Source organism: Triticum aestivum, chromosome 5B (assembly GCF_018294505.1).
Source record: "Triticum aestivum cultivar Chinese Spring chromosome 5B, IWGSC CS RefSeq v2.1, whole genome shotgun sequence".
Classification (NCBI taxonomy): Eukaryota; Viridiplantae; Streptophyta; class Magnoliopsida; order Poales; family Poaceae; genus Triticum; species Triticum aestivum.
The window spans coordinates 646256383-646400561 of record NC_057807.1 but is presented as its reverse complement, the minus strand read 5'-3'; the positions used below and the strand labels follow the sequence as shown (position 1 = coordinate 646400561).

The 144179-nt window shown below is 49.8% G+C and overlaps 1 protein-coding gene across 1 annotated transcript; it reads left to right on the top strand.

Moving 5' to 3' along the window:
- Window positions 1–111544: 111544 nt before the first annotated feature.
- Window positions 111545–113864, top strand: LOC123115168 (zinc finger protein 503). Its single transcript, XM_044536407.1, has 8 exons — window positions 111545–111833; window positions 111964–112074; window positions 112236–112313; window positions 112434–112613; window positions 112859–112957; window positions 113059–113145; window positions 113330–113422; window positions 113503–113864. The coding sequence occupies exons 1-8, from the start codon at window positions 111680–111682 to the stop codon at window positions 113862–113864; spliced, it is 1164 nt and encodes a 387-aa protein (XP_044392342.1). The 5' UTR covers window positions 111545–111679.
- Window positions 113865–144179: the final 30315 nt, after the last annotated feature.

The window sequence follows — 144179 nt, the reverse complement described above, 5'->3', positions numbered from 1 at the left end:
CTCTATGGCGCTTCCCTAGCTCGCAATCAACCCGGCGAGGTTTTCTTCCCCGTCTCCGGCAACTCCTGCCACCGACACTGCCCCAGCCACTCCAGCACCACCAGGGCCTCCCCCTCTCCACTCTCTCCACCAGAAGCCTTCTCTTCCTCCCGTGAACCTTTTCCCTGCTCGATTTTGATCGGGAACCACCGCAGCCCCAAAAACACTTTGCCCCCGAGGCCTCCTCCGCCGCAAAGCTCGCCGCCGGCAGCTCACTCTGTCCCTACCGACCCAACGACCACCGGGAGGACCGCCCCGATCTTGCCGATCCATCCCAACCCTCTGGAGCCCACGGGGAACCGCCGTTCGCCAGCATTGATCGCCGTTGCCGCGCCACCGTTTGGACAGAGGAAGAGGAGGGAGAGCTGGACTGGTCAAACGTGACCAGTGCGCCCCTTGGACCCACTGTCAGTGACCCCGCCCCAGTCCACGTGGGTTAAGTGGAGGCGCGTTTCCAAAATACACCTTCGACGTGTACGTATTTATTCGAAGCGTTTTTCTTTTTTGTTTTATTTTAAATAGCAGATTTTGACCAAACTTTGACCGGCTATATCTTATTAATTACAACTCCAAATAAATTAATTCTTTTTCCTACCTCTCTCAAATATTGTCTTGTTTATTTTAAGATTTATTTGAATATTTTCAAAACAACTTTTTGTGCTGTTTTTATTTTATGTGTTAATTCATTTATATTTTCAAAAATAGGATTTTGAAGAGAGGAGAAAGATTTCAAGATATTTTGGAATGCACCCTACTTTCCCATGACCTGAAGGCAAACATTCTGAACCCTGGCGTAATTTTTGTGTGTGTTGTTTGACTCGGTGACAACACCACGCCGACACGAGCATACGTCATTTTATGTGAGGATGTGATCCTACTCATGAGTGCATGTAATGATTTTTCATGCTAATGGAGTTGATCGAAATCACCGACATATGCCCTTCATCCATACCGGAAGGGAAGCCGGGAAGACCTCTGTCTTGGGTAGACACGATCTTGTTACTAGTCCCCTGTCGATACGGTCGTGTCCGGTATTGCATGAGGGGGTATGTCGCATGGTGTTTCTATCTGTTGGTTGAAGTATATAATGTTATACTAATCATGCAGAAATATTTGAACCTCTTGAGTCGACCATAGATCGAGTCTTGTACCGGTAACCCTCATACTTGTTTCGTGCTGCCACTTGTCCCTGCTGTAGGTAGGGTATGGTTCAGTAAGTTGTCAACCTCTTTCCTAGCACACACCGTACAGAGAGGCCATGGTGGAAGATACTGGAGGCATCCGGTAGACATGCCACCTGGTCCGGGAGCATGGGTGTTTCGGTTGTAGCCGAAGGGGGGTAGCTCACCAGTTTGCGCGCGGTATAAATTTTGTGATCCCATGTTACGTCGAGCTTGTAGCCTCCCCACTTAGAGTTTTGCTTGACAGGTGTCGTGGGTGATTCCAGACACCTATGAGTTAAGCTGGTGTGTGCAAGTTAGGTGTGTTTCCAACTAAAAGGCCGTGGACGGAATTAGTCTTGATGGACTAAAGGAATCCGTTACTCATGGGTAAAGAGTACACCCTCTACAGAGATTAAACCTATTCGAATAGCCGTGTCCATGGTTAAGGATTACAGTCTGGGATGGGTCAAGTGTCGGTCTTAGTGTCGGTCTTCGGAGGTGAAACTGTTAAACCAGAACTGGAATCACGACTTGTGACTTGTAATAATTATGATTATTATTTTGTTGTGGACTAACCCGTGATATTATTGGTATTATCAAATATCCCTGGGATGGTTCTACCTCCGGGATATTTACTATGTGGCATTTCTTTTAAAGCCCTTTATGCGGTGTCGCTAAGACGCCCGACTGTGGCATTTCTTTTCAAGTCCATTATGCGGGGTCGCTAAGACGCCCGATTGTGGGATTTCTTTTAAAGCCCTTTATGCGGTGTCGCTAAGACGCCCGACTGTGGCATTTCTTTTCAAGCCCATTATGCGGTGTCGCTAAGACGCCCGATTGTGGCATTTCTTTTAAAGCCCTTTATGCGGTGTCGCTAAGACGCCCGACTGTGGCATTTCTTTTCAAGCCCATTATGCGGTGTCGCTAAGACGCCCGACTGTGGCTTTTCTTTTCAAGCCCTTTATGCGGTGTCGCTAAGACGCCCGACTATGGCATTTCTTTTAAAGCCCTTTATGCAGTGTCGCTAAGACGCCCGACTGTGGCTTTTCTTTTCAAGCCCTTTATGCGGTGTCGCTAAGACGCCCGACTATGGCATTTCTTTTAAAGCCCTTTATGCGGTGTCGCTAAGACGCCCGACTGTGGCATTTCTTTTCAAGCCCATTATGCGGTGTCGCTAAGACGCCCGACTATGGCATTTCTTTTCAAGCCCATTATGCGGTGTCGCTAAGACGTCCGACTGTGGCATTTCTTTTCAAGCCCTTTATGCGGTGTCGCTAAGACACCCGACTGCGGCATGCTTGTTATTTATTTCATAATTTTAATTCTACTATGTTGTTGCACATTCATAAATAGCATGCTCACATGCATCAGAGTTTTATTACCTTTTGTGACTAACGTCATGAGCATAAAATATTTTCAGCACATCATTGTTATATTATACCCGTGTTCTTAATGTTTGCGAGTACATTCAAAGTACTCACTGGCTTGTCCCTGGCTATTGTCATGGCCAGATTTTTCTTGCGCGGAGAAGAGCGACCGTGCCGACAGTCCTGGAACCTAAGCAACGGTGATAGCAGCCTCGCGAAGATAGGAGTTAACCTGGTCAGCTGTTCCTGTGGGAAATGGAGTTCCATAGACACTGATGATCAACAAACTGCTTCTGCCATCAACCATTAGAAACCATTTGTTATACTCACGGGCCAGAATGGCCTTGTACTACATATTTGTACCTTTGGGAATTTCTGTATCAAGTTGGTGCCTCATCAGCTAACAGTAATCCTTGGGCTGGTGAGCACAAGGGCCATTTTTCTGGAAATTAATACCCGGAAAATCGGTCACCACAGGCGTTCGTCCTGCATACCCCCCGGTCACGATACTTCTTTGCAATAATTTCTTTGTGCAGTGCCACGAAAGGATCTACCTCGTCTAGGTGTTGTAGCACTACCAAGTTTGCTCTGTCAAAGTCGCTGCGTTGATCTGAGTATGCCATGTGCAGTTCCCTGTGACCGTTGCAGTGACCATCTCCTTTGAGCCTCCCATCGTGCTTGTTAACGGGCAAACCAATACTAACATCGGGCGGCTCGTCTGCGCCATATAGAAAATTCCCACAGAAAGAGATGCACTCTTTTGTCAAATAGCCCTGGACGATGCTTCCATCCGGACTGGACATGTTACGAACGAATCCTTTGATGATCCCATTCATCCTCTCAAACGGCATCATGTTGTGCAGGAATGACGGCCCCAGGTCTATTATGTCATCCACAATATGGACACACAGATGCACCATAACGTCAAAGAACGCGAGCGGGAAGTACATCTCAAGCTCATTTAGTATCACAACAATCTCTTCCTGTAGCCTTCGGAGCTGCTTCACACTGATCGACTTTCGAGAGATGACGTCGAAAAAGTTGCAGAGACCAATAAGCGTGCCACGGACGTGCTTGTCCATTATCCCTCTAAGGGCAACAGGTAGTATATGCGTCATCATCACATGACAGTCATGAGACTTCATCCCGCTAAACCTTTTCTTGTGCGTGTCTAGATATCTGCTTATCTTGCCACAGTAACCAGAACTAACTTTGACTCCGGTAAGGCACTTAAAGAAGGCATTGATCTCAGCCTGACTTAAGGTGAAGCAAGAAGGGGGGCAATAATCCTCTTACTTTCTTTTCTTGCCCTTCTTCTCCCATGCCTATGTCTCCGTCTCTGTCTCGTCTGACATTTTACGGGGCGGCATGTGCAGATCTTCCCTGATTTTCAAATCTTGCAAGTCTTTTCTTGCCTTCGGCCCATCCTTGGTCTTATCCGGCATGTTCATCAGTGTTGCGAGCAAGCTCTCAAGGACATTCTTACAGATATGCATTTGATCAAGGCAATGAGGTGTATCGAGTTTGTGCCAGTACTCCAAGTCCCAGAACACAAACCTCGTCTTCCATACCTTCAGCAGCGGGTCCGGCACCTTTCTCATCGTCTTTCCCGGCGCGGGGCACTCCTTCCAGTTTTTCAACAGCTCATCGATTTCCGCACCGCTCCGCTTATGTGGAGGTCCTCGATGCTCAGCGTGACCATTGAATAGATCTCCACGGTTTCTCCACGGGTCGTCCTGTTCAAGCCATCTTCGATGCCCCATGTACACGATTTTCCCAGACCCGTCATCTTTCCTTGACGTTAGCTGCTGAGACGTCGTATCATCCATGCACCGCGTGCATCCGCAATATCCATGGCACACCTGGCCTGCCACATATCCGTAACCGAGATAGTCCTGCACTGTCGTGATCAGCGCAGCTCTCATCTTGAAATACTCGCCTTTGCTGGCGTCCCATGTCTTGGCCGGTGTTTTCCATAACGTGTCTAACTCCTCTTGAAGTAGCCCCATATACAAATTAATATTATTTCCTGGTTGTTTCGGCCCTTGAATAAGCATGCTCATGTGAATGTACTTCGATTTCATGCACAACTAGGGGGAGGTTGTACATCCATACAAACACGGGCCATGTGTTATGGTTGGTGTTCTGGTTGCCAAACGGATTCATGCCATCGGTACACGCGCCGAGCACGATGTTCCTTGCATCACATTCAAAATACCGATAGAAGCTGTTCAACGCTCTCCACTGGCTTCCATCCTTCACGTGTCTCAGCATCGGATCATCTCCATCGTCGGGCTTCTTCCTCTCCACGTGCCAGCGCATTAGCTTTGCTTCCTTGGGATCTACAAAATACCTCTGGAGACGGGGAGTGATCGGTAAGTACCATACAACTTTCTAGGGACATTTCTTCCCGGCCTTCTTGTATCGAGAAGCATTGCACACCGGACAGCTTGTTTTTTCCGCATGCTCCTTCCGATAAATTATGCAATCATTTATGCATGAATGGTATCTAACGTGTGGCAGATCAAGAGGGCACACGATCTTCTTGGCCTCATCAACACTAGTAGGACATAGATTACCCGCGAGAAGAACATCCTTTAGGTACTTGAGATGCTCATCGAGGCTACTGTCGGTCCATTTGTTTTTAGCCTTCGTCTTCAGGAGTTGGAGCGTGAAACTCAAGCGGGTCACCTCAGGATTGCAACCATCATACAATGGAGTGTTCAAGTCTACCACCAGGTTCTCCAGCTTAGCCTCCTCTCTAGAAGCAGCTCTCTTAGTACTCGTCTCCTTGCGAAGCAATGCTTGAACATGAGGGTCCCACACGATTGAACTTAGTATCGACAAACTCTGCTGCATGGAGTCCATGTCATTCTCTCTGCCGCCATGTCCGGCCCCTTCTCCGCCGCCATGTCCGGCCTCTTCCCCGCCGCCATTATCGATCATCTCTTCGTCTTGCCCCGTGTCATCATTGCCTGCCCCATCGGCATCCTCAACATCGTCATCCTCATCTTCAGTTATCCACTGAGTATAGCCATCCATGAAACCAGTCATGAGCAGGTGCACTTCGACACGACCATCCTCCTAGGGGTCGAGCCAAACTATTCCTTTGCATTTTCGACACGGACATAAAACCTCCGTCCGGTTATTTTCTTTCATGTCCTGCACCGCCGACCACAACCACCTGTCCACCATCGTTCCACTGACCATCGTAACTCTGCACGGTAATAATAAACAAATTGATTATAAAAATGCGTGCATGCATCAAAGTCATACAAAAATTCGGCATGACCTTCCATAAAAATAGGACATATATGGATCTAGAGTTTGCCCGGAATTCGCCGAAACGGAAATAAATCGACATTTCGGCAAAACATAGGCAACTCAAAAGCTCAATTTGGCGTCAACTCATGCCACACACACAATTTCCACAAACATATCACACACACATAAACATATTTCCATTTTGCAAAAGTATGAAATTTTCATCACCTCTATCTCGAGATCGAGCACACGGTGATGAGACGATGATGTAGGGAGATCAAAAGTGCCCAAAGCTCTTCTTGACAAACATAGATCTAGTTAGGAGGCAAATAGGTCACTTAACTAAATGCTACATCTTCCTAGCTACCTAATTTGGGAGGAGACAACTTCAACTAGTGGAGGGGGAAGGAAAAAGAGAAAGGAGATGCATTAATGGAGATGGTGTAGTTAGGTAGGAGTAATGAAGAGAGAGAAAGGTAGGTAGAAGAGGGAGAGTAATGGGGGAGAAGCGTTGAGGAAGAAGAAGAGTGAGAGTGGGAGGATGTGGGAGGTAGGGGAAAGGGAAGAGAGGAGGGGGAGGGGAGGGGACGGGTGGGGAAAAGGTGCTGGGTTGGTGCAGATTAGCAGTAGCGCTGGAAGTAAAACGCGCTGCTGATAAGAAAGTAGCAGCAGCGCGCTTTCGGCAGAAGCGCTACTGCTAAACGGGACAAAAAGTGTGTCCAATTTGAAAATTAGCAGCAGCGAGCTCAGGGAAATTTTCTACTGTCCTACAAACCTGTGCACTTGCAGGCCCAACAACATTTATAAGGAGAAGGTTGTGTAGTAGACATCAGTCGCGAATGTGTACATACATACTGGTGGATGTAGAGGCGCGCATGTGTCGTAGTAAAGGTGCGCATGTGTCGTAGTAGAGGCGCGCATGTAGCATGTACACGTACATACAATGGCCAGGGTGCAAGAAAGAAAATACGGCCACGTACGTACATACGGGAGGGGTCTCGAACGCCTTCTCGCGCATACATACGGTCACGGCTCATGTACATGGTTGGGTCGGAACGGACAAACAGCGTCGTCGTCGTGTTCATGGGGAGCCAACCGGCTGGGTCGGAACGGAATGCGTCGTCGTGTTCATCGGGAGGGCTTGGACGGAATAGGCGATGGAAACGAGGCCTGGCGTACCGCAGAATGGAGGAAACGGCCTTGTGTTTGACCAACCATGTTCGAAACAGGATCATGTTCATCGGGAGGGGTCTGGCGTACCACAAAATGGAGGAAACAGACCTCCTACGGTCGAAACATGGGTCTTGTTGATCGGGAGGGGTGTGGCGTACCGCAAAATGGACGAAACGGACTTGTGTTGGAGCGCTACAGTCGAAACGGGGGTCTTGTTCATTTGGAGGGGTGTGGCATACCGCAAAACGGGACTCCACGGGATACTGTTCATCTCCACCATCGACCTCCTCCAGCCTCCACGGCCTACTGTTCATCCACCGCCGACCTCCTCCAGCAGCCTCCACCTGCGACTGTTCATCCACGGGCTCCTGTTCATCCAGCCTCCACCGCGCGCTACTCCACCGGCTACTGTTCAACCACCCCTCTCCATGGGCTCCTGTTCAACCACCCCTCCACGGGCTACTGTTCATCCACCCCTCCACCATCTACTGTTCATCCAGCCCTCCACGGGGTCGTCTTGTTCATCCAGCCCTCCACGGGGTCCTGTTCATCCACTCCCACCGCTCACTGTTCATCCACCCCCCCGGCAACACTCACTGTTCATCCAGAGAGGCAACATCGATCGGCTTCAGTTAGCAGCACTAGCGAAGGAATCGCTCGATCGGGTTTAGTTAACAGCCATCGATCGATCGCTCGGATTCCGTAACGCGTAGCCTACAGTGCAATCGCTCGGGTTCAGTTAGAGCCCAACGCCTCGCTCGGGTTCAGTTAGAGTCAACGCCTCGCACACACGCGTGTACGTGTACAAGAGAAACGCGCATCGCTTGGCCCCCGACCACCCACTATAACTGGGAACTCCCCGAAATTTTCCTCGCCCTCGCTTCTACCATGGTTTTTTCCGTCATGCATGGACGGCCCAAAGAATGTCATGCGGCTGCGTCTCCGGCCCGCCCAGGACGAAAAGCCCATTTTTTGTCATGATTTTTTGTCATAGAAGTAGGATCCCACCACATCTATGATGATACCGGGTTTTGTCACAATTATCGTCATAGAACTGTCATATGTATGACAGAAAAAAAATCATTCGACCCAAAATGTCACAGATGTGTCTTTTTTTGTAGTGTATGCTCACCTTATCCGTCCCCTGCCCAGTCGTCTGTTTCCTCATCTCTCCTCACTCGCACTCTCCCGTTCTCTCCTCTCTCCTCTCCGCCGCCGCCGTCGCCCGCCGCCGTCGCCCGCCGCCGTCGCCCGCTGCCTCCGATGCTCCAGCTCCTCCTCCACCGAGGTAGCTCCTCCCGCCTCCTCCCTCCTCCAGCCACCCCTCCTCCTCCCTCCTCCCTCCTTTGTCCTCCCTCCCCCATCGGCCGCCTCTCCTCCCTCCTCCTCCCTCCTCCCTCGTCTAGTCACCCCTTGTCGGTGTCAAAACCGACGGATCTCTGGTAGGGGCCCCTGAGCTATGGATCTTGGATCGGTGGGGAACAAGGGATGCGGGACATGATATTTACCCAGTTCGGGCCCGCTCTAAGAGGTAATACCCTACATCTTGCTTGATTATATTGCTTGTGTATATGGGGATTACAGAGTTGATCTACCACAAGATCAGATGAACTAAACTCTAAACTAGTAGGATGGTGATAGTTCTCTACCCTCTACGGACTAAATCCCCTTGTTTATATAGACACCAGGGGTATTAGGCTCACACGTAGTCGGTTACAACGAGGGAAGATGCATGCCGAATCTTCTATATTGACTTGGAGTACACACCAAGGCACAAAAGGGTCTCCTGCCCTGACACAATGCCGCTCTATAGTCCGTCCCACCAGCAGCCATAGTGCGGCCCAACTGTTCGGTCCATGAGAGATAGGCCAGCATCCCGAGGACCCCCTAGTCCAGGACTCCCTCAGTAGACCCCGAACTAGCCTTTAACGTCGGCTTCTCGTAACTCTCACATATGGAATCTTCGGCTTGTAGGCGAGTTCCTCCTGTGTATCTGAAATAATCTTTTCCAGCCGAACCTTTAGAGGGTATTCGTCCCACATGAACAGTCACGCCATATCCGGAATCCGATCTATCAATTTTACTTAACCTTGAGGGCCAACCTCTCAAATATACGTTGTACCTTAAACTGACAACTTTCGGCGAAGGGTCGCGGCCGTTCATAAACATGAGCACTCGATGCACGGCTTGAGGCATCCCCTCCAATGGCACGTCCCATCGAGGTGGAGATCGTGTCCCGCTTTTTAAGGTATTTGATCAATGATACCCAATATGCCACCCACGCATAACATCACGAGTATATTGGGAAGTAGCAAAGCCGACGACGCGTTTAAAGGACTCTTGGAATCACGATTGCTTATTAAAAGAGACCAGTCGCAGTCGTACCCTCATGCCTTCTTCTTCCTTTCGCCACAGCCTTCCACAAAGCACAAGTGTCCCAACTCAACTTCCCTCAAAAGATCACCCTTCCCCGTGCTCGGCCATGGCCGGATCCGGAGCGAAGGGTAAGTGGGAGGCCTCGAGCGTCCCCAACAATGACATTGAGGACCTAAAGCGAGCGGGCTACCTCTCCCCCAACATTTCTCATCGAGCCCCTGAGGAGGGCCAGGTCATGCCGACGCCCCGCGCTGATGAGCGGGTGGTGTTCATTCCCCACTTTATCTGGGGACTGGGCTTCCCACTCCACCTGTTTGTTCGAGGGTTGATGTTCTATTATGGGCTCGACTTCCACAACCTGGCTCCAAATTCCTTCCTCCACATCTTGGACTTCATCACCATCTGTGAGGCTTTCCCTCGGGTCCAACCGAACTTCAGCCTATGGCCGAAGTTCTTCAACGTCAAACCGAAGATCGTCGACGGCCAGCATGCGGATTGCGGGGCACCATGGTGAGCAGGCTCATCCGAGTCGAATGGCTGGAGGGCATGTTCATAGACACAGTCAAGGTCTGGCAGAAAGAATGGTCCTACATCACAAAGCCTCACGATGAGGCCTGGGCAGCCGCTCCAGAATTCAGATCCGGATCCCCTGCGAGGTTAACCTCGTGGACTAAGAAAGGCCTCGACTGGGGGTCTACCACCAAGGTGGAGGTGCTGCAAAAACGTGTCTCCAATATGATAAAGGCGACGGCCACGCTGACAATCGTGGTCTAGATCATGCTCCACCGCCGTCTCCTGCATTGCCAAATTCAGGCCGCCCCAATGTGGTCCTGGAAGCCTGAAGACCCTTGCACCGTGCAGGGCTTCTATGGTACCACCCACGAGAAGCTATGGAAGGTGTTGTTCAAGACGCAGAAGACATGGCCGGCCGAGGAGGAAGACATCGGCCTCGACGCCAAGAATCCCCCTAAAGAGGTAATGTAGCATTATTCACTTTATGTTCAGATATTTGCCTTCCTACTATGGTCATCCACTCTTTCTTCTCGTTTCCACAAGGCTGGCTTAAGAGGGCCGTGCAGATGAACAGTCCGACCCCTCTACCCGAACACCCTAGGTCGGCTCAGCTAGAGGAGATGCTGACCGTGACGCCTTACAAGGCGTCATAGAAAAAGGAGAAGAATAAGAAGCCCATGAGGGAGGCCAGCGAGGGCCTCCGCTCGCGAGTCCCCCCAGACACCAAGTCCGGGGACACCCACGCCCCCTCTGCACATGAGGGGGAGCAGGAAGAAGAAGAGGTGGAGGAGAGTGACTCCTCCCACACGAGGAAGAGAGCGGCGTCGACCGAAGCCGAAGAAGAGCACCCTTCCCCGGCTCCGAACAAGAGTAGCAGGAGAAAATTGGTCCTGCACGATGATAGTTCGGACTCTGATAAGGAGTCCGAAGCCTCCGAGAAGGTCCTGTAGAGGGTTCCCAGGGTCAAGCCCCACGTAGAAAGGTGAGAATCTGAATACTGTCCGGGTGCCGGTTTTACTAGCCCGTTACTAAACGAGTAAAAGTACGAACGCTCTTGTGTTGCATCCCACTGTGCGACCTCCCCACTGACCAGATCTCGAAGCCCAGGGGGTAGGGCTGGAAAAAAAGCTCGAAGCTCGCAAGCTAAACAAGTAGCTCGTGACTCGGCTCGAATCGACTCGAACTCGAAGAATAACAAGTCGAGACGAGCTTTAGTTTAAGATCGTTTATAGACCAAGTTAAACAAGCCAATCTCACGAGTACTCGTGTAACTCATTAGGCTCGATACAATAGATCAGCCACTCCCAATACAAAGAAATATCAGCCACTAAACAGCCTACTTCTGAGGCGCACAACCCAAGGCCGAGCAGTTGAAGGACTAGCCTCCTAGGAGACTCACACGTTACAACAAAATTACAATTGTATAGTGATATATAAGTTTAATATATACATAATCATTTTTATCATATTTGAGGGCTTATGTTCATATCTTAAATGAGCCTAACTAGCTAAACGATCCAGCTCGCGAGTTATATGAGTCGAGCCAATCTTGGGTTTGAGCTCGTTATAGTAACGAGTCGAGTCGAGCTAGCTCGTTAACGAAACAAGCTCTAGCGAGTCGAGCCGAGCTGGCTCGACTCGGCTCGAATTCCAGCCCTAGCAGGGGGCGAGGAAATAAATTATTACTAGTGGTAATACTAGGTGATTTAAACCCTAGAACAGAACCCGCACTTCTGTCGTTGGTCATATCAGTAGTACTTTGGTGCAATTTTAGATATTCCATCCTGACTACTTTGTCGAAACTCAACATCTACCTCAAGCTTGGAAGCTATAGAAATAAATGAAGGATTATTGAACAAAGAGAAAGGCATGTGGGTTTTACAATGATCTTTTTGTACCTCAAGGTTCTGGACCTCCTTGAATTTTTGTGCTTTCTCCATGATAGATCTCTTGTCACTAGCTATCTTTGTGCTCATCCTAGCTGCCTGCACTAGGCCCCACTTGGTAGGTTTGTCTCCATTGTCCTTGGAAAGCACAATGAAATCACCCTCATATTGATCATTGTTTGAATTAATCTCATTAGTTTATCCACAAACAAGCTCCTCCTGTTCCTTTTGTAGATCATCTAATTCCTCATCAGAAGCCAGTCCATCCTCAGAAACTCCATCTCCCTTAGGAAATTGAAACCTGCTGAGTCCCCTTGTCGAGAGTTCAATAGGAGCTCGTGGTGGGGAACTTTGCATGGAAAACAAATGATTTTCTACGCACACGCAAGATCTATCCATGGAGATACATAGCTACGAGAGGGGAAGAGCATCTATGTACCCTTGTAGATTGCTAAATGGAAACGTTTATCACGCGGTTGACATAGTCGTACTCTCGCGATCCGATCACAATCCAACCGATCTAGTGCTAAACGGACGACACCTCTGAGTTTGGCACATGTGCGGCTCGATGACATCTCCTCCTTCTTGATCCAGCAAGCAGGAGAGGATAAGTAGATAGGATCACAACCAACACGACAGCGTGGTGGTGATGGTGGTGGTGGAGCACCGACAGCGCTTCGCTAAGCATCACCGGGACGAGGCGGTGGAACTACGGAGTAACGGGAGATAGAGGGGCGCAAAGGGCTTGGTGTATCCTCTTGGGGTACCCCCACCTATCTATATATAGCTGGAGGGACGTGGGAAACAACCCCTCCAAGCCTTAGGCCGCAACTAAGGGGGAGAGGACTTGGACTCCAAGTCCAATCCTATTCCTACTAGGACTCCTTCCTTTTTTACCCTCCCTAGCCACAAGGGCTTTTGAGGACTTGGTGCGCCTAGCCCAATAAGGCCAGAGCGCCTCCCCACAACCCATTCCCTTAGGTTGTGGTGAACCCACTTGTGGACTTCCGGACCGCTCCAGAATCCTCCAGAACCTTCTGGAAGCTTCCCGGTACAATACTGATGAAACTACACCTTTTTCTGGAACCCAAAATATGACTTGCCATATATAAATCTTTACCTGTCGACCATTACGAGACTCCTCATGACGTACAAGATCTCATCCGGGACTCCTAACAACATTTGGTTACCACTTATCAAATATCACAATACTACCCTAGCGTCAACGAACGTTAAGCGTGCGACCCTACGGGTTCGGGAAATATGTAGCTAGTCATGATCGAGACACCTCTCCAGTCAATAACCAATAGCGGGACCTGGATGCCCATATTGATTCCTACATATTCCATGAAGATATTTTATCGTTTGAACCTTTATGACAATGTACGTAATTCGCTTTGTCTGTCGGTATGTTACTTGCCCGAAATTCGATAGTCGGTATCTCTATACCTAGTTCAATCTTGTTACCGGCAAGTCTCTTTACTTGTTCTATAATACATCATCTTCCAACTAACTCCTTAGTCAGTTTGCTTGGAAGATTTTTGTGATGTGTATTACCGAGAGGGCCTAGAGATACCTCTCCGATACACGGAGTAACAAATCCAATCTTGATTAACACCAACTCAACAGACACCTTCAGAGATACCTGTAGAGCATCTTTATGATCACCCAGTTATGTTGTGACATTTGATAGCACACAAGATATTCCTCTGGTATCCGGGAGTTGCATGATCTCATGGTCGAAGGAACATGTATTTGACATTAAAAAGCAGTGGCAATAAACTGAACGATCATATGCTATGCTAACGGTTGGGTCTTGTCCATATGCCCAAGTGATTGGTTTCTAGGGTTCGTGGACCCAGAGCCAGTAACTGAACCACTTTCAAATCCAGTTCTAGACCCCCTGTGTGATCCCGTTATCAAATGACAACTCATGTCTATGGTTAGGAAACCTTAACCATCTCTGATCAACGAGCTAGCCTAGTAGATGCTCACTAGGGATATGGTATTTGTTTATGTATCCACACATGTATTTAAGTTTCCGGTCAATACAATTCTAGCATGAATAATAAACCTTTATCATAATTAAGGAAATACAATAATAACCATTTTATTATTGCCTCTAGGGCATATTTCCATCAGCTCCAGGGTTTTAATCCTAGATATGTGTTGAGACTCAGGCAACTATGATTTCAACATTGAAGTGGGAATTGCTTCTCGAGATGGTTGTGCCCAAGTGATTGGTTTCTAGGGTTCATGGACCCAGAGCCAGTAACTGAACCACTTTCAAATCCAGTTCTAGACCCCCTGTGTAATCCAACATCATCACTAGGGATATTGCCTCTCGGTTCAACGTCATATATATGTTCCTATCTAGGTTCAAATAAAAGACATCTTTTCATATGTACATATATTATATATATATGTTGCTATATGTTTGATACCGGCTGTGATCTTTGCTGACATTTGCTCTCGTTATTACTAAACTTCACAAATTTGTCAACCGAAACTTCACCAGCGTCAAGCCGCTGCCACACGACAAAGCCACTGCAGTCAACATAGACAATGTGTTTTACAGATTTGGCATGTCAAATTCATGCTTGTAATTCAAGAATATTTATGTGTTCTAAAATAATGTGTTGCAATTTGGATTCATGTAAAATTTGATAGACAACACTATTTATATAATTCATTATTTTCATATTAATATACTTGTAGGACTTGTTTCCTTGTCGAGTGCTCTCACATTAGTGAACCGTAGTATATACTTCATACTTGCTGTGGATGTCATTCAGTGTGCAGTCTGATTCATTAATCTTTGGCTCTTTCCTGGCGCTTTAGTTTTGCTTAAAGTGTTTGACTTTCAGTTTAATCAAATGAGTACTCAGAGTTTAGTTGCTACTGTTCCGGTTTAAGCATGCATACGAGTGATGATCAAAGTAATATGCTATGGCCATTATATATAACAGATTCAGTGCTGCATATGCTTGTCGTTGGTAAGTGATTCAGCGTGGAGAATAATTAAGGCTGGTTTAATTTCAGTGCTGCATATATATAACAGATGCCTCGTATGTTTGACTGGTTTAATTTCAGTTAAACCGAATGAGCACTCAAATTTTGTTCAAACTATGCATTAGTACACTAATTTTCTGAACTTTCCTGTCTCTCATGTCTCAACACACCTTCTGTGAAGAAATCGACATCTTCTCTGAAGAATTTGACATTCTACCAGAAAGACGGACGGCTCCGATGTGCTCCACTTGTGAAGGATCAACGCTACTCCAAGACCATGGGCTCCTCTGTTCAGTGTCCGACAACGGCTACAGTTGACTGAAGTTTTTTTTTGAAAACACAGTTAACTGAAGTTTGACTTATATAAGTTTCAGCTAACATTTTTTTGTCCGAGGGACTGTTAAATCTGTTTCGCTGCGTGTAATTTCAGTTCCTTCTGTAAATAGCTTCCGTGATTCGTTGATCGGGTTATCATCTTCGTCTCCAAGATTATTATTATCTATAGCTAGTGCTAGAACTAGAACTACACAACTTGGTCGATCAGATTGATCCCCATGAACTACACTACTTGTTTCCTTCTATGTCCTTCAGTGATTCAGTCTTTTGTCGTCGGGAAATATGATTTGGCCAAACCAAATGAACATTATTTTGTTGTTTCCTGATGCTCAAATTTTTAGTTTCAGTTGTCAGGAGACTAGTTCTCTGAACTACCTGTGTCTCTGAACATACCTCAAGAAATTGACACCTTCTGTTCCTCGATCCAAATGGCTATTGATGATATGGGCTGCTGGTTGGGCTATCCGAATTGCATTAGAGGCCCGTTTCTGAGGCTCTTCCTTCCTTCGGTGTCGTTCCCTCCAAAACCAACCGACGACCAACCACTTCTTGAAATCGATCGTCTGCAGCGGGCGCTCTGCCGTCGTCGTCTATATAGCTACCCTCCCTCGCCTCACCTCGCCTGCCTTCCTCCTCTCCCATCCTTTCTCATACGTACGCGCCTGACATCCCTATCCTATCACCAAACCATCTTCCGCACCCGCGCCCTCTCCTGTGTAACCGAATAAGTGAAAGAAAAATAGCCCACAGTTAAACATTGATATGTTAAGGGTCTGAGGAGAATTCCGGTGTGAGAGTGAATAACCCATCATTTGCTTAATTTGCTTAGGGCATTTTCAATGCAGAGGTGCTTGTTTGGGCACCATTAAAATGATTAATTAAGCAGCATCGGTGGAAGAGTATGCCTTTCTAAACGAGGAGCGCTAGGTTGAGTGCTTAGCTGATTTTTTTAGAGTAGATCTAGCGCCCGACTCCCGTCAAAAAAGATGCATGCGAAAAGAGGATGTAGCGCCCGACATCAGGAGAGGCATTGATGCCAAAGGAATTCCTGGGATTGACCAGGAATGGAGTGAAGCGGCTGGGAAAGAGACCCTGGCGTCTGGGCTAAGCGCCCGCGTTGTGGATGCCATTAGGCACAACCAATCCTTTGACTAGTACATACTACAGAGTAGTTTTTCCGAATTGAGAAAAATGGGGCCCCAATCTTGTGGGGGCCGTGTGTGCACATGACGCACATGTGCAGGATACGGACATGGAGGGTAGGGTCTGCATAAGAAGGTGGATGGGGAGGTGATGGAGGAGGCGGCGGTGATGGCCGAGCTCTTGACGACGGAAGACAATGACATTGTGTCGGAGTAAATGACCACGGGTAGCCTAACCGGTTCCCTTTGGCCCTTAGAAAAAACAACAGGCTGACCGAGCCTTGAAGCACCCAAGACACGGGGCCGCCTTCCTCAGGCCGGCTGTCTCAGGGGCTGGCTACCGGAGGGCGGCCCGGCCCTGAATTCTCTTGCAAGAAGCCACGATAGGACCAACTCCAAGAAACCGGCCACGGAAAGACCGACTCCAAGAGGCTGGCCTAAGAAGGCCGACTCCAAGAGGCCGGCCCCTGGCAGGCGGCCAGGGGCCGTGCCCTAAAAGTCTGCACCCCCATAACGATGATGGGACGGGGCGTGGCAACAGTGGACCCTGCCACCCCTGAATCTAGGAGCACGCATGGCTACAGTACGCCGTACGGGACAAGCATCACCCGTCCGGCGAGGCACTGTTGCCATGTTGATCATGACGACCACCACGACGGGCCGCCAGTACGGCCCACAGGCGGCGGGCCCTTCGGTCAGAGAGACGCCCGAAGGCGGCCTGGCCTCCTCCAGCCGGCCTGAACCATGGCCAGCTTCCCTCGGACGGCTTGCTCCACACCTCGGGGCGCGCGCACCATTAAGGACACAAGACGAGGTAAGGCTACAGTGAGAGCCTGCAAGGCGGCGACACTGTAGCCATGCTTACCTCGACAAAGCCCTCATCATCAGAGGCGAGGCAACAGTAACCAGCTCCCAACAAGACCCCCAAGCGGTGGGGCCGGCCTGTCGACCAATGAGCAGGCAGCCGGCGGGAACCACCAGTCGGCGGGCCCCAGCAGCCGGCGGAGAAGCCGGCGGCCATAGACACTGACGGCTAGGGCCCATGCCCAGCCGGATTACCATTGTACCCCCGGGGGGTAGGTCTATATAAACCCCCGGGACACCCATGCAAAGGGTTGATCTCATATAGTTTTAGACACCGCTATAGGGAGAGGAGAGAGCTAGCCTTGCCCTTCTTCCTCCTTCCACCGAACAGCTCAAGGAGCCTCTTGTAGCTTCTTGTTGATCTAGTGATCATGTGGAGACCCCGCACAGCAGGAGTAGGGGTATTATCTCCACGTAGAGCCCCCAACCTGGGTAAGATCCACCGGCGTGCATGTCTTCGCCTTATCCCATTTCCAGGCACCGGCGATGTCTAACTGGCTCCCACAATGATAAGCCATCCGTTGGCATATGTCGCACCTACCACCCGACATTTGGCACCCACCATGGGGCCAGGTGCACCGTCATCCGGAGACCTGCTCTGGACAGGAACCCTTTTCATCCCCAGCGAGCAAAGCCAGCCCAGCACGCCCGATGGCACTTGCCCCGACACGCTGCAAAGCATCGACGACGCCTGCGCAGCGAGCTGCCTCGCCGATCTTCTTGGCGAGGCTCGCATCTCCGACGAGCCCGCATCCGACGCGGGCACAGGCTGCCCCGAGAGCCGCCTCGTCAGCCTCCATGACCAACTCCACATCTCCAGCGAGCCTACTGCGGACTTGGAGTCGATCGGCTCCACCGACCCGATGCTTGTCGACTCCGACACGGCGTCGCTCGATGCCTTCCCCACCAACGTGATCATCTTCGACGAGCCCCTTCCTCGAGGCGACAATGGCGGCAGCACCGTCACTGAGGTGCTAGTCATCAGCCACGACGTCACCTCCGATGAAAATGCCCGCGATGCCCTGCAGGCAACGCTGCACGATCTGTCTGCCCCCATCCCGCCGGACGCTGATGCCGAGACGCTGGAGGCACGCCACCTTGCTCTCCTTGCGGAGGGCCAGAGGATAGCCTCCATGAGACGCCTCACTGAAGCCCACCAGCGCAAAGTCGACCGCGCCGCCTTCGGCAGGCCGCCTCCTGAAGGGCCAAGCCGAGTCGGCGTCGTCAAGAAACGCGGCGCGGCCATCGCCAGCATGCTGGGAGCGGACCGCCCAGTCTACGCCACGCCCCTCGAGAATCTACGCGCCGCCCAGTCGATCGTAGACGAGCTAAATGCACTGGGGGCCGACGAGCTCCCCTACATGACCAGACGCATCTAGCAGCTAATCGACGCGGCCGCAGAGCGACACGAAGCCGATGTCCGTGCTGGAAGCCCCCCTCGCCGAGAGCACGGCGCGACGTCGCGTACGCCGACTACGGGCGGCCGTGCAAGACCAGAGAAGGAGCTGGCTGCTAGCCGCAGCCAGACTCAAATCACCATCGAGTGCGACGCACAAGGCCGCCCTCGAGGTGTGGAACGACGAGGCGACCCGCCTCCTCCACCTCGCGGGGAAAGATATCCCACCCCGCCGCCTGTCGCGCATCCGACTCTCAGCGGCCGACTTGGTCGCCGCGAAGGAGTCGGCGAGAATGATGCCCGCCACCGGATCGACCGCCTTGCGCGATCCCTGGCCCTGGAAGAAAAAGATGATGTCGGCCCGCCTTGTTTCAGCCCCCGCATCCGCGACGAGCCCTTCCCCAAAGGGTTCTCGCTCCCGAGAGACACGCCCAAGTACAACGGCTCCGTGAAGTCGGAAGATTGGTTGATCGACTACTCCACCGCAGTCCGCATAGCAAATGGCAACAGGCGCATTGCCGTGAAATATGTCCCCTGATGCTCCAAGGCACGACACGCACCTGGCTTAGTAGCCTCAAGCCTTACAGCATGAACAGCTGGCTGGACTTCACAGAAGCCTTCATACGCAACTTCACCAGCACCTACAAACGAGCTCCCAAGCCGCGACAACTCTCCTTGTGCGTACAAGGGCCCAATGAATCAACACGCGACTACCTCATGCATTGGGCCGAGCTCCGCAACTCTTGCGAAGGTGTGCACGAGGTTCAAGCCATAGAGTACTTCACCGCCGGGTGTAGAGAGGGCACCCTCCTCAAGCACCGACTCCTCTGCGACGAGCCGACTACCCTCGACGAGCTGCTGGTCATAGCAGACAAGTACGCCACGGCCGACTCCTCAACAAAGACTGAACTCCGAGTAGACGCTTCTGGAAAAGTGCTGGCGCCGGCTCCCAAGACGCCTGCTGGAGAATCAAGCCGACGCCCGTATCAAAGCAACCACAAGCACAAGGCCCCTATGCCGTCTTCCACAAGCCGGCAGGTGGCCACAGTCGAAGACGAACAACCTGAAGGACGGCCGGCACCCAAGAAGCAGAGGGGTGGCAGGCCGGCTTGCCAGCCGGCTTTCTCCTACGAGCAAACCCTCGATGCCCCCTCCAAGTTCCATAGCGGCGCGAAGCCGTCCAACCACACAACTCGGAAGTGCCATTGGCTCACACGAATATCCAAGGGCGAGGGGCTGTTGCCGCCTCCTCCTGCGGGCCAGCCGCCTCCTGCCCCACAACAGCCGGCCGCTCGGCCTGCAGTCGGAGCTATCCAAGACGAGTTCCCTGATGAACATGCCGCCTACGTCGTCTTTACAAGCCAGACGAAAGACCGGCGCAGCCGACGCCGACAACAGCAAGAAGTCAATGCGGTCGCCTCCAACAACCCCGAGTTTATGCACTAGTCGGAGAAGCCCATGCATTGGTTTTGGACGCCACCCTCGCGACAGAAAGGCGAGCTGCCCATTTCTCCTGCGTGCTGATAGATGGTGGGAGCAGCATCAACATACCGTACCGAGATACCATGGAGAAGCTCAACATCAAGCCGAAGCAGCTCATGCCAAGCCGGACTGTGTTCCATGGCATTGTACCCGGCCTATCCTGCTCACCAATCGGCAAGATCAAGATGGATGTCCTCTTTGGGGGAAAGGATCATTTCCGCTGAGAAGCAATATGGTTTGAGGTAGTGGATCTGGAGAGCCCGTACCACACATTGCTGGGCCGACCTGCTTTGGCCAAGTTTATGGTTGTGCCCCACTATGCCTACCTCAAGATGAAGATGCCGAGTTCCAAGGGCATCATCACCATAGCCGGAGACTACAAGAAGTCTTCTGAGTGTGCAGCAGCTAGTAGCCGGCTGGCCGAGTCCCTTGTGATTGCTGAAGAGAGGAAGATGCTGAATCGAGTCGTGGCCATGGAATGTGATGCTCGAGGTTCTTTCCAGCTGGCCAAAGAGACAAAGAAGATACCCCTGGACCCGGAGCACCCGGAGAGGTATGCTGTTGTAGGCTCCGGCCTCGACAGCAAATAGGAAGGCGAGCTCGTCGATTTCCTCCATGAGAATCAGGACATCTTCGCATGGTCTCCAAAAGACATGCCGGGTGTCCCGACGGATTTCGCCAAGCAGAAGCTACACGTCCGATCTGACGCCAAACCGGCCAGGCAGCCCTTGCGCCGCCTGTCGGAAGAGAAGAGAAGAGTAGTGGGAGAAGAAAGAGCCCAGCTTCTGGCAGCCGACTTCATTATGTAGGTGTTCCTTCGAGAATGGCTTGCCAACCCGGTCCTGGTGTTGAAGAAGAACAAGCAGTGGCGCATGTGCATTGTATACACCAGCCTCAACAAAGCCTGCCCTAAAGATCCTTTTGCTCCGCCAAGGATTGATCAAGTGATAGACTCCACAGCCGAATGCGAGCTGTTGAGTTTTTTGGATGCTTACTCAGGCTACCACCACATAAAGTTGGACCCAGCTGACCGCCTAAAGACCGCCTTCATAACCCCATTCGGAGCTGTCTGTTACCTGACTATGACATTCGGCTTCAGGAATGCCGGTGCCACTTTTCAGCGTTGCATGCAGAAATGCCTCCTCAAGCAACTCGGCAGAAATGCCCACATCTATGTAGACGACGTGGTGGTGAAGACGGAGAAACGTGGCACCCTGCAGGAAGACCTCAAGGAGACCTTTGAGAATTTGCGCCGGTTTCAGGTCAAGCTCAACCCGGAGAAATGCGTGTTCGGGGTACCAGCCGGCCAGCTTCTAGGCTTCCTGGTCTCCGAACGCGGCATCGAATGCAACCCAGTGAAGATCAAGGCCATAGAGAGAATGAAGATTCCCACCAAGCTGCGAGACGTCCAAAATTTCACCGGATGCCTGGCATCTCTGAATCGCTTCATCAGCTGGCTCAGAGAGAATGCCCTCCCCCTCTACCGACTCATGAAGAAGTCCACTCACTTCAAGTGGAATGACCAGGCGGTCCAAGCTTTCCACGAGGTAAAGAAGATGTTGTCCACGCCGCCTGTCTTGGTGGCACCGACTGAGAAAGAGCCCATGTTCCTCTACATTGCCGCCACTAGCTAGGTGGTCAGCACAGTTATCGTGGTCCAGCGTCCAGAAGAAGGCCGAGCTCAGCTAGTCCAGAGGCCGGTGTATTATTTGAGCGAAGTGCTGTCCAACTTAAAGCAGAACTACCCGCATTATCAAAAGATGTGCTATGGTGTGTACTTCGCCTCCAAGAAACTCAAGCCCTACTTTCAAGAGCATCCCATCACGCTCGTGTGCACTGCCCTGCTCGCCGAGATCATAGGAAGCCGGGATGCATCCGGCTGAGTGGCGAAATGGGCCATTGCACTGGCTCCTTACACAATCTACTACCAGCCCCGCACCGCCATCAAGTCCCAAGCATTGGCCGACTTCCTCGTCGACTGGGCCGAGACCCAGTAACTGGCACCGGCCCCCGACTCCACTCATTAGCGGATGCACTTTGACGGATCCAAGATGCGCACCGGCTTGGGAGCCGGCATCGTCCTCACCTCTCCCAAAGGCGACAAACTCAGATACACATTGCAAATTCATTTTTCCGCCTCCAACAATGTGGCCGAGTACGAAGCACTCATACACGGGCTCCGGCTAGCCAAGGAACTCGGCATCCGCCGGATCCTGTGCTATGGCGACTCAGACTTGGTGGTCCAGCAATCATCCGGCGACTGGGACACCAAGGAGACAAACATGGCAAGCTACCGCTTCCTTGTTCAGCAAATCAGCGGATATTTTGAAGGGTGCGAGTTCCTCCACGTGCCACGGGCCAACAACGAGCGAGAAGATGCCCTGGCACGAATAGGCTCCACCCGGCAAGCTATACCACCGGCGTCGCCCTCCAACGCCTCCTCAAGCCGTCTGTCAAGCCATCTCTGGAATCTAGTTCCATCTTCGTGCCGCCTGACCCCGACGAAGTCGGATCCGACATCTAGAACCAAGAAGGCGGCTCGGGGACTTCGATAGCCGGCTCGTAGACTGCCATAGTCGAACCCGGCCCGGGGACTACTGCAGCCGGCCCGGGGAGTGCACCAACACAGCAGGCGGAGGCCGACTCCAATTCTTCAGAACCCAGCCCGCCCACCCTGGTTGCAGTAGCCGTTTTAGCGATAGAAGAAGTCACAGCTCCATCATGGGCCCAGCCCATCCTCCACTTCCTGATAAATGGAGAGCTGTCGACTGACGAGATCTCAGCAAGACAAGTCCAACACCGAGCCGGAGCATACACAATAATGAACTGAGAGCTTGTTAGGCGCAGTGTTACTGGAGTCTTCCAGCGCTGCGTCGAGCCAGAGAAAGGCGCAGCAATCCTAGAAGACATCCACCAAGGCGAATGTGGCCATGATGTTTACTACACAACCTTCTTCTTGTAGACGTTGTTGGGCCTGCAAGTGCACATGTTTGTAGGACAGTAGCAAATTTCCCTCAAGTGGATGACCTAAGGTTTATCAATCCGTAGGAGGCGTAGGATGAAGATGGTCTCTCTCAAACAACCCTGCAACCAAATAACAAAGAGTCTCTTGTGTCCCCAACACACCCAATACAATGGTAAATTGTATAGGTGCACTAGTTCGGCGAAGAGATGAAGATACAAGTGCAAAATAGATGGTAGATAAAGGTTTTTGTAATCTGAAATTATAAAAAGAGCAAGGTAACGAGCAATAAAAGTGAGCATAAATGGTATTGCAATGGTAGGAAATAAGGCCTAGGGTTCATACTTTCACTAGTGTAAGTTCTCTCAACAATAATAACATAGATAGATCATATAACAAGCCCTCAACATGCAACAAAGAGTCACTCCAAAGCCACTAATAGCAGAGAACAAACGTAGAGATTATGGTAGGGTACGAAACCACCTCAAAGTTATCCTTTTTATTCTATCTATTCAAGAGTTCGTAGTAAAATAACATAAAGCTATTCTTTCCGCTCAATCCATCATAGAGTTCATACTAGAATAACACCTTAAGACACAAATCAACCAAAACCCTAATGTCACCTAGATACTCCATTGTCACCTCAAGTATCCGTGGGCATGATTATACGATATGCATCACACAATCTTAGATTCATCTATTCAACCAACACAAAGTACTTCAAAGAGTGCCCCAAAGCTACTACCGGAGAGTCAAGAACGTGTGCCAACCCCTATGCATAGGTTCATGGGCGGAACCCGCAAGTTGGTCACCAAAACATACATAAAGAGGCACATGATATCCCATTGTCACCACAGATAAGCACGGCAAGACATACATCAAGTGTTCTCATAAAAGACTCAATCCGATAAGATAACTTCAAAGGAGAAACTCAATTCATCACAAGAGAGTAGAGGGGGAGAAACATCATAAGATCCAACTACAATAGCAAAGCTCGGGATACATCAAGATCGTGCCATAGAGGGAACACGAGAGAGAACACGAGAGAGAGATCAAACACATAGCTACTGGTACATACCCTCATCCCCGAGGGTGAACTACTCCCTCCTCGTCATGGATAGCGCCGGGATGATGAAGATGGCCTCCGGTGATGGGATCCCCTCCGGCAGGTTACCGGAACAGGGTCCCGATTGGTTTTTCGTGGCTACAGAAGCTTACGGCGGCGGAACTCCCGATCTAGGTTCTGTTCTGGAAGTTTTAGGGTACATAGGTATATATGGGTGCAGGGGGTACGTCGGAGGAGCTACAGGGGCCCCACAAGGCAGGGGGGCACGCCCAGGGGGGCGCCCCTTACACTTGTGAGCACCTCTCGTATCTCCTGACATGCACTCCAAGTCCTTCGGGTGGCTTTCCTTCTAAAAATAACTTCTCCAGTTGATTTCGTTCCGTTTTGACTCCGTCTGATATGCCTTTTCCTCAAAACACTGAAATAGGCATAAAACAGCAAATCTGGGCTGGGCCTCCGGTTAATAGGTTAGTCCCAAAAATAATATAAAAGTGGAAAATAAAGCCCATAATCATTCAAAACACATAGTAATATAGCATGAATGCTTCATAAATTATAGATACGTTGGAGACGTATCAGGCCACCATGCCGCCTCAAGGGCACTCGTCGCCAAAGTTTCCGCCATGGATTCTTTTGGCCGACTGCTTTGGAGGACGCCAAGGAGTTAGTCAAACACTGCAAATTGTGCCAAATCTTCGGCTCCAAGCAACACTTGCCGGCTTCTGCACTCAAGACCATTCCCCTCACCTGGCCCTTTGCCGTCTGGGGACTGGACATGGTCGGCCCTTTCAAGACGGCGCGCGGCGGCATGACACATCTGCTTGTCGCCGTGGACAAATTTACCAAGTGGATTGAAGCAAAGCCGATCAAGAAACTAAATGGGCCGACTACCATGACATTCATTGCAGATATTACAACCCGGTATGGAGTACCACACAGCATCATCACCGATAATGGCACGAATTTTGCCAATGGAGCACTGGCACGTTCCTGCATGACACAGGGCATCCGACTGGACTTAGCGTCCATTTGCCCACCCGCAGTCAAATGGCCAAGTCGAGCGAGCAAACGGCCTCATCCTCCCCGGCATCAAGCCCCGACTGGTCGTGCCGCTGGAGCGTTCGGCCGGCTATTGGCTCGACGAGCTGCCGGCCGTCCTCTGGAGTCTGCGCACTACCCCAAACAAGCCAACCGGCTTCACCCCCTTCTTCCTTGTATATGGTGCTGAGGCTATCATCCCAACTAACATCAAGTTCGACTCACCTCGGGTCACCATGTACATGGAGGCGGAGGCCAAAGAAGCACGAGAAGACGACGTCGACTTGCTGGAAGAAAGCCGGCTGTTAGCCCTCAGCCGGTCCGCCATCTGCCAGCAGGGTCTACGTTGTTACCACAGTCGGAAGGTCAAGTCAAGATCTTTCCAAGAGGTCGATCTTGTGCTCCGACTGATCCAGTGAACAACCGGCTAGCACAAGCTCTCGGCCCCTTGGGAAGGCCCCTTCGTCATCAGCCGGGCTCTAGGCAACGACTCCTACTACCTGATCGATGCGTAGAAGCCGAAGGCACGCAAGAGAGACGATTCCGGCAAGGAGTCGAAGCGACCATGGAACGCCAATCTTCTTCGAAGATTTTACAGTTAAAATGCAGTATGTACCACGCTACCTTTTGTATTAAGTATGAGACAACGGGCTCCCCGAGGAGTTCTCGGGGACTACCCTCTTTTATTTATGAATGTCGGGTATCACACCCATGGTTATGCCACTACATTCTTTTTTTATCTAGCACCGGGTTCGACTAGTCGGCCCGAGGACTTGCCACCTTGAGTTATGTCCAAGTTCTACCTGCAGTCAGACAAGTAATGTGCCGGCACCCAAGCCCTCTCTTGTGGAAGTCGCAGCTCGAAGAATCGGTTGTCCGACTAGCAAGAGCCAAAGGCAGAAAAGGAGGCCCACATGAAAAACGGCTAAGGACTAACGAACTTACATAACGCAAGCCGGCTTCCCCCCCCCCCCCCCCCCCCGCCAACCGGCTGTCGAAGCAGCTGGCTGGCTGGCTTCCCTTCTTACTCCTCTACAATCTAAGAAAGGTTGAGTACTTGCCCTCCCAGACGGCCAATCCCTTACCCAGCCACAGACTGCAGAGCAGCTGTCCAGCTGGGAAGACGGCGACCAAGGGAGGGCGGCAAAAGGAAAACAGCCAAAAGATAAAAAGCAAGTAGGAATGGAAGCCAAGCACATGCATAATAATTTTTACACAAAAGTCTTTCGAGAGGCCGGCATTCGACAAAGTTTGAATACACCCCCAGTGGGTGGCGCAAAATTTAAAAAGCTGTTCAAAGAGTAACGAGCAGGAAAGTAAAGACGGCAAGTCAGGCCAAGGGAGCAACTGGGGCGTCGGGCAGATCGGTGGAGACGGTGGCGTCGCCTGGAGGAGTGGCCGGCTGGCGAGTCTCAGCCTGATCGTCACCTGCGGCAGGCGGTGCATTCGCACACACCTCGTTGCTGGAGGCACGATCAGGCTGAAGCTGGCTGGCTGCTTCGCTATCCGGCACAATGTCTTCATCGTATTCTTCCTCCTCCTCCTCGCCCTCATCACTATAGTCAATCTCTTCCGCCGAGTCTTCGCCGTTGGCTGGGTTCAGCCCGAACCATTCCTCCGGCTGCGCGACACCGTCTTTGTTTACTTCAGGAGCAAAGGCGCTAGTATCGGTGAAGTCGGCGATCGCCGAGGCGCGCTGGATGATAGCCAGCCGCACCGCCTCCAGCTCCTCGTCAGCCTCCTGCCGCTAGGTGCACAGCTGGTCCAAGTTCAGCCCAGGATACCAAGCCCGGACGAACTCTAGCACCCGTCGAGCGCCGGACCGTGCTGCCGAAGCCTTCCAGGCCTCGAGGCGGCCGATTGCTACCTCCAGCCAGTCGGCAGTCCGGCTGGGGGTGCGGGGAATCACCTCACCGGGCCAGAGGGCGGCCAGCACCTGCGCTCCAGCATGCAGAAGCTGGTGGAGCATGTGGTAGGCCGGCTGGAGGCGGGCTTGGATCACTAGAAGCTGCTCCTCAAGTGACCGGTTGGCGTCCAGTGCGATCTCAACCCCAGCTTGCCGTCGGGCCTCACGGTGGGCTTTGATGGCTTGGTTGGCGGTGACAGAGTAGCCGGGGAAGTATTCTTCACAAAGAAGAAAGAGACAGAACAAGTTAGAAGATAAACCGGATTACAAGGACAAGCAAAGAAGTGAAGAAGAAGGCGGCCTACCGTCAACCAAATCCTCGACCCGGCCGTAGCCTTCGCTCAGAGCCTGCCTCGCCTTGGCCTAGCTTGCCGCCTTGGTCTCATACTCGGCATTGAGGGAGGCTTCGCTGTCCTGCACCGCCTTCAAGGCCGCCTTGTGGTTCTCCTCCTGGTCGGCCAACTTCTTGGCCAGACGATCACGCTCTTGAACCAAGGCATTGAACTCGCCCCCCTAGTGCGAAGGGCGGTCTCGGCCATGCCTAGCTGCTACCTCAAGTCGGCATTGGCTCCTGCCAATATGAAGAAGAAGAAATTAAGAAAGAAGTCATCAAGAAAGATCCGACCCGACTGCTCAGCAGTCGGCCCGAATCTCGGGGACTACACCCAGTGGGTGCGCTGACGCGCCCCCACATGAGATAAAAAGACAAAAGCACTCACGCCAGCTCTTCGTCAGATCGGCGGCCTTCTGGTTCATCTCCCGGGCCTGGGAGTTGAAGGTAGCAGCGTGGAGATTATGATAATCCTGCACACAGGACAAAGGTGCGAGCAAGAGCAAATCATTAAATCAGAGTCTTCTGAGAAGTTCCAAGCCGCCTGCTCAGCAGCCGGCTTGGAACTTGGGGACTACACCCAGTGGGTGCACTGACGCACCCCCACAGAAGAAATCAAGAGCAAGAAAACTCACCCGAATGACCGACCGCGTCGTGAGAAACTCTTGGGTGCACTGCTTCAGCGCGGTGGACTGAGCCTGAAGTCGGCTACAGACATCCTGCACCGCCAGATTCAGCGCGGCTGTCCCACCGCCCGGCGTCCACACTGGCGAGCTGACGTTGGCCGTCTCCAGGTCGTGCGACAACGAGCTGGAGCCGGCGGCCCTCTGCGGGTCCGGCTCTGAAGCCGCCCTCCCCGCACACCGACGAGTCAGCGACAAGACCACAAGATCCGCCCTTGCAGTCGGCTCGCCTCCAGCCGGCTACTCAGGCAGCACCTCGGGCTGGCCGCCTTGGCCCGTTCCGGCCGACGGAGGTGGCACCTCCTCTCCCTTCGGGACGACTACATCGCCCCCTCCCTCTCCATCGCCGGCGGGTCGCGGCCGGTTTCCTCTGGCGGGGCACCAGGATTTCAGGGGCCACGGTGTGGAGGGGGATGACGAGTTGTGGAGGCTGGCTACGCAGGGCCTCCGCCGCCCTCTCTGCAGCCTCGGCCTCTGCCTGGGCCTTGGCCGCCGTATCGGCCTACACCTCGGCCGACTCCGCCGTCGTCTCTTGAGCGGCCTCAGTGGCGGCTGCCCTCCGCTCCTCCGCTTCCCGCTCCTCCTGCGTCTCCCGCGTGTCTCGCTCCGTCGCCGCTTGGAGGTCGGCGCGAGGGTCTACGCGGCGGTAACTTGCGGATCCTCCCGCCCCGCCGACTATAGAGGCGGTGGTAGTCCGCTCAAGAGAGAGCGGAGCCCTGGTTGATGTAACAAGAAAAGACTTAGAAGAGCATCGACTGAAGAAAGAAAGAAAGGCATGCGAGAGTCAATACTTACGCCGAAACCTCCTGCGGCTGCTTCACTACCTTGCGGAAGGGGGCCGCCTTCGCGGCCGCCTCGTCCCGCTTGGTCGCCGCCGTGGAATCCTTGGGCTTTTTCGGCCGCCCGCCAAAGAGAGTCGGTGCCGCCCGGCGTTTCTGCGCGCCGCCCCGCGTAGCCAGCCCGCCCTAAAGGCCGGCACCTTGATAGTTGGACGACGGCTGGCGGCGCGGAATAGGGCAGCCTCATCATCGTCGGGCTAGTCATCAAAGCCGGCAGTGAACCCGGAGCCGCCTGTCTCGCCGCCTCCCCCTACGGCGTCGTCGTCTAGGGCGGCCGCCCCCAAGTCGGGGTCGTCAAGGTCGTCCACCACGCGGTCAGCGGCGAACTCGCGTTCCGCCCCCGTGGTCTCGGCCGAAGGATGAAGGAGGGGGTTCTGATTAAAAAACAAGCCGATTGGTCAGAAGCCGGCCAGAAAGAACTCGACAACAAGAAAAGAAGAAAAGAAAGAAAGCTTACCATAGGCGGGGGGTTGGCGCGAGAGAACGGCTCCTTGCCGTACTGCCACTCCTTGGTGAGCTTGCAGTTGGTGATGTAGTTCACCATGTAAGATACCTCATCGTGAGGCATCTCTCTGGTGCTCAGCCGGCTTGGATCGAAGCGGCCGCTCATCTGACAGATCAGATGAGGGCGGCCTTGGAGCAGGAGTACCCGGTGCTCGACGAAGGCGGCTATCAAGTCAGACCCAGTCAGGAGCTCCGACTGGATCATCAATCGAAGCCGGGCGACGGCACCAGCTCCAGCCGGCGTCAGCGACCTGGCCCGAAAGGACCACGAGGGCTGCCTCCCAGGTGGCGGGCCGGCTACGTAAGCCGACAGGTTGCCGTAGTCGCCGTGCGGAGCGATGTTCTTCACGTAAAAATAGTACTTCTGCCAGAGCTTCACCGACTGGATCAGCGCGATAGGCGGGAACGGGTTGTCGGCTGCGGATCTCCGGATGGCGATGAAGGCGTCGCATGGAGCTGGCACGCCTGCGACGACCGTGCCGAGTTTGGACTGCAAGAACTCCCCCAAGAGCTCGATGGTGGCCGACAGTAGCACCACCGTTTGGGAGTAAGGTGGTGCGGCTGAAGATGGTAGAAATCAAGAAACGAGCGGAAGAAGCCGCTCGCGGGAAGGCCGACGCCGCGCAGGCAGTGCGGGTAGAAGATCACTCGCTTGCCCTCCTCCGGCACCGGCGAAACCTCCCCCGCCAGCACGAGGCGGACCTGCACGAGATCTTCGCCCGGCAACCGCCGCGTCTTGCGGTGGAAGTCGATGTGGTCGTCGCGGACGTTGGAGCCGTCCCGAGAGCTCAACGTCGGAGCCATGGCGAGGCAAGGGCGATGGAAAGCGCGGCGATGGAGAGCGCGCGGTGCGGCGGCAGCAAGATTGCGGTGCACTAAGAAGAATGGCAGAGCGGTGGCGTCGGGGAGAGCCACCGCGGCGACGGAGAGGAAGAAGAAGGTGGTGGCAGAGTCAGTGTGAGCGCGCGAACGACTGCCGCTCCCCCTCCCCACCCCTACTTACAGCCTCGTGCGGCGAAGCCAAGGAGGTAAGGCGCGGGGGGGGGGGGGCGTGGGATTAACTGCACCCACTCCCCCACGTCCCACGATTATCGCGCCCTTACGGTGAGTGGGAACCGTCATCGGAAGACGTGCGGTCGGTTCGGGCCGTAGAAGATCTGTGCACGGGCCGAGGCATGGAAGTGGCGGGCCCGGGCCTGCGGCAGCGTCCCGTCACGCGCGTGGCCTGGTAGGCCCTTCCAGCCGAAGGGTGCCACATGGCGCGTGGGCGGGCGGCGGCCAGCCCGCCGCCTGGCTAGCGTGCGAGCTGGTTCCCGCCTTCAGATTTCAAGGAGACTTCGCCGAGAAGGCATGCATAAGAGAAGCCGGATCCTAGCTGCCGGCTCTTCAGGATAGGAAGCTGGCCGAGCTTCTCGATCCCCCTTCAACCACGAAGCCCAACCAGCTTCGCGGACTACTGTCGGAGTAAATGACCACGGGTAGCCTAACCGGCTCCCTTTGGCCCTTAGAAAAAACAATAGGCTGACCGAGCCTTGAAGCACCCAAGACACGGGGCCACCTTCCTCGGGCCGGCTATCTCACAGGCCGGCTACCGGAAGGCGGCCTGGCCCTGAATTCTCTTGGAAGAAGCCACGATAGGGCCGACTCCAAGAAGCCGGCCACGGAAATACCGACTCCAACAGGCCGGCCCAAGAAGGCCGACTCCAAGAGGCCGGCCCCTGGCAGGCGGCCAGGGGCCGTGCCCTAAAAGTCTGCACCCCCATAACGATGATGGGACGGGGCGTGGCAACAGTGGACCCTGCCACCCCCGAATCCCAGAGCATGCATAGCTACAATACGCCGTACGGGACAACCATCACCCGTCCGGCGAGGCACTGTTGCCATCTTGATCATGACGACCACCACGACGGGCCGCCAGGACGGCCCACAGGCGGCGGGCCCCTTCAGTCAGAGAGACGCCCGAAGGCGGCCTGGCCTCCTCCAGCCGGCCTGAAGCATGGCCAGCTTCCCTCGGCCGGCTTGCTCCCCACCTCGGGACGCGCACACCATTAAGGAGACAAGACGAGGTAAGGCTACAGTGAGAGCCTGCAAGGCGGCGGCACTGTAGCCATGCTTACCTCGACAATGCCCTCGTCATCAGAGGCGAGGCAACAGTAACCAGCCCCGGACAAGACCCCCAAGCGGTGGGACCGGCCTGTCGACCAATGAGCCGGCAGCCGGCGGGCCCCAGCAGCCGGCGGAGAAGCCGGCGTCCATAGACACTGACGGCTAGGGCCCACTCCCAGCCGGATTACCATTGTACCCCCGGGGGGTAGGTCTATGTAAACCCCCTGGGACACCCATGCAAAGGGTTGATCTCATGTAGTTTTAGACACCGCTATAGGAAGAGGAGAGAGCTAGCCTTGCCCTTCTTCCTCCTTCCACCGAACAGCTCAAGGAGCCTCTTGTAGCTTCTTGTTGATCTAGTGATGATGCAGAGACCCCGCAGAGCAGGAGTAGGGGTATTATCTCCATGGAGAGCCCCCAACCTGGGTAAGATCTGCCGGCGTGCATGTCTTCGCCTTATCCCGTTTCCAGGAACCGGTGATGTCTTACTGGCTACCACAATGATAAGCCATCCGTTGGCATATGTCGCACCTACCACCCGACACATTGCCTCTAGGAAATATATATATGCCACATTCCCTAACCAAAAATGCTAGACATATGGGGCTTTGTGGGAATTCAACGGGCTCCTTTCAAACTTAATAAACATTCCCCCTGAATTTCATGGGGTTGGGCTCCGTCCGCAACTAACATCCAATCAAACACTGCCACATTAAGTTATTCCGTAACAACCCTGCAAACCCTGTAGCATTGTTCTTCCCCGATTGCGGGAAGGACCATGTGTCTCAGATTGGTCTCGTACTCCAAAGCATTAATTGTACACTATCTCAAAGACCCCCCCTTCTCCGTGCATCACTCTAACACACCAATTTTCAATTTTTGGATTTTCCCTAAGTTCTTTTGATAATATTCCTTCGGATTTAACTTGATTTAATTTGGCCTACCATATTTTGGACATGAAGTCAAATTAGGCATCTGTTCTCCTACCCAAGACACTTAACACACTTCTTTTCCAAAGTCCACAACCTTGGGATTATATTTTTTTATTAAAAGGAATCAACTCTTTTTCACTTTGTTAAGGAGCTCCCCTTTCTTATTATTGGAAAATTTGAAGAATATTCTTGTGCACGACATGGTCATATATAACTTAATTATGAAAAAAAACTATGAGTTCAATAGTTCAATATTTTGTTTAGAAAATAATATGTTAAACTTTCTACAATATGTAGGGATAAAAATGTTTCTTCTACGATTTAGAATGTGGACCTCCGTTATGAAAAGCAAGATGAGTAAGATTTGAGGACCTAGATCTAGTAGAAATAAACTCCATAGGATGTGGAGAAGAAAAAACTAGAAAAACTTCATTTAATAAATGCCCACCTTAAAGGCATTAAAGTAAGTGCTTATGGGAGGCACCCAAGAATTATCGTTTATTGCTATGCTAATGTAGTCTTTTTAATGTTTTCCTTTAAATAAAGTGTAAAAAATGTAGCATTGCTAGTTTACAAAGGATTTGCGTGTAGTTCCGAAGCTCCAATTTTATTGTTAATGTGAAACAAACCCACCTGTATTTGAGCATGATCAAATCATGAAAAATTCACAGAATAGAAAATAATATTTATATTATTTTTTAATTGTTTCGTATATTTTTTTGAGCTATGGAGGTTCTATTAATAGCAACATGTGTTGACACATTCTTGTGCAGCTTGTCTTATACCCATATGTTTTCATAGTTTTTGGGTTTCTCCTTGATCAAGATAGCATATGCTTATTTCATTTACTGTGGGTAATGATATACAATGTTGACATGATTTATATACATAAAGTAGAGCTCTTAGGATTGTTTATGTACTAAACGAACTCATGGTCCCGTTTAAAGGCTTCTTTGGTTCAAAGGAAAAGCGGAGGAAATCCTAGAAATAATCTTTGGCACCAATCTTGCCTTCAGTTCAAAGGAATGGTGCTTATGAAAAATAGAGAAATTTTCCTTTGATCTTAGTTTCATAGGAAAAAAGTAGGTATTCCAACATCCACTTGAATCTCTTTTTCAAATTCCTATACATGAAGAACGAGACGAAGATACTTAGTGGCATAATAGCATTCTAACTATACGATTTCATGCGGTTGACATTGATTTGACTATTTTGATTATGTTTAGTAGGATTCTTATATTTTTCCAATCTATGTGAACTAAACACCCAAGTTCATCAATTCTCTATTTTGTGCATGCATTCCTATCATGTTCATGTGTTTTCCTATTTTTACCGAATAATGCTTTCGCCCACCTTTATATATAAAGCAAACCGCCAAGAGCACACATACACGGACTAGTCCAGAACACACTCACCCAAGTCATACAACAAGAAGTACAAAGGTTCTGCTGAGGGCACAGCTCAACAAGCCCAAAAGAAACAAAAAGGACGCGGTCAAGGCAAGGCATCTAATCTGGCTCCGGGGGGGGGGGGCGGAGGGGGCGGCGGCGACAGACGGACGGCCATTGAGCGAAGGTCGGCGATGAAGGCGGTGATGGCGTCGCGATCCTGAGGGAGGCTAAGCGGCTGCCAAAGCTGCAAGTAACCAGACAGTTTGAAGAGAGCATTAGTAGCCCATCGAAGAGGAATATGCTGAATCACAAGCTTATTGCGAATCGTCCATAGAGTCCACGCAAGCAACCCAATCTCGAGCCAGCTAATGTGGCGAGAGGGCAGAGGGGAGTTCTGGAGTTTGGCGAAGAGGTCGAGGAAGTTGGTGTGGCACCAATCACCTCTCACAGCCTCCCTAAAGTAGCTCCGCATGAATTGAGCTGAGACATAGGAGAAGAAGATGTGATTCGAATCTTCGGGGGTACCACACAGATGACAGAGGCCGGACCCAGGGCCATTGCGTTTGCGGACCTCCACTCCAGATGGAACCTTTTCGCGGATCCATTACCACATGAATATCCGAATTTTCAGTAGCAGTCGGATGGACCAAACCACAGGGAGGGGGGAGTGGAGGAGGGGCGATGGTCGTGTAAAGGGACTTGGTGGAGAATTGGCACGAAGGCTCAAGACGCCACCGCACCTCGTCCGGGCCAGCATCCACCACCGGCTCGTGGAGAGCGACGCAATCAAGCAGCTCAACCACGCGGCAGCTTCCGGAGGCCCAAATGGCCTCCGGAAGGCGAGGCGCCCTAAGTCAATAAGGGCCCTCTCAACTGAGATCAAGGGGGCAATAGCGATGGAGAAGAGGTTGGAGAAGCGGGCCGCAAAGGGGGTGTCTCCCTCCCAGCGGTCGAACCAGAACAACGTCGTCGTACCCGATACAACCGAGATGGAGGTCCCAATACGGAGGACGGGTAGCAGTTGGATGACCAATTGCCAAAACTCGGAACCGCCAGATCTTTGACAAAAGGCCAGGGGCTGTCCTCGCAGGTACTTGTTCCAGATGATGTCGAGCCAAAGACTACCATGCCCTTGCGAAATGCGCCAGAGCCAGCGGGTGAGGAGGGCAATATTCATGCGTTTAGAGAACATGATACCGATGCCTCCCTGTTCCCGGGCCTTGCAGATGTCCGGCCAGCTAACCATATGGTACTTCTACTTATTGTTGTCGCCGGCCCAATAGAAGCGAGATTGGATTGTGGTGATCTCATGGTGAAGGGTCTCATGGAAGCTATAGAAACTCATAAGGAGCAGGAGGAGGCTAGTGAGGGAGGAGTTAATGAGGATCGTCCGAGCCTCCTTCGAGAGCCACCTACCCTACCAAGGCTCCATGCGCGTTTGCGACTTGGTTACCGTGGGGCGCAAGTCCACAATGGTAAGCCGACAGTCACTGATGGGGGTTCCCAAGTACGTCGTGGGGAACGAGCCGAGGCGGCAGTTGAGGTGGTTGGCGATGTCGAGGGCTTCTGCCGGAGAATAGCCCATTACCATCACATCACTCTTGTCGAAGTTGATCTTGAGGCCAGAAATTTGTTGGAAGCATAGAAGGAGGAACTTGAGGTTAGCGATGTCCGTGTCCGAGCCTTTGACCATGATGATGGTATCGTCGGTGTATTGGAGCATGGAGATCCCGGAGCCGCCGGCCAGATGAGGGGTGATCCCAAGAATATGGCCCGCGGCCTTGGCCTTATCAAGGATGGCGGCAAGCGTGTACACTACCATATTGAACAAGAACGGAGAGAAAGGATCGCCTTGTCTAACCCCACACAGGGTGGGGAAGTAGGGGCCAATCTCCCAATTGATGTTCACGGCGGTACGACCACAGGACACCATCTGCATCACTCGGGTGATCCGCCGATCATCAAAGCCCTTCCGGAGCAAAACTTCCCGAAGGAAGGACTAACTAACAGTGTCGTAGGCCTTATGAGAGTCAAGTTTCAGGAAGACCTCCTTGAGGTGTTTAGACTGGACCCCATGGAGGACTTCATGGAGAACTAGCACCACATCCAGGATATACCACCCTCGCACGAAGGCGGACTGGTTGGGGTGGGTAATGAGGTCAGCTAGTAGGGTCACCCTATTGGCGTACCCTTTCGCTAGAATCCAAAAGATCACATTGATCATTGTGATTGGACTAAACTGGCAAATGTCGGAGGCCCCCGACACTTTGGGAATGAGCGAAATGATCCCATAGTTGAGGCGACTGAAGTCGATGGTCCCAACGTAAAACTCGTCAAAGATGGGCATGATTTCAGGCTTAATCACATTCCAGAAGGTCTGGAAGAATTTAACCGGAAGGCCATCTGGTCCCGGGGCCGAGGAGAGGTTCATGCCTCTAATGGCAGTCCAGACATCATCTTCGGAAAATGGGGCCGTGAGAGCCGCATTCTCTGCAGCGGAGACAAGCTGGCGGCCAGAATAGCAATCGTGGGCCAGAGAGAGACCGCTCCCAGGAGATGAGGAGAATAGGGAGCAGTAGAACCTGTCGACATGGGCCCTAATGTCACTCGGGGACTGCAGAAGGGTTGGGCCGTCGCAGAGGAGAGGGATGGTGTTGCGTCTACGACGTCCATTCGCGATGGCCTGAAAGTAGGTTGTGTCCGCGTCGCCCTTCAGGACCCATTTCCGGGACCCCCGCAAGCACCAGTAACCCTCCTCGTCCGTGTAAATGATTGAGAGTTGGTCCTCCAGGTCATACTGGGAGAGCCACTCATCAGGGGAGAGGCCGACCATGTCAGCATGGAGGTTGAGAGCCTGAATGGCGGTCAGCAAGGCCTTTTTCCGCATGCGGAGGTCGCGACCCAGGTAGGCACCCCACCCCTTCATGAACTGCCGGCCACGTTTGGCACAGAGATGCCAAGAGTCAATATCTGAGGCGGTGGGGTGGGGGAGAGACCGGGTCTCCACCCAGCGGGCCCCAACAACCCCCACGAATCCAGTTTGGGACAACCAGAATGTCTCAAACCAAAATCGTGGAGGGATCGGGGGTCGCTCGTCGGAGGAGGACAAGAGAAGAGGAACGTGGTCGGAGCCAATCTGAGGGATGGCCCAGAGGGAAGACAGAGGGCAGCGGAGGTCCCATTCCGGGAAACTAAGACCCGGTCCAGGACGGATTGGATCGGGGAGGCTTGACGATTGGTCTAGGTGAACCTGGCACCAATCCTGTCAATCTCGCGAAGACCGAGATCGGCAATGTAGTCATTAAACATTTGCATACGTGCAAAGTTGACGTGATCACTGCTCTTGTCTTCCGTGAAGCGGAGGAAGTTAAAATCTCCCCCGACAACCATGGGCAAGGAGGCTGCAGAGACCTTCCGGTTAACCTCCTCGAGGAAGGACGCGGATCTACTGTGGTCAGTCGGGCCATAGACGATGATAACCTCCCATTTGAAATTCAAGGCCCGTTCATAGAGCTCCATACTAACAAAGAACTGGCCCCGATCCATACTTCCCACCTCGAAGGTGGCATCCTTCACACCTAGAAGGATGCCACCCAAATGGCCGACATTCCCACTAGAAGGGAGCCAGTGCCACGCAAAGAGGTGGGAATTCAGCCTATCAAGCTCCGGCAGGGAGAAGTCAGAGCGCATGGTTTCATGGATCGCCACTATGTCAATATGCTCATCACGCAAGTACTCGATGAGTTGGCGGCGTTGGACATCATGGTCGAACCCGCGGATGTTCCAGAATAAGGCACACATTAAGGAGCCATTGGGGGGCTGCTTGACCCCAGGGCGCGGGAAGCGCTTTGGGCGCGAAGACCGGCAGTGCGAGAGCGGGTGTGGCCACAAGGCTCGACTGCCACCAACGGGGGACGGCCAGCAGCCCTACGGGGCTGTGCCTGTGCAGCCGCTAGAGAAGGAGCCGGGGGTGGAGGGGGCGAGGAGGGCCTCGCAGGCCTCCGCCAATTTTCCATCAAGAATCTCACGATCTTGGATGGCCGCAATCTGCACTAAGGGGGGAGCGGCTTCCCCCCTGAAAACGATCGCGGAGTCTGACGCAACCTTTGCAAGGTGACCAAGTGGGACCGCTTCGAGCGTAGAAAATGAGCAAGTAGAAGCAGAGGGGGAGGGGGCAGGCCTACCTGACTCTAGGTTCTGGGCAGCGGCTCGGAGCTCCACCCGCTCGGGGATGGGCAGAGCTGGGCTACAGTCCGGCCGGCCGGCCACAAGCCGGTCACTGCATCGCGAGGCCAACACCGGGGTGGAGGAGGATCGACCACGACGGGAGTAGGCCGCGAACCAAGGGGGATGGGGTTGGGAAGCCACCGGGGTGGTCACCCGAGACCCACCCTGCCCGTCGGGGTCAGCCACAGCCGCGAGGAGTAGTGCCGGCTGGGTGCAGTCGAGGCGCAGGGCGGATGGTGCTGAAGCTGGCGGTGCGGGATCAGAGGCGGGAGAAGCCCCGGTTACCGCCAGCAGCGGAGACAGTGTGGGAGCGGCTGCCGGGGGTGGTGGGGGGTCCTCGGGGACCAGCGTCGGGGAGGGCGAGCTGGAGCGGCGGGGCGAGTCATCCTGGGGCGCCGTCGAGAGGGTGGTCGGGGAAGGGCGCGCCGCGACCTGGGCCCCAGCCATAGGGGAGGCCGGGACAGAGGGGGTCGGCTGCAAACCCAGGATCGGCACGGCAGGGAGAGCGTCGGGGGAGCGAGGCGAGGAGGCAGGGGCGACGATGAGGCTGGCGTCGAAGGTATCACTCCCCATGGAGGCGACTGCAGACGGAGAGTGTTGGGGAACGTTGCAGAAAATAAAAAATTTCCTACGCTTCACCAAGATCAATCTATGGAGTCATCTAGCAACTAGAGAGAGGAGTGCATCTACATACCCTTGTAGATCGCGAGCGGAACCATTCAAGAGAACGGGGTTGAGGGAGTCGTACTCGTCGTGATCCAAATCACCGAAGATCCTAGTGATGAGCGGACATCACCTCCGCGTTCAACACACGTACGGTTGGGGAAGACGTCTCCTCCTTCTTGATCTAGCAAGGGGGGAGGAGAGGTTGATGGAGATCCAGCAGCACGACGGCGTGGTGGTGGAAGCAGCGGCGATCTCGGCAAGGCTTCGCCAAGCTCACCCAGAGGAAGAGGTGGTACGGGGGGAGAGGGCGGCGCCAGGGACTCGGGTGCGGCTGCCCTCCCTCCCCCCTTCTTTATATAGGGGGCCTAGGGGGTGCACCGGCCCCTAGAGATCCCATCTCCAAGGGGGGGGGGGGGCGACCTAGGGGGGACTTGCCCCCCAAGTCAAGTGGGGCGCCCCCCACCCCTAGGGTATCCAACCCTTGGCGCAGGGGAGGCCCAAGGGGGGCACCAGCCCACCAGGGGCTGGTTCCCTTCCCCTTTCAGCCCACATGGCCCTCCGGGATAGGTGGCCCACCCAGTGGATCCCCGAGACCCTTCCGGTGGTCCTAGTACAATACAGGTGACCCCCGAAACTTTCCCGATGGCTGAAAATGGACTTCCTATATATAATTCTTTACCTCCGAACCATTCTGGAACTCCTTGTGACTTCTGGGATCTCATCCGGGACTCCGAACAACTTTCGGGTTTCCGCATACTAATATCTCTACAACCCTAGCATCACCGAACCTTAAGTGTGTAGACCCTACGGGTTCGAGAATCACACAGACATGACCATGACAGCTCTCCGGCCAATAACCAACAGCGGGATCTGGATACCCATGTTGGCTCAAACATGTTCCGCGATGATCTCATCGGATGAACCACGGTGTCGAGGATTCGAGTAATCCCGTATACAATTCCCTTTGTCAATCGATATGTTACTTGCCCGAGATTCGATCGTCGGTATCCCAATACCTCGTTCAATCTCGTTACCGGCAAGTCACTTTACTCGTACCGTAATGCATGATCCCGAGACCAAACACTTGGTCACATTGAGCTCATTATGATGATGCATTGCCGAGTGGGCCCAGGGATACCTCTCCATCATACGGAGTGACAAATCCTAGTCTTGATCCGTGTTGAAAGTGCGTTATATCGACTAGAGGGGGGAGAATAGGCGATTTTCATGAATTCTTCACTAAGGAATTTGCCGGTGAGGAAATTCCTTAGTGAAGAACTACTTGCAGCGAAATAAGTACTCAGAAGTAAGCATAACAGGATACAGACAAAGTCATCATGATGAAATGAAGACAAGCACAGAGTACAGAAAGCGTAAACACAGGATAACACAAGATGAAGACAAATAGACTGAAGAAATTAAACTGAGGAAATTGAGAAAGTCTTTAGTCAAAGTCTTCAAACACAGATATGAACAATCACTCAACACGATAATGAGGAAATGAAAGAGTTGAGGAAATGGAACCAGTAAGGTTGGTGAAGACAATGATTTGGTAGACCAGTTCCAACTGCTGTCTCAGTTGTATGTCTGGTTGGAGCAGCTGGGCATTTAAACTCGAGGACACATAGTCCCGGACACCCAGTCGCTGAGCACACAGCTCAGGACACCAAGTCCTCACCGTATTCTCCTTGAACTAAGGTCACACAGACCTCATCCAATCACTCATGGTAAGTCTTCAGGCGACTTCCAAACCTTCACATACTCGGTAACTTGGCGATCCACAATTCCTCTTGGATGCTCTAGACCATGACGCCTAACCGTCTGGAAGAAGCACAGTTTTCAAAGGTAACAAGCGTTGGATCCACACAGGATCAATCTCTTCATCGATGCTCAATCACTTTGGGTTTGTAGGTGTTTGGGTTTGGGTTTTTCCTCACTCGATGATTTTCGCTCAAAGTCCTCGGAGGATGCGATGCTCTCAAATGACAAGTGCCAGTTTCTCTCGGAGCAGCCAACCAGCTAGTGGTTGTAGGGGGCGGCTATTTATAGCCTAGGGAGCAGCCCGACATGATAAGACATAAATGCCCTTGTCTGATATGACCGTTAGGTGGATAAGATATTTTGGGACAGCTGGCGCGCAGCACAGCAATGGTCAGAAATTTGACTCTCAAATTCCTTAGGGCTATCATATTTCTCACTGTGTAGGCAATCCGCACTGGCGAATTCCTAACTCCTCAGTCAGAACAAATTCCTCAGCGGCCAGAAGAACTTCGTCTCCGTCACTGAAGAAATTGACTGAACTGTATTAGATTTCCAAAGGCTTCACTCGAAGGGTTTGGTAGGTGTAGGATATTGAGTTGAGCATCACATGGAAATTTTTCCTTAGTATTTCCTCGACCCCCTTTAACAGTACGGTGTTTCCTATGACTCAAGAAAGAGAAAAACAAAACTATGAAAACGAAAGTCTTCAAGCTTCATATTCCTCGCATGAATATCAAGTCTTCACGGACACACCAATTTCTTCACTTTCAAAGTCTTCATGAAAGTCTTCAGGAATACCAAAATCTTCAGTCGAAGATATTCATTTTTTGGGGTCGACTTTCTCTGTAAATATCAAACTCCTCATAGACTTATAGACCTGTGTACACTCATAAACACATTAGTCCCTTAACCTATAAGTCTTCAATACACCAAAATCACTAAGGGGCACTAGATGCACTTACAATCTCCCCCTTTTTGGTGATTGATGACAATATAGGTTAAGTTTTCAATGGGGATAAACATATGAAGTGTAAGTACTTATATTGAGGAATTTGATTGCAAGATATAGAAGAACTCCCCCTGAATATGTGCATAGAGAGGAATTTGCTTTTGAAGCAATGCACACTTGAAGAGTTGAATCATGCAGATCTCCCCCTATATCTTGTAATTCATACACGCATTTGACATTATAATATGAAGAATTTGAAATGCATGATGAAATGTGGTGCCTCATGAAATTCAGCATGCGTGCAATAATATTAATGAGGAACAAGCATGCAGAATAACACATCAAGAGTATCAGATCTCAGTGCATCAAAAGTATCAAAGCACCATCGGTTTAAGATTACAACTCGATCCAATAAAGTTTCAGAAGAACGAGAGTTGTAACTTAGCAAAAAATGCTCATATAGTAGACCTACTTGAAGACTAACTCAAATTTCTCCCCCTTTGTCATCGAATGACCAAAAGGGTCGAAACTGAGGACTAACGCCCCTGAAGAATATCAAGTTGATGGAGGAGCGCCAGCGTTGTCGGGGTCGGTTTTTGTAGTAGGGCCTGCCGCAGTGTCGTCCAAGTCTTCATTTTCATCAGTGTCGCGCGATGAAGAATAGGAGCTGGCCACCAAGGAAGGAACCTTGACCTTCTTGAATTTCTTCGGTGGAGGTGCAGACCAGTCAAATTCTTCCTTGAGACCCATTTTCTTCAGATCTGCTGCGCTGTAGACATGAGATAGAACAGCCCAGGTACGGTTGAAGGTTTCATGGAGGTAGTAGTGGTTTTTCTTCACTGCATTATGTGTTGAGGTCATGTTGTGAAGAATTGAACCAAACTGACGCTTGACCCATTTATGATTGCGATCAACTTTCTGATGAAGACTGAGGAGTAACTCACGATCAGTCATCACCCTGGGTGCTGTGGCTTGAGGAATTTGCTTGGCAGAGGCGTTGGTGGCAGAGTCATGTGTGGCAGAGTCATCATTGGTGGAGTAGGATGCAGCTTTGCGAAATTGACCATCCAATGGACGAATGCCTTCATCTATCACAGCAGTTGCCTTGCCTTTGTCATCAGCTGAGGAATATGTCCGTTTGAGGACTTCAATTGGAGGCACGAAGCTTCCGTGGTTCAGAGTATCAGCCTTGTAATTGAGTGAAGACCTTGTCCTGATGAATCTCATAATCCATGGTGCATAAGGCCTCAGCTCAAATGGTGACATAGCAATATTCGCCAGAGTCCTCATGAAGAAGTCATGGAAGTTGACGGGAATGCCATGAATGATATTGAAAATCATATTCTTCATGATGCCAACGACCTCTTCGTCATTTGAGTCGTGGCCTTTGATAGGACTCATTGTCTTCGTCAGAATGTGATAGCTAGTCCGAGGCACATACAGTAATTCCTTGACGAGGAATTTGGTTCGAGGGGCCTGCCCTGGCTTCAAAGGCTTCATCAGTACTTGCATGTAGTCATTTGATAGCTCAGGTTCACTACAGACGCAACGAGCATTATCAAGGGGAGGACTGAGTGGTAAGACACGAAGCAATTCAGTAGCTGGTGCCTTGTAGTGAGTATTTTCAGACATCCAGTCCAGCACCCATGAATTCACATTTTCAGAATTTCCTGTGATGTGCAGCGTCGCATAGAATTGAATAATGAGTTCTTCATTCCAATCACAGATGTCAGTGCAAAAATTCAGCAATCCAGCATCGTGAAGAACACTTAGGACAGACTCGAAGCATGGCAGAGACTCCATGTCCACATGAGGAATATGTTCATGATCGAAGACTTTGTCTTTGTTGAACAATACTGAGGAATAGAAATTTGCTTGACTAGCAGTCCAGAACTGCCTCTTCCTTATGCGAGTAGAGTCATAGGGGTTGTAGTCTATGAAGAACACATGCTCGCTGAAGAAATCTTCAGCCTTGAACTTTTGCTTCTTTGAGAATGGATCCGTTGGCTTGGGCACTGGAGTGTCAGTGAGTTGCATCACAACCTCAGGAATCGCAATCTCAGGTTCTTCAGGCTGAGGAATTTCTGGTTCCTCTTCAGTTGCAGTCTGCGTGTTCAAAGGATCAGCAACAGCAGTTTCTTCAGCACTAGCGGATGGAATTTCCTCATGCATAAATGAGGTGGGATGAGTTTCTTCAGAGCCCATTTGAACGGTTGGTGCAGGGGGCTGAGGTATTTGCTGTGTTGGGGTGAAGAGTGGAGAATTGGGGTGCTGACTTTCCCAAAAGTCATCATTCATCACGGGCGTTGTGCAGCCAATGTCCACGTCTTCATCTTCAATTTCTTCAACGCCAGCCTCTTCAGCTGTGAACTGAGGCATTGGCGAGGAAGCAACAAGCGTTGAAGGGATCGTATCCACCTCAATTTCTTCATCAACCTGCTCTGACGAAGCAACAGATTGAGGTTCTTCATCAGATCCGCTTGGGATCACATAGTCTTCACCAAAAGGAACAAGGTCCTTTGATGGCATGGTGGAAATTGGAACAACATTTATTGGATTTTCAAGCGAGCTGGTCATAGGCTTCATCTTCTTTGGAGCTGAAGATTCTGAAGCACTTGATGCTTTCCTTTTCTTCACTGCAGCTTGCTCTGCAGCCTTGGTCTTCTTCACATTGAATGCACATGGAAGGATTGGAGTTGGTGTAGGCGCAGATGGAGCTGAGGAATTTGTTGGAATTTCTTCAGGCGCAACTGGTGCAGTTGTCCTGACTTCTTCAGTTTCTTCAGGCGCACCACTAGTGGATGCCCTGGCAATTTCATTAGCGGCTGGAAGGGAGTCATCAGCCCTGGAACTAGCATTTTCATCAGCAGCCTGAAAGTCATCAGCGGTGCTGGCATGTTCTTCAGTTGGGTGCGCAGAAGCTTCAGCTTGAGGAATTTCTTGTTGCGATGGGGCTGCAACAGTGGTGAACTTCTCAATCAGCTTAACAAACCTGACTTTGGCTCCTTGCCAATCAGCATAGTAAGCATTGAAATCATTGCTGAGGGTTTTGATTTCAGACTGGATCTTGAGGAGTTCATCAGTTGTCATATTGACAATGTTTTTCTTCAGGAACTTCTCTTTCCTGAACTGAGCCTTCTTGATCTGCCTGGCCTTCTCAAATTTCCATTTCTCTTCAGTGATGAAATGGGTCAGCATGTGACTTTGACTAGCAGTCAAATTGAAATCAGGCATAGGAGTATTTGGATCCTTGTGCCAGAGATCAATGTAATCAAGGATCGCCCTTGGATCCAAAGGCAGTGGCACATTTGTGCCTTTGGCTCTAGCGGCCCTTTCTTGTCTGTCTCTGATGATTTCTGCAAGTTCATCATCATCAGCTTCATCATCAGATGGCACTTGGAAGGCAACCTGTTTCTTTTTCGGACTTGGCCGAGGACCTCAACCAGCCGTTGCCTTTGTCTTCAGCAGAGTAGGGCCTGGTGAAGACTTTTGTGCAGCTGAGGAACATGCTGAGGCACCAGAGGCAATAGAGATGCTTGTAGTCCTTTGGCACGTGGCCAGATGTACAGGTGTTGAGGACTTTGCCGGAGCAGCTGAGGACTTTGGGGGAGGAGCTGAGGATTTTGGAGGAGCAGGAGCAGCATGAGGAACTGGCCGTGAGGCCTTTGAAGAATCTAGCCGTGAGGGCATAGTTGGTGAAGCACTTGGCTTGTGAGCGGGCTTCTTTGCCATTGATTTTCTAGGCTTGACAGAGGCCTCGGTGGCAGTAGCAGCAGAAGAGTCTTCATTGAATTTCCTCACTGCTTCTTTGGCTTGTCTCGCCAACTTGTCTTGGTGTTTGGCCCATTCTTCAGGAAAATCCTCACCACGCTTGATGCTGGTGGGGTCAGCTTCTTGGCCAGGTGCGAATGGAGCTCTTGGGCATGGAGGATTTAGTGCGAATTTCTTCATATACTTCAGAGTTAAATATCTGTACTCCCTCCATTCTCTTGCCCATCTCCTTTCAATCCTCTGTATGTGCACCTTGCGCTGAGTTTTGCTTTCTTTTCCGAACTCGGCCTCATCAGGTGTGCAATAGTCAGCATAGATGTCCTCAGGGATCTCAAAAGCAGTCATGACCTCAGGCTTCTTTCCTCCTTTCTGCGGCTTCTTACCGTCTGCCATATTCTTCAGTTGAGGAATTTGAACAATCGAATTCTCTGAAGAAGTATGCAACTTTTCTTCGAGGAACGCTGCAAATGAGTTAAGTTGATGAGAACCTAGTGATTCAGCAGCGGACATGAGTACCTGTGAACAGAGTGTAGTTGCGAGGAATTTGGAGAGGTCATATGCGTTCTCAGATGGTTTTTCAAAAAGAACAAGTTTGAGGAATTTGACCAGATGAGCCTTGAAGAAATTCACTAAGCGGTCTTTGTCTTAGGTTCCAGAGTTGTATAGATCGAGGATCCACACAATTGAGGAATCTTGAAGAAAAATGATGCTTAGAGAAACGAATCAAGAACAAATGACCAGTGAGGTGTTTTGTGTGTGAGGATTTGAAGAATAAAACACCTTTGAAGATTTTTTTAGAGAAAATTTGAATCAAAGAGGGCAATAAAAGTAACTTTTAATTAATCTTCATGAAGAACATGACGAACTGTGAAGAAGAACAGTGAAGTTCGTCGGTGTAAATCTTCCACGCCCTAACTCGGCGGAGGAAGACAGCTACGGCGGCGGCGGAGTGAAGATTTCCGTGGCCGGCGCGAGTACGACGGCGACGAGGTCGAGGCAGTGAAGCTCTTCCTCACCGGCGGCAATGGAGTTGCGGCGGCGCTAGGGTTTGAGAATCTCGAGCGAGAGAGAGAGCGGTCGAGTGGAGTAAAGGAAGTGAGGAAGGGGTGAGGGGGTATTTATAGTCGCAGTTAAAAAATTGTTCGCCCGAAGATTTAGGACGAACGTGCCCCTGACCCTTCTCATCCGCATGACATGTGTCACCCAAGTACTGAAAAGTGGAGATCGTGTTAGATCGTGGGTGAATAGATAAGTCTATCGTGGGATACGTGATGATTTGAGCGGTAAAACCGAAAATTTTGATAACATAAGTTTTAATTTCCGTTCGCAAGTTCTTCAGCTGACAAGGACACAGTGAAGATTTTGAACGAGTTTCAAATAGAGCGCACATGAAGAATTTGTGAATAGACTGGGTTGAGTATAGCATAGAGGGGGAAGGGTCCGATCACATTCACTTAGCAGAAAACACAACTTGACGAAATAGCCATAAGTGAATGTTGTAGAGGACATAAACCGATATATATATATATAGCCAATGAAGAAAAACGGCGTAAGCAGTGAAGATTTTGCAAAGTTGAAGAATTTGAAAACTGAAGAATTTGAAAACTGAGGAATTTCAAAAATGAAGATTTTCAACTTTGGTGGTGGCGTGACCCACCGTATAAGAATGATGATTTCAGACACCGCGTATAATTGTTGTAGGGTTCTGAGAATCAAATTCTTCATTAATTTCTTCACACTTAGAGTGTTATTCTTCATTGATTGAAGAAAAATGTTTCTTCATGTGTTGCACATCTAAGTCATCAATTTTGCATAAGTGTCAGGATGTGTGTCCTTTTCAAAGAACATTCGAAGATTCTAAGATATTTAGCTCACACCGCAACTTGCTAAATCTCTTCTCATCCAAGGGCTTTGTGAAGATATCGGCTAGCTGTTCTTCAGTCTTTACATGCTCGATGGAGATGTCGCCCTTCAACACATGATCACGAAGAAAATGATGACGAATCTGAATGTGCTTTTTCTTCGAGTGCTGAATTGGGTTGTGAGCAATCTTGATGGCACTCCCATTGTCACAGAGGAGAGGCACATTCTTCACGTTGACGCCATAGTCCTTGATGGTTTGCTTCATCCATAGCAGTTGAGCACAGCAAGAACCAGCAGCAATGTACTCAGCTTCTGCAGTAGACAGTGATACGCAGTTCTGTTTCTTCGAGGACCAACAGACCAAAGATCGTCCGAGGAAATGACAAGTACCAGATGTTGACTTGCGGTCCACACGATCACCAGCATAGTCAGAGTCAGAATATCCAATGAGATCAAAAGTAGAGCCCTTGGGGTACCATAATCCTAGTGTTGGTGTGTGAGCTAGATATCGAAGAATATGCTTCACAGCCTTATGGTGTGATTCCTTCGGTGTAGCTTGAAATCGGGCACACATGCAAACACTAAGCATTATATCTGGCCTAGATGCACATAAGTACAATAAATAACCAATCATGGAGCGGTATACCTTGTGACCGAAGTCAATACCATTTTCATCAGTGCATAGATGGCCATTGGTGGGCATAGGAATTTTGACGCCTTTGCAATCTTGCATGCCGAATTTCCTCAGAACATCCTTGAGGTATTTCTCCTGAGATATGAATATGCCATTGTGCTGTTGATGAATTTGAAGACCTAAGAAGAATTTCAACTCTCCCATCATAGACATTTGATATTCTTCGCTCATCATATAGGCAAATTCATCACTATAACGTTGGTCAGTACAGCCAAAGATAATATCATCAATGTATATTTGGCACACAAACAGTTCACCATCATAAGATTTAGTAAAGAGAGTAGGGTCAAGTGAACCGGGTGTGAAGCCATTCTTCACGAAGAATTCCTTGAAAGTATCATACCACACCCGAGGGGCCTGCTTGAGGCCATAGAGGGCCTTGTTGAGTCTGAAGACTTTGTCAGGATTCTTTGGATCTTCAAAACCTGGGGGTTGAGCAACATATACTTCTTGCTCAAGCTTACCATTAAGGAATGCACTTTTCACATCCATTTTATATAAAGTGATATTATGATGGTTAGCATAAGCAGGTAATATGCGAATAGCCTCAAGTCTAGCAACAGGTGCAAAATTTTCATCGAAATCAATTTCTTCAACCTGTGTGTAGCCTTGAGCTACAAGTCATGCCTTATTCCTCACCACAAGGCCATTTTCATCTTGCTTGTTGCGGTAGATCCACTTTGTGCCAATGATATTATGCTTGCGAGGATCTGGACGTTTGACCAGTTCCCAGACATTGTTGAGCTCGAACTGATGTAATTCTTCTTGCATGGCCTCAATCCACTCAGTCTCCATAAATGCTTCATCTACCTTAGTGGGCTCTGTGATAGAGACAAAAGCATAGTGCCCACAAGAGTTAGATAAATTTGAAGCTTTTGAGCGTGTGAGAGGACTTGGTGCTCGAATGGCATCGATGATCTTTTCCACTTGCACTTCTTTTGCAATGCGAGGATGAGCTGGTTGTCGTCGAGGAATTCGATCAGCATTTTCTTCAGCACCATTTTCTTCAATATTTTCATCAGGTGCACCAGCTCAATTTTCTTCACGTTCTGGTATGAATTCTTCAGTAGATTCTTCGGTAGGAATAACATCCTCAGTAGCCTTGAACTTGATAGAATCCTCAAGTGCTGGTTCATCTATTACAGAAGGGAGGTGCTCTCTTTGCGAGCCATTAGTTTCTTTGAACCGCACATCTACAGTTTCAACAACCTTGTGAAGAACGTTGTTGAAGACTCTGTAGGTGTGCGAGTCCTTTCCGTAACCAAGCATAAAACCTTCATGTGCTTTCGGTGCAAATTTAGCATTGTGATGAGGATCTCTAATCCAACATTTAGCACCGAAGACTTTGAAATAACTCACATTGGGTTTCTTGTCAGTGAGGAGTTCATAGGCAGTCTTCTTGAAGAATTTGTGAAGATATACCCGATTGATGACGTGGCACGCAATATCAATTGCCTCAATCTAGAAACGACGAGGCATCTTGTATTCATCAAGCATTGTATGAGCCATTTCAGCGAGGGTTCTGTTCTTGCGCTCCACGACGCCATTCTACTGAGGAGTATAAGGAGCAGATAACTCATGAGTAATACCAAGTTCATCAAGATAGCCATCAAGACCGGAATTCTTGAACTCGGTCCCATTGTCAGTTCTGATGTGCTTGATCTTCACACCAAAGTTGGTTGAAGCCCTCGAGGAAAATCGTTTGAAGATTTCCTGCACTTCATGTTTGTAAGTGACAATGTGTACCCATGTGTAACGAGAATAGTCATCAACAATAACAAAGCCATATAGAGATGCATCATTTGAAACAGTAGAATAATGATTAGGACCAAAGAGATCCATGTGAAGCAATTCAAATGGACGAGTAATGGTCATGATAGTCTTTGCTGGATGCTTGGCCTTTGTCATCTTTCCAGCTTCACAAGCTCCGCATAAGTGATCCTTGAGGAATTTGACATTCTCAATGCCAATGACATGCTTCTTCTTCGCAAGCGTGTTCAGATTCCTCATGCCAGCATGACCAAGTCGTCGATGCCATAGCCAGCCTTCTGAAGCTTTTGCAAGTAAGCACACGGCTGGTTGTGGTCCTGTAGAGAAATCAACAATATACAGATCTCCTCTCCTAAAGCCTTCAAAGACTTTGGAATGGTCAGCTTCCATGATCACAACACAACGATACTTGCCAAAGACAACAACCATATCAAGATCACAAAGCATTGAGACAGACATGAGGTTGTACCCTAAGGACTCGACAAGCATGACTTTGTCCATGTGTCGATCCTTCGAGATCGCAACCTTACCTAGACCCAATACCTGGCTTTTGCCTTTGTCAGCGAAGATGATATGCTTCAGATGTGACAGTGATAAAGGAGCATCCATCAATAGATTCTTTTCACCCGTCATGTGATTTGTACATGCACTATCGAGGACCCACTCGTTTGCTTTGGGCTGATCATCCGGCAGATGAATTAGTGCATCTTACGAACTCATATACTTCATCAGTGAAGAATATGACGTCAAATTCATCAGTTCAATTTCATTAAGCAATAGCACAGATAGGCAATGTGAGGACGTGTGAAATGAAAGTTCATTTCATTATGATTCTCCTGCGTCCTTTTAGGCAGTTTTTGTCAGGCCTCCAACAAATTCTTCAGACGTGAAAGCACGTCTGGAGACCTGACCCTACAGAAGAAGTTAGTTCTCTTTCTTCACCACCCACATCTGAAGGGTTGGCAAAGAGTTCATCACTCTACGAGCTCCATATGAGAATGGTGGCATAGAAGCCAATCCATTTCGTTTCACATAAGAGGGGTTAGGGTAAGCATATGAATAAGCAGAGAAATTCTTCGAGGACTTATGAACATATTGGTTTGAGGAATAATGCACATATTCATAGCCCTTAGCTCTACCCTGCGAAACAGAGTTGTTAGCACGATGATAATCATATGAGGACTTTGATCCACATGAGGAATTTGGTCCGTATGAGGACTTGGATCCATATGAAGAATTTGATCTGGGGTCCCTTTTCTTCACAGGTGGTGTCATGAGGACATTCACCTGAAGACTTTCAAGGCACTTCTTGGGAACCCAGATTTTCTTCATAGGAGAACCGTTCCTGCAGTTAGTGCCAACATATCTAGCAAATACTTCACCATTTTGATTTTTGAACAGTTTATAGTTGGAGTCAAATGACTCATTAGAAGAATGAGGAGATTCACATGTAAAGTGAGATAAGTTAGATGGATCAACTGGAGGTCCCTTTGCAGCAACCCATGAGGCTTTGGGGTACTGCTCAGGCTTCCAATATGTTCCATCAGCATTGAGTTTCCTCTCAAAGGCAATACCCTCTTTCCTAGGGTTTCTGTTGAGGATCTGCTTCTTGAGCACATCACAAAGAATATGATGCCCTTTGAGGCTTTTGTACATGCCTGTTGTGTACAATTCCTTCAGCCCTGCATCATTAGTAGTACTAGCAATGTCCTCAGATGAGGAATTGGTGATAGCAGAGAGAGGTGAAGAATTTTTAATAGTTGAAGCATTTGAACATTCAGGTGAAGAATTAGCAGATTCACGTTCAATGCACTTTAAGCATGGAGGAATAAATTCTTCCTGAGAAGTGCTGATTTGTTGAGCTAGCAATGAATCGCGCTCCTTCTAAAGATCTTCATAACTCGCTCTTAGCTTCTCAAGATCTTGCTTTTTTTGAAGAATTTCAAGAGAAAGCTTCTCGTGATCAGATAAGAGAGCGTTATGATAACCTTGAAAGTCGTCAAACTTGGAATGGAGTCCCTGAAGACTTTCAGCCAAGGCTTTTGACTGATCCATTTCTTCACCCAACATATCATCGCTCTTATTTAGCATGTATTGAAGTTTTGATAAAGCTCTTTGTTGTTTAGTGGCAAGGGAAGCAAGTTTAACATAGCTAGGTCCAATTTCATCGCCAGATTCATCACCACTAGACTCAGATAGGTAGCATTCGGTTACCTTAGCACTGTTTGCCATAAGGGAGGGGTTGGACGACGATGATTCTAGTTCGAATGTCATCTCTTTGAGAGATTCCTTGTAATCCTCAAACCAAGGATCATGACGAGTAAGATGTCCATCATAGACCTCAGAGAGAGATGCATGACGTTCCTGAACTGATTTCGGGACAGACTTGAGCAGATGACATCCTTCGCTGTGAGGTTAAGTAGAGTATACTTGCGAATGTCATCAGCCTCAGCCATCTTGCATAGATCGGTAAGACCGATCTCGGTGACGGTCCACAGTTCGCTGTCCATAGCCATGAGTCTCTTTTTCATCATGGCCTTCCATCAAGGATACTCATGACCGTCAAAGATGGGGCAGGGAACGTTCCCCAATCCTGCAGTCGACATAACTAAAACTCCATGTGGTTAAACCAAAATCACATAGAACAAGGGAGTACCTTGCTCTGATACCAATTGAAAGTGCGTTATATCGACTAGAGGGGGGTGAATAGGCGATTTTTATTAATTCTTCACTGAGGAATTTGCCGGTGAGGAAATTCCTTAACGAAGAACTACTTGCAGCGGAATAAGTACTCAGAAGTAAGCATAACAGGATACAGACAAAGTCATCATGATGAAATGAAGACAAGCACAGAGTACAGAAAGCGTCAACACAGGATAACACAAGATGAAGACAAACAGACTGAAGAAATTAAACTGAGGAAATTGAGAAAGTCTTCAGTCAAAGTCTTCAAACACATATATGAACAATCACTCAACATAGTAATGAGGAAATGAAAGAGTTGAAGAAATGGAACCGGTAAGGTTGGTGAAGACAATGATTTGGTAGACCAGTTCCAACTGCTGTCTCAGTTGTACGTCTAGTTGGAGCGGCTGAGTATTTAAACTCGAGGACACACAGTTCCGGACACCCAGTCGCTGAGCACACAGCTCAGAACACCAAGTCCTCACTGTATTCTCCTTGAACTAAGGTCACATAGACCTCGTCCAATCACTCGTGGTAAGTCTTCAGGCGACTTCCAAACCTTCACAGACTCGGTCACTCGGCGATCCACAATTCCTCTTGGATGCTGTAGACCATGACGCCTAACCGTCTGGAAGAAGCACGGTCTTCAAAGGTAACAAGCGTCGGATCCATGCAGGATCAATCTCTTCAGTGATGCTCAATCACTTTGGGTTTGTAGGTGTTTGGGTTTGGGTTTTTCCTCACTCGATGATTTTCGCTCAAAGTCCTCGGAGGATGGGATGCTATCAAATGACAAGTGTCAGTTTCTCTCGGAGCAGCCAACCAGCTAGTGGTTGTAGGGGGCGGCTATTTGTAGCCTAGGGAGCAGCCCGACATGATAAGACATAAATGCCCTTGTCTGATATGACCGTTAGGTGGGTAAGATATTTTGGGACAGCTGGCATGCAGCACAGCAACGGTCGGAAATTTGACTCTCAAATTCCTCAGGGCTATCATGTTTCTCACTGTGTAGGAAATCCGCACTGGCGAATTCCTAACTCCTCAGTCAGAACAAATTCCTCAGCGGCCAGAAGAACTTCGTCTCTGTCACTAAAGAAATTTACTGAACTGTACGAGATTTCCAAAGGCTTCACTCGAAGGGTTTGGTAGGTGTAGTATATTGAGTTGAGCATCACATGGAAATTCTTCCTTAGTATTTCCTTGACCCCCTTTAACAGTACGGTGTTTCCTATGACTCAAGAAAGAGAAAAACAAAACTATGAAAACGGAAGTCTTCAAGCTTCATATTCCTCGCATGAATATCAAGTCTTCACGGACACACCAATTTATTCACTTTCAAAGTCTTCATGAAAGTCTTCAGGAATACCAAAATCTTCAGTCGAAGATATTCATTTTTAGGGGTCGACTTTCTCTGTAAATATCAAACTCCTCATAGACTTATAGACCTGTGTACACTCATAAACACATTAGTCCCTTAACCTATAAGTCTTCAATACACCAAAATCACTAAGGGTGTCGGGGGTTGGGTGCGACATATGCCAAGGGATGGCTTATCATGGTGGGGGCGTGTAGAATGACGCCGGTGCCTGGAAACAGGATGAGGTGAAGGCATGCACGCCGGCGAATCTTACCCAGCTTCAGGGTTCTCCATGGAGATTACACCCCTACTGCCGCTCTGCGGGGTCTCCTCATGATCACTATGGCAAAGTGAGTACAAGGTTGCTCCTTGAGCTGTTTCCTGGAGGTAGGAGAAGGCAAGGCTAGCTCCCTCCTTCCTATATGATCTGGTCTAGTGATAAAAGAGCGATCCCCCTTGCATGGGTGCCCCGGGGGGCTTATATAGGCCCGCCCCCCAGGGATACAATGGTAATCCGGCTGGGTGCGGGTCCCAGCTGTCAGTCTCTCAGGCCGCCGTCTTCTCCGCCGACTGCTGTGGCCCGTCGATTGGCGGGCCCCACCTACAGGACCGGTACGGAGCCGTCAGGCCCTGTCCGTAGCGGGCGGGTCGTGCCGGCTGCGGATTACTGTAGCCGTGCTTCTAATGACGCTGGCTTGGTCATGGGGTCATGGCAACAGTGCCGCCGCCTGGCGGACGATCACTGTGGCCATTCCCCGTCTTGTCTGGTTAATGGCGTGCGGGGCCCGTGGGAGGGGCTGGCCGACTCCCGGGGGCCGACTCCCAACGGGTCCGTCTCGTGGCGCTCTTTCCGTCTTCTGTACCTCCGCTGACGGGCGGGGCCCGCCGTCTCTGGGCCGTACAGGCAGGCCGTCGTGGGCACAGTGCGCCGCCCACGGGGGCTGAGGTCAGGGCAGGCATGGCAACAGTGTCGCGCCGGATGGAGATCTCTAGTGATACGGCGCACTGTAGCCATGCCAGCCCTTCGTAAGCGGGGCAGGGACGGCCACGCGGTGACCATACCCCGTCCCGTCCATCGCGGCGAAGGCAGGAAGTGGTTGGAGTGACGGGCCGACTCCCCATAGCCGGCTTCTCTGGAAGCCGTCAGTTAGGAGTCGGCTTATCTCGAAGTCGTCTCTGGGATTCGGCCGTGAGGGGCAGTCGGCGGCCTTGCCGCTGACTTCCCGAAGGCGGCTCCTTATCGTGGGGTCTTGAGGGGCGCAGTCCGCCCCAATGTCTTTAAAGGTTCAGGGGCTCGGGTTAGCCTACCCATGGCCCATTACTCCGACATTAGTCCCCGAAGCTGGTGAGGCACCGAGGGTGACATATCGAGGAGTCTCAACAGTTTCATCCTTCTGGTGGTGGAATCTGGACCTTGCTCGCCGTCCTCCTCTAGGCCGACTAGCTGGAGCCAGACTCGTAGAAGGTCGTAGCGGAATCCAGGCAGCGTTCCTGATAAGCTTCCGAGCAGCTGCCCGTTGTGGATCCGTCGCATGGCGCCACATGGCAGGGCCACTCTGCCCACCCACGCGCGCGACGGGATAGGGCGTCAGGCGGGGCCCACCACTACTGCGCCTTGGCACGCGAACGGATCTGTTGCGGCCGTGCGGACGGTTGGGATTCCCGCGTCGTAACTGCGCGCAGTTACTTTGTGTGGTAAATCATGGGGGCATGGGGTCCTGGGCACAGTTAATCCCATGTCCGCCCCATCGACTTCTCAGCCCACGAACCTATAAGTAGGCGGGAAGAGGGGGGCGGCGAATCACGCGCGCCCATTTCCCCTACTCCCTTTGCTTCCTCTTGCTTCTTCTTCCTCTCGCCGCTGCCGCGCCGAACCACGCTACGCCCGCAATGATGAGCTCTTCCTCCGCCGCCCCACCTCCTGCCGTACGCTCCGGCGTGTGAGATGGCTCCGACGTGGACGACGACCACATTGAGTTCCTTCGTAGGACGCGCCGCCTCCCCGGCGAGGACCTAGTGCGGGCCCGCTCCGCGCCGGAGGGGGATGTATCACCGTCGCCGGAGGAGGGCAAGCGGGTCGTATTCCGCTCGCACCTCATGCGCGGCCTGGGGCTGCCGGCAGCGGTTTCTTCCGCTCCTTCTTGGAGTTTCACGGGCTCCAGCCGCACCACCTTACCCCGAACACCGTGTGCTGCTGGCTGCCTTCGCCACCTTGTGCGAAGGCTTCCTCGATGTTCTCCCCACCATCAAGCTATGGGGGGAGTTCTTTCAGTCCAAACTCGGCACGCACGTCGCCGGCGTGCCGGCCCAGTGTGGTGCCTTCATCGCGATGCGGAGATTGGTGGCCGACAACCCGTTTCCCGCCATCCCCCTGATTAAGTCGGTGAAGATGTGGCAGTGGTCTTATTTTTATGTGAAGAACGTCGCCCCACATGGCGACTGGGTCAACCTGCCGTCTTTCGAAGCCGGCGCACCGGCTGGGAGGCTCCCCAGCTGGTCCCACCGGGTCAAGACGCTGACTCCCGCTGGTGCCGCCACCGTCGCACGACTCCGAGTACTGACGCAGTCGGAGGGTTTGACCGGGTCCGACCTGTTGGCCGCCTTCGTGGCGCGTCGAGTCCTCCCGCTCCAAGGCCAACCTCATCTGATCTGTCAGATGAGCCGCCACCGGGACCCAAGTCGTCTGTGCTCCAAGGACATGCCCCACATGGAGGTGGCGGACACGGTGAATTACATCTCGAACTGCAATCTCGAGGCGGATTAGCGGTTCGTCAAGGAGCCGTACTCACGCGCCAACCCCCCGCCTGCTGTAAGTCGTCTCTCTTCTTCTTCTGTCTTCTTTTGCATCCGAATCCGACTTTTGCTCTTTTTGGTTTTTCTCGAGTCAGAACCCCCTCATCTAGCCTTCAGCCGGCACCGCGGGCCCGACCCGTCAGTTTGTCCCCGATCGAGCGGAGAGCGATGTCGATGACCCTGACTTGGGGGCCGCGGTGATGGAGGCCGACGCTGAAGGAGGAGGAGGAGGAGGGGGAGGAGGCTTCAGTCCCTCGGCCACTTTTGCCGACTGGCCTGATGACGACGTCGAGGAGGAAGCTGCCCCGCGCCAACAACCAAAGGCCGGCCAGCCGAGCGCGAGTTCCTCCGCCGGCTTGGGTGGTCAAGTCGGCGCGAAGAGGCGCCGGGCCGGGCCGAGCTTGCTTGGCGGCCGGTCGAAGAAGTTCAAGGGGGCGGCCGCCGCGACCAAGCAGGAGGAGGTGATCGCGAAGGCCAACCGCTTCCGTAAGGAAGTGAAAAAAGCCGCCACTGGTCTCTGTGTAAGTGCCTCCGCCCTTTGTCTTGTTTTCTACTGGTGAATCTTGTCCAAATCTTTTACATGTCTTCCTCGCCTCAGGGCTCCCCTTACCTTTGAGAGGGTCGCCGCCGCCTCCGTCATGGGGTCGGCAGAGACGTCCGCCACTACTGTGACACTCCAAAATTTTTGGTGGTTTGTTTTTCAAAAGAGCCTTGCTTGGTTTGAAAGAAGGTCATTTAAACCCTTCCTAAAAACCATCTTCCAAGCTTGCCCTCTCAAAAATATTTTCTCGGATTTAGTTTCTTTTAAAAAGAAAAACCCTTTTAGTTTTTGGGCTTTTATTTGGTTTTGATCCTTCTAAATTTTTACCATGCCTCCTATGGTGAAATTTTCCCAAAAGCCCCTCCTCCCACTTTGGTGCAACCCAAACATTCTACCCAAACTAATAAAATCCATTTTTGGATCTTATTCCAACCTTTTCTCCTCCCAAAATAATTCTGTCTTTTCTTTGAAGCCTAGGTGAATTACAAAGCAACTGCCCTAATGCTTTTGATTCTTGAGCTCAACTGAACACCCCTGGGTAGTCCTTTGTACCCACAACCCAGAACCATCTTGATCCACTCTTCTCCTGTTCAAATATTTCAAATTTCACTCACTGCAAGTTTGGACCAGATTTGCCAAATTTGGTGAAATTCATATCTACACCTCTCCAAAAATTCCACAAATATTCAGGCAGCCTCTAGATGCAGTGAGAGGCCCCTCCACCAAAAACCAGCTCAAGGAAAAATCCCTACATGCCTGGACCATTCTGTCGAACACCTTGCATGCTCTAGTACTGTGCATCTTCAGATAAATTCAGAAGTTCAGTGTCGATCTTCGTCAGTAACTTCAGTCACGAGCTCACAGTGTGCTTGGCACGTAGCTCACGGCCAGGCTTGCTTGTCCGAAGCCTCACACGCGCGCTTGGCGCCTTCCTGGCGTTGGTGGCGCCCTGGCCCGCCCGCGCCGGCGTGTCTTGCAGTGGCCGTAACGCCGTAGCGGCCGACAGGAAGCAGAACGGTGGCTCATCACCGTTCGGCGCCGCCCAAGCGTCCTGGTGGCTCCGCGTGGCCACCTCCTTGCCAGCGCACGCATGCAGCACCGTCGCCGTGGCGCGGCACGCGCAGAGCACGCTCTCTGCCGCCAACGGGCCCGCGCCGCCCCGTTCCGTCGAACTCCCCCTGAGCGACCAAATTACAGCGAGGTCAGCATCAAAACATAACCAGGGGACATCCACGACGAAGCTCAACCTCTGAACCCTCCCATGCAATCACTTCGCTGCCGTAATCACCCCGCCGAAGAACCCCATTCTCGGCAACCGCCTCGGGGCGGCTATAAATAGCACCCCGAGCTTGCGCTCGCCTCCGCACGACTCCACGACCACACCAGACCCCGCCCGGCAACTGAACGAGCCTCGAGGGACCTTTCCACCTTGACTCCGGCCACCTCTGTCCGCCTCGGGCTCCGGCTTCGTTCTCTCCGGTGAGAACCCCTCCACCGCCCTAGTTTCGACCGTAGCCTCGTACCACCTCTAGTAAGATAACCCCCAGCCCAATTTTGGCCTCGCAGCTCTCTCCGGCGAGATCCACGACCACCCAACCCGCCGTCCGCCGGAGCAAGCATCGCCGCCGACGTGGTACTCGCCGGCGACCACCATCACCTCCCACAGACGCGGAATGGGACCCTGAACACAGAGGTACACTCCGATCTCCCTGCCTTGCCGTGGATCGCCGCCGGCGACCACCACGGCTCTCGGGCGCCGACGAGCCCCGACTCCCTTGTTTGAACTTTCAAACCTGACGTGTGGGACCCGCCCGTCAGCCTCTCTTTTTATTTTTTGCAGAAGGCGTACTCTGGCAAATACGCTTTCTCCCTGAACCGTTTTTTTGTATTTTTCTGCAAAGCCCCCTGGAAGTTTTCTGTTTCATTATAGATGAGTCCTTGGGCTAAAACCCTTATAACTTTTTAACAGGAAGGAACTTTTGAGTGATTCTTTTTCTGTCCTCTTCAAATTTTTGTCTAGTTTTTTATCATATTTATTTGAAAAATATTTGGAACATGTTTCTGTGCACTCACGGTGTTTACGTTGCGTACGTATTTTTCTTGTACTGTAGATACCAGAGGAGGTGACGGAACTGCAAACCTCGCATAGTTAGACTCCGACTACTCCGAACCAGGCAAGCATGTTTGAACTCTTGATATGATGAGTGTTGTTGCGTGTTTGCATTTTAGTATGATCATGGCATGTTTTTGAACAACTATTTGAAATGTTATATCTCATATACATAATCGGAAAGTAGGCTTCGGTAAGCATTATGTTGTTGGATACATAATTGCATAGCCATGTGTTGGCATGAGGATGGGTAAGATGGCAGTGTTGTGACATGCCAGGCTTAGGCCAGTCTTTTTGACAGCAGTGTCAACATGATCAAATCATATTCCCTTCATTTCCTTCCTGTGCTGCCACATGTTTTCCGCAAAAGATATGGCATAGTAAGTTGCAACCATTTTCCTGGTACACACCAAGTGGAGAGGCCGGGATGAGGGTTCCATGGCCCTGGATTAAAGCCCATCATCCGGTCAGGGGGTATGGATGTTTCCGATTGGGACCGAGAGGGGGGCACCCCTTAGAGCGCGCGTATAGAAATTTGATCCCATGCTATTCGAGGTTGTGACCTCCCCGTCTCAAAGTTTTTCTTGGACGTTGTCCAGGGTGATTCCTGGCATCGTGAGGTGAAATGGGTGTGTACTAGTTAAATGTGTTTCTACTGAAATACCGTAAACGGAACTAGTCCTTCGTGACTACGAAAATCCGTTGGCTGTGGTCAGTTCATCCAAACTCTGCAGAGTCCCAAGTCTTTCAATTATCTTGTACTTTGTTCAAGTACTATGATCATCTTATCTTGTCAGGTATCAGCCTCAGTGACAAAAACTCCCGTGGGATTTATGTGTAATAAATCCGGTTAAAAGATTATTCTTGTGGATGGACTAATCTCGTTATTTACATTGTTATTTGTTTTTGTTAAAGCCCTGTCTGTGATGTCGCTCAGACGTCCGATGGTGGTATTTCTTTTAAAGCCCTGTCTGTGATGTCACTCAGACGTCCGACGGTGGTATTTCTTTTAAAGCCCTGTGTGTGATGTCGCTCAGACGTCCGACGGTGGTATTTCTGTTAAAGCCCTGTCTGTGATGTCGCTCAGACGTCCGACAGTGGTATTTCTTTTAAAGCCCTGTCTATGATGTCGCTCAGACGTCCGATGGTGGTATTTCTTTTAACGCCCTATCTGTGATGTCGCTCAGACGTCCGACTGTGGCATTTCTTTTAAAGCCCTGTCTGTGATGTCGCTCAAACGTCCGACGGTGGTATTTCTTTTAAAGCCCTGTCTGTGATGTCGTTCAGACGTCCGACAGCGGTATTTCTTTTAAAGCCCTGTCTGTGATGTCGCTCAGACGTCCGACGGTGGTATTTCTTTTAACGCCCTGTCTGTGATGTCGCTCAGACGTCCGACTGTGGCATTTCTTTTAAAGCCCTTTATGTGGTGTCGCTAAGACGCCCGACTGTGGCATGCATTTTATTTATTTACCTTTCGAGGCGTCGCTCCAGACACCAGATCGGTTTTCAGTTATTAAATATTTCTTTTTCATATACATCAAGTTCTGCAATATTACCGTTGTTATTGGAGCATCATATCTTTGACGCATTCATGCATTCAATGATCGTATCTTTTGTCCGAACTGTCTTGCGAGTACTTCCAAGTACTCACATGGCTTGTTGATTTGGCCAGATGCTGATGAAGGCGATCTCATGGACGAAGAGTTTGATAGCGAGTCCGACGCCTAGAGGAGTCCCAGTCAGTCCCGTACGATCCTGTATTGGTCATTGTAATATCCGCTTCCGCAACCCCGAAATAAATTCATCGAGCCTCACCTCGACGCTTAGAAGTCAAGTTATCCACCATCCTTTTTTTCGCGAGCTAGTAGCATGCCACCACAACCCTATGTCAAAACCGCCCATATGTAATATTTCGGCGAGCCTGTAATAAATTTTGAGCAACCTCAGCTCAACCCTGTAATATATTTGATGCTACTGGTTCTCTGTTTATCAAGCTTTTGTCTACCAGAAAGGATGACTTTTCCTGTACTGGGATTTAAAGATTGGCTTTCTCAATAAACATTTTTATCGAAAAACCGGTCGTGACAGACTTGGTAACCAGAGCCAGGCTGACTGTAGGAAGCCACTAGGTGCGAGCACTAATTAGTTGTTAGCATGATAGAGTTATTCATGTTTTTTTTACAAATGTAGTCATTTTTCTGACAGCCAGCATCAAATTTTATGATCTGATCACTCAGAAATTTTTGCCTACTTTTGTAGATGGCCGGCAATGACTGCGAGTCTCAAATGTTGGCCAACGTGCCTGAGGGGTTCGTCTAACTCCTCTCCTTCATCGTTCAGGTCGCGATGGGGCCATCCATGTGCCCAGTCTTCACGCTTTACCCACACAAGATCAACGACAGTCTGACTATGCACCAGGCCGCGGTGCAATTCAAGGGAGGCCACGCTGAAATACGCCGCCTCCGATTCGTGGGGAGAGCCATGCCTACAGAAAGGCATGCTATGCAGATGGCTGCCCGCGAGACGATAGCCCGCCTTCGAGATGTTCTTCCGGCAATGAAGACCGGTCGCTACCGCTACCTTCCATGCCATGTGCCTTACACCTGTCACTACTCTTTCTCTTGCCCCAGAGTAGAGCGAGACGAAGCCTTTGAGATGCTTGTCGAGTACCTCCGAGCCCTGGAGGCAGCATTCGACTGCATGGTGGATGACCTCATAGCTGCACGCATGGACTCAGTTCATGGCTGTGCTGCTAACAGGAGGGAACTCCTGCACACCGCTCCGCCATTGACTTTCGTGTCATCTGCAGCCTCTCACTCACCTTCCATACTCGCCACTGCTCGTCGTCTGCCTACCACAGAGGAATTTAACCAGGCAATTGCACCCACTCCCGCCCGCTCTGCACCACTTGTTGCACCCACTCCCATGCGTGCTACCCCATCTATTCCACCCACTCATATTCGTGTTATTCTGCCTACGGCACCTGCTCCATCAGCCCAGCACGACGTTTCTCGTCTGGAACCTATTAGCGAGGAGGAGGTTGATTCCCCAGCGTCTCTGCGTCTCACCCTCGGCAAGCCAAGGGAGATCCTCACCATCTCCGACTAAGTACGCATAGACGCCATGCTATGTATCGACTAGTGTAATATGTTTTTATGTACTTAGGTTGTGAGAAGTAGCCTGTTTGCGCATCTTGTAGAATCAGGAGGAGTGCACTAGTTTAAATAACATGTCAGGATTATGTACGCATTTCCTGAGTGATGTAATGTATAATTATGCCCGCGTGTAAGATATGCACTAGTCCTTCTCCGTGCGCGATCGTGTGTTTTCAAAAATATCCTGGAGTTTAAAAATGTTCTTTCGGTGTGATTTTATTGACTTTTGCGACTCTTTCTTATCTTACGAGTTCACAAAATATATCCCCAAAGTGAAAGATGTCTCGTCCTTGGAAGCGCTCCATGTCTGTGATGTCGCTCAGACGTCCGACTGTGGCATTTCTTTTAAAGCCCTTTACGTGGTGTCGCTAAGACGCCCGACTGCGGCATGCATTTTATTTATTTACCTTTCGAGGCGTCGCTCCAGACACCCGATCGGTTTTCAGTTATTAAATATTTCTTTTTTCATATACATCAAGTTCTGGAATATTACCGTTGTTATTGGAGCATCATATCTTTGTTCATGACGCATTCATGCATTCAATGATCATATCTTTTGTCCGAACTGTCTTGCGAGTACTTCCAAGTACTCACCTGGCTTGTTGATTTGGCCAGATGCTGATGAAGGCGATCTCATGGACGAAGAGTTTGATAGCGAGTCCGACGCCTAGAGGAGTCCCAGTCAGTCCCGTACAATCCTGTCTTGGTCATTTTAATATCCGCTTCCGCAACCCCGAAATAAATTTATCGAGCCTCACCTCGACGCTCGATCTGCTGCCAGTAGAAGTCAAGTTATCCACCATCCTTTTTTTCGCGAGCTAGTAGCATGCCACCACAACCCTGTGTCAAAACCGCCCATATGTAATATATCGGCGAGCCTGTAACAAATAGTTGAGCAACCTCAGCTCAACCCTGTAATATATTTGATGCTACTGGTTCTCTGTTTATCAAACTTTTGTCTACCAGAAAGGATGACTTTTCCTATACTGGGATTTAAAGATTGGTTTTCTCAATAAACATTTTTATTGAAAAACCGGTCGTGATAACTAATCGGTGGATTGACCCCGCCGCCGACCTCCGGTAGGCGACGGAGCGGAACGCGCGGGAGAAGCGCGACGAGGAATAAACCACCCGCCTGGAGAAGGCGGATGCCGAGAAGGCGGCGGCCTCCGCCCAGAGGAAGCTGGATGAGGCCGAAGCCGCCGTTGCGGCAAGGCAGCGAGCTGAGGAGGCCGCGCACCTCCAATCGGCGTTGCTCGTCATCCCACTGAACTCTGCGCTGCCGCCCCCGGAGTTCACGGGGCAGACTGGGGAATCCGGCTGCGAGAACCCCATCATGGAGAGGGAAAGCGGCGAGGCCTCCATGTCGGACACGGCCGTGCCGCCACCGCCGCCTCTGCCGCCGTCTGGGAGTGCGCAAGGTAAACAGCCGGCAGGCCCGCCGGTGCCGCCGACAGAGGACGAGTCCGTGGCGAAGCTGCTCCTTCAAGTCGCCTCGCCAGCGCGGCGCCACCTTGAGAAGGCGACTTCAGCGCCAGCCCTTTGGAGACCGGCGCCGCCAGCTCGGCCATCCCAGACGCTGAGGTGACGAGTGCCGCGCCCCGTTGGGTGGGTGCGAGGAGGCGGCACAGGCCCGCTGAACCAGGCGCTTCTGGACGTTCAGGCGAAACTGCGAGCCGAGGGGGACGCCATCTAGAACTGCACCAAGGCGCATCTGGCGTCGCGAGCAGCCGTCCGGGTATGCTTTCATTTTTGACTTTGTTTTTCCTTGTTCTTCTCTGTGGGGGCGCGCCAGCGCACCCACTGGGTGTAGTCCCCGAGTTTCGAGCCGGCTGCTGAGCAGGCGGCTCGGAACTCCTTCTGGTGAGTTCCAATACTTATCTTTGTCTAAAATTCTTATCGCATGAGTATCACAACCTTCGCGTCACTGCCTTGAACCGCAATGTTGAGGAGCTGGGCAGGCGGACTGCCGACTTGTCGGAGAGCCGGAGTGAGTCCTCCTTCTTCTTCACGGGGGCGCGCTGGCGCACCCGCGGGCTGTAGTCCCCTAGATTCGGGCCGACTGCTGAGCAGTCGGGCCGGATCTTCCCGGCAACCTTCTTTGTTGACGACTTAACGTCTTTTCATTTTTATTCTTCAGAGGCCAACGCCACTCTTCAGCAGCAGCTGGGTGAAGCCAACACCCCCTTGCGTGCCAAGGGGGAGGAGTGCAGAAAGCTCACCGCGGAGCGCGGCCTGCTGGCTGCGCAGCTGGCAGAGCAAAGGGAGCTGCTCAAGAAAGCGCAGGATGAGGCAGAGAAGAAAGAGACTACTCTCTTGGCCGAGTTCGAAAGCGAGCGCTCCTCCTGGACCGACAAGGAGGCACTGCTGACCTCCGGCTTCCATGAGATTGAGGACATCATCGACGGTGAGTTTCTTTACTTTCTTTGAGCCGCTGACTATGGGTCAGGATGACTCCTGATTTTTTGACTTGCTTCTTTTTTGTCTTGGCAGACTTTTTCCCTGGCCACTCGCAGGCGGCCACTCAGGCCATCGAGGCTGATCACGAGGCGCGGAGGGCCAATGGCGCGGAGATTGCCGCCAACGCCCCCCGGACCCTCGATGAGCAGCTTCTGAGCATCGAGGCTCGTCTGCCGCCGGCCCATCGGATGCTGCGCCGGCTTCAACGTGCCGGCGCCCAGGAGATTGCTGCCCTGTGGCCAGACATGCCGGTTCTCCGCACTCCCAGTCGGACTGCCGACTGGCTGGAGGTCGCGGCTGGTCGTCTTGAGGCCTGGAAGGGTTCCTCGGCCCGGGCTAGAGCGCGCCGGGCCTTGGAATTCGTCAAGGCGTGGTATCCAGGGCTGGACCTGGACCGGCTGGCCGCGTTCCGGTCAGAGGCCCAGGCAGAGCTGATAGCTGTGGAAGACGCCCTTGTCGCGCGTGCGGCGGCGATCGCCGACTACGCAGACACCAGCGTCTTCGTCCCTGATCGGGTTGAAGACGGCGGGGAGGCGCCGCCGGAGTGGTTCGGGATGAACCCAGATTATGACGAGGACTCGGCGGAGGTGATTGGTTCCAGCGCCGAGGAGGAAGGCGAGGCGGAGGACGGAGATGAGACCGAGTCGGCTGCCGCTGGAGACAATCCAGCCGAGACTGTCCAGCCGGCTGCCCCGGTGCCTGACACCGCCGTCTCTTCCGACCCTCCGAACCCGTCTGCCACTTCCTAGGCTGTCGTCTTGCCTTCATTTTATCTGCTTTAGTAGTCTTTGAAAAATTTGTTAATTCGAACAATTCCACCCGCGGGGTGTATTTTGAACTTCTGCTTGAAGATTCGGCCAAGGGCCTATGCTATGTAAATATTTATCTGAATTCTATCTTTCCTTGCTCATTGCTCTTTTGGCTTTTTCCTTTGCCGCCTTCCCTTAGTCGCCGCCTTGCCAGTCGGACAACCGTTCTGCGGACTGCCACTGGATCAAATGCTTGGCTACTTTGGGAAGGCAAGTACTTGGCCATTTTTTAGAGTCTTTTTAACAAGTTGGGTAGAAAGCGGCAAGCCGACTACTCAAGAGTCGGCTTTGCTTAAGAGAGGCTGGCGGCTTAGGCTATGTTTATGCTTTGAATCCTTAGCCATTTTTCATGTGGGCGCCCATTCTTCCTTACTCCTGCCTACCAAACAGTCGCTCTGCGAGCTGCGGCTTCTGACAGGAGACGGCTTAGGCACCACACACTACTTGTCCGGCTGCAGGAAGCATTGCATAGCGCGAGGCGGCGAGTCCCCGGGCCGACTAGTCGAGCCCGGTGCCAAGCGGCATAACAAAGAGTAGTATACTCGAAGGCATAATTCTTATCATACAGATAACAAAAAGGGCAGTCCCCGAGCTCGTCTCGGGGGGCCCAAAGTCTTGGTACTTTAATACAAAGGGTAGCGTGATACATACCGCATCAATTGTAAAATCTTCGGAGAAGATTTGCATTCCATGGGTGTTCTGTCTCTTTGCCGGAGTCGTCCCTCTTGCGTGCTCGGGGCTTCTGAGCGTCGATCAGGTAGTAGGAGTCGTTGCCCAGCACTTTGCTGATAATGAAGGGGCCTTCCCAAGGCGCCGATAGCTTGTGCTGACCAGTTGTTCGCTGGATCAGTCGGAGCACAAGGTCGCCCTCTTGGAAAGATCTCGGTCTGACCTTCTTGTTGTAGTATCAGCGCAGGCTCTGCTGGTAGATGCTGGACTGGCTGAGTGCCAACAGCCGGCCCTCTTCCAGCAGATCGACACCGTCTTGTCGTGCTTCTTCTGCTTCCTCCTCGGTGTACATGGTGACTCGCGGGGAGCCGAACTCTATGTTTTTTGGGATGACAGCTTCAGCACCGTAGACGAGGAAGAAAGGTGTGAAGCCGGTTGACTTGTTTGGAGTTGTGCACAGACTCCAGAGGACGGCTGGAACTCATCAAGCCAAGAGGGTTGCACTCTATGCCGCGTTCAGAGACCAGGAAGCCAAGGAGTTGGTCGGCTGGTACTCCGAAGACGCACTTCTCAGGGTTGAGCTTGATCTGGAATCGGCGTCAGGTTCTCAAAGGTTTCCTTGAGGTCTTCCAGCAGTGTTCCATGCTTTTCCGTCTTCACCACCACGTCGTCCACGTAGACGTGGGCGTTTCTGCCGAGTTGCTTGAGGAGGCACTTCTGCATGCAACGCTGAAAGGTGGCATCGGCATTCCTCAAGCCGAACGTCATGGTCAAGTAGCAAAAGGCTCCAAACGGCGTGATGAAGGCGGTCTTTAGTCTGTCATCCGGGTTCAGCTTGATCTGGAGATATCCTGAATATGCATCTAAGAAGCTCAACAGCTCGCATCCGGTTGTGGAGTCTATCACCTGATCAATTCTTGGCAGAGCGAATGGGTCCTTGGGGCAAGCTTTGTTGAGGCTTGTGTAGTCGATACACATCCGCCATTGCTTGTTTTTCTTCAGCACCAGGACTGGGAAAAATACTTCCATAATGAAGCCGTCTGCCAGGAGTCGGGCTATCTATTCTCCAACAACTCTTCTCTTCTCTTCTGACAGGCGGCGTAAGGGCTGTCTGACGGGCTTCACATCAGACCGAACATGTAGCTTGTGCTCAGCGAATTCCGTCGGTACACCTGGCATGTCTTTAGGGGACCATGCGAAGATGTCACGATTCTCACGGAGGAAATCGACGAGCTCGCCTTCCTATTTGCTGTCAAGGTTTGCACCTATGACAGCGTACCTCTTTGGGTGCTCCGGGTCCAAGGGTATCTTCTTCGTTTCTTTGGCCGGCTTGAACGAACCTTCAGCGTCCGAATCCTTGGGTGGGGCGACGACTCGGGCTGCTTGCCGGCCATCGCCACAGCCCGATCAAGAAGCCGCTTCTCAGCTGCGATCACCAAGGACTCGGCTAGCCGACTGCTTTCGGCCGCGCAAGCGGACGACTTTCTGTAGTCCCCGGCTATGGTCAGAATCCCCTTGGAACTCGGCATCTTCATCTTGAGGTAGGCGTAGTGGGGGACCGCCATGAACTTGTCCAAAGCAGGTTCGCCAAGCAACGCATGGTATGGGCTTTCGAGGTCCACCACCTCAAACCAAACTGGCTCTCGGCGGAAATGATCTTTGTCTCCAAAGAGGACGTCTATCAGGATCTTGCTGATTGGTGAGCAGGAAAGGCCAGGAACAATACCGTGCAACACAGTCCGGCTGCTCTGAAGTTGTCTTTGCTTGATTCCTAACTTCTCCATGGTATCCTTGTACAGGATGTTGATGCTACTGCCTCCGTCTATCAGCACTCGTGAGAAGCGAGTGGCCCGCCTATCTGTGGCAAAGGTGGCGCCTAAGACTAGGGCGTAGGAGCCCGGACTCGGCATCACCTCTGGGTGATCAGCTCTACTCCAACTGATAGGCTTCTCGGACCAGTGCATGAACTCTGGAGTACTTGATGCTACTGCATTCACCTCTTGCTGCTGCAACCGCCTACTGCGTCGATCGTCAGCCACACTGGTGAATACCACATAGCCTCCGTACTCTTCCGGGTACTCGTCTTGTATTGCGCCGACTGGCCTGATAGCCGGCTGCTGGGGCGGCGATGGAGGCGGCGGCCCAGCAGGCGGGGGAGGCAGGAGGCTATCTCCCTTGGCGATTCTGGTGAGCTAGTGGCATTTTCGGGTGGTGTGGTTTGACGGCTTCGCGCCGCTGTGGAACTTGCAGGGGCCATCTAGAGTCTGCTCATAGGAGAAGGCCGGCAACCAGTTGGATTTGCCGCCTTTCTGTCGCTTGGTCGGAGGATGCTCCTCCGGCTACTGGTCTTCGACTGTCGCCACTTGCCGGCTGCTGGAAGCCGGCTGTGGGGCTTTGCGCTTGTGATCGTTCTGCTGTTATCGCCGACTGGCGTCCCCAGCCGGAGTTCTGGGAGCCTGAGGGGCTACTTTGCCGGTCGCACTAACTTGAATCTCCGCCTTCATGGAGGAGTCGGCTGTGGCATACTTGTCTGCTGTGATCAGCAGCTCGTCAAGGGTCTCCGGCTCGTCGCAGAGGAGCTTGTGCTTGAGGAGGGTACCTTCTCTGCACCAGGCAGTGAAGTACTCGATAGCCTGCACCTCGTGCACGCCCTCGCAGGAGTTCCGAAGCTCGGCCCAACGTGTGAGGTAGTCGCGAGTTGACTCGTCGGGGCCTTGCACGCACAAGGAGAGTTGGCGAGGCTTGGGAGGTCGCTTGTACGTGCTCGTGAAGTTGCGGACAAAGGCTTCGGTGAAGTCGACCCACCTGTTGATGCTGCGGGGCTTCAGGCTGTTCAACCATGTCCGGGCCGTGCCCTGGAGCATGAGTGGAACATACTTTACGACAACACGCTTGTTGCCGTTCGCTTTGTTGATGACCGTGGAGTAGTCAACCAGCCAGTCTTCCGGCTTCATGGAGCCGGTGTACTTGGGTGTATCTCGGGGGAGCGTGAACCCTTTGGGAAAGGGCTCGTCTCCGATGCGAGGTCCGAAACAAGGAGGACCCAACTCGTCTTGTTCTTTCAGTGCCATGGATCAGTGGAGTCGGTCGATCCGGTGGCGGGCGTCGTTTTTTCCGACTCCCTCTCGGCGGCCAAGGCGGTCGCTGAGAGTCGGATGCTCAACGGGTGGTGGGGAGACTCGCCTTTCTTTGCGAGGAGGAGGAGGCAGATAGTCATCCCGCCGTTCTACTGCTTTTGGGCGGCCGTCTTGGTCGTGCTCGATGGTGATGTGAGTCCGACTGTGGCTGACAGCCGGCTCCTTGTCTTTCTTTCCGCGGACACCACTAGTTGGTGTCTGAGACGTCGCACCTTGATCTCGGTGGGGAGGCAGGTCGTCGTTTTGTTGTTGTGGCGCCTCTGTGCGGCAGCCGACTTCATTCAGCGTGGCAGCCGCGTCGAGGAGCTGCTGGACTCGCTCCATCATCAGGCGGCGCTCTTCACCCTCGAAGTTGTCTAGCTCGTCCACCGCCGCCTGGGCGGCGCGGATGTTCTCCGCAGGCGTGGTGTACACACGGCGATTGGCCTCGAACAGTTTGGTGATGGCCACGCCGCGCTGCCGGACTGCGCCTAGGCGGCTAGGCCCAGTTGGGCCCGGCGAGCCGCCCACAGCGTGATCCATCTCACGCTGGTAGGCTTCTGACAAGCGTCTCATACTTGCCAGCTTCTTCGCGCCTTCGATGAGCTGAAGGCGGCGCGCCTCCAGCATTTCGGCATCAGCGTCTCCCGGAATAGGCACGGTCAGGCCTTGCAGAGCCGCGTCGAGTGGGTCATGAGCTCCCTCACCGGAATGCTCACCATGATCGAGGAAGAGAACCTCTGTGATGGTGCTTCCGCCGCTCTCAGTGTGAGGGAGCGGCTCGTCGTAGACCACCATGTTGGTGGGGAACGCGTCGAGCGACGCGGTGTCGGAGTCGAGCAGCATTGGGTCGGTGGAGCCTATGGATTCCAGGTCCACGGCAGGCTCGCCGGCGACGTGGAGTTGGTCAAGGAGGCCCGTGAGGAGGCTCTCGGGGCCGCCCGTGCCTGCGTCAGATGCACGCTCGTCGGAGAGGCAAACCTCGCCGACAAGTTCGGCGAGGCAGCTGGCTGCGCAGGCGATCTCAGCGCTGTGTAGCATGTCGGCGCAGACTCCATCTGGCGTGCCAGGCTGGCTGCGCTCGCCAGGGAGAAAAAGGGTTCCCGTCCAGAGAAGGTCTCCGGACGGTGGTGCACCTCGCCCCACGGTGGGCGCCAAATGTCGGGGGTTGGGTGCGACATATGCCAAGGGATGGCTTATCATGGTGGGGGCGAGTAGAACGTCGTCGGTGCCTGGAAACGGGATGAGGCGAAGGCATGCACGTCAGTGAATCATACCCAGCTTCAGGGCTCTCCGTGGAGATAACACCCCTACTGCTGTTCTGCGGGGTCTCCGCATGATCACTATGGCAAAGTTAGTACAAGGTTGCTCCTTGAGCTGTTTCCTGGAGGTAGGAGAAGGCAAGGCTAGCTCCCTCCTTCCTATATGATCTGGTCTAGTGCTAAAAGAGTGATCCCCCTTGCATGGGTGCCCCGGGGGGCTTATATAGGCCCACCCCTAGGGATACAATGGTAATCCGGCTGGGTGCGGGTCCCAGCCGTCAGTCTCTCAGGCTGCCGTCTTCTCCGCCTACTGCTGGGGCCCGCCGATTGGCGGGCCCCGCCGACAGGCCCGGTATGGAGCTGTTAGGCCCTGTCCGCCACGGGCGGGTCATGCCTGCTACGGATTACTGTAGCCATGATTCTAATGACGCTGGCTTGGTCATGGGGTCATGGCAACAGTGCCGCCGCCTGGCGGACGATCACTGTGGCCATTCCCCGTCTTGTCTGGTTAATGGCGTGCGGGGCCCGTGGGAGGGGCTGGCCGACTCCCGGGGGCCGACTCCCAATGGGTCCGTCTTGTGGCGCTCTTGCCGTCTTCTGTACCCCCGCTGACGGGTGGGGCCCGCCGTCTCTGGGCCGTACAGGCAGGCCGTCGTGGGCACAGTACGCCGCCCACGGGGGTTGAGGTCAGGGCAGGCATGGCAACAGTGCCGCGGCGGATGGAGATCTCCAGTGATACGGCGTACTGTAGCCATGCCAGCCCTTCGTAAGCGGGGTAGGGACGGCCACGCGGTGACCGTACCCCGTCCCGTCCATCGCGGCGAAGGCAGGAAGTGGTTGGAGTCACGGGCCGACTCCCCATAGACGGCTTCTCTGGAAGCCGTCAGTTAGGAGTCGGCTTATCTCGAAGTCGTCTCTGGGATTCGGTCGTGAGGGGCAGTCGGCGGCCTTACCGCCGACTTCCCGAAGGCGGCTCCTTATCGTGGGGTCTTGAGGGGTGCAGTCTGCCCCGATGTCTTGAAAGGTTTAGGGGCTCGGGTTAGCCTACCCATGGCCCATTACTCCGACAAAGGGGCACTAGATGCACTTACATGTGTCAACCCAATAGATACTTTCGGGGATACCCGTAGTATACCTTTATAGTCACCTAGTTACGTTGTAACGTTTGGTACACCCAAAGCACTCCTACGGTATCCGGGAGTTACACGATCTCATGGTCTAAGGAAAAGATACTTGGCATTGGAAAAGCTCTAGCAAACGAACTACACGATCTTGTGCTAAGCTTAGGATTGGGTCTTGTCCATCACATCATTCTCCTAATGACGTGATCCCATTATCAATGACATCCAATGTCCATAGTCAGGAAACCATGACTATCCGTTGATCAACGAGCTAGTCAACTAGAGGCTCACTAGGGACATGTTGTGGTCTATGTATTCACACATGTATTACGATTTCCGGATAACACAATTATAGCATGAATAACAGACAATTATCATGAACAAGGAAATATAATAATAACCATTTTATTATTGCCTCTAGGGCATATTTCCAACAGTCTCCCACTTGCACTAGTGTCAATAATCTAGTTACATTGTGATGAATTGAACACCCATAGAGTTCTGGTGTTGATCATGTTTTGCTCGCGGAAGAGGTTTAGTCAATGGAACGGCGACATTCATATTCGTATGTACTTTGCAAATATCTATGTCTCCATATTGAACATTTTCACGAATGGAGTTGACGCGATGCTTGATGTGCCTGGTCTTCTTGTGAAACCTGGGCTCCTTGGCAAGGGCAATAGCTCCAGTGTTGTCACAGAAGAGAGTGATCGGCCCCGACGCATTGGGTACGACTCCTAGGTCGGTGATGAACTCCTTCATCCATATTGCTTCATGCGCTGCCTCCGAGGCTGCCATGTACTCCGCTTCACATGTAGATCCTACCACGACGCTCTGCTTGCAACTGCACCAGCTTACTGCCCCACCATTCAAAATATAAACGTATCCGGTTTGTGACTTAGAGTCATCCAGATATGTGTCAAAGCTAGCGTCGACGTAACCCATTACGACGAGCTCTTCGTCACTTCCATAAACGAGAAACATATCCTTAGTCCTTTTCAGGTACTTTAGGATATTCTTGACCGCTATCCAGTGTTCCATGCCGAGATTACTTTGGTACCTTCCTACCAAACTTATGGCAATGTTTACATCAGGTCTGGTACACAGCATGGCATACATAATAGACCCTATGGCCGAGGCATAGGGGATGACACTCATCTTTTCTCTATCTTCCGCCATGGTTGGGCATTGAGCCGAGCTCAATTTCACACCTTGCAATATAGGCAAGAACCCCTTCTTGGACTGATCCATATTGAACTTCTTCAATATCTTATCAAGGTATGTGCTTTGTGAAAGACCTATGAGGCGTCTCGATCTATCCCTATAGATCTTGATGCCTAATATGTAAGCAGCTTCTCCAAGGTCCTTCATTGAAAAACACTTATTCAAGTAGGCCTTAATGCTGTCCAAAAGTTCTATATCATTTCCCATCAAAAGTATGTCATCTACATATAATATGAGAAATGCTACAGAGCTCCCACTCACTTTCTTGTAAACGCAGGCTTCTCCATAAGTCTGCATAAACCCAAACGCTTTGATCATCTCATCAAAGCAAATGTTCCAACTCCGAGATGCTTGCACCAGTCCATAAATGGATCGCTGGAGTTTGCATACCTTGTTAGCATTCTCAGGATCGACAAAACCTTCCGGCTGCATCATATACAGTTCTTCCTTAAGATAGCCATTAAATAATGCCGTTTTGACGTCCATTTGCCATATCTCATAATCATAGTATGCGGCAATTGCTAACATAATTCGGAAAGACTTCAGCTTCGCTACGGGAGAGAAAGTCTCATCGTAGTCAACCCCTTGAACTTGTCGATAACCCTTAGCGATGAGTCGAACTTTATAGATGGTAACATTACCATCCGCGTCCGTCTTCTTCTTAAAGATCCATTTGTTTTCTATGCTCGCCGATATCCGGGCAAGTCTGTCAAAGTCCATACTTTGTTTTCATAAATGGATCCTATCTCCGATTGCATGGCTTCAAGCCATTTGTTGGAATCTGGGCCCGCCATCGCTTCTTCATGTTGGAAATATGCCCTAGAGGCAATAATAAAATGGTTATTATTGTATTTCCTTGTTCATGATAGTTGTCTATTATTCATGCTATAATTGTATTGACCGGAAACCGCAATACATGTGTGAATACATAGACCACAACATGTCCCTAGTGAGCCTCTAGTTGACTAGCTCGTTGATCAACAGATGGTCATGGTTTCCTGACCATCGACATTGTATGTCATTGATAACGGGATCACATCAATAGGAGAATGATGTGATGGACAAGACCCAATCCTAAGCATAGCACAAGATCGTGTAGTTCATTTGCTAAAGCTTTTTCTAATGTCAAGTATCATTTCCTTAGACCATGAGATTGTGTAACTCCCTGATACAATAGGAGTACTTTGGGTGTACCAAACGTCACAACGTAACTGGGTGGCTATAAAGGTGCACTACAGGTATCTCCAAAAGTGTCTGTTGGGTTGGCACGAATCGAGACTGGGATTTGTCACTCTGTATGATGGAGAGGTATCTCTGGGCCCACTCGGTAATGCATCATCATAATGAGCTCAATGTGACAAAGTAGTTAATCGCGGGATCATGCATTACGGAACGAGTAAAGTGACTTGCCGGTAACGAGATTGAACGAGGTATTTTGATACCAACGACCGAATCTCGGGCAAGTAACATGCCGATTGACAAAGGGAATTGCATACGGGATTGCATGAATCCTTGACATCGTGGTTCATCCGATGAGATCATCGTGGAACATGTGGGAGCCAACATGGGTATCCAGATCCCGCTGTTGGTTATTGACCGGAGAACGTCTCGGTCATGTCTTCATGGTTCCCGAACCCGTAGGGTTTACACACTTAAGGTTCGGTGACGCTAGAGTTGTTATGGGAAATATTATGTGGTTACCGAAGGTTGTTCGGAGTCCAGGATGAGATCCCGGACATGACAAGGAGCTCCGGAATGGTCCGGAGGTGAAGATCGGTATATTGGACGAAGGGTATTGGAGTCCGGAATTGTTCCGGGGGTACCAGGTGATGACCAGCGTGTCCGAAAGGGGTTTCGGAGGCCCCGGCAAGCGTTGGGGGGCCTTATGGGCCAACGGGAGAGGGCACATCAGCCCACTAAGGGGCTGAGCGCCCCTCCCACCCCATCTCACGTAACCAGGAGAGGTGGGGGCACCACTGATGGAGTCATGTACCTAGGGTAGGGTCACAGACCTGATCTAAGTACCCTGCCCAAGGACACCCTTAGAAGAGGTCACCTTCTAGTCGACCAACGAGGGACTCACTCGACTGACTTGAAGGACTCGACCACGAAGACTCACTCGACTCCCAGGAGGTCAAAAGGCACTCTGCACTGCAACGGCCGGTAGTTAAGTAGACTTTATGTTAGTTAAGACACTTTATGTGGGACGTTACCAGTAACGCCCCGGACTTAATGTCCCTTAAACCCTTCATTACGTGGGCTGGCTGGGGTCCTGGCGCACTCTATATAAGCCACCCCCCTCCACAGGCAGAAGGGTGGGGGACCCTGTAACTCATATACACGCAATCCACTCGACCGCCTCTGGGCTCCGAGACGTAGGGCTTTTACTTCTTCCGAGAAGGGCCTGAACTCGTACATCCCTTGTGTTTACAACTTCTCCATAGCTAGAACCTTGCCTCTCCATACCTACCCCCCACTCTACTGTCAGACTTAGAACCACGACAGTTGGCGCCCACCTTGGGGCGGGTGTTTTTAGCAATGTTGTGGAGAAGTTGCGATTCTTCCGAGTACTTTCATCATGGTGGCTGCTGGAGTTTTGGTCGAGGGTCGAGAGATCCGTCTCGGCGCTCTCACCTTCATCGCCGACGACTCCGCCTGGCTCCAGGAGGCTCCACTCGACGTTGATGCGCTCCCCGTCCGCGGTGCGACGCATTTTCGCGCATGTGTCCGCGGTGTTCTGCTGCGGCAACCGTCGACCCCGTATCGGTCGACATCCCCATCGACCACCCTCTCGGTCTCCCGCCAGTGCAAGCGCTCGGGCCGGTCGAGGATTCAGCGGTGGGTGAGGCACGCGGTGGCTCGCCAGACGGCCACCACCCAAGTTGCGGCAATCGAGCCCGACGAATCTCTCTACGGCCTGTTCGATCTGTCGACTGGCTCCGTAGAGACCGCATCCGAGTGCGATAGCAGTGATACAGCGGCGGAAATCCTGATGGTCAACGGGCCCCGCAGTCCCCCTGGCTTCGCCCGTGATGGTGGAGCAGGCGATGGAGGCGACCCCGCACGAGACCACGAAGAGTACCAGCCTGAGCCACTCGACTCTCTGCAAAGAGAAGAACTTCGCCGCAGGAACGTGGATGTCCTGCATACTCCCATCGCAGGAGAAACCCCCGAGGCTCGCGCCTTGGAGGAGGCACGTTTGGCCAATTTGGCCGAACGCACTCGACTGGAGAATCTTCAGCGAGCACTCGACGAGCGCGCGCGGCAACGAGTTCCCGACACCAGTCGACGTCAACTCTTCCCGCCGACTCAGGTATATCGAACCCCAATCCAGAATTTGGCAGCTGCGACCCGTATAGCAGAGTCCATCCAGCCCTCTCAGTCGGAAGCTGGCAGAGGCTTGATGCAGATCAGGGATCTGCTCCGGGCAGCAGGAGATCAGAATTCGGCCGTGTCGCAGTCGGGTAACAGAATTCACAGTCGATCCGTCGCTGTGAATAAGGTTCAGTCGGCTCACAGTCCCAGATCGCCTCCGCGGCGTGAAGGGCGCGAGAATCGGCGAGACCAATATGGTGACCGACTCGACCGAGATGATAGGCGTCGAGTGCCCAATTCCCCTCCGAGGGGTGGGTCTTACGCTCCTCGGCAGCAAGATGACAGACGTCAGCTCAGTACGGGGCGAAGAGTTCCAGTCGACCCCAGAGAACCAGGCTTCGAAGCATGATCCATTATCGTGCAAGGGTTGGTCGACCGGAACAGAGCCCATCGAGGCGGACTCGACAGAGATGCGCCCACAAGCAGTCGAGTGCATGTTTCTGGTCCTGAATGTTTCAGCAGAGCTATTAGAGCCGCAGTTATCCCTCCCAATTTCAGGTTGGCAACAGGAGTCAGCAAGTTCACTGGTGAGTCTAAGCCTGAAACTTGGCTTGAGGACTACCGAGTGGCGGTTCAGATTGGTGGTGGGAACGACGAGGTGGCCATGAAGCATTTGCCCCTCATGCTGGAAGGTTCTGCCAGGGCATGGTTGACTCAATTACCTCCTAGCAGCATTTACACTTGGGAAGATCTGTCCCGAGTGTTCATCAGAACGTTTGAAGGAACTTGCAAGCAACCGGCTGGACTGACGGAGTTGCAAGTCTGCGTGCAGAAGACCAATGAGACTCTCAGAGAGTATATTCAGAGATGGATCACTTTGCACCATACTGTGGAGAATGTGTCTGATCATCAGGCAGTCTGCGCCTTTAAAGATGGCGTCAAGAACAGAGAATTGAGTTTGAAGTTTGGTCGAACCGGTGACATGACCTTGAGTCGGATGATGGAGATTGCTACCAAGTACGCCAACGGCGAAGAAGAAGACCGACTCCGAAGCGGCAAGCACAAGCCGAGTCAGTCGGAAAAGGGAAACACCAGTCGGAAACAGAAGCGGAAGGCTGAACCGGCAGCTCCTGGAGAGGCTCTGGCCGTGACTCAGGGAAAGTTTAAAGGGAAACCAAAAGGATCCTGGAACCCTAAGAAGGTAAAGGATAAAGAAGGGAATGACGTGATGGATATGCCGTGTCACATCCACACGAAGAAAGACGAAGAGGGGAATATCATCTACCCGAAGCACACCACTCGCCAATGTCGACTCCTGATCCAGCAGTTTCAGGGAAAACAGTCTAATAACAAGGAGAAGGAGTCGGACAAGGCCGAAGACAAGGAGGACAGTGAGGAAGGATATCCGCATATCAACTCTACTCTGATGATCTTTGCAGATGTGGAGAGCAAGAGTCGATTGAAAGTTATTAACCGTGAGGTGAACATGGTTGCCCCAGCAAAAGCAAATTATCTGAAATGGTCCCAAACACCCATCACTTTCGACCAATCTGATCACCCGACTCATATTGCCACTTCTGGGAGGCAAGCTTTGGTGGTCGATCCAGTTGTTGAAGGCACTCGACTGACAAAAGTGCTTATGGACGGTGGTAGTGGGCTGAATTTGCTGTATGCAGACACACTGAAAGGAATGGGCATTTCGATGTCCCGACTGAGCACCAGTAACATGAGCTTTCATGGAGTTATACCAGGAAAGAAAGCCGAGTCACTCGGCCAAATAGCTCTGGACGTGGTGTTTGGCGATTCGAAACATTTTCGCAAAGAGAAGTTGATGTTCGAGGTCGTGGATTTTCAGAGTGCATATCATGCCATTTTGGGGAGACCAGCTTATGCACAGTTCATGGCTCGACCATGTTACGTGTACCTCAAATTGAAGATGCCCGGCCCCAAAGGAGTGATCACTGTCACCGGTGATCGGAAAAAGGCAGAAGAGTGCTTCCAGAAAGGCTCAAAGATTGCTGATTCCCAGGTGACAGCGGTCGAGTTCGAAGAATACAAGCAAAACGCAGATCCGAGTGACTTGCTGTGGTCGAAGAAACCCGCCACAGAGTCTGCATTTCAGTCGTCCGGTGAGACGAAGTCTGTTCACATTCACCCGACCGACCCTGATGCAGCTCCGACCCACATCTCCACAACACTCGACCCGAAATAGGAAGAAGCGCTCATCCAGTTCCTCCGTGAGAACTGGGACATTTTTGCATGGAAGCCCGCTGACATGCCAGGTGTTCCCAGGGGACTGGCTGAGCATCGCCTAAGAGTCGACTCATCTGCAAAACCAGTCAAAGAGCATCTTCGGCGGTCCGCCGTCCAGAAGAGAAAAGCCATTGGTGAGGAAGTGGCTCGACCGTTGGCGGCAGGATTTATCCGAGAGATATACCACTCCGAGTGGCTCGCTAATGTTGTCATGGTTCCTAAGAAGGACAAATCACTCCGAATGTGCATTGATTTCAAGCACATCAACCGGGCTTACCCGAAAGATCATTTTCCTCTCCCTCGCATAGATCAAATTGTTGACTCGACCGCGGGATGCGAGAGACTGTCTTTTCTAGACGCCTACTCCGGGTACCACCAGATCCATCTGTATGGACCCGACGAGGTAAAAACAGCTTTCATCACTCCATTCGGGTGCTTCTGCTATATCACCATGCCATTCGGCCTCAAGAATGCCGAGGCCACATTTATGCGAATGATTCAGAAGTGTCTACTCACTCAAATCAGTCGGAATGTGGAAGCGTATATGGATGATATCATCGTCAAGTCACGAAAAGGTTCCGACCTGCTCGCTGACCTCGCCGAAACATTTGCCAACCTCCGAAGGTATGATATCAAGCTCAATCCATCAAAGTGCACATTTGGAGTTCCTGGTGGCAAGTTACTCGGTTTTCTCGTTTCCGAACGAGGAATCGACGCTAATCCAGAGAAGATCGGCACTATTCTCCGAATGAAACGCCCTGTGCGAGTGCACGATGTCCAGAAGCTTACTGGATGCTTGGCCGCATTAAGTCGATTCATCTCACGACTCGGTGAAAAGGCATTGCCTCTTTACCGACTGATGAAGAAGGCAGACAAGTTCGAGTGGACTCCAGAAGCTGATGCAGCGTTTGCCGAGCTAAAAGCTCTGCTCTCCACCCAGCCGGTGCTTGCTGCTCCAATCAGCAAAGAGCCTCTGTTGCTCTATATCGCAGCCACAGGACAAGTCGTCAGTAATGTGCTTACGGTCGAGCGGGAAGAAGAAGGAAAAGCTCTCAAAGTTCAGCGCCCAGTGTATTATTTGTCTGAAGTCTTGACTCCATCCAAGCAGAGATATCCTCATTATCAGAAGCTTGTGTATGGAATATACATGACCACAAAGAAGGTTGCTCATTATTTCTCTGATCACTCCATCACAGTCGTCAGCGATGCTCCACTATCAGAGATTTTGCACAACAGAGATGCAACTGGTCGAGTGGCTAAATGGGCGATTGAACTTCTTCCCCTTGATATTAAGTTTGAGGCAAAGAAAGCCATTAAGTCCCAGGCAATAGCAGATTTCCTCGCCGAGTGGATTGAACAGCAGCAGCCGACTGAAGTTCACTCGGAGCATTGGACCATGTTCTTTGATGGCTCTAAGATGTTGAATGGTTCCGGTGCTGGGGTTGTCCTGGTTTCCCCCAGAGGAGATAAGCTCAGATATGTGCTCCAGATTCACTTTGATTCCTCCAACAATGAGGCAGAATATGAGGCCCTCTTATATGGGTTGCGCATGGCCATTTCACTCGGCGTCCGTCGCCTGATGGTCTATGGCGACTCGAATTTAGTGGTCAACCAAGTGATGAAGGAGTGGGATGTGAGAAGCCCAGCCATGACTGGATACTGCAGTGCAGTGAGGAAGCTGGAAAAGAAGTTCGAGGGGTTGGAGCTCCATCATATACCCCGACTGAAAAATCAAGTAGCTGATGATCTAGCAAAGATAGGTTCCAAGAGAGAAGCCATTCCGAGTGGTGTGTTCTTGGAGCATATACACACTCCGTCAGTCAAAGAAGATCCTTTCACTGAAGAAGCTCCACAGCCCAAGAGTGCCACAGATCCGACTGAGGTTGAAGTCCCAGCAGTAGTCGACTTGGTTATGGAGATCTTGGTGGTCATTCCCGATTGGACAGTTCCATATATCGCATATATCCTGAGAAAAGAGCTCCCGGAGGATGAGGAAGAGGCTCGACAGATCGTCCGTCGATCTAAGGCCTTTACCGTAATCAAAGGACAGTTATACAGAGAAAGCGCGACTGGAGTTGGTCAGAAGTGCATAACGCCAGAAGAAGGTCGAATCATCCTTAATGATATTCACTCGGGGACCTGCGGTCATCATGCATCCTCTCGGACTATCGTGGCCAAAGCATACCGAGCCGGATTTTACTGGCCAAAGGTGAATGAGATAGCAAAGGAGATAGTAGATAAGTGCGAGGGATGTCAATTTTACTCGAATATGTCGCACAAGCCTGCATCAGCCCTGAAGACCATTCCACTCGTCTGGCCTTTCGCAGTATGGGGGTTGGACATGGTCGGTCCTTTGAGAACAGGGCGAAGCGGCTTCACGCATGTGCTGGTGGCAGTCGACAAGTTCACCAAATGGATTGAGGCTAAACCAATCAAGAACCTTGACGCCGGTACTGCTGTTAGCTTCATCAGGGAACTAATATTCAGGTATGGAGTCCCTCACAGCATCATTACGGATAATGGGTCGAACTTTGACTCGGAGGAATTCAGAGATTTCTGTAACTCTCAAGGCACTCGAGTCGACTACGCTTCAGTCGCCCATCCGCAGTCGAATGGACAAGCGGAGCGAGCCAATGGCCTGATTCTCAAGGGATTGAAACCCCGACTGATGCGTGATCTCAAGCATGCAGCTGGAGCTTGGGTCGACGAACTTCCCTCAGTGCTTTGGGGACTGCGGACCACACCTAATCGGTCGACCGGAAGAACTCCATTCTTCTTGGTCTACGGAGCTGAAGCAGTCTTGCCGAGTGATCTTCTCCACAATGCTCCTCGAGTTGAAATCTACAACGAAGCAGAAGCTGAACAAGCGCGGCAGGACGCAGTCGACCTTTTAGAGGAAGGAAGGGAGATGGCTCTGATCCGGTCGACCATCTACCAACAAGATTTGCGTCGTTTCCACGCCAGAAATGTGAGAGGTCGAGCCTTCCAAGAAGGAGATTTAGTTCTCCGAGTGGATCAGAAGAAACAACACAAGCTTGCTCCTTCTTGGGAAGGACCCTTCATCGTCACCAAAGTTCTTCACAACGGGGCGTACCGTCTTTACAACGTCGAGCATAATATCGACGAGCCCCGAGCTTGGAACGCGGAACTACTCCGCCCATTTTACACTTAAGTTTTATCACTCGGATGAGTTGCAATAAAGTACTTCTGTAGTTCATGGACCTCAAAATAATAGTGTCATAGTTCCTCCATAATTTTTATCACTTTTTATTTTGTCCAATAAAATCCCCCCTCAGTGGGTGACTTAGCCGCGAATCCGTTCCGCCTAAGTTTGTAAAAAATCCTACCGAGTGGTGAGCCAGACTCCCACTCGGAGGCTTAGCTGCGAATCCGTTTCGCCTAAGTTATGAAAATCCTACCGAGTGGTAAGCCAGACTTCCACTCGGAGGCTTAGCTGCAGTCCAAGTACTCGCCTAAGTTATCAAAATCCCACCGAGTGAAGAGCAAACCTCTCACTCGGGGGCTTAGCTGCAGCCCAGTGCTCGCCTAAGTTACCGAAATCCTACCGAGTGAAGAGCAAACCTCTCACTCGGAGGCTTAGCTGCAGTCCAAGTACTCGCCTAAGTTATGAAAATCCTACCGAGTGGTAAGCCAGACTTCCACTCGGAGGCTTAGCTGCAGTCTAAGTACTCGCCTAAGTTATCAAAATCCCACCGAGTGAAGAACAAACCTCTCACTCGGGGGCTTAGCTGCAGCCCAGTGCTCGACTAAGTTACCGAAATCCTACCGAGTGAAGAGCAAACCTCTCACTCGGAGGCTTAGCTGCAGCCCAGTGCTCGCCTAAGTTACCGAAATCCTATCGAGTGAAGAGCAAACCTCTCACTCGGAGGCTTAGCTGCAGTCCAAGTACTCGCCTAAGTTATGAAAATCCTACCGAGTGGTAAGCCAGACTTCCACTCGGAGGCTTAGCTGCAGTCTAAGTACTCGCCTAAGTTATCAAAATCCCACCGAGTGAAGAGCAAATCTCTTACTCGGGGGCTTAGCTGCAGCCCAGTGCTCGCCTAAGATATAAAAATCCTACCGAGTGAAGAACAAACCTCTCACTCGGGGGCTTAGCTGCAGCCCTGTGCTCGCCTAAGTTATCAAAATCCTACCGAGTGAAGAGCAAACCTCTCACTTGGGGGCTTAGCTGCAGCCCAGTGCTCGCCTAAGTGGACTAAGGAATAAGTCAACTGCAGTAAGCGTCTTGCTTTGGGCCTGCAAAGACATTTTCGAGCCAAAAGCAATCTTATTCAAACACCAAGTTCAAGTTGGGATCGATACCAAAAGGAACCGAAAGTGCTTAGGCACTAGACCTGTTAAAGTTTATCGGTTACAACTCCACTCGGCATACCGAGGCAAATTTAAAGCGTTGAGCTTAGAAGAAGTTTTTTACCCCTCCTGTGGAGGGCTGGAAGGTGCAACAAACTCATCAAGATCAATTCCATCCGCGATCCGAGTGGCAGCCGCAAGGAAAGTTTCCATAAAGGACCTGAAGTCGTGTTTCTTGGTGTTGGCCACCCGGAGGGCCACCAGCTTCTCTTCTCGCGCATCTTTGCAGTGAACTCGGGCCAGACACAGAGCAACATCTGCACCGCACCGAGCCGAGGACTTTTTCCACTCCTGCACTCGACCAGGGATCATGTTCAAGCGAGCCATCAGCGACTCGAGGTCATTCTGAAGTGTCTCCCTGGGCCAGAGTGTCGAGTCGATGCGAGATGTGGCGACCTTCAGCCTTGCAAGATAGTCCACGACAACTGCAACACGGGACTCCAGTCGGAAAATATTCATGGCAACTTCGTCGTTCACCGGAGAATTGACGGGGTCGAGGTTTGGTTCTAGCCGGCTAGTTTCTTCTTCAAAGTTTTGACAAAATTCTGCAAGGACGATCACCGAGTCAAGGCGATGGTCGAATGGAAAAACCACGATTGGAAATGATTACCGAGCATAGAGGTTTACCTTCAAGCATAAGGAACAGCTTCTTGGCAAGACCACTCAGGAAGGCCTCCAGATCATTTTTCTTCCCAGTCAACTTACTGACTTGGTCGGTCAGGGCAGCTTTATCAGTTTTCAGTCGACTGACTTCCTTGTTGGCGATCCCAAGAGCAGCTTTCAGATTGGTATTGTCTTGTTCGAGCTTGGTGACTGAAGCTAACTTCTCGTCAGCAAGCTTGATCTTCTCAGCTAATTCAAGGTCTTTTTTCTGTTGGGCCTCCCTTACCTTACCTGCAAGTTACAGCAAGATCAGATTTTGAAACAAACGAAGGGAAAAAGCAGTCGTCAAGGTCTCACCAAACGTACCTTCGGTCTCCTCCTTTGCCTTCGTCAGATTCTCCTGAACCAGCTTCAAATTCAGCTCGAGCTGAATGTGCTTGTTTTCCAGCTCAGAGTAGCGAGCCACAAGATCACAGGAGTTCTGCGAAGAACCAATCGACTAAATGTCAAATATAATTCACTTCCGAGTGAAAAAGGAAAAAACACACGTTTCTAAAACTACAGCCGAATACAAGCATTCGACCGTAGTCTCGGGGACTACACCCAGTGGGTGCACTCAGCGTGCCCCCACTAATCCTATCGAAGATAGAGTCGACCAGTCGACCTCGAATTAAAAAAAAGATGATGTATTCTTTAAAGACTGTAATCGACTGCAAGCAGTCGACCACAGTCTCGGGGACTACACCCAGTGGGTGCACTCAGCGTGCCCCCACTAATCCTATTGAAGACAGAGTCGACCAGTCGACCAGTCGACCGGCTTTCGAAATCCATTCGCCATAGTCGGATGACGGAAAGACTGAAATTATGAAGCCTAAGGCCGACAGCCAGCAGTCGACCTTAGCCTTGGGGACTACACCCAGCGGGTGCACTCAGCGTGCCCCCGCTAACACGGAGTCTAAATCGACACACCCACTGGGTGACTACCATAGATGTTGGAAAGAAAAGTTTTTGATAGCATATCCTAACAGAATAGGCGATGGTCGACTGACCTGAACATTGCTTTGAAGGGCGGAACTGGCGTCGTAAGCTTCCTGGCTCGCATCCCAGATGGTCCTTAACTGCTCCATCATGATCCCGGCCTGGCGTATCGCCTCCTTCGTGGCGCCAGCTTGGTCCTCTGGGACGTGGTGCGTCGTGAAGAGGGAGGGCTGCTGAGCACTCGTCAGTGGATCTACGAAGGACACAGTGTGTCGAGTGGTGTTCTCCTCCTCCGCAACCAGAGTCTCAGGCACCGTCACATCCTGGGGCACCCTGCTGGCAGACGTTTTCCTACTCCTTCTGTGCTTCAGCGGTTCCTCATCTTCATCATCATCTGGGAGAGTGATAACAACATTGGGTGGAGCTACAGAGAAGAATCAGGATTATAGATCATAAGTTAGTCGACTAAAAACGGCGTTAAAAGTATAGTACCTGGTTTTGAGGTTGCTGCGTCCTCCATCTCATGGTCATCAGCCCAGGCTGAGGTCTCGAAAGTAGCAGCACTGCAACTCCAAAGAATCAGTCGACTAACCCCAGCGCCAGGCAGAGATAAAGTTCGTACAAAATAAGAAGACTTAAGCAGCACGATTACCCTGATATGGTGGGGATGGACACCTTCATCTTCGGCAGGAGTTTGGTCGGCTTTGATGGAGCCACCTTGGGCTGCTTCGACGCCTTTTCAGTCGGCGCCGGAGAGGTGGTCCGAGGGCGCTTGGTCGACTGTGCAACAGTCGCAACCCCCTTGCCACGTTCAGTCGCAGGGTCGTGGACAAGCTTCGACCGCCTTTCCGAGCGCGGTGGTATGACCTCCTCCTCCTCTTCTTCCTCGTCTTCAGCATCATCTTCATCACCGTCATCGTCATCATCGTCATCATCGTCCTCAGCAGCGTCCGAGTCCCACTCCTCCTCCTGGCTCTCGCCCCCACTCGCTTCACCCTCCTCAGTCGGAGCCTGTGCTCCATTGGGCATCGAGTACAGCTCGGTGAGGGCCTGATAGACAGCAAGACAAAGATCAATCGACCGATTGGCAGAATAAACAGAAATGAATATGACAAGAACACAGTGGGGAGCAGAGCAGACATACCTTGTTTGGATCACTGTGGTGGTCGAGTGGAGGAATCCTTCTGGCTCCGCGTGGGTTATCCTTGTTTCCGGTAACGGCGGCCATCCACCTTTCCAAAGTGACATCGTCGACTGCTTCTGGATGGACCCGAGTCTCGTCCTCAGTCCACAGTACAACCACATGCAATGGCTCCGGAACTGAAGGGGCTAGATACGACGCCTAAGGAAAACCTCCAGGAGATCCATGCCCGTCACTCCCTCCCGAACCAACTGTACTACGCGCTCCATCAACATCTTCACGTCAGCTTTCTCCTCCGGAATCAACTTCAGAGAGGAGGGCTTGTTCACTCGGTCCATGGTAAACTGAGGGAGTCCACTCGACTGCCCCGGCGTCGACTGATCCTGGCAGTAGAACCAAGTCGACTGCCAGCCTCTAACTGACTCGGGAAAAGTCATGGCTGGGAAGGTGCTCTTATTCCTCACCTGGATCCCCAGGCCCCCACACATTTGGACAACTCGGGTTCTTTCGTCGCCTGGGCTCGCCTTCTTCACGGTCTAAGAACGACACGTGAATATATGCTTGAACAAGCCCCAGTGCGGTCGACAGCCCAGAAAACTCTCACACATGGACACGAACGCGGCAAGATAGGCGATAGAATTTGGGGTAAAGTGGTGGAGTTGCGCTCCAAAGAAGTTCAAGAAACCGCGGAAGAAAATACTCGGCAGCAAAGAAAATCCGCGGTCGACATGGGTAGCCAGAAGCACGCACTCACCCTCCTCCGGCTGGGGCTGCCATTCTTTCCCCGGAAGCCTTGCAGCTCCATGAGGGATCAGGCCCTCGTTGGCCATGTCGAGGAGGTCCTTCTCCGTGATGGTCGACTGGATCCAATCTCCCTGGACCCAGCCTTTCGGCAGGCGAGATCTAGACGGAGACCCGCCGCGGCTGGTGGATCTCCCCTTCGCCTTCTCCGTCGCCGACGCCTTCTTCGCGCGTTCCAGCGCCGCCGTCTTCTCCTTGGCCATGGTTGCAGGTGAGACGCGGGAGGAGAAGTTGTGCGGAGGCGAGAGCGAGCGCGTTGGGCGGAGACAAAGGGAGCAGAGAAAGAGAATGTTGAGGCACTGTTCAAAAAACCCTCGCCGGGCGCATTTATAAGGTCCCTTCCGAGTGGATGACAGGTGGGCCCGGTCGATCTAATCATATCCTGGAACAGTTATGCAGGCGAGATACGTGGCGAAGAAAGCGGCGCGGGGATCGAGGCGTCTATGTCCCGTCCCATCCGAACGCCGCGGTCCGCTCCGCTTCGTGCGTTTCCCCAAATTTCGCATCCCGCGGAATCCGCGAACGGCAGATCGGTCTGTCAGGCGCGGGATTTCCTGCGATCCGTCGCTCGGAAATCGTCGAAGCCTGAAAGATCACTCGACGAAAGAAAAGAATGGATCGAGTCGACTGAAGACAAGTTGCTCACTATCAACGAAGAGATTCTTTGGTCCAGAACAACGCACAATCAGTGTGCAAAGGTTAATCGGAAGCAGCATCAACTCCTTCCTCACTCAAAGCCTCAATACATTCGGGGGCTAATGATGGAGTCATGTACCTAGGGTAGGGTCACAGACCTGATCTAAGTACCCTGCCCAAGGACACCCTTAGAAGAGGTCACCTTCCAGTCGACCAACGAGGGACTCACTCGACTGACTTGAAGGACTCGACCACGAAGACTCACTCGACTACCAGGAGGTCAAAAGGCACTCTGCACTGCAACGGCCGGTAGTTAAGTAGACTTTATGTTAGTTAAGACACTTTATGTGGGACGTTACCAGTAACGCCCCAGACTTAATGTCCCTTAAACCCTTCATTACGTGGGCTGGCTGGGGTCCTGGCGCACTCTATATAAGCCACCCCCCTCCACAGGCAGAAGGGTGGGGGACCCTGTAACTCATATACACGCAATCCACTCGACCGCCTCTGGGCTCCGAGACGTAGGGCTTTTACTTCTTCCGAGAAGGGCCTGAACTCGTACATCCCTTGTGTTTACAACTTCTCCATAGCTAGAACCTTGCCTCTCCATACCTACCCCCCACTCTACTGTCAGACTTAGAACCACGACAACCACCCCTAGGGCATCCGCCCCTCCCGGCTTGGGGGGCAAATTTCCTAGGGGGCGGGGGCGCCCAAACCCATCTAGGGTTTCCCCTGTGGCCGCTGCCCCTTCCCTAGGGAACCCTAGGGCGCCTCCCCCTCCTCCCTTCCCCCTATATATAGTGAGGGAGAGAGAGGGCAGCCGGACCCTTCCCCTGGCGCAGCCCTCTCCCTCCTCCAACACCTCCTCCTCCGTAGTGCTTGGCGAAGCCCTGCCGGAGAACCACGAGCTTCATCACCACCATGCCGTCGTGCTGTCAGAGTTTTCCCTCAACTTCTCATCTCCCCTTGCTGGATCAAGGAGGAGACATCCCCAGGCTGTACGTGTGTTGAACGCGGAGGCACCGTTGTTCGGTGCTTAGATCGGATTCGGCCGCGATCTGAATCGCTTCGTGAACGACTCCACCGACCGCGTTCTTGTAACGCTTCCGCATCGCAATCTTCAAGGGTATGAAGATGCACTCCCCTCTCTCTCGCTGCTAGTCTCTCCATAGATTGATCTTGGTGATGCATAGAAATTTTTGAATTTCTGCTACGTTCCCCAACAGTGGCATCATGAGCTAGGTCTATTGCATAGATTCTATGCACGAGTAGAACAAAAGTTGTTGTGGGAGTTGATTTTGTTCAATATGCTTACTGTTACTAGTCCTATATTGTTTCGACAGTATTGTGGGATGAAGCGGCCCGGACCGACCTTACACGTACACTTACATGAGACAGGTTCCACCGACTGACATGCACTTGTTGCATAAGGTGGCTAGCGGGTGCCAGTCTCTCCCACTTTAGTCGGATCGGATTTGATGAAAAGGGGGGTAAATAGCAATTGGCATATCACGTTGTGGCTTTTGCGTAGGTAAGAAACGTTCTTGCTAGAAACCCATAGCAGCCACATAAAACATGCAAACAACAATTAGAGGACGTCTAACTTGTTTTCGCAGGGTATGCTATGTGATGTGATATGGCCAAGAAGGATGTGATGAATGAAATATATGTGATGTATTAGATTGATGATATTCTTGTAATAGGAATCATGACTTGCATGTCGATGAGTATGACAACCGACAGGAGCCATAGGAGTTGTCTTTATTTATTGTATGACCTGCGTGTCACTGAATAACGCCATATAATTACTTTACTTCATTGCTAAACCGTTAGCCATAGTAGTAGAAGTAATAAGATGGCGAGACAACTTCATCGAGACACGATGATGGAGATCATGGTGTCATGCCGGTGACGATGATGATCATGGAGCCCCGAAGATGGAGATCAAAAGGAGAAAAATGATATTGGCCATATCATGTCACTATTTTATTGCATGTGATGTTTATCATGTTTATGCATCTTATTTGCTTAGAACGACGGTAGTAAATAAGATCATCCCTCATAATAATTTCAAGAAAGTGTTCCCCCTAACTGTGCACCATTGCGAAAGATCATTGTTTCGAAGCACCACGTGATGATCGGGTGTGATAGATTCTAACGTTCACATACAACGGGTGTAAGACAGATTTACACATGCAAAACACTTAGGTTGACTTGACGAGCCTAGCATGTACAGACATGGCCTCGGAACACGAGAGACTGAAAGGTCGAACATGAGTCGTATAGTAGATACGATCAACATGAAGATGTTCATCGATGATGACTAGTCCATCTCACGTGATGATCAGACACGGCCTAGTTGACTCGGATCATGTATCACTTAAGATGACTAGAGGGATGTATATTTGAGTGGGAGTTCATTAGATGAACATAGTTATCATGAACATAGTCAAAAGGACTTTGCAAATTATGTCATAGCTTGCGCTTTCGTTCTATTGTTTTAGATATGTTCCTAGAGAAAATTTAGTTGAAAGTTGATAGTAGCAATTATGCGGACTGGGTCCGTAAACTGAGGATTGTCCTCATTGTTGCGTAGAAGGCTTATGTCCTTAATGCACCGCTCAGTATGCTAAACCTCGAACGTCGTCTGCGGATGTTGCGAACATCTGACATACACGTTTTGATGACTACGTGATAGTTTAGTAATGTTAAACGGTTTAGAATTGAGGCGCTAAAGACATTTCAGAAACGTCGCGGAACATATGAGATGTTCCAAGGGCTGAAATTGGGATTTCAGGCTCGTGCCCACGTCAAGAGGTATAAGACCTCCGACGAGCTTCTTAGCCTACAAACTAAGGAAGAAAAGCTCAATCATTGAGCTTGTACTCAGATTGTCTGGGTACAACAATCACTTGAATCGAGTGGGAGTTAATCTTCCAGATGAGATACTGATGTTTCTCCAAAGACATTGCCACCAAGCTACTAGAGCTTCGTGATGAACTATAGCATATCAGGGATAGATATGATGATCCTTGAAATATTCGCGATGTTTGACACCGCAAAAGTAGAAATCAAGAAGGAGCATCAATTGTTAATGGTTAGTGAAACCACTAGTTTCAAGAAGGGCAAGGGCAAGAAGGGGTACTTCATGAAACGGCAAATTAGTTGCTACTCCAGTGAAGAAACCCACGGTTGAACCCAAACCCGAGACTAAGTGCTTCTGTAATGAGGGAACGGTCACTGAAGCAGAACTACCCAAGATACTTGGTATATGAGAAGGCTGGCAAGGTTGAGAGAAGTATATTGGATATACATTGTATTAAATGTGTACTTTACTAGTACTCCTAGTAGCACCAGGGTATTAAGATACCGGTTCGGTTGCTAAGTGTTAGTAACTCGAAATAAAAGAGCTACGGAATAAACGGAGACTAGCTAAAGGTGAGATGATGATGTGTGTTGGAAGTGTTTCCAAGGTTGATGTGATCAAGCATCGCCTGCTCCCTCTACCATCGAGATTGGTGTTAAACCTAAATAATTGTTATTAGGTGTTTGCGTTGAGCATAGACATGATTGGATTATGTCTATCGCAATACGGCTATTCATTTAAGGAGAATAATGGTTACTCTATTTATTTGAATAATACCTTCAATGGTCTTGCACCTAAAGGAATGGTTTATTGAATCTCGATCGTAGTGATACACATGTTCATGCCAAAAGATATAAGATAGTAATGATAGTACCACCTGCTTGTGGCACTGCCATTTGAGTCATATTGGTATAGAACGCATGAAGAAGCTCCATGTTGATGGATCTTTGGACTCACTCGTTTTTGAAAAGTTTGAGACATCCGAACCATGTCTATTGGTATGTGCGCATGAAGAAACTCCATGCAGATGGATCGTTTGGACTCACTTGATTCTAAATCACTTGAGACATGCAAATCATACCACATGGGCAAGATGACTGAAAAGCCTCGTTTTCAGTAAGATGGAACAAGAGAGCAACTTGTTGGAAGTAATACATTTTGATGTGTGCTGTCCAATGAGTGCCGAGGCACGCAGTGGATATTGTTATGTTCTTACTTCACAGATGACTTGAGTAGATGCGGAGTATATTTACTTGATGAAACACAAGTCTAAATTATTGAAAGGTTCAAGAAATTTCAGAGTGAAGTTGAAGATCATCGTGACAAGAGGATAAAATGTCTATGATATGATCATAGAGATGAATATCTGAGTTACGAGTTTGGTACACAATTAAGACCTTGTGAAAATTGTTTCACAACTAATACCGCCTGGAACACCATAGTGTGATGGTGTGTCCGAACATCATAGCTGCACCCTATTGGATATGGTGCATACCATGATGTCTCTTATCGAATTACCACTATCGTTCATGGGTTAGGCATTAGAGACAACCGCATTCACTTTAAATAGGGCACCACGTAATTCCGTTGAGATGACACCATATGAACTATGGTTTAGAGAAACCTAAGCTGTCGCTTCTTGAAAGTTTGGGGCTGCAACGCTTATGTGAAAAAGTTTCATCCTGATAAGCTCGAACCCAAAGCGGATAAATACATCTTCATAGGACACCCAAAACATTTGGGTATACCTCCTATTTCAGACTCTAAAGCAAAAGTGATTGTTTCTAGAAATGGGTCCTTTCTCGAGGAATAGTTTCTCTTGAAAGAATTGAGTGGGAGGATGGTGGAGACTTGATGAGGTTATTGAACCATCACTTCAACTAGTGTGTAGAAGAGAACATGAAGTTGTTCCTGTGGCACCTACACCAATTGAAGTGGAAGCTGATGATAGTGATCCTGAAACTTCGGATCAAGTCACTACCAAACCTCGTAGGTCAACAAGGATGCGTACTACTTCAGAGTGGTACATAATCCTGTCTTGGAAGTCATGTTGCTAGACAACAATGAACCTACGAGCTATGGAGAAGCGATGGTGGGCCCAGATTCCGACAAATGGCTAGAGGCCATAAAATCCGAGAGAGGATCCATGTATGAAAAAAAAGTGTAGACTTCGGCAGAACTACTTAATGGTCATAAGGCTGTTGGGTACAAATGGATTTTAAAAGGAAGACGGACAATGATGGTAAGTGTCACCATTAAGAAAGTCGACTTGTCGTTAAGATGTTTTCCGACAAGTTCAAGGAGTTGGCTGCGATGAGACTTTCTCACTCGTAGCGATGCTAAAGGGTCTGCTGGAATTATATTAGCAGTTACTGCATGATTTATAAAATCTTGCAGATAGGATGTCAAAACATTGTTTCCTCGACGATATTCTTGAGGAAAGGTTGTATGCGATACAACCAAAAGGTTTTGTGAAAAGATGCTAACAAGTATGCAAAGCTCCAGCAATCCTTCTAAGGACTGGAGTAAGCATCTCGGAGTTGGAATATACGCTTTGATGAGATGATCAAAGATTTTGGGTTTATACAATGTTTATGAGAAACTTGTATTTCCAAAGAAGTGAGTGGGAGCACTATAGAATTTCTGATGAGTATATGTTATTGACATATTGTTGATCAGAAATGATGTAAAGTTTCTGGACAGCATATAGGGCTATTTGAAAAGTGTTTTTCAATGGAAAACCTGGATTAAGCTACTTGAACATTGAGCATCAAGATCTATAAAGATAGATCAAAAACGCTTAATAGTACTTTCAAATAAATACATACCATGACAAGATTTTGAAGGAGTTCAAAATAGATCGGCAAATAAGGAGTTCTTGGCTGTGTTATAAGGTATGAGTATTGAGAAAGACTCAAGACCTGACCACGACAGAAAAGAGAGAAAGGACGAAGGTCGTCCCCTATGCTTTAGACGTAGGCTCTACAATATGCTATAATGTGTACCGCACCTGAAGTGTGCATTGCCATGAGTCAGTCAAGGGGTACAAGTGTGATCCAGGAATGGATCACAGGACAGGGGTCAAGGTTATCCTTAGTAACTAGTGGACTAAGGATTTTTCTCGATTATGGAGGTGGTAAAAGAGTTCGTCGTAAAGGGTTACGCCGATGCAAACTTTGACACTAATCCGGATTATTCTTAGTAAACCGTATTCGTATAGTAGAACAGTTATTTGGAATACCTCCAAATAGAGCGTGGTAGCTGCATCTAGGAGATTACATAGAGATTTGCAAAGCACACACGGATCTGAAAGGTTCAGATCCGTTGACTAATAACCTCTCTCACAAGCGAGATATGATCAAACCCCATGGGTGTTGATTCATTACAATCACATAGTGATGTGAACTAGATTATTGACTCTAGTGCAAGTGGGAGACTTTTGGAAATATGCCCTAGAGGCAATAATAAAATGGTTATTATTGTATTTCCTTGTTCATGATAATTGTCTATTATTCATGCTATAATTGTAATGACCGGAAACCGCAATACATGTGTGAATACATAGACCACAACATGTCCCTAGTGAGCCTCTAGTTGACTACCTCGTTGATCAACAGATGGTCATGGTTTCCTGACCATGGACATTGGATGTCATTGATAACGGGATCACATCATTAGGAGAATGATGTGATGGACAAGACCCAATCCTAAGCATAGCACAAGATCGTGTAGTTCGTTTGCTAAAGCTTTTTCTAATGTCAAGTATCATTTCCTTAGACCATGAGATTGTGTAACTCCCTGATACAATAGGAGTACTTTGGGTGTACCAAACGTCACAATGTAACTAGGTGGCTATAAAGGTGCACTACAGGTATCTCCGAAAGTGCCTGTTGGGTTGGCACAAATCGAGACTGGGATTTGTCACTCCGTATGACGGAGAGGTATCTCTGGGCCCACTCGGTAATGCATCATCATAATGAGCTCAATGTGACTATGTAGTTAGTCATGGGTTCATGCATTACGGAACGAGTAAAGTGACTTGCCGGTAATGAGATTGAACGAGGTATTGGGATACCGACGATCGAATCTCGGGCAAGTAACATACCGATTAACAAAGGGAATTGCATACGGGATTGCTTGAATCCTTGACATCGTGGTTCATCCGATGAGATCATCATGGAACATGTGGGAGCCAACATGGGTATCCAAATCCCGTTGTTTGTTATTGACCGGAGAACGTCTCGGTCATGTCTGCATGGTTCCCGGACCCGTAGGGTCTACACATTTAAGGTTCGGTGACGCTAGAGTTGTTATGGGAAATAGTATGTGGTTACCGAAGGTTGTTCGGAGTCCAGGATGAGATCTAGGACATGACGAGGAGCTCCAGAATGGTCCGGAGGTGAAGATTGGTATATTGGACGAAGGGTATTGGAGTCCGGAATTGTTCCGGGGGTACCAGGTGATGACCAGTGTGTCCGAAAGGGGTTTCGGAGGCCCCGGCAAGCGTTGGGGGGCCTTATGGGCCAAGGGGAGAGGGCACATCAGCCCACTAAGGGGCTGAGCGCCCCTCCCACCCCATCTCACGTAACCAGGAGAGGTGGGGGCACCACCCCTAGGGAAGCCGCCCCTCCCGGCTTGGGGGGCAAGTTTCCTAGGGGGTGGGGGCGCCCAAACCCATCTAGGGTTTCCCCTGTGGCCTCCGCCCCTCCCCTAGGGAACCCTAGGGCGCCTCCCCTCCTCCGTTCCCCCTATATATAGTGTGGGAGAGAGAGGGCAGCCGCACCCTTCCCCTGGCGCAGCCCTCTCCCTCCTCCAACACCTCCTCCTCCTCCATAGTGCTTGGCGAAGCCCTGCCGGAGAACCACGAGCTTCATCACCACCATGCCGTCGTGATGTCGGAGTTTTCCCTCAACATCTCCTCTCCCCTTGCTGGATCAAGAAGGAGGAGACGTCCCCGGGATGTACGTGTGTTGAACGCGGAGGCACCGTTGTTCGATGCTTAGATCGGATTCTGCCGTGGTCTGAATCGCTTCGTGAACGACTCCACCGACCGCGTTCTTGTAACGCTTCCGCATCGCGATCTTCAAGGGTATGAAGATGCACTCCCCTCTCTCTCGTTGCTAGTATCTCCATAGATTGATCTTGGTGATGCATAGAAAATTTGAATTTCTGCTACGCTCCCCAACACTTCATAGTTCGAAGGTTCACCGTTGTCTAACAACATGATTTCCAGGACAGGGTTGTCATACCACTCTGGTGTGGAACGTTTCCTTGTGGACCTACGAAGTTCAGTAGCAACTTGATCCGAAGGACCTTGATCATCATCATTAACTTCTTATCCAATTGGTTTAGGCACCACAGGAACATCTTCCTGAGCTGTGCTACTTACCGGTTCAAGAGGTAGTACTTCATCAAGTTCCACTTTCCTTCCACTTACTTCTTTCGAGAGAAACTCTTTCTCCAGAAAGGACCCATTCTTGGCAACAAAGATCTTGCCTTCGGATTTGAGGTAGAAGGTATACCCAATGGTTTCCTTAGGGTATCCAATGAAGACGCATTTTTCTGACTTGGGTTCGAGCTTTTCAGGTTGAAGTTTCTTGACATAAGCATCGCATCCCCAAACTTTCAGAAATGACAGCTTAGGTTTCTTCCCAAACCATAATTCATACGGTGTTGTCTCAACGGATTTAGACGGTGCCCTATTTAAAGTGAATGTGGCTGTCTCTAAAGTGTATCCCCAAAATGATAGCGGTAAATCAGTAAGAGACATCATAGACCGCACCATATCCAATAAAGTGCGATTACGACGTTCGGACACACCGTTACGCTGAGGTGTTCCAGGCGGCGTGAGTTGTGAAACGATTCCACATTTCCTTAAGTGCGTACCAAATTCGTGACTTAAATATTCTCATCCACGATCTGATCATAAGAACTTTATTTTTCGGTCACGTTGATTCTCTACCTCATTCTGAAATTCCTTGAACTTTTCAAAGGTCTCAGACTTGTGTTTCATCAAGTAAACATAACCATATCTACTTAAGTCATCAGTGAGGGTGAGAACATAACGATAGCCACCGCGAGCCTCAACGCTCATTGGACCACATACATCAGTATGTATAATTTCCAATAAGTTGGTTGCTCGCTCCATTGTTCTGGAGAACGGAGTCTTGGTCATTTTACCCATGAGGTATAGTTCGCACGTGTCAAATGATTCGAAATCAAGAGACTCCAAAAGTCCATCTGTATGGAGCTTCTTCATGCGTTTGACACCAATGTGACCAAGGCGGCAGTGCCACAGATATGTGGGACTATCATTATCAATCTTACATCTTTTGGAATTCACACTATGAATATGTGTAACATCACGTTCGAGATTCATTAAGAATAAACCATTGACCAGCAAGGCATGACTATAAAACATATCTCTCATATAAATAGAACAACCATTATTCTCGGAGTTAAATGAGTAGTCATCTTGCATTAAACGAGATCCAGATACAATGTTCATGCTCAAAGCTGGCACTAAATAACAATTATTGAGGTTTAAAACTAATCCCGTAGGTAAATGTAGAGATAGCGTGCCGACGGCGATCACATCGACCTTTGAACCATTCCTGACGCGCATCGTCACCTCGTCCTTCGCCAGTCTCTGCTTATTCTGTAGCTCCTGTTTTGAGTTAAAATATGAGCAACCACACCGGTATCAAATACCTCCAGGAGCTACTACGAGCACTGGTAAGGTACACATCAATTACATGTATAGCACATATACCTTTAGTGTTGCCGGCCTTCTTGTCCGCTAAGTATTTGGGGCAGTTCCGCTGCCAGTGACCCTTCCCTTTGCAATAAAAGCACTCAGTCTCAGGCTTGGGTCCTGTCGGAGTAATTGGACACGGGTACCCCGAAGACGGCAAGACCATATTTCAAGACATCGGGGCTAGCAAAGCCCCTCAGTCCGACTGCCCGGCCACTCCTGCCGGCTCCCCGTCCGACTGCTCTGCCCGGCCGGCTGCTGCCGACTGCGCCAACCAGCCGGCTACCGACTGCGCCAACCAGTCGGCTGCCGACTGCAGCCCAAAGAGACACTGACAAGACCCCGACGTGGCGGCCATACCGCGAAGGAGTCGGCTGTACCTCGATGCCATCATGTATAGTGTCACTTGTCCCCTGGCACTATTTATGAAGTGACCCAGGGAACAAGCATGACACCCACCATGCCTTGCTCCCATACCACCATATAGCTTAGATAGTAAGCTAGCCTTGCCTATATAAAGGCACACATCCATCCATCCATGGGATGGACTCCCATGGGCACACACATGCTCACGCACACACCCACGGCCAAGTGCCATTCGGCCACTAGAGCACACATGCTCATCCGGCCATCCGATATACCAGATTAGATGCACTTGGCACCGATCCCAGATACAGCTCCAGGAGCACTTTGTACTGCCCGATGTACCCCCCAGATAGATATACTCAGACATGCAGCAGTAGGAGTATTATCTCTCCGGAGAGCTCTGAAGCTGGGCAAACCACCGTGTGCTACTCGCATAGCCGCTCCCGGGCCTATCAGCAGCAGTCTTACCCTCACACGAAGCCACCTTGTGGCATATGTCGTCTTGCACCACCACCCCCCCCCCCCCCGTGAGAATACCACGACATTTGGCGCCCACTGTGGGGCGGTACTATGCTACCGCGCTGCTGCTGGTTTCGCAGTCCGGGCGGGACCATCTTCGTCATCTCCGACGCGGCGTCGCGCCGTCTCTCCGGTAGCGCTCGGGGGCTCAACTTCGACCAGCCCCCGGAGCGACCGTGCGGGACGGCGCGTCCTCGTTGTCGGCCTCGCCGCCTTCGTCGTCACCACCGTTGCGACGCCGGCTGCCCGTCCGCGCGCGCGTCGCAAGCGGTGCCTTTATATAGGCCGTGGCCATCCACGCGTCGCTTGCGTCTGCTTCCCTCCGTGTTGCGCCTTGCTCCGGCCGAAACACGTGTTCATCCCTCCACATACCATCTATGCAAGTCAAGTAATGGTCAAACCATTAGCCATACACTAGCAAAACACTACCCAGACTACCCGTGCATAGTCGAGATGCAAGTCAGATGCAAGTTGGATAGTGCTTGTACATGGGTCGGATGATGGCCATACATTATTCAGATAACACCCAGACAATGTGTTTTCTGCACCACTCTTCGTGCATCTCTGCCCGTGCCTGGCCTCGCCGTCCTCGCGCCCGCTGCTCCGCCCTCTGCCGTCTCCCTGGTCGTCGGCTCCGGCCTCGTCGCGCCCACGCCTCCGCGCGCAGTTCCGCTGGCCGCCTCCGTCCCTGTGCGTGCCTGCACTCATGCCCAGCTAGCTAGCTAGCTAGCTAGTTTGGCTCAGTCCACGCAGACGGCCAGCTACACTGGCGTCCTCCTCCGCTCGCGCGTGTCGCGTCGCGGCTCCGGCCGTGCATCCGCAGGCCTTGCGCCGCGGAGGTCCGGCTCGGGCGCCCTTCTCCTCCTCCGCGGCGCCGTCCCGCCGCCGTCCGCACCCCGAGTCTTCTGCAGCGGCCCCGAGCGGCCGTGCCTTCCAGCACTCGCGTGCACGCTGGGGAGGAGCCCGAGCTCTCTTGCTCCCATCTGCGCCCGCGTCACGGCCCCAGCACCCGGCCCTGCACCGCGCCTCCGTCCACGTCGGCTGCCCGTCGTGCCTGCTGCGTCCCTCGCGGCCGGGCAGCCCCTACGTGGCTGGGCTCCCGCGCGCCTGGCCGGCTTCTGCTTCTCCGGCTGCCCGCGCGCTCGATGGCCGGGGCCGACTCCCCGAGCGCCTGTTTAGCTCCCTCGCTGCCTCCGTGAGCCGCCTCACCTGGCCGTCCAGGCCGCCGGCTCCCCACCTCGCCCGCAAGACGGCCTCGCGCCCTGCGCCTACGCATCGCCCGCGCATGCCTGCAGTCCGCCCCGCGCTGGTGCCGACTGCTCCATGCCCATCTCCGCGCCTCGCTGCCCCCGGCCTGCTGGCTCCCGCTCAACTCGCGGCCGGCTTCCGGCCCCGGCCCGCAACAGCCGGCGTCCGCTTGGCGGCTCCGCCTCCGCCCCGGCGCGCCTCCACCGGCTTCACCCTGCCGCCTCACGCGGCACAGCCGGCCTCGTCGTGCCCGCCTGTTCCCGCAGCCGGCTTGCCACCAGTCGGCCTCGTGCGCGCGCGGTGTCTCCCCGTGCCGGCCCACCGCGCCGCCTCCCGTCCTGGCCTCGCGAGCAACCCGGCCCCCGCAGTCGGCCTCCCATGCGCCGGCTGCTGCGGTCCCGCTCCAGCCGGCTGCTGCGGCCGGGTTCCCGAAGAAAAGTCAAAGCCGGGTACTCAAAAAAATGGAGTAAGATGCCGGCTGGAAACAGGCAAAGGCCGAGTGCCTAGCCGGCTAAAAAAAAAGAGAGAGGGGCCGGCTGGGATAAAAAGAAAAAGGGCCAACTGCCCGTTGTGACCGGCTGCTCGTGCAAAGGAAAAAAGGTCCGACTGATCAAGTCCACAGCCGGCTGACGAGAAAAAAGAGAGAAAAATATATATATGCGTCCGACCGCTGGCTACCTGGCCGGCTGCAAAGAGCCCAACTGCTGTGTCGAGGACCGCCCACCCAGCCGGCTGAAGAAGACAAGGAAAAAGACAAAATAGTTGCCGGGAGATCCGGCTCAACTGCTCAGCAGTCGGCCCAAATCTCGGGGGCTACACCCAGCGGGTGCGCTGACGCGCCCCGCGAGAAAGAAGACAAAGTAGTTGCCGGGAGATCCGGCCCGACTGCTCAGTAGTCGGCCCAAATCTTGGGGGCTACACCCAGCGGGTGCGCTGACGCGCCCCCGCGAGAAAGAAGACAAAGTAGTCGCCGGGAGATCCGGCCCGACTGCTCAGCAGTCGGCCCGAATCTCGGGGGCTACACCCAACGGGTGCGCTGACGCGCCCCCGCGAGAAAGAAGACAAAGTAGTTGCTGGAAGATCGGCCCGACTGCTCAGCAGTCGGCCCGAATCTCGGGGGCTACACCCAGTGGGTGCGCTGGCGCGCCCTCACGAAAGATTACAAGAGACAAGAGAAGAGTTTTGTCCGGCTGCCAGCAGCCGGCAGAAGAGAAGAAAGAAGAAACGGGCGCTGCAAGTTACCTCGCCGCCTGGCCGGTCGAGCCTGACCGGCCGGGACCCATTCGAGCACCAGGGGGCTCGAAGGCCACACACAGCGGGTGCACCGGCGCGCTCCGCGCGTGCCGTGCCGCGCCGGCTGTCTTTGATGACCTCTACCGCGACTACATGAAAATCAATGTGAGCTCCTCACCCGCATATTTTTTCACCGCGAGAGCACGGATAACCTCGAGCGATGCTCGGGGGCTATCTCCGCATTTATTTACAGTTGCATCACTATTCGCCCCGGCGCCAGCCAGAGTTGGCCCGGGGGCTGGCCGCTTGGCCTGAGACGTTAGTTCCCGCAGACGGCTTAGTAGCATGCGCGATACCAAAGGCCCACTCTCAGTCACAGACCGCAGAGCGGCTGTCCGACTGGCAAGAGTGAACGCTGGAGGCCACCCACGCGAAAAACGTCCGGGAAGAAAAACGCTTCGGCGACCCGACCGTTTCCTTTATGAGTATCTACTCGGTTAAACTCGCTCCCAGAGTCTGAGTATTGTACGCTCCACTCCGCGGCCCACTCTCAGCCACAGACCTCAGAGCGGCTGTCCGACTAGTGAGAGCACAAGCCAAAGAGCGGAGGGGACATGAAAAAGATAGAAGGGGGCTCAGACGAAACCGAGTCGGCACCCTCCGCATAAAACTTGCAATGCTAAAAGCAAACATTTGATATATCTGCATGGACTAACTTTGTCTTTTTTCATGATCATTTCCATGAACACTCGCCAAAAAACCTCCGCCCAACTTTGCCAAGTTCCCCGGAGGCTTGGGGGCTAATGTCGGAGTAATTGGACACGGGTACCCCGAAGACGGCAAGACCATATTTCAAGACATCGGGGCTAGCAAAGCCCCTCAGTCCGACTGCCCGGCCGCTCCTGTCGGCTCCCCGTCCGACTGCTCTGCCCGGCCGGCTGCCGGCTGCTGACTGCGCCAACCAGCCGGCTGCCGACTGCGCCAACCAGTCGGCTGCCGACTGCAGCCCGAAGCGACACCGACAAGACCCCGACGTGGCGGCCATACCGCGGACGAGTCGGCTGTACCTCGATGCCATCATGTATAGTGTCACTTGTCCCCTGGCACTATTTATGAAGTGACCCAGGGGACAAGCATGACATCCACCATGCCTTGCCCCCATACCACCACATAGCTTAGATAGTAAGCTAGCCTTGCCTGTATAAAGGCACACATCCATCCATCCATGGGATGGACTCCCATGGGCACACACATGCTCACGCACACACCCACGGCCAAGTGCCATTCGGCCACTAGAGCACACATGCTCATCCGGCTATCCGATATACCAGATCAGATGCACTTGGCACTGATCCCATATACAGCTCCAGGAGCACTTTGTACTGCCCGATGTACCCCCAGATAGATACACTCAGACATGCAGCAGTAGGAGTATTATCTCTCCGGAGAGCTCCGAAGCTGGGTAAACCACCGCGTGCTACTCGCATACCCCCCGCTCCCGGGCCTATCAGCAGCAGCCTTACCCTCACACGAAGCCACCTTGTGGCATATGTCGTCTTGCACCCCGCCCCCCCCCCCCCCCGTGAGAATACCACGACAGGTCCATTCTTTGGCTTCTTCCCGGCAACTGGCTTACCGGGCGCGGCAACTCCCTTGCCGTCCTTCTTGAAGTTCTTCTTACCCTTGCCTTTCTTGAAACTCGTCATTTTATTGACCATCAACACTTGATGCTCCTTGTTGATTTCCACCTCCGCTGATATCAGCATTGAAAATACTTTAGGAATAGTTTTCAACATCCACTGCATATTGTAGTTCATCACAAAGCTCTTGTAGCTAGGTGGGAGTGACTGAAGGATTCTGTCAATGACCGCCTCGTCCGGGAGGTTAATGTCTAGCTGGGACAAGCGGTTGTGCAACCCAGACATTTTGAGTATGTGCTCACTGACAGAACTATTTTCCTCCATCTTACAACTGTAGAACTTGTCGGAGACTTCATATCTCTCGACCCGGGCATGAGCTTGGAAAACCATTTTCAGCTCTTCGAACATCTCATATGCTCCATGTTGCTCAAAAAGCTTTTGGAGCCCCGGATCTAAGATGTAAAGCATGCCGCACTGAACGAGGGAGTAATAATCAGCACGTGACTGCCAAGCGTTCATAACGTCTTGGTTCTCTGGGATGCGTGCTTCACCTAGCGGTGCTTCTAGGACATATGCTTTCTTGGCAGCTATGAAGATGATCCTCAGGTTCCGGACCCAGTCCGTATAGTTGCTGCCATCATCTTTCAGCTTAGTTTTCTCTAGGAACGCGTTGAAGTTGAGGTTGACATGAGCGTTGGCCATTTGATCTACAAGACATTTTGCAAAGGTTTTTAGACTAAGTTCATGATAATTAAGTTCACCTAATCAAATTATTTAATGAACTCCCACTCAGATTAGACATCCCTCTAGTCATCTAAGTGATACATGATCCGAGTCAACTAGGCCGTGTCCGACTAGTCATCATCGGTGAACATCTCCATGTTAATCGTATCTTTCATACGACTCATGTCCGACCTTTCGGTCTCTTGTGTTCCAAGGCCATGTCTGTACATGCTAGGCTCGTCAAGTTAACCTAAGTGTTTTACATGTGTAAATCTGTCTTACACCCGTTGTATGTGGACGTTGAAATCTATCACACCCGATCATCACGTGGTGCTTCGAAACAACGAACTTTCGCAACGGTGCACAGTTAGGGGAACACTTTCTTGAAATTATTATGAGGGATCATCTTATTTACTACCGTCGTTATAAGAAAATAAGATGCAAAAACATGATAAACATCACATGCAATCAAATAGTGACATGATATGGCCAATATCATATAGCTCCTTTGATCTCCATCTTCGGGGCGCCATGATCATCTTTGTCACCGGCATGACACCATGATCTCCATCATCGTGTCTCCATGAAGTTGCTCGCCAACTATTACTTCTACTACTAAGGCTAACGGTTTAGCAATAAAGTAAAGTAATTACATGGCGTTTAATCATTGACACGCAGGTCATACAATAATTAAGACAACTCCTATGGCTCCTGCCGGTTGTCATACTCATCGACATGCAAGTCGTGATTCCTATTACAAGAACATGATCTCATACATCACATATATATCATTCATCACAACTTTTGGCCATATCACATCACAAGGCATATGCTGCAAAAACAAGTTAGACGTCCTCTAATTGTTGTTGCATGTTTTTTACGTGGCTGCAATAGGGTTCTAGCAAGAACGTTTTCTTACCTACGTGAAAGCCACAACGTGATATGCCAATTTCTATTTACCCTTCATAAGGACCCTTTTCATCGAATCCGATCCGACTAAAGTGGGAGAAATAGACACCCGCTAGCCACCTTATGCAACTAGTGCATGTCAGTCAGTGGAATCTGTCTCACGTCTGCGTACGTGTAAGGTCGGTCCGGGCTGCTTCGTCCCACAATGCCGCCGAAACAAGATAAGACTAGTAGTGGCAAGAAAATTGACAACATCTACGCCCACAACAAATTTGTGTTCTACTCGTGCAACGAAACTACGCATAGACCTAGCTCTGATACCACTGTTGGGGAACGTTGCAGAAAATAAAAAATTTCGTACGCTTCACCAAGATCAATCTATGGAGTCATCTAGCAACGAGAGAGAGGAGTGCATCTACATACCCTTGTAGATCGCGAGCGGAAGCGTTCAAGAGAACGGGGTTGAGGGAGTCATACTCGTCGTAATCCAAATCACCGAAGATCCTAGTGCTGAACGGACAACACCTCCGCGTTCAACACACGTATGGTTGGGGAAGACGTCTCCTCCTTCTTAATCCAGCAAGGGGGAAGGAGAGGTTGATGGAGATCCAGCAGCACGACGGCGTGGTCTTGGAAGCAGCGGCGATCTCGGCAGGGCTTCGCCAAGCTCAGCGAGAGGATGAGCTGGTACGGGGGGAGAGGGAGGTGCCAGGGACTCAGGTGCGGCTGCCCTCCCTCCCCCCTTCTTTATATAGGGGGACTAGGGGTGCGCCGACCTTTGGAGATCCCATCTCCAAGGGGGGCCGGCGGCCTAGGGGGGACTTGCGCCCCAAGTCAAGTGGGGCGCCCCCCCCCCACCCCTAGGGTTTCCAACCCTAGGCGCAGGGGAGGCCCAAGGGGGGGCGCACCAGCCCACCAGGGGCTGGTTACCTTCCCCTTTCAGCCCACGTGGCCCTCTGGGATAGGTGGCCCCACCCGGTTGTAACGCCCCGGATTCAATGCGCCAGGTGTCTGCCAGTTATTCGTCGGTGTTGCCATGTCATTTGCTTGCGTGTTGCATTTTGTCATGTCATCATGTGCATTGCATTGCATTGCATACGTGTTCATTTCATGCATCCGAGCATTTTCCCCGTTGTCCGTTTTGCGATCCGACACTCCTATGTCATCCAGCGTCCCCTTCTTGCCTCTCTTCGTGTGCGGGTGTTAAACTTCCTCGGAATGGCCCGAGGTTTGCCAAGCGTCCTTGGTATAGTACCGGTAGACCGCCTGTCAAGTTTCATGCCATTTGGAGGTCGTTTGATACTCCAACGGTTAACTGGGTAACCGTAAAAGTCTCTTTTGTCTTGCAGACCAACACCCCTCCAAAGTGGCCCAAAACCCATCTAACTCCCCTCCATGCTCTCGGTCGTTCGATCACGATCGTGTGGGCGAAAACCATGCCTCATTTGGACACTCCTAGCTCCCTCTACCTATATGAACACCTCTCCCTCCGTAATTCGCAGTCCAAACCCTAGTTTCTTCCTCCCCGCGCCGCCGGACACGTCCGCGCCACGCCAGACATGTCCAGTGCCGCCGCCCCGTCCAATCCCACCACGCCACCTGTCCTCCGCCGCCGTCCCCGCGCCGCCGGCCCGCGGAGCCCATCCGGGGCCCGCGCAGGCCCAGACCCCGCCGCCTCCCGGCCCGTCCGCGCCTGCCTGACGACCGCGCGCCCCGCGCCCTCCGGCCGCCGCCCGTCGCCAGCGAGCCTCCGTTGGGGCCGTGCCGCGCCCCGCCGCCCAGCTCCAGTGGCTCCGCCCCGCCGCCCGCCGACGCACCTCGCCGCCCCGTCGCCTGTTCGCCGCCGCCTCGCCCAAGTGCGCCGCCGCGCCCCCCGGTCCCGCTTCGTCGCCGCCGACCTCAAGCTCCACGGCCCCGGGTGCCTCCCCGCGCCAGGAACCGGCTGGATCCGGTGGCCAGGGGCCGGATCCGCCGATCCCCTTCGTCCTCCCATCCCCACGTCGCTCCAGCATCGGCGCCGTCAAGCCGGTTGCCGCCGCGGCCATGAACGTGCTCGGGAGCGAGAGGAGCTGCTCCTCCCGTGCGCCTCATGGGCCCCAGCGCCTCCCCACGGCCGATCTCCTCCGGCCCGCCTCCTTCCACGTCCTGGGCCGCAGCCCATGGTGAGCAGTGCATAAACTCTGCCCCGTGCATCTAATAGCTATATAGCGCTCGTTCGTTTTTTTTCTTCAGAAAATCGACTAAGTCCCTGATATTTGCACATTCTGATGCATACTTTGACCTGCTGCTACAAGTCATTCTATGCTTAATCTGAAGATGTTCACTAAGGATGTTTTGTTATACATGTCATGCTATATCCATCCATGCCCCTGGTTGCACTTTTATCCTGCTGTAGCTTGTTGTTATCTTGCTCCAAAGTTGCTGAATAATGTTGTTGTCAGCCTATTAACATTAAGTTCAGTTTTGCCATGTGTTTTGCTAGTGATCCATGCACCCTATGAACTTGCTCTTGCCATGCTTAGCTTCACAAACATGTCTTCTTACTGTTGGTTTCCTTGCCATGCCATGTATTGCTCTGTGGTGAGTGGTACAAGCTCACCAACATGCCTACTTATCGTTGTTCCTGCCATGTTTGAATCTGTCATATAACTTGCTATGTTTACATGGGTGCCATCTTATCTTCTGATCCTTTTTGGCTCATGGTCAGTAAAGGACTTTTGTTCTATGGGTTTAGTAGATTCATGACATGCCTTTGTTTGCCATGATAAGTTCTTGTAACATGTTGTTTGATAGCTCTAGACATTGCAACCTGATGTTATTTTCTGCAAAGTCTGAACTGTTATTATTTGCAATCTTGCCATGTGTGTTTAAGCATGTTCTAGTGATTTCTGGAGATAGCTCAGTGTTCATGTTTTGTTATGCTTTACCTGTACATCATGTCCATGTCTTTTCTTTTCATGTTGAGCTGTTGTAGCATATTGTTTTGATGCTTGCAATATGCCTAGTTGCTGTTTTGGACAGGTTGTCCTTTAAACTTGTATACTGTGTGTGTGTTGAACCGTTGCTCCGTTTTGAGTGTGCTCTATATGAGACTTGCTTGATTTTGCATGTAGTTTCATATTATCATGTTGAATCCTTGTTTTGGTGTGTTTGCTTGATGTTTGAATGCTTTTTGCATCAATGCTATGTTTAACTTGTTTTGCTCATATCTTCTAGGCCGTAGCTCCGAACTAAATGAACTTTATATGTAACTTGACTAGAATCTCGTGTAGATCATCTTTGTGCATCTTAACTTGCTGTTTAACAACTTGAACATAAGGTTTATTCAGATCTGGACCAACTTCGAAATTTGCATATGAGGACTTACCGGAATTGTTGTATGTTGTTCCCGGCCTCATTTAAACTTGCCTTGTTGTGTTGCTCTTGTTTGCATCATCTCTTGCCATGAGTAGCCTCATCTAGATTTGTCATGCATCATGCTTGTTGTGCATCATGTCATGTTCATGTGTGGTGTGTTTACCTTGTTGTGTGCTTCTTCTCGATAGTTCCTGTTTTGTTGCGATCGTGAGGATTCGTTCGTCTACGCTTGGTTCGGCTTCATCCGTTCGTCTTCTTCATGGACTCGTTCTTCTTCCTAGCGGGATTTCAGGCAAGATGACCGCTACCCTGGATCTCACTACTATCATTGCTATGCTAGTTCCTTCATTCTATCGCTATGCTGCGCTTCCTATCACTTGTTCTTAGAGCCTCCCAAATTGCCATGTCAGCCTCTAACCTTTGACACCCTTCCTAGCAAACCGTTGCTTGGCTATGTTACCGCTTTTGCTCAGCCCCTCTTAGCGTTGTTAGTTGCAGGTGAAGTTGAAGATTGCTCCATGGTGGACAGGATTATGTTGGGATATCACAGTATCTCTTATATTATTAATGCATCTATATACTTGGTAAAGGGTGGAAGACTCGGCCTTATGCCTGGTGTTTTGTTCCACTCTTTCCGCCCTAGTTTCCGTCATACCGGTGTTATGTTCCCGGATTTTGTGTTCCTTACGCGGTTGGGTGATTTATGGGACCCCCTTGACAGTTCGCTTTGAATAAAACTCCTCCAGCAAGGCCCAACCTTGGTTTTACCATTTGCCTCACCTAGCCCTTTTTCCCTTGGGAGTCGCGCTCTCGAGGGTCATCTTTATTTTTACCCCCCCCCCCGGGCCAGTGCTTCTCCAAGTGCTGGTCCAAACAGAGCGATGTCCGGCGACCCCTGGGTAACCAGGGTCTATGCCAACCCGACGTCTGGCTCATCTGGTGTGCCCTGAGAACGAGATACGTGCAGATCCTATCGGGATTTGTCGGCACGGCGGGAGGCTTTGCTGGTCTTGTTTTACCATTGTCGAAATGTCTTGTAAACCGGGATTCCGAGTCTGATCGGGTCTTCCTGGGAGAAGGTATATCCTTCGTTGATCGCGAGAGCTTATCATGGGCTAAGTTGGGACACCCCTGCAGGGTTTAATCTTTCGGAAACCGTGCCCGCGGTTATGTGGCAGATGGGAATTTGTTAATGTCCGGTTGCAGATAACTTGACACCAGATCCGAATTAAAACGCATCAACCGCGTGTGTAGCCGTGATGGTCTCTTTTCGGCGGAGTCCGGGAAGTGAACACGGTTTTGGGTTATGTTTGACGTAAGCAGGAGTTCAGGATCACTTCTTGATCATTGCTAGCTTCACGACCGTTCCTTTTGCTCTCTTCTCGCTCTTATTTGCGTATGTTAGCCATCATATATGCTTAGTCGCTGCTGCAACCTCACCACTTTACCCCTTCCTTTCCCATTAAGCTTTGCTAGTCTTGATACCCATGGTAATGGGATTGCTGAGTCCTCGTGGCTCAAAGATTACTACAACAACAGTTGCAGGTACATGTTATGCGATGATCATGACACGAGAGCGATGTTTGCTTGTTTTGGAGTTCTTCTTCTGCTTCTTCTTCGATCAGGGGATAGGTTCCAGGTCGGCAGCCTGGGCTAGCAGGGTGGATGTCGTTTGAGTTTCTGTTTGTGTTTCATCCTTAGTCGGATGATGCTCTAATGTATTGTGATGTTGTATTTGTGTGGCATTGTATGCCTCTTGTATGTATCCCCATCTATTATGTAATGTTGATGTAATGATATCCACCTTGCAAAAGCGTCTTCAAGATGCGCTTCTATTCTTGGTGGGACCTTCGAGTTCCTTTAGGATAGGGTCGCATCTTGGGCGTGACACCGGTGGACCCCCGGAACCCTTCCGGTGGTCCTGGTACAATACCGGTGACCCCCGAAACTTTCCCGGTGGCCGAAACTGGACTTCCTATATAGAATTCTTTACCTACGGACCATTCCGGAACTCCTCATGACGTCCGGGATCTCATCCGGGACTCCGAACAACTTTCGGGTTTCCGCATACTAATATCTCTACAACCCTAGCGTCACCAAACCTTAAGTGTGTAGACCCTACGGGTTCGGGAATCACGCAGACATGACCGAGACAGCTCTCTGGCCAATAACCAACAGCGGGATCTGGATACCCATGTTGGCTCCCACATGTTCCACGATGATCTCATCGGATGAACCATGATGTCGAGGATTTGAGTAATCCCATATACAACTCCCTTTGTCAATCGGTACGTTACTTGCCCGAGATTCGATCGTAGGTATCCCAATACCTCGTTCAATCTCGTTACCGGCAAGTCACTTTACTCGTACCGTAATGCATGATCCCGTGACCAAACACTTGGTCACATTGAGCTCATTATGATGATGCATTACCGAGTGGGCCCAGAGATACCTCTCCGTCATACGGAGTGACAAATCCCAGTCTTGATCTGTGTCAACCCAACAGATACTTTCAGGGATACTCGCAGTATACCTTTATAGTCACCCAGTTACGTTGTGACGTTTGGTACACCCAAAGCACTCCTACGGTATCCGGGAGTTACATGATCTCATGGTCTAAGGGAAAGATACTTGACATTGTAAAAGCTCTAGCAAACGAACTACACGATCTTGTGCTAAGCTTAGGATTGGGTCTTGTCCATCACATCATTCTCCTAATGATGTGATCCCATTATCAATGACATCCAATGTCCATAGTCAGGAAACCATGACTATCAGTTGATCAATGAGCTAGTCAACTAGAGGCTCACTAGGGACATGTTGTGGTCTATGTATTCACACATGTATTACGATTTCCGGATAACACAATTATAGCATGAATAATAGACAATTATCATGAACAAGGAAATAAAATAATAACCATTTTATTATTGCCTCTAGGGCATATTTCCAACAGAGAGGAGGGTAGCGCAGCAAGCCCAGCCTGCCGCCCCCACGGCTCGAGGACAGGGCCGGGCAAGTCGGCGAGGGGGAGCGAGATGGGCTGTCCTCCGACCTCTCCTCCTCGTCAGAGTGGTGCGGGCGAGGAGGATGACGACCGCCGTAGTTATCCTGGGACACAGGATGGGCGTCGGGAGGTGCGTCGTCGAAGAGGCGGGGGCGTCCCACGTGGTTGGGCGGCTTGGGAGCAATGCGGAGATCAAATCCTTGGTCATTGAAGAAGACCCGGATGGTGTCACGCAGCTTAGAGGAGTCGAGGCACTTGACTTTGACGCGCACCTCCTCCTTACGGAGGGAAAGCTCGTCAACCACCACCACCTTGCCGAGGATCCGAGACATATCGCGGATCACCCGCTCGGACCGGGCAATGTCAGGAAGCCCGGCGACCAGGATCCAAGCAGTGTCAAGGACCGCGACGGCCTTGGGGTCGAGGATCGGCTCGGAGATGTCGACGACAAGCTTGTTAAGGGCGAGTGTGATCTGGTCACTGCGCGTGGCGTAGCCATGGCTGAGAGCGTCGGGGAAGACCACCGAGAATGTGCCACCGGTGGTGAGAGTGGCATGCCAGTCCCATTGGCGACGGTAGAGGTGGTTGAGCTCGGCCTCAATCATCTCGAGGGAGGCGACACCATCCACCACCGTGACGATCGCCTGGAGGGAGGGGGAGGGGGAGGGGACGTCCGGGAGCTTGATGTGGAAGAACCCCAAGCCCTCAATCCCGTGGCCGTACATCATCAACTCCTCGTCGATAGGCTTGTCCGGGCACATCAGGGCGGGGTGGGAGGGATCCTTGCAGATGTAGCAGCATGGGGGGTTGACACAGTTGATCTGAGAATGACCCGCAACGCCGCAATTGAAGCACGGCGGACTGGGGCGGCCAGACACAGGACCAGAGGCGGCAGCGAGGCCGGAGGCAGGCCCGGAAGACGCATGTAGGTTGGCCCGAGCCTACCCGCGCCTCTTCTTCTTCTTGGCCACACCCTGGCGACCACGGGCCTAGCCATCCCCACCACCACCGGCGACGGGAGGACCAGAGGAGTTTGCGGCATGTGGCGGGACATATTTCCGGGTCGGAGCAGCAACGGGTTAGGGAGGCGCACGCAGGGAGAGAGGTCGGGGCGGGTGGGGAGAGAGGTCGGGGCGAGCTCCGGGACCAGGAAAGCCCTAAGTTTTTTGATGAAACCCCGACCTCTCTCCCCGACCAAACCAAAGGCCCTGAGTTTTTTTTTTTTGATGAAATTTTTTCTATCTAGGGGAACCATTGGTATCAAGAGTAAAAATGCAGGAGAGCAAGAGATGCAAGCTTGAGGATGCCCATGCCACCCCTAATTTGTTTCCAAGAGGATTCAAAAGGTTAATGCTCATGGAGTTTGGCGATATAACATCACCTAATATCTGTTTTTTAAACCAGTGCTAAACCACCAATTTTTTGCAAAATATTTTCTCATATCATGTACTAATGACATACATTTCAGAGACGTGCACTAATGCAAGTCATGAGAGGCCATCAACCTGGATTAATCCTATAATAACCACCCGGCCGAGCGAGGAGTCCCGGCACAACCAGCAGCCATGCAGGCCATACAAACGCGTTCATGGTAAACCTTTTATTGGTAGTTTCATTTTTTGAGCAGTCTGACAAATAGATAAAAAAAATCCAGTGCCCTTTATTTTCAATTGAAAACTGAATGTTATTTTTTTTTTTTTTGAGGAATGGAACACTGAAACTTAATTTTGTAGAAAATAACGGAATAGTTCCTCTAGAATTCCAAGAAAGAAAATTATATATTTTTTAGGTGAAACTGGGTAAAACTGATAAAACTGGATGAAACTTAATTTGTAGAAAATGATATTCCAAGAAAGAAAGAAAATGGCAAGACTGGATAGCATGGGCCTGGCCCTGGCTATTGATGATTTGGGCCGTTAGTTGGGCTATCCGAATTGCATTGGGCCCGCTTTTTGAGGCCCTTCCTTCCTCCGGTGTTGTTCCCTCCAAAACCAACGGACGACCAACCGCTTGGAATCGATGGGTTGCAGCGGGCGCTCTGTCCGTCGTCGTCTATATAGCCTCGCCTCCCTCTCCTCTCCTCGCCTTCCTCCTCTCCCATCCTTCCTTCCGCCCTCTCCCTCTCTCCTTCCTTCCTGGGTGCGCTCGCGGTTCTTGCGAAGCTGTTCGACCGAGAGGCGAGATGGCGGACAAGGGGAAGGGGAAAGCCGTCGACGACACTGCCGGTACTTCGTCGCCGACTTCAGGAACTTCGTTTCTTGCAGCTCCCGGTGGCGGGGACGGGCGGGAGCTACCGACACCGACGACGATGCTCCAGCAGCCGCTGAGCAATCAAGGTGCGTTCTCTCCCCTCCCAAGAAAAGAAAAGCGCAAAATTCTTTCTCTCTGCTTGTCCGTGCGCTTCTTGGTTCTTGACTGACGCCGGAGTTGGATTTCTTGGTTTCTGTTGTGTAATTGTGGTTGCAGCCCGTGGGAGTGCGCCCTTCGGCGGCCAGAACCAGATCGCTAACCCACAGTTCGCTGGAGGTGGCGGCGGGGGCGGGTCAGGGGCGGGGTACGGGGGATTCTCTCAGTTTGGTGTGTTCCCTCCCTCCCAACCCAAGAAAAGCGCAAAACTCTTTCTCTCCGGTTCCTCATTTGACGCCGGTCGGAGTTGGATTTCTTGGTTTCTGTTGCGTAATTCTCTCTGTTGCAGCCGGTGGGAGTGATAGAATTCAGCGCTTCTTGGTTTGTTGCAGCTGACGGGCACGGGGGATTCTCTCAGTTGCATTCGAGGCCACCGGCGGCGATGCTCCAGCCGACTCTGGGCAGTCAAGGTGTGTTCCCTTCCCTCCCCTCCCAAGAAAAGAAAATGGCAAAATTCTTTCTCTCTGTTCCGTGGTCCGTGCGGTTCTTGGTTCTTGACTGACGCCGGAGTTGGGTTTCTGTTGTCGCAGACTGTGGGAGTGCGCCCTTCGGCATCCACGCGCCGAGCGGCCAAAACCAGATCGCCAACCCCGGGCAGACGGGAACAGAGCAGCCGTTCGGCGGAGGTGGGGGTGGAGGCGGAGGCGGGGCCGGGTACGGGGGATTCTATCAGTCGACGCCGATGGTCCAGCCGCCCGTGGGCAATCCAGGTGCGTTCCCTTCCCTTCCTCCCAGTCCCAACCCAAGAAAAGCGCCAAATTATGTCTCTGTTTTCCGTGGCCCGTGCGGTTCTTGGTTCTTGACTGACGCCGGAGTTGGATTTCTTGGTTTCTGTTGTGTAATTCTGACTATTGACGCCGGAGTTGGATTTCTTGGTTTGTGTTGTGTAATTCTCTCTGTTGCAGTCGGTGGGATTCTAACATGTGTCAGACTAAACCTTGCTGGTTTCTTGCAGGTCTCGGGCACGGGGGATTCTCTCAACCGGCGGCGACTCTGGGGTACGCGGGATCCTATCAGTCGACGCCGATGGTCCAGCCGCCCGTGGGCAATCCAGGTGTGTTCCCTATTTCCCTTCCTCCCAACCCAAGAAAAGCGCCAAATTCTGTCTCTCTGGTTCGTGGCTCTTGATGCGTAGTGTAATTGTTCTTTTTGCAGCCTTCCACGCCGGGGGGCCTTACACGCCGGCGTGCACTATCTGCGAAGCGCCCACACCACTGCTCTGGAACGCGACGACTGTGCAAGGTACACGGGTGGGAACCCCGCTGCCCATTTGCTGCGATTGTTACATAAAAATCTTCGCCGGCAGCAGGCCTCTAGATCATCTAGAGCAATATCTTGCCTCTACAGGTGGGTTGGGTGCCTCGATCTACAGGTTCTTGCGCTCTTGGTTTGTACTTTGTGACAGCGCGCGGCTTCTTTCTTGCAGCTGTCGGTCGCGCCGCCGGGTCGATACCCGAGTTTCTTGCAGCTATCGGTCGCGGCGGCTGGTTCTCTGCCTCTCAGTGGGCGGCTAATCCAGGTGCGTTCCCTCCCAATTCTTTCCCTCTCTGGATTTCTTGGTTTCTGTTGTGTAATTCTCTCTGTTCTGTTGCACCGCAGTAACGTCGCCCTTCCTGTGGTGCGTTGGTTGCAATTTTCCCGCGAAGCTTTTATGGGACAATCTGCCCATGTGCCGGCCTTGCTACGGCCAGGCTCTCGACAAAACGGCTAGCTACGAGTGCGCCAAGGCTCTGGCTCAGATTCGGGCTGAGAAGGCTCTGGCTCAGCAGCAAGTGGATGCGGCTCTGGCTCAGGGTCGGAGGATTGTCATTGGTCCGCAGCGCCAGCTCGACCACGGCCAGTCTTCTTCCGCGGCGCCGCCCCACGCTCAAGCTCAACGATGCCATCGCTGCGGAGCGCCGGAGCCCACGCGGATGTCGCAGGGCGGGTTTCCAGTGTGCGAGCTTTGCTTCAACAACTGATCAATCCGAATGTAGCCAAATGTGATGTGAATGTGATCAGTCCGGCCGAATGCATACATACTTGATCGAGTAGATGATGAACTTGTAGGAGCTTGTTTCCTTGTCGCTTAGTAAATGATACTATATATATACTCGCTGTGGATCCATGTCATTCAGTCTAGTGCAGTCTGATTCCTTAATCTTCGGCTCTTTTCTGACGCTTTTGTTTTGCCTGCCTTGTTTTAACTGTTTTTTGCCTCTTTGTGCTTGAGTGATTCACTTTCAGTTTAACCAAATGAGTGCTCAGACTAAGAGTTTAGTTCCTACTGTTCCAGTTTAAGCTTAATTATGCTCTTAGTTTTGCCTCAAGTGTATAACCAAATGAGTTATCAGAGTTTAGTTGTTACTGTTCTGGTTTAAGCTTAAGAGTGATGATCATTGTAGATATTATTGCTACGGCCAATATATATAACAAATTCAGCGCTGCGTATGCTTGTCGTCGGTAAGTGATTCGCCGTGGAGAATAAGGCTGTGGATGCTTTGGTTTTGCCTCCTATATATGCTTGACTGGTTTAGTTCTAGTTAAACCGAATGAGTGCCCCAAGTATTTAGTTTCAGTGGAAAGGACACTAGTTCTCTGAACATACCTGAAGAAAGATCAGTGCCACTCGAAGAAAGATCAGTTCAGTGTCCGACAGTGGCAACAGTTGACTGAAGTTCTTTTTCTTATGAAAATACACAGTTAACTGAAGTTTAACTGCTGTAAGCTTCAGTTAATACTTTTTTTTGCGGTACAGTTAACACTTTTTAATGCTTGTTGTCGGTAAGTGGTTTGGCGTGGGAATAAGGCTGTGGATGCTTTGTGTTTGCCTCGAATGTTTGACTGGTTTAATTTCAGTTAAACCGAATGAGCACTCAAATTTTGTTCAGACTATGCGTCAGTACACTAGTTCTCTCAACTTCCTGTCTCTGAACATACCTGAAGAGATCGACACCTTCTCTGAAGAATTCGACATATACCAGGGACACAGACGACACCTCTATGCTTGTGATTTTTTAGATAAATACTAGAGTAGACCAATGAAACTATATACTTGTGCTTGTTTCCTTGTATTAGTAAATGAAACTATATATCCGTTAGTCTTTGGTTCTTTTCTCACTCTTCAGTTTTGCCTCAAGTGTTTGTCTGGTTCAGTTTCAGTTTGACCAAATGAGTGACCTTCCTTGTTACTGATTATTTAGATTAAACTTACATTTTACAAGTGATCATCATTGCAAATTCTTATACTAGTTCTCTGAACTTCCGGTCTCTGAACATACTAGTTCTCTGAACTTCCCGACGGCTAGGATGCGCTCAAGTTCTCCGCAGCCATCGCCACTGCCACCGCCAGGGCTTGGTGGCTAGTCCATCTGTTCAGCTCACTCCTGGTCTGATGCTGGTTACGCTGAGTGAGAATGTCCTCTTAACTGCTGAGCCTTTTATGCTTTGCCTTTTTTTTGGCTATATTCAAGTGCTCTGACATTAGTAAATGATACTTCATACTTGCTGTAGATGTCAGTGTTAATTCGTTAATCTTTGGTTTTGCCTCAAGTGTTTAACTGATTAACTTTCAGTTTATCCAAATGATTACTCAGAGCTTCGTTTTAAGCTTGCAAGTGATGATCATTGTAATTTCTAGTAACATGCTATGACCAATACTACATATAACAGATTAAGTGCCGCATATGCCTGTGGCTGTTTCCTTTGTTGTGGAGATAGCTGTGGATGCTTTGGTTTCCTGATGCTTTAGTTTTACTCGTATGTTTGACTGCTTTAATTTCAGTTAACTGAATGAGCGCTCAAATTTCATTCGGACTATGCGTCAGTACACTAGTTCTCTGAACATAACTGAAGAAATCGACACCTTCTCTAAAGAATTCAACAGCTAGAGACGGACGGCTAGGATGCGCTCCAGTTTAGTGTCCGACAATGGCTACAGTTAACTGAAGTTTAACTGCTGAAATTTCAGTTCCTCCGATAAGTAGCTTCCGCCATTTGTGGATTGGGTTATCATCTTGTTCACCAAGTATTATAATTTGTAGATAGTGTTAGAACTACTACTACAAGTGATCCTACAATTAAACTTTTGTGTTACCTCATAGTATGTTTGACTGATTCAGTTTTGAAGCCTTGATTCTCAAGTTCACTTGTTCAGTAGAGGCGCTATACAGACAGTATAAATTATAAAATGCCCAACATGCTAATTGAAAAATACTTTGAGGCATGAAAGCGTCAAAGAGTAATCATTCGTTAAACAAGCTGGATATTCATTCGTTAAATGTTAAAGAGGACAGCCAAAACATTACACTCGGATATTCATTCGTTAAACTTTGGTTCAAACCAAATGAGTACTCGGTGTTTTGTCGCTAGGGTTTAACTGATTGTCGTTGGTAAGTGATTCGGCGTGGAGTCTGTGAATGCTTTGGTTTTGCCTCGTATGTTCGATTGGTTTAGTTTCAGTTAAACCGAATGAGCACTCAAATTTTGTTCGGACTATGCGTCAGTACACTAGTTTTCTGAAATTCATATCTCTGAACACACCTGAAGAAATCGATACCTTGTCTGAAGAATTCGACAGCTACAATTATCAAGACGCGAAGCGGGACGCTTCCAAGGAAACGGACAGCTAGGATGCGATCCAGTTGTGAACGATCAATGCCTCTCGAAGACGTCCCCTGTTCAGTGTCTGACAAACTTTTCTTCTTTTGGCGGGGTAACAACGGCTACAGATAAGTGAAGTTTAACTGTTGTACACTTCAGTTAACTCTGTTTCACAAGAGTAATCTGCACCAAGAGCCTGGGGTTGATTTGGAGCCGCAGATCCACGAGCTTAAATGCTACTTCCTCCGTTCCTAAATATTTGTCTTTTTAGTGATTTCAAATGGACTATCACATACGAATGTATATACACATATTTTAGAGCGTAGATTCACTTATTTAATTATTTTGCTTCTAGTCACTTGTAAAAATCTTTAGAAAAACAAATATTCTCTCTGTCCCATAATATAAGAACGTTTTTGACACTACACTAGGTCAAAAACGTTCTTATATTACGGACGGAGGAAATATTTTGCTTCCAGGAGTCTGATCAGGTAGGGATGGGACTCAGAATGGGAATGAACCGACCTGGCCCTGTTGGCCTCGAGGCCAATTTTGGAGGTCATGGGCCGACCCAAGATATTGCAAGAGCAACTCCCTCTCATGTCACTCCCCCCGGCGAGCGACCGAGGGGGCAACCCTAGCCTCCGGCGCCTCAGGTCCCCCACCCCTCTTCTCCCCTCGCTGCCGCCGGTCCGCGCCGTCGGGCAAAGCCCGATAGGTGCTGGCGGCAGCGGGGCCCCATCTTCTCCTCGCATGAGGGCTCGGCGCGGGCGGGCGTCCTCGGCGACGGTGGCGCGTTCATCCGAGGCGCGGCAGGGCGCGGGCAGGTCTGGCGCGGTGCTGCGGTGCCTAGTCCGGCGCGTGGAGGGCCGGACACGGCGGGGGCTGTGGGATCACCCGGAGGCGACAGGGGTGACTCCGGTGTGGGTCCGCGAGCAGGTAGGGTGGCGTCCCTTGCCTATGCGGCGGCGGCGAGATCCATGGCCGGCATGGTGCTCTTCCCCTCGGTGGAGTCTATGCCTGGAGATGGGCGAAGGAAGCCACGGATCTGGCGTCCCGTCCAGATCCGCCCCCGCATGGCAACCAGTGGCGCGTGGAGGACCGGTGAGGGGCAGCTGGAGGTTCCCTGCCGGCGTGCCGACGACGGCTTTGGTCTTCACGGCGAAGAAATCGATACACTAGTTCTCTGAACTTCCTGTCTCTGAACACACCTGAAGAAATCGATACCTTGTCTGAAGAATTCGACAGCTGCAATTATCAAGACGCGAAGCGGTATGCTTCCAAGGAAACGGACAGCTAGGGTGCGCTCCAGTTATGAAAGATCAACGCCTCTCGAAGACGCCCCCTGTTCAGTGTGTGACAACGGCTAAACTTTTTTTCTTTCCTAAAACCTAAAAAGTGCAGTTGTGCTAATTAGTCTTACCGAGCACACGCGCTCATGCGCCGTCCGATCGTCATCTCACGGCCGCGCGCTTCCCAGGTTTTGTCGATGCATCCGCCCGCGCCGTTCCATCGATGCGTGCGCTAGGTGGCACCTGGTCGTGGCGTCGGGGCGATACCCGTTGGGTGTCTAGGCGGTCGTTGGTCCCTCCAGTTCTTCTCCCCTCTCCACTTCCATCTCCTCCCCATTTCGAAACCGCTCCCGAGCGCAGGGAGCGCACCACATTTGCTTCCAAATCCACCAAATCCAGAGCAGTCGGCGGCAGCGCGGCGATTCGTCGGTCGTCTTCCGCCGGAGTGAGGAAGGGATAGCGTGCGCGGCGTGGAGGGAGGGGTTAAGCGGCCAGGTGCGCATCGGTGCAACAACCGGGGCCATACCACTACAAGGGCAGCACACAGCAGCCGGCGGCGATTCGGCAACCGTCTTCCGTCAAAGTGAGGAAGGGATAGCATGCGCGGCGTGGAGGGAGGGGTTAAGCAGCGAGATGCGCGTTGGTGCAGCGACCGGGGCCATACCACTACAACCGCAACACACAACAGTGGGGGCAGAAGGCGCTGCAGTACTGGAGACGCGGCCGAGGAGGGAACGACGCGCGCGCCTTCGCCATGATGTTTGCGCGGAGGAGGAGAATCGCTGTGTTGTTGGCGCTCAGGTCAGTTCATTGATCCCATTGTGTAGGCTTGTCAAATCCGTCGAGTTTTGGGCGAAATCGATGAGTACTGATGCATAGCTTAACTGATTAGGAACGAATTAAGCACTCGTTTAGATTATATATATATATATATATATATATATATATATATATATATATATATATATATATATATACATACATACCTATATATATACCTACAAGCAGTGGTAGTTACCACCACTTGCGTTTTGTATGTTGTATGTAGTATCTATCGAAACCGAGAGTATGTACGTGTAGTATGTAGCATATAACAATGATTACATAGTATATATATTAATTTTTAGGTAGTATGTACTATGTTTTGAGTATGCTCCTTTTTTACGTACAAATATGTACGTATTTCACAAACATAACAAAAACTATGGGCTCATATGCAATTTTTTCATATAACTTGCTTTCAAATATCTTAAATATAGTATATGAACATATTTAAAATAATAAAATAGTATATATAATACCACATGGTAATATATGAGATATGTGGGGTAACTAGCACCGGGTGGTAGAATGAATTTTTCTTATATATATATATATATATATATATATATATATATATATATATATATATATATATATACACCTCGTCGGACTTTGCAACAGCTGATCCCGACTCCGTTCGGTCACCGGAGCCGTCACACTACTAGAAAAAGGGTCAAATGTGAGACACATTAGTCCTGGTTTGCATTTGAGCCGGCACTAATGTGTCCATTAGTGCCGGTTCAAATGGCTAGGTGGGAGAAGATCTTTAGTACCGGTTCAGTGCGAACCTTTAGTACCGGTTCATGGCACGAACCGGTACTAAAGATGCTGGGGCCCGGCCAGCACCTTTAGTACCGGTTCGTGGGACGAACCGGTAGTAAAGACGTTGTGGCAGGCTGTTTTTAGTCCCACCTCGCTCCCCTAGCAAGATTTTTACCACCTTAAATATGTTACTTCTCAAACTATCACAAGAATTTGGTCTTCATTGAACTCTATCTCTATAATTTGTGGACTCAATATGAGTCTTCATCGATTTCTAAACCGTTGAGGAGTCATATTGACAATAACTTAGGCCAACACCACGGCAACTTTGACCTGAAGGAAAAAAGTTGTTAGAAATGTACCCCGGTAACATTTGTATAAATGTCATGGTAATAACGCATCATCAGAACATACGTATGACAGACGTGATAACTTACGTAGCCCAGATGTGGTAACTTTTGGTCCGAAAAAAAATCATCAAAACATGTCAACATGGGATCTAGTTTCGAAGATCTCGAAGACGGTTTCTTAATTGGAGTGATGGTTTGAGCTACAAAACATTTTGAAATTTGAAAAAAAAAATCTAGGATAACATCAACGTTTTTTCCTTTAGTGCATATATGCATGTAATTAGAGGGAGAAGTGCACGTGAAAGGAAAATTAGTCATTCTAAAGCATGCATGTATATAATTAGAGTAAAGTAAAGATTGTTCTTGCCTATTGCTAAAATTCGAACGTTTGGTAGTTATAAAAGTCCTTTAGATTAAACTTACATTTTACAAGTGATTATTATTGCAAATTCTTATACTAGTTCTCTGAACTTCCCGTCTCTGAACATACCTGAAGAAATTCTTATACTAGTACTGGGGCCCGGCCAACACCTTTAGCACCGGTTCGTGGGACGAACCGGTAGTAAAGAGGTTGTGGCAGGCTGTTTTTAGTCCCACCTCGCGCCCCTAGCAAGATTTTTACCACCTTAAATATGTTACTTCTCAAACTATCACAAGCATTTGGTCTTCATTGAACTTTATGTGTATAATTTGTGGACTCAATATGAGTCTTCACCGGTTTCTAAACCGTCGAGAACTCATATTGACAATTCAGATTGTACACAAAAAGATCATTGATAATCAATGTTTTTTATGTAATTTTTTACATGTTTACGCCCTCACTCTCTCCACTCACTCAGTCTCCCCCTCAATCCCCCATGCCGGTCCTCCCCCGTCGGCCGCACTCACTTCAAAACTGGATGCACTTCGTGTACAAACTGGACAATCTCTTTCAGAGTATCAGGGTTTCGAACGAAAACTCATCTGTTACACGGGCACTTCATTTTTTAAACTTATTTGAACTCCAGACTTTTTTTGAGCCGGCATTATGCAGTATTCGAAGCGACGTCATCAATTTCCAACACGTTCTGACATCATTTGCTGTTTTTCAGTCACCGATTTGTTTAGAGAGCTAAATGACCGTGAAACAGTAAATCACAACAATATGAACTCTGAAAATGTTGAAACTTGGGATGGTATCATCATTTCACCCGCATAGCATGTGCGAAAGAGTAGAGAGGGTCACGGCAAAAACTAGACAAATTTCCTGTACAAACTGGACAATCTCTTTCGGAGTGTTAGAGTTTCGGACGAGAACTCATCTGTTACACGGGCACTTCATTTTTTTTAAACTTATTTGAACTCCAGAGTTTTTTTGCGTTCAGTATGCAGCATTCAAAGCGACGTCATCAATTTCCAATATGTTCTCACATCATTTGCTATTTTGCAGTCATTTACCAATTTGTTTAGAGAGCTAAATGACCGTGAAATAGTAAATCACAATAAAATAAACTCTAAAAATGTTGAAACTTGGCATGGTATCATCATTTCACCCGCATAGCATGTGCAGAAGAGTAGAGAGGGTCACATCAAAAACTACACGCACTTCGTGTACAAATTGGACAATCTATTTCGGAGTATCAGGGTTTCGGACGAGAACAAATCTGTTACACGGGCGCTTCATTTTTTAAACTTATTTGAACTCCAGACTTTTTTTGCGTTCAGTATGCAGCATTCAAAGCGACATCATCAATTTCCAACATGTTCTGACATCATTTGCTGCTTTTCAGTCATTTACCAATTTGTTTAGAGAGTTAAATGACCGTGAAACAGTAAATCACAACAAAATGAACTCTGAAAATGTTGAAACTTGGCATGGTATCATCATTTCACCCGCATAGCATGTGCGAAAGAGTAGAGGGGGTCACGGCAAAAATTGGACGCACTTCGTGTACAAACTAGACAATCTCTTTCGGAGTATCAGGGTTTCGGACCAGAACTCATCTGTTACACGGGCACTTCATTTTTTTTAAACTTAACTCCAGACTTTTTTTGCGTTCAGTATGCAGCATTCAAAGCGACGTCATCAATTTCCAACACGTTCTGACATCATTTGCTGCTTTTCAGTCATTTACCAATTTGTTTAAAGAGTTAAATGACCGTGAAACAGTAAATCACAACAAAATGAACTCTGAAAATGTTGAAACTTGGCACGGTATCATCATTTCACCCGCATAGCATGTGCGAAAGAGTAGAGAGGGTCATGGCAAAAACTGGACGCACTTCGTGTACAAACTGGACAATCTCTTTCGGAGTATCAGGGTTTCGGACCAGAACTCATCTGTTACACGGGCACTTCATTTTTTTAAACTTATTTGAACTCCAGACTTTTTTTGCGTTCAGTATGCAGCATTCAAAGCGATGTCATCAATTTCCAACACGTTCTGACATCATTTGCTGTTTTTCAATCACCGATTTGTTTAGAGAGCTAAATGACCGTGAAACAGTAAATCACAACAAAATGAACTCTAAAAATGTTGAAACTTGGCATGGTATCATCATTTCACCCGCATAGCATGTGCGAAAGAGTAGAGAGTGTCACGGCAAAAACTGGACGCACTTCATGTACAAACTGGACAATCTCTTTCGGGGTATCAGGGTTTCGGACGAGAACACATCTGTTACACGGGCACTTCAATGTTTTTTAAACTTATTTGAACCACAGACTATTTTTTGCGTTCAGTATGCAGCATTCAAAGCGACGTCATCATTACCAATTTGTTTGGAGAGCTAAAACAAAAATATTCACAAAGAAACTAAATACAGCAAAAAAACTACTCAGAAATAAATAGAAGAAAATAAATAAAGCAGAAAAGAAAAAACTATATTAAAAATTACTCAAAAATAAATAGAAGAAAATAAATAATGCAGAAAAGAAAAAACTATATAAAAAATTGTTGGGTCGCTGCCCAGTGGGCCTGCGAGACCTAGGGTGTGCAAATTCAGGCCCAAAAGGGCCGGCAGGCTCACGGGGTAGCGCGTAGTTAGGCCCAAAAGCCTGCTATAGAGAGGAGTTCGAAGGAGTAGCCGCGGCTGGGTTTATAAATCAGTGCGGCTGCCCTTCGCTCGGCGAGGTGGGACTAAACATAGTGCACTGCGGATGGCACGCACAACCATTAGTACCGGTTGGTGGCTCCAACCGGTACTAATGGGTGGGCCTTTGGTACCGGTTGGGGTAACGAACCGGTACTAAAGGCGGCCATTTCCCGCCGCTTGACCTGGCCAAAATTGGCCTTTAGTACCGGTTGGTGGCTCCAACCGGTACTAAAGTCCCATCCTATATATATGGCACTTACGAAAAATTCAGTTTCATCGACCACACTTCTTCTCTTCTTCGTGTGACATCGCCGCCGCCGCCGCGCCGTCGCCCATCGCGCATCGCCCTCGCCGCCCCCGCCGCCCGTCGTCGCCGTCTCGCGCCGCCGCCCTGTACTACGTCGTCGTCTCGATCGCGCCATCACCCCTGGCCCGCCGCCCGTCGTCGCGCCGTCCCCGTCGTGTCGCTGTCTCGCGCCGCCGCCCGTACGCCCCCCTCCCGCTCGTACACACACACACACACACATGTACACACACAGAGACACACACACACACACACACATTTTTTTACTTATTTTCTGTTTTCTATTGTTTAGATTAATGTTAGATGAATTACGTAGATAAGAATGTTAGAATGTTAATGTTAGATGAATTAGATAGAAAAGTTGTTAAATATTAATGTCAATTGTTAGCTAGATGAATTAGCTAGATATTAATTAGATATATATATATGAGATTTGAACTAGTTGAATTAATATAACTAGTTTATTTTTAGTAAGAAAAATAATAGAACTAGTTTATTTTTAGTAAGAAAATTTAGGTATATGAGATTATTTGAACTAGTTGAATTAATATAACTAGTTTATTTTTAGTAAATGCTTAGTTGAACTATTTGAATTAATAGAACTAGTTTATTTTTAGTAAGAAAATTTAGGTATATGAGATTTGATGATCTAATTAAAATATTACTATATATAGCTACTTTATATATTTTAGTAAGTAAATTAATAGAAGTAGTTTATTTTTAGTAAATTCCTAGTTGAATTAGTTGAATTAATAGAACTAGTTTATTTTAGTAAGAAAATTAATAGAACAAGTTTATTTTAGTAAATGCTTAGTTGAATTAGTTGAATTAATAGAACTAGTTGAATTAATAGAAGTAGTTGAATTAGTTGAATTAATAGAATTAGTAAGTGTTTAATGTTTCACCTATATGAACATAGGAAATGTCGTCTGACGATGAAAAGATTTCATTATGTGCGAATACTGTGAAGACCAGTGCGGCCTGTGCGACAGAAATTTCCTTGTTGATGATAGGCGATTCAGCATCAAGCTGGATGAGACCCTCGAATTCGATACAGTAAGTCACAACGACAAATCTTTTTTCGTAACTAAGCATGACTTATATATTCTTCATTTTCTTCAACTTATAATTTTTAATTTTCACTATTCTACTAGCGCATCCCCTGCCATGCAAGAATTTTTGTCTTGGATAAGATAGGTTTCAGTGCTATGAAAACTATGGAGGTAAAGAGAGTTTACCTGAAAACCGAGCATGGTTATACTTTCAACGTTAAAGTATACAATGCAGACATGTATACCTTGGCAAGCACTATGCAAGGCTTATGCATTTGAGCCTGATATGGTTATCACCTTTGATATTCGTCCGGAAGATGATATTGAAGGTAATAGAGACATCTGGGTCGATGTGCAGATGCCTGCAGTTCTACCATTATGTGAGTTTCTCAACCATATTTATTTCTTTGATATTGTTTATTCAAAAATAGTTGACAACTAATTTCTATTGACAGCTTATTTCCATTTAAGCAAACATGTCTGGCGATTGGTAGACAGGACCTACTACTGTCCTAGAGCTGAACTAAACTGCGAGGAGATAATCTGTCAAGACAAATTTTCTTCCTGCACTTAGAAATGTTAGTACTCAAACGTGTGACCAATAGTGATCGTATTGAACTACGGTCACATCTATTTAGGAATGATGGTAAGTTTTTTACTATTTGTACTCAGTGCATCTTTTGCATACATAATTTTTTTGCTAAACTTTCATTGCTAAGTATATTAATTACTATACGATGTTCTTCAACAGGGACTCCCGATGACAGTTGTGCCTCAGTGGATCGATACTAAAGGTCGCATGTCAATCGTTAGCTTACGGCTAAGATATCCTACATTGCACATGAGTGCATTCAGGATTTCTAAAAGTGATGAATGTTTAATAGTGAAAGATTGGAGCAAAATTGTTAACGATCGCAGAGAAGTACTAGGGGGCAGCAATGAGAAGCGCAACCCACGATTAGGAGACAGGTTCATCTGCATGCTCCAGTATGATGAATCAGGAGAGCTATACATGTTCTATGCTATTTTACCCAAGAGAGAGCAGCAAGAGTGATTTAGCTAGTTCATGCTCTTAGTACTTGTCCTCTCATGTCCGTGTTCTTCGTCCTGAACTTAATCTCAAAGAGTGATTTGCTTTTGTGGTGTTATATGAATGCTTATAATATCATGACCATGTTGAACTCGATGATATATTTGCTTCTGGTACAAGTGAATGTTTCTTCTTTAAGCTAGTGTTGGTGGTGATTAGATAGCGGTAATGACTATGATGATTAAATAGTGGTAATGACGACTATGATGATATTTAGCTAGCTAGTATATTGTTGTTGATGATATGATGCAAGAGGTTTTATATTAATATGATGATGATGATGATGAGTTATTATATCATTTATGAAAGAAACCACAGATTAGTTTCAGCTGGATGGAGGTGATCAAGTATAATATGGATATAGCATATACTTGATCACTTAGCTAGGATCCACGTGCATCCAGTCAAAACTAATCTGTGGTACTTTCACCTAATGATTTAACAACTCATTATGATGTAAAACAATCACTAAATTAAATTGAAAACACAAAATTAAAGGAAAAATAAAAAATAAAACCAAAACACCCCCAAACATTTAGTACCGGTTGGTGTTACCAACCAGTACTAATGTCCTACACACACCCGGCCCTGGCTCGTGCCACGTGGTTGCACTTTAGCGTCGGTTCGTGATGGACCGGTACTAAAGGGGGGGGGACCTTTAGTCCCCACTCTTTAGTGCCGGTTGCGGAACCGGCACTAAAGGCCCTTACGAACGGGCGCTAAAGCCCGGTTCTGCACTAGTGACATCACAGTCGTCGGAGCCATCATGATCATGACTTTCCTCCTCCATTGTTCGATCACCGTAGCCTGCTTCCTCTCCTTCTAGACCATCGGTGTCCTCCGTCGCAGATTATGTCCCCCAATATCTCTTCTTGTTCGAAGTCTCTTTGTTGATCCATAATTTCTGCAAATATTACAACATGGCAATTAATATACAAACATCAGAGATGGATATATTAATAGTGGAAAACATAAACCTAGCTAGATAATCACAACAAGGAATATTAATTAGTGGCCTCGACGCTTCTACGGTTTGGGGTGGCCTCGACAACAGTTCTAAGGTTTGGGGTGGCCTCGGCAACGCTCTTTTAACTTGGTAAATTTGGGTGGCCTCGACACTTCTAGTGTTTAGGTGGCCTCGGCAATGCTTCTAGGGTTTGGCCCGGACCGCCTCTCTCATGAATGTCCGACGTCCGGACCGCCTCTCTCATGAATGTTAAACAAGGGATTTAACAAGATGGCGCCATTCTCGATGTGCAGAAAATGGTCCCTATTTTTCCTGATCTCATCTACCCTTCTATATGTCACGTTGTTTAGTGTCAAAGGATTCAAGAAAACCATGGCTTCATCATTAGCCGGAAGTAACAGGCGCATGATGGTATGAAGCTCCCCAAAGTTATTTTGGAATGGAGTCCTGATAGAATAATTCGCTTTTTGGTACGAAGTTCAGCAAGAGCCTTTCAAATATCGCTATTTGGAAGGCCTTTGCTGAACTTAATACCAAAAGGCAAATTATCCTATCAGGACTCCGTTCCAAAATAATTTTGGAGAGCTTCATACCATCATGCGCCTAACCATACATTTGTTCAATACTTTGACACAAGAGAACGTGCACATATAGAATGGTAGAAGAGATTAGGAAAAATAGGGATCGACTTAATTATGCACATGTATAATGGCACTACTAGGAAAAAGCCTAGTTGTAGCGCGGGTTAAAAGCTAGTAGTAGCGCGGGTGTCTGTGCTACTACTATGACGCTACAGCTAACTAGTAGTAGTAGCGCTGTGCATCCCGCGCTACTAGTACTTGTGTTAGTAGTAGAACGCTACTACTAACTATCTGTAGCGCGTGTCTGTGACCCGCGCTACTACTATTAATTTGAAAAACCAAAAAAAATCTTGACCCCGTGCGTGCTGTCAATGGTTCGATCCACGACGACAAGGGTCGCCGGAGGTCCGGACGGGGAGCGGAGACCAGATCCAGCAACGGTGGTTGTAGAGGAATCGGATCCAGTGCAGAGGAGATCGGATCCAGTGCAGGGGAGAGCAAGATGACGGTGTGAGGGTCCTCTTCACGGTCAAGGCAAAGAGCTCCTCGTTAGCCATGTCGATGACCTGCGCAGGCATGGGCATGGGAGGTGAGTAAAATCGTAGGGACATGGAGAGGGGAAAAGAGAAACAAGGAAGAAAGGAATGAGATGGAGGGTGCACAGGGCCTTGTCGCCGGTGGTGAGGTGGTCCGACGTGGTGGCATGGAGATGCGGGGGGACACCGACGACGCGAGGCAGCCTCCCTCTTTTGGCGCCATGGAGGAGGAGGCAGGCGATGCAAGGAGGTGAACTCGTTGGGCGCCATGGAGGATGAGGTGTGCAGCACCATGGGAGAGCCTATGGAGAGAGGGGGAGAGTGAGGGAGAAAGGAGGGATTCGGCCGAGGATATGGGAATTTCACCTACCTTGTACTTACTAGTAGCGAGGGGTATAAACCCGCGCTACTACTAAGTTGATAGTAGTAGCGCGGTTTTATACCCCTCGCTACTACTATGGCATGTCCCCGGGGGGCACGGTAGAGACCACTTAGTAGTAGCAAGGGTTATAAACCAGCGCTACTACTATCAACCTAGTAGTAGTGGGGGGTAAAAACCCGCGCTACTAGAAAGTAGCAGTAGCGAGGGTTATAAACCCGCGCTACTAGTAAGCGTCTGCCTATAAGCTTTTCCCTAGTAGTGTGGGGGCATTCTTGATAAATCTCCTATAAATCTCGAGGGAGTTTGTCGGGTAGGGGTGGGAGGGGGTACGAGATCGACAATGTTTTTTCTATGGTTTGGGTGTCCTCGAGAGTTGGTCGAGCGAGAGGGGGTTTATCGACGTCCCCCTCTTGACCCCTTGGCGATCCTCGACACTCGACCCTCGACCCCTCGACGAACCTCGACCCTCATCCCCTCGGCGACCCTTGACCCTCTACCCTAGTTCCGATCCTCAACCACTCGAATTCTCTTAACCTTTAAGGGATTTAACAAGATGGCGCCATTCTGGATGTGCAGAAAATGATCCATATTTTTCCTAATCTCATCTACCCTTCTATATGTCACGTTGTCTAGTGTCAAAGGATTCAAGAAAACCATTGCTTCACCATTAGCTGAAAGTAACAGGCACATAATGGTACGAAGCTCTCCAAAATTGTTTTGGAACGGAGTCCCGGATAGGATAATTAGCTTTTTGGTATGAAGTTCAGCAAGAGCCTTCCGAATATCGCTATTTGGAAGGCCTTTGCTGAAATTCATAGGAAAAAGAGAATTATTCTATCAGGAACTCCATTCCAAAACAACTTTGAAGAGCTTCATAGCATCATATGCTTGTTACTTCCAGCAAATGACGTAGCCTTGGATTTCTTCAATACTTTGACAGAGAACATGACATATAGAAGAATATATATATGAGATTAGAAAAAAATGGATCAACTTGTGCACATCCATAATGGGGGCATTCTTGTTAAATGGAGACCCTCGACTCCTAGACGACCCTCGACCCCTAGACGACCCTCGACCATCGACCCCTCGACGACCCTGCGACGACCCTCGACCCCTCGACGACCCTCGACCCTCTACCCTAGTTCCCGACCCTCGACCCTCTACCCTAGTTCCCGACCCTCGACCGCTCGGCGATCCTCGACACCCTCGTTCCCAATAAAAAATAAGAAGAGGAAGAAGAAAAAAGAAGAGGAGAAGAAGCAGAAGAAAATAGAAGAAGAAGGAATAGAGGAGAAGAAGAAAAAAAATAGAGTTTTTCTTATTATTTTTTTCTTCTTTTTCTCTTCTTATTTTTTTCTCCTCTTCTTCTTCTCCTTCTTCTCCTCATGTTGAAGTTATCGGGGAGGGGGTATATCGACAACGATAACATACATACATGAAAAAAATGTTATCGGGGAGGGGGTATATCGACCCCCTCATGTCGAAGTTATCAGGGAGGGGGTATATTGACCCCTCCCTCATGTCGAAGTTATCGAGGAGGGGGTATATCGACAAAATTACATCATCATATATCATTGAACAAAATTACAACAGAATAAATTGACCAAGTTTTCATATATCATCATATATCATCATCATCTAGTACAAAAAATTGACCAAGTTTTCATATATCATCATATGTCATCAGCATCTAGTACAAAAAATTGACCAAGTTTTCATATATCATCATCATTATCATCATCATCTAATAAAGAAAAAAATTGACCAAGTTTTCATATATATACTACAGAAAAAATAGACCAATTTTTCATATATATATATACACACACACACACACACACACATCTAAAAAACATGTAAAAACATCTAAAAATAGCATATATGTATATATAACAAAAAAGGAGGGGCACGGCGGAGGCTTTGGCACCGGCGGGGCAGGGCAGGGGCGCAGGGGCGCGGGAGCAGGGCATGGTGCTCACACGGGGCGTGCAGGGCACGGTGGGCGGCGTCGGGGCAGGCAGGGGCGCGGGGAGGGGCGCCATCATCGGGGCAGAGGGTGTTAGTTACGGCGTTGAGCAGCCTGACAGCAGCGGCAGCGACGGCGAGGTGGACCAGAGGAGCAGGGGCGTCGGGTGGCGACGACGACAAGAGGAGCAGGGGCGTCGGGCGGAGAAGAAGGGATGGATTTTGGAGAAACTGGTAAGTGCTTTCTTATATACCTAGAGCATTGGTCCCGGTTTGTGGCACCAACCGGGACCAATGCCCCCCTTTAGTCCCGGTTGGTGCCACCAACCGGGACCAAAGGTCTCTTTTTAGCAGCCAAAAGGGCGGGAAACAGGGACCTTTGATCTTGGTTGGTGGCACCAACCAGGACTAAAGGGGGGCATTGGTCCCAGTTGGTACCACGAACCGGTACCAATGCACCCCTTTAGTCCCGGTTGGTGCCACTAACCGGGACAAAAGGCCTTGTGTTGCCCGTGCCGTGGCCAAAAGTTTAGTCCCACCTCGCTAGTTGAGAGAACTCGAGAGTGGTTTATAAGCGCTGCTGCGCCCACCCTCTCGAGCTCCTCTCAACTTCAGGCTTTCGGGCCTAATCTGTCACTACGTGCCCGTTGGCCTACTGGGCCTGCTGCGGGCCTGAATCCTGGCCCATGGTTGGGTTTCTAGTCGTATTCACGCCGTGGTGGCCCAGTAGGTGGCACTTTATTTATTTATTTTTTGTTTTCTATTTTGCTTTATTTATTTTATTACTTACAGTAAAATACTTACTAGTTTTTCAGTGATTCTTTTTGCTTTTAGGTAATAAAAATTATAAACTTTCTGTTAGTGCCATTTGTTTTCCAATTTGAATAGTTTAAATTTGCATTTTTTCAAATTTGTGTGAATCACTAGTTTTTGAATAACTTTACTATAAAAATAGATTTCTTAGTAATTCTTTTTCCTACTATTTAATATTACTGTGTTTTATCATTATATTCAAAAACAGATTTTGTTTTATATAATTTTACTTTCAATAATACTAGAGGTTCAATATTACTGTGTTTTCTTTTTTGTTTTATTTATTTTATTTTGTTTCTATTTTTAGTTCATGCTTTTTTGCTTTTAGTTTATTATTTTTTGCTTTTAGTTCATTCTTTTTGCTATTAGTTCATTCTTTCAGGTAAATAACCCTTAAATTGAAAAGCACTACAAATGAACTCTGAAAAGGTTGAAAGTTGGCATGGTATCATCATTTCACCCACATAGCATGTGCTAAAAAGTTGAGAGGGTTACGGCAAAAACTGGAAGCACTTCGTGTACAAAATGGACAATCTCTTTCGAGTGATCAGGGTTTCCGACGGAAACTCATCTATTACAAAAGGCATTTCATTTCTTCACATGTAACTGCAGTGATATTCTAGATCAAAGGCATCATCATAATAGTTGTGGAGAGGAAGTATTCACTTTTTCTTCACTTGTGTCCTTTGCTTATTGTGTTGTAACCATGGATAATCTTCATCGTTTAACAGGGTGCTTGGTCCAGCCTTGACTTTGAAGGGAGGAATTTCATGAAACTTTTCATAATCTTTAGACATGTCTGTCTTGCCCTCCAATCCCACGATGTCTCTTTTTCCTGAAAGAACTATGCGGCGCTTTGGCTCATCGTATGATGTATTCGCTTCCTTATCTTTTCTTTTTCTTGGTTTGGTAGACATGTCCTTCACATAGAAAACATGTGCCACATCGTTGGCTAGGACGAATGGTTTGTTTGTGGGAACACCAGCTTGAAACTAACAAGACATTGCGCCACATCACTCCTTAACCTTGGTACGATTTCTGGATCGATCACCTTCTGAGAGATTGCATTGAGGAATGAACATAGCTTCACAATGGCTAATCGAACGTTTTCCGGTAGAAGCCCCCTCAATGCAACCAGAAGCAGTTGCGTCATAATCACGTGGCAGTCATGAGACTTTAGGTTCTAGAACTTTTTGTCTGCAATATTTATTATTCCCTTTATATTTGATGAGTAGCCAGATGGGACCTTCATACTGAGCAGGATTCAAAGAAGATTTTATTCTCTTCTTTGGTAAGAGCATAGCTGGCAGGACCTTCATACTGCTTTGGAGGCATGTCGTATTTTTCGTGCAAACGTTGCAGGTCCTCCCGTGCCTCCGGTGTATCTTTTGTCTTCCCATACATGCCCAAGAAGCCTAGCAGGTTCACGCAAAGGTTCTTCATGACGTGCATCATGTCGATTGAAGAGCGGACCTCTAGGTCTTTCCAGTAGGGTAGGTACCAAAATATAGATTTCTTCTTCCACATGGGTGCGCGTCCCTCGGCGTCATTCAGAACAGATAGTCTGTCGGGACCCTTTCCGAAGATTACTTTTAAATCATTGACCATAGCAAGTACGTGGTCACTAGTACGCATGGCGGGTTTCTTCCGATGATCTGCCTCGCCTTTGAAATGCTTGCCTTTCTTTCGACATTGATGGTTGGCCGGAAGAAATCAATGAAGCCCCAGGTACACATTGTTCCTTCATTTGTCCAGGTATATACTTTCGGTGTCATCTAAAAAGTGTGTGCATGCGTGGTATCCCTTGTTTGTCTGTCCTGAAAGGTTACTGAGAGCAGGCCAATCATTGATGGTTACAAACAGCAACGCATGCAGGTCTAATTCCTCTTGTTTGTGCTCATCCCACACTCGTACACCATTTCCATTCCACAACCATAAAAGTTCTTCAACTAATGGCCTTAGGTACACATCAATGTCGTTGCCGGGTTGCTTAGGGCCTTGGATGAGAACTGGCATCATAATGAACTTCCGCTTCATGCACTGCCAAGGAGGAAGGTTATAGTGTTGGAAATATGCCCTAGAGGCAATAATAAAATGGTTATTATTATATTTCTTTGTTCATGATAATTGTCTTATCCGGAAATCGTAATACACGTGTGAATACATACACCACAACATGTCCCTAGTGAGCCTCTAGTTGACTAGCTCGTTGATCAACAGATAGTCATGGTTTCCTGACTATGGACATTGGATGTCATTGATAACGGGATCACATCATTAGGAGAATGATTTGATGGACAAGACCCAATCCTAAGCATAGCTCAAAGATCGTGTAGTTCGTTTAGCTAGAGCTTTTCCAAATGTCAAGTATCATTTCCTTAGACCATGAGATTGTGCAACTCCCGGATACCGTAGGAGTGCTTTGGGTGTACCAAACGTCACAACTTAACTGGGTGACTATAAAGGTGCACTACGGGTATCTCCGAAAGTGTCTGTTGGGTTGGCACGAATCGAGACTGGGATTTGTCACTCCTTATGATGGAGAGGTATCCCTGGGCCCACTCGGTAATGCATCATCATAATGAGCTCAATGTGACCAAGTGTCTGGTCACGGGATCATGCATTACAGTACGAGTAAAGTGACTTTCCGGTAACGAGATTAAACGAGGTATTGGGATACCGACGATCGAGTCTCGGGCAAGTAACGTACCGATTGACAAAGGAAATTGTATACGGGGTTGTTTGAATCCTCGACATCGTGGTTCATCCGATGAGATCATCGAGGAGCATGTGGGAGCCAACATGGGTATCCAGATCCCGCTATTGGTTATTGACCGGAGAGGCGTCTCGGTCATGTCTGCATGTCTCCCGAACCCGTAGGGTCTACACACTTAAGGTTCGGTGACGCTAGGGTTGTAGATATATGAGTATGCAGTAAACCGAAAGTTGTTCGGAGTCCCGGATGAGATATCGGACATCACGAGGAGTTCCAGAATGGTCCGGAGGTAAAGAATTATATATAGGAAGTCGAGTTTCGGCCATCGGGAAAGTTTCGGGGGTCACCGGTAATGTACCGGGACCACCGGAAGGGTCCCAGGGGTCCACCGGGTGGGGCCACCTATCCCTGAGGGCCCCATGGGCTGAAGTGGGAGGGGAAACAGCCCCAGGTGGGCTGATGCACCCCCCTGGGCCCCCCCTGCGCCTAGGGATGGAAACCCTAGGGGTGGGGGGCGCCTCCACTTGCCTTGGGGGGCAAGGCACCCCCTTGGCCACCGCCCCCTAGGAGATCCCATCTCCTAGGGCCAGCCCCCCTAGGGGCCCTATATAAAGATGGGGGAGGGAGGGCAGCCGCACCCATGCACTTGGCGCCTCCCTTTCCCCTTGCTACACCTCTCCTTCTCGCAGACGCTTGGCGAAGCCCTGCCGGGATCCCTGCTGCATCCACCACCAAGCCGTCGTGCTACTGGATCTTCATCAGCCTCTCCTCCCCCCTTGCTGGATCAAGAAGGAGGAGACGTCTCCCTGACCGTATGTGTGTTGAACGCAGAGGTGCCATCTGTTCGGCGCTAGGATCTCCGGTGATTTGGATCACGACGAGTACGACTCCCTCAACCTCGTTCCCTTGAACGCTTCCACTCGATCTACAAGGGTATGTAGATGCACTCCTCTCTCTTGTTGCTAGATGAACTCATAGATTGATCTTGGTGAAACCGTAGGAAATTTTTTATTTTCTGCAATGTTCCCCAACATATAGATACATAGAGTCACAGACTAGGTGCTATGATTGCTGCTCTGCTCCCCAAAAGGATAATGCCATCCGCGCTTAAACCAAACCATATGTTCCTTGCGTCACTTGCAAACTCCTCCCAGTACTTTCTCTCGATTTTTCTCCGCTGCAACCCGTCAGCGGGTGCTCTCAACTTCCCGTCATTCTTATGGTCCTCTCTGTGCCATCGCATCAACTTGGCATCCTCTCTTTTTTATGAACATGCGTTTCAACCATGGTATTATAGGAGCATACCACATCACCTTGGTAGGAACCCTCTTCCTGGGGCGCTCGCCGTCAACATCACGAGGGTAATCTCGTCTGATCTTATACCGCAATGCACCGCATATCGGGCATGCGTTCAAATCCTTGTATGCACCGCGGTAGAGGATGTAGTCATTAGGGCATGCATGTATCTTCTGCACCTCCAATCCTAGAGGGCATACGACCTTCTTTGCTGCGTACGTACTGTCGGGCAATTCATTATCCTTTGGAAGCTTCTTCTTCAATATTTTTTAGTAGCTTCTCAAATCCTTTGTTAGGCACACCATTCTCTGCCTTCCACTGCAGAAATTCCAGCACGGTGCCGAGCTTTGTGTTGCCATCTTCGCAATTGGGGTACAACCATTTTTTGTGATCCTCTAACATGCGATCGAACTTCAGCTTCTCCTTTTCACTTTCACACTGTCTCTTTGCATCAACAATGCCCCGGCGAAGATCATCATCGGACACATCGTTTGGTTCCTCTTGATCTTCAGCTTCCCCCGTTGCAGCATCTTCAGCTTCCCCCGTTGCAGCGTCACCGTATTCAGGGGGCACATAGTTGTCATCATCTTCTTCTTCTTCACTGTCTTCCATCATAACTCCTCTTTCTCCGTGATTGGTCCAAACATTATAGTGTGGCATGAAACCCTTATAAAGAAGGTGGGTGTGAAGGGTTTTCGAGTCAGAGTAAGACCTCGTATTCCCATATATAGGGCATGGACAGCACATAAAACCATTCTTCTTGTTTGCCTCAGCCACTGCGAGAAAATTATTCACGCCCTTAATGTACTCGGAGGTGCGTCTGTTACCGTACATCCATTGCCGGTTCATCATCACATTAAACCCAAAGTACATACATAGTTCTCATTGAACAACATATAGCTCTCCAGAGCATCTAATTAAACCATACATGAAAACTATGTAAAATATTTCAATGCAACAACAAATGCGATCATAACCGCAACCAAGGTAACAACTGATCCAATGGCATAATGATACCAAGCCTCGGTATGAATGGCATATTTTCTAATCTATCTAATCCTCAAGCGCATTGCATCTATCTTGATCTTATGATCATCGACGACATCCGCAACATGCAACTCCAATATCATCTTCTCCTCCTCAATTTTTTTCAATTTTTTCTTCAAGTAATTCTTTTCTTCTTCAACTAAATTTAACCTCTCGATAATACGGTCCGTTGGAATTTCCGGTTCATATACCTACTAGATAAAAAAATATATGTCATGTTGCTCGGCATAATTGTCATAAACACTAAATGAAACTAGTAGTTATAAAAGAAAATATATATACCGCATCTGAATCATAGACAGGACAAGGTCCGACGGAGGCGGATACCAAAACCATCGCACTATATAATAACAAAAAATAATAAGTAAGAAAACTACACAAGTATCTATCTAAATCATACAAGTAAGAACTTTTTCTTTTAGAAAGAAGATAAGATCAAGAGGCTCACCACGGTGGTGCACGCGACGAGATCGGCGCGGGCGATCAACGACGGTGAGGACCGGGACGGGACAGGACAGACCGCCAAACCTAGACAAATATCGAGTAAAATGGAGCTTGGACAAGGAGCTTCGAGAGGAGAAAGCTTAAGTGTCGCTCGAGCATTTCATCGAACACCTCATGTGCATAGGAGGTGAGCTAGAGCACCACAAAGCTCTCCAACGGCCGACCAGAAAACAGAGTAGTGGAGTGCTTTGCTCGCGGGCGAGGGGGTATATATAGGCAACTCATTGGTCCCGGTTCATGACTGGAACCGGGACTAAAGGACACCCTTTGGTCCTGGTTCATGCCACCAACCAGGACCAATGGTGGTGGGCCAGGAGTGAGGCACATTGGTATCGGTTCGTGCCTAGAACCGGGACCAAAGGGGCCAGATGAACCGGGACCAATTCCGCATGATGGCCCGGCCGGCCCCCTGGCCTCACGAACCGGGACCTATGCCCCCATGGGTACCGGTTCATGACTGAACCGGGACTAATGGGCTGGCCCGGCCTGAACCAAAGCCCGGTTTATACTAGTGTATGTAGAGGGTTTCAACATGGAAACAGACGACATGATCAGATTTGTCTCATCGTTTTGAGCAACTTACATGTAGAAAGTTTTTCGATCTGAGCTACGGTATACTTTCTATGGATTTTTAAAGATTTAAGCATTTTCTGGAATTATTCAAAAGAACAGAAATTCCCAGAAACAGAATATGACGTCAGCATGATGTCAGCATGAGGTCGGCAGGTCAACCGCAGCTGTTCAGGTCAAACCTAGCAGCTGGGTCCCACCTGTCATACACAGTAGGCTAAATCAGAGTTTAAACTTAATCTAATTTAGCTTGTCGTGGAATTATCACGTCAGATGTCCTAGTGTGAGGACTTAGTCATGGAGCCATCGCAACGAGATTAGCTTAAAGGGGTTAAACTGGACAAAGGACACGGGGAGTTTATACTGGTTCGGCCCCTTGCGGTGAAAATAAAAGCCTATGATCCAGTTGTGGTGGAATTGATGGGGTCTCGATGATCAGGGAGCGAATCCGCTTTACCTAGATCTCGAGTTGTTGTTTCTTGTCCCTGAACCGCCGCCGGGTCGTCCCTTTATATACATAGGTTGACGCCCGGCGGTTTACAGAATCCCGACGACGGCTCATACACGTGTCCGGCTCGGTTTCTACCCTTTCCTATATTACAACACAAGTTACATAGTACATGGCGGTTTATGTCTACGGGCTCTAATCCACCTTTGGGCCTTGGGCCTTTAGATCTCAATAGTAAAGCGCCATATTCCTTGTCTTCAGGGGCTTCAATGTGGATGACTCCTTATGACTATAACCCGGCCCCTCCTGGGCGGGTTATACTCAATAGTTATATCCCCAACATTAGGCCCCAGATTGATCCTGTTCATGTCAATCTTCTACACTTAGTAAAATTTCTTGTTGAACATCTTCATGTGAACCCTGTAAACCGCCATGACGTCATCTTCATGTGAATCTTGTAAACCGTCGTGACGTCATCTTTCAAGATTGTCATAAACCGCCATGACGTCACCTGCTTATTTAAATCATATATACTTCCCTTTTATTAATAAACCTCCGAAAATTGAGGCGACAGCTCTGTCACATATCCATTTTTTTGGGCTCCTCGATTCCTGCACCTGTTGCTTATCCCTTTATCTTATAAATAGGGCCAAGGGTCCCTTTCTTTTTCTCCCCTTGCCTCTTCATCTTTCTTCCACCTCACGTCGCCTCAGTGCTCGAGCACAGCCGCCGCCGTCGACCTTCGCCTCTGCCCCAACAACGGCCGTTGCATCAACCTGATTTGACCAGAAAAATGCGGCGCCTCTCCGTTATTCCTTCAACCTCAGTAAGTCTTCTTCCTTTTAACCTCAGATCTACCACTTGGGTTTCGGTGTTCTTCGGTGTTCATTGCTGCACTTCGCTGCCACATGAGCATTTGATAAGAACTCGACATTTTCCCTGTGCGGCCGTAGCCATAATCCATTTTTCCTCATCGCAGTATCTCTTTCCCAGTGAAGAGATCCCATCTGATTCTTAACTGTTTCGCTGTCATCATTTAAGATTTTGGAATTTTCTCCTTTTTTTAGAATTGCGGTAGATCCAAAATTATAACATCAACCTGTAAAACCTATTTATGCAACACTTAGCAATTTTTCAGATATATAACTTCCACACCATTGTAGGTGGTTTAACCTTTAGAAAATGATAACCCGCCAGATACCATTAGCCCTCTCTTAAACCGCCAACTCGACCTTAATGTCAGAATCCGGTTTATCATGTACATATGTTTCAATATCTTCTTCCTCCGTCCTTACGCCGATTTATGCATGTCAGTCATAAATCTTAAACAGGCATTGATCCTCTTTTCTAGCTTGTCACTGAAATGGCCAAAATAGTTCTATGCTTGCAATTGGGTCCCTTCCCGGGTTACTGAAGAACAGTTAAATGGGTTTGTTTCCACTGGTGTTTTAGCGAAGAAGGAAGTCATACATTGAAGAGTTCCCGGTCCAGAAAACCCTCCTGAGCCCAAGGATGGAGAGGTGATTGTATTTGCTGATCATCTAGGCCGAGGGTTTAGCCCTCCCGGATCAAAATTCTTTGGTGGTGTGCTTGCTAGCTTCCAGATCCGCCCTCAAGATATTGGACCGAATTCTGTGTCCAATATTTGCAATTGGCAAGTATTTTGCAAGGCTTATCTGCAATAGGAACCGACCGTTTAGTTTTTTCGGGACTTCTTTTACTTCAACCGCCGTACCGAGTTTACAGACGGGCCCAACACTGAACTTGGCGGCGTTTCAATCCAGAAGAGGAAAGATGTCAATTTCCCTCACGCCAAGCATCATAGCCACCCCAAAGATTGGAATCAAACTTGGTTTTATTGCCAAAACACAGCTCCAGACGACGAAAATCCTTTGCCGGGTTATCGTCCACACCGGCTTAACAATAAACATCCAGTCCCTTAATGACTTACCGTAAAGGAACGAGCTAGTTATGCACCCCAGCTTGCAAAGCTCAGAGCTTTTGTTGCAAACGAATTGACAGGCGTTGACTTCATTCGATGCTGGGTTTCTTGGAGCATTATGCCTTTAAGCCGGCGCCATGGTTTAATGTGTGAGTACACAGGGGATTTGAAAGATCCTCGGCTTCATATTGACATCCAGCTCACTGATGATGAAGTCACCGAATCTGTCAAGAAAATGCTTGATGAACCAGTGGTTGTATGCAACAAACTAGGGCTCAGTCCCTTCTGTACCTCCAACAAATCGCCAGCTGTAAGAATTTGCATCACTCTTTTTACTTCGTCCTCCTGTAAACATTCTATTATAACCTTTGCTAATCTTTCCAGGGCGATGATCCATTTTGGAAGCGGAAACCGCATGATAAACCAGCGAAGCCGCAGGATAAACCGGTGACAGCGCCTCGTGTCAAGACCAAAGTTACAAAGAAACCCGCGAAGAAGAGAACCGCCGAGTCCCCTGAGCTGCCAAATGAAGAAGAACTTGATAATCTGGACTCAGAGGTAGACCTTGACTCTCTTGGTTCTTTTTTCATACACCTCATTGACAATGATCATTATCAGGATGATACGGAGGCTAGCCGTGCTGGTGAGGTAGAGGTAATCATTCTTTCTTCCGACTCAAATCCTGTGCCAATACCAAAAATCCATCAGCAGTCTGGAAAGTAAAATTTTCACACCCTCTTGCTTATTTGGATCCACACTTTCTTTTGAAGACACGGCAACATGAAGCTCGCCGCACAACTCGGCATAGCGGCCAAGTGGTGACCTCCTCCGGTTTACCGAACTCTCCGGTTCGAATACGCTGTCAAGAGGTTTCTTATACTCCTGACACACTTTATCCTAAAGCGGGTTACTTCCGATATCCTCTTAATCCGTTTGACTCAAATTATCAGGGAACCTCCCATTCATCATCCAGCGAGTCATCAGCCACACAACTCCCTCCCCTCAAAACTGTTCCCGGGTAAGCATATTACACTTAACCCTTTTATGCCTTGTATTTGTTTATTATACTAACTTTTGTGCCTGTCCTTTCCAGTGACAAAGCCTGACTTAGCAAGAAGGCGAAGTTGAATAAACCGACCGATAATAATCCGGCCACTGAACCGGAGAAGACTTCAGAGGCCTTTGATTCGAATGCTGATACTATCCTGGATGATCCGGTACCTCAGGCTCAGGACACTTTTGTTGAGCCGGGAGAGATAAATCCAACGAGCCAGTCTGCTGATCCGCCAAGCCAATCTGCCGATCCACCAAGCCTAGCAAGAACAACAGCTAAACCGCCAAGCCCAGCCAAAACTATTGATGGCACCACAGATGATGTTGTGATTACCGGTTTTGGTCATACTGCTCCTGGCAACCTTGTCGCTTTATCAAAACATAGTGCCAAGGAAGAGTTTTCTGCTATGGACAAGGGCAAGTGGAAAACAAATTTATCAAGCTATGCTCACCTCAATGCTCAGGACATCCATTCTGGATATTTAAACCGCCTGTACACAAGCCACGACTATGAAGCCGGTTTAGTAGGTATGATGAAAGAGTGATATGAGGTAAATATCAATTACTTTGCAAAAGTTCTTTTTCCTTAGAATCGGCTTCAATTATCAACTCCAGTAGCCCCCAAGGGCCGGTTCATAATATGAATGTGAACCGGGACTTGTAGTATAATAGTATTGAATTTTGCTTGCGTAGCCCCCATGGACCGATTTATACCTTTAGAATGAACCGGTACAACTTCTGTCATGCAGTTTCCAAAATTTCTGTTAATCATCAGTATAATCCGGTTTATTGAGAAAAATTCCTTAACTTTGAATTGATCCGATATGCATTAGCCCCCAAGTGCCAAGTGTATAACTTGTTATGTGCTTGGGACTCCAAATGTCAGTTGATAAAAAGCAATCCGCATTAGCCCCCAAGTGCCAAGTGTATAACTTGTTATGTGCTTGGGACTTCAAAGATGTATTACCAACTCATTCACTGTCTCTTTCAAGCTGATCTGACCAAAAAGGAATCTCAAATCGCCGACCTTCAGGAAAATATCAAGTCCCAGCAAGCAGAAACCTCCAAGGATAAAGAAGAGCTGACCGGTGCTTTAACAACCATGGAACAATTGAAGGATGGATTTAAGGGTGAGCGGGCAAAGTGGGAAACTGAAAAAGCAACTTTGCTAAAACGGGTGGAAGATGCTGAAGCAGCCCTTAACCCGGTAACAGAAGAATTGACCGGCTTGAAGCAGCAGATCAATGCTATGACCTCTGCTATCTTCGGTAAAAACCTCTTCATAAGTTTTAAATAAGTACTAGTCATGAAACTGCCGGTTTAATAATACTATGAGCTTTGCAGGTAGCCATGTTACTCATCTTGGCTCAGACATGCGCAAAAAACTGAAGGCTGCCTATACATTGATAGAGCAGTTATATACCGGCGCTCAACGGGTCATCTGCACAGCTTCATATAATAAACCGGCCCCAACTTTAATCAAGGAAACATTGGAAAAATTATCCATGACGCTTGCCCAGTTCAAGGAATTGAAGAGCTCAGCTGCAAGGGCCTGTGCTTTGTCTGCACTGACTCGGGCCAAGGCCTGGATATCTGATCTTGATCCAGAGGACATTGGAAACGGTTATCCCAGCCAAAATGAAGATGGGTCAGATTTTGACAATGATGACCTCAGGGCCTTGACGAAGGGAATACGTCCACTTGCAAGTAAATTGCGTGAAGAGACTGATTTATCTTTCCACCGGTCAATTTATGACGCAAACAACAAACGGATTGATGCATCTGTATATGATGTGCAAAATCTTATCCCGCCAATCCGTAAGCATACCTACGCCCCTGATGTTGAACCGTTCGATCTTATAAGCGATGAAGGTGTCTTCCGACCTTTAACTGGGATTGACTGGGCAACTATTGACTTCCAGCCACTGGGTGGAGAGGCGGAGGTTGAACTGGCGCATGATGATCCACAACCTTCAAGTCAGCCCGAGGAAGAATCATGATCCGGAGGCCGGTTTATCTTCTGCACACTGTCATCTGTGTGATAAACAGTTATTCTTTTGGGCCGTCAAAGCGCCTTGTAATAGGCTAGGTGAAACATTTGGTCTGCTATGCCATCGTGCATATTTACTTTTGCACAATACTGTTAATCCGTCATGATTATGCTATGTCTGCTTAGGATCCTTAGCAGCTTTATGCAATCCTGTTTCTGCATATAATAAACTTAAAATTGTCCTGGCGGTTTATCGCCGGACTGGTCATAACACCAATATAAAGCCAGGGTTTATAACCAAGGCTATATTTTCAAGAATAATCAAATATGAAATACATCATACCTATGACATTGAATCACATTGTTGATTTATCAACTTTGTAGTAAGGGTGATAACCCAAATCTTGAGTGCTGATAACTCCCACCATGCTTTGCTGGTTTATAATGAAGCCATACCAGGTTATAATAAACACCGGATGATCATACTGGCGACTTATAGTCAAAGCCAGACCGGGTTAACAAACGCCGGTTTAGAATTGATTGTGTACTGACAACTTATAGTTGAAAGCCAAGCCGGGTCAATTGACACCGGTCATTTTTGTAAATTTGTACCTGGCAACTCAAAAGCCAGACCGGTTTAGCAAGCATTGGTTTTAATATAAATTTCATCAAAATAAACATCGAAAAGAAAAATTCACAAAGAAAATATGCAAAAAGACGAGGCTTTTCATGGGCTGCCAGGCCACTGAGTTAAAACCATTTTAAAAAGCCTTTTAAGATGGACCTCACATTAACCAATCATCGTTTTAACTTTGACAAGTTCAGGGTCTTGATAACCCACAAGTATAGGGGATCGCAACAGCTTTCGAGGCTAGAGTATTCAACCCAAATTTATTGATTCGACACAAGGGGAGCCAAAGAATATTCTTGAGTATTAGCAGTTGAGTTGTCAATTCAACCACACCTGGATAACTTAGTATCTGCAGCAAAGTATTTAGTAGCAAAAGTGGTATGATAGTAATGGTAACAGTAGCAACAGTAAAGATAAATGTTTTTGGGTTTTGTAGTAGTTGTAACAGTAGCAACGAAAAAGTAAATAAGCGGAGAATAATATATGAAAAGCTCGTAGGCAATGGATCAGTGATGGATAATTATGCCGGATGTGATTCCTCATGCAATAGTTATAACATAGGGTGATATAGAACTGGCTCCAGTTCATCAATGTAATGTAGGCATGTATTTCGTAAATAGTCATACGTGCTTATGGAAAAGAACTTGCATGACATCTTTTGTCCTACCCTCCCGTGGCAGCGGGGTCCTAGCGGAAACTAGGGGATATTAAGGCCTCCTTTTAATAGAGAACCGGACCAAAGCATTAACACGTGGTGAATACATGAACTCCTCAAACTACGGTCATCACCGAGAAGTATCCCGATTATTGTCACTTCGGGGTTGTCGGATCATAACACATAATAGGTGACTATAGACTTGCAAGATAGGATCAAGAACACACATATATTGATGAAAACATAATAGGTTCAGTTCTGAAATCATGGCACTCGGGCCCTAGTGACAAGCATTAAGCATAGCAAAGTCATAGCAACATCAATCTCCGAACATAGTGGATACTAGGGATCAAACCCTAACAAAACTAACTTGATTACATGGTAAATCTCATCCAACCCATCACCTTCCAGCAAGTCTACGATGAAATTACTCACTCACGGCAGTGAGCATCATGAAATTGGTGATGGAGGATGGTTGATGATGACGACGGCGACGAATCCCCCTCTCCGGAGCCCCGAACGGACTCCAGATAAGCCCTCCCGAGAGAGATTAGGGCTTGGCGGTGGCTCCGTGTCGTAAAATGCGATGAAACTTTCTCTCTGATTTTTTTCTCCGCGAGACGGTATATATGGAGTTGGAGTTGAGGTCGAAGGAGGTCCAAGGGGCCCATGAGATAGGAGGGTGCGCCCTAGGGGGGCCCCAGTCTCGTGGACAGCCCGTGGGCCCCCTGACCTTGATTCTTTCGCCAAAAATTCTTATTAATTCTGAAAAGTTCCTCCATGGATTTTCAGGTCATTCCGAGAACCTTTCTTTTTTACACATAAAACAACATCATGGTAGTTCTGCTG

Bases quoted from the DNA above. Each gene is read 5' to 3' on its own strand.
- LOC123115168 (XM_044536407.1), top strand. From the start codon at position 111,680: ATGGCGGACAAGGGGAAGGGGAAAGCCGTCGACGACACTGCCGGTACT. The intron at 112,314-112,433 runs GTGTGTTCCCTT...CTGTTGTCGCAG, and splicing joins GCCGACTCTGGGCAGTCAAG to ACTGTGGGAGTGCGCCCTTC. The intron at 113,146-113,329 runs GTACACGGGTGG...TCTTTCTTGCAG, and splicing joins GAACGCGACGACTGTGCAAG to CTGTCGGTCGCGCCGCCGGG.